We start from the raw sequence: 139,878 nt of genomic DNA on the forward strand, positions 1-139,878 counted from the left end.
GACCTTTAACCCCCTGTTACCCGCGTGTGATTGGTGCGTGGGACTGCGCGGGCGGGGAGCGTCGCGCTTGGGTGCCGGCAAAGCGCTAGCGGGTCCCAGGGCGGGCGAGGGTGATGCCTCACCGGCAGGAAGAGTTCACGACTCGAGATCAGTGCACGCTGCCAACCAACCAGCACGCGCCCCTTCGCACGTCACGACTCCGCTGACCAGTGAGCGCGCGCTCTGCGCTACATAAGCCGTCTTCTCCCCGCCTGTGAGAATATCTTTGCTCTCACCAAGCCATGGCTCGCACCAAGCAGACGGCTCGTAAGTCCACGGGCGGCAAGGTTCCACGCAAGCAGCTCGCCACAAAGGCAGCCCGAAAGAGCGCTCCGGCCACGGGCGGCGTCAAGAAGCCTCACCGCTACAGGCCCGGCACCGTCGCTCTGCGCGAGATCCGCCGCTACCAGAAGTCCACCGAGTTGCTCATCCGCAAACTGCCCTTCCAGCGCCTCGTCAGGGAGATCGCGCAGGACTTCAAGACCGACCTGCACTTCCAGAGCTCCGCTGTCATGGCTCTGCAGGAGGCCAGCGAAGCGTACCTTGTTGCGCTCTTCGAGGACACCAACCTGTGCGCCATCCACGCCAAGCGCGTCACCATCATGCCCAAGGACATTCAGCTCGCCCGCCGCATTCGTGGCGAGCGCGCTTGATCGCCCAGCTCGGCCCTCAAAGCACAACATAAAGGCTCTTTTCAGAGCCACCACTTTCGCATGAAAAAGCTAACTTGTATGTCCTTTAAAGTCCGCATGCCTGTTACGGCGACCTTCGTTTGCCAGTCACGGCTATCATGAGTCGCAAGGCTTAAGCGACCAAGTTCATTTTCTATACCCCTCTGCTCATATTTTGCAATATCACAAGTCCGTGTTGTATTTAAGCGTTGTGAAACCATGTCTACATAATGTACAGTAAACGGCTGATTTCGGTGAAATACATGAACTATTAAACGTTGTTTAAAGCTCAAGCTGAAAATACGTTCGCATTTTGCAAACTAAGAGACTGAGTTATTCACGCACATATATTTCTAGGCATTTGCCTGAATAGGCGGTTAAATTAATATATACACCGTATAGGTGCGTGGGATATCAATCATGAGCTCAAGGCTATCACTATGATTTCTTATAACAAATTATGTCCCTCAAATTATGATTATAAATAATACATTGATAGTGGCGGAATCAGCTTGCCGCTGAATTTGTTTACGGTTAACTCTATCATGCTTAATACTTGAACCTATTAAGTACGTGTATCGCATCGTTTCATTCATAAGATGTGTCCGCATACAAATTATATATATGGATATATATATAATACTGGTAGGAACGAAGTTGTAAACTGAGTGTACCAGCCTGCAATAGATTACTGTGTCCGTCCGTCCGTCCCCTTTCAATACTTTAACGAAGTGAAATCTCGTGCTGTTGGGGTGTAAAAATAAAATTGGGCAAAATTCCAATGTTCCTACCAGCCCACCCTGCAGGGACCTGTTTAAAGTCAACATTGAATCCTCGCGTCCCGGCTTTTCATTGGTCTCTCAGGAGAGGGCGGGACCGACCGAGAGGAGCCATTCAGCAGCGACGTGCTCTACGATCCTCTTCGCAGCTATAAAAGTCGCTCAAGGGGGTGCGGATGATCATCACAACTCGTTCTTGCTTAGTCCCCAGTGCTTTTAGTGTTCTCGGTCCCCTAACCATGTCAGGACGCGGCAAGACCGGTGGCAAATCTCGCGCAAAGGCAAAGGCCCGCTCTTCCCACGCAAGCCTGCAGTTCCCCGTGGGCCGCGTTCACAGGCTGCTCCGCAAGGGCAATTACGCCCAGCGGGTCGGCGCTGGAGCTCCCGTCTACCTGGCAGCCGTGCTCGAGTACCTCTCTGCCGAGATCCTCGAGCTGGCTGGCAATGCCGCCCGCGACAACAAGAAGACGAGGATCATCCCCGGACACTTGCAGCTGTGATGCCGCCGCCACGGTGCCGATCGGCGGGTGGCCCACCTGCGATCTCGCCGCCCTGAGCGGCGAGGCCGACATTGCTCCACCCCACCACCTCCCCACCCCCCCCCACCGGAACACACACGCACGCACTCCCCCCACCATTTGAGCGCGTGGGGAGACACCATGGCCGACAGGTTTTCACCCAGAAGCCCTCGTAAAGGATAATCTTCACGGTTTCCTGCGGCCAGGGAATTGGACGGTCTCCTCCGACGCTAACACACACCGTGGCGCCGTGACTTAAGTAGAAATGACATGTTCACGGCGGGGCAGCCCCGCCACCGCGGTTAGTACGCACCTCATGCACACAGGTCGGCAGGGCAGGTAGGGGGGAGGGCAGAGCCACGAGTGGCGGGAAAGCAGGGTCGCCCTCTGGCTGGATCGCCGCTGAGCAGGTAAATTTAGATGCGGACGTCGCTGAAAGCAACGGCCCGGGGGATGCTGGGATACAGATGGGCCTACCGATTGGCGGGTGATCCCAGCGAGCTGTTTGGCCCGCGAGTCGGCACCAGGTAGCCCCTTTGATGTAGAAAGAATAAAGCAGGTCAGGGCGAAGGGAAAAAGTTATCTGGCTACTCGAGTCAAGCCCAAGGCCCGTCAACTCCCGAGTCCAGCCGCGCGAACGTCCGTGGGACGTATCGGCGCGCCGCGAGGGCCAGCCGGCAGTGATGACGAACCGTGAGTAAGGGGGGGAGAGAAAGAGGGAGTTGGGACTTAGCTTAAGAAGAAAACCGGAGAGGGTAAAGGGGAGAAGGACAGGTAGAGTGTAGTGCCGACTATTGAGAGATAGATTGGTCCTGCCCCACTGACCCCGACTGACTCGGTTAAATAAGGGCTCGCCGACCCGGTGGAATAAATCGTCGGCGATTACATAACGGACTGGTGTGGTTTTTGCGAGGGTGTGGAAAGAGAGTGGAAGCGTGGGTGCGCTTGCCGTTCGCGGTGGTCGCCGCGTGTGTGGAGCGGCGCCGCGTGGGGTGTGTGCGCTACAAACCGTCGGCTGCGGACTCCCACGTTGCGAGCGGATACCCATCTCGCACGCATGCCCATCGCATAGCCCTTTAAACCCGTTTAATCCAATCCCCCCAATCGCCGGAGTGGGTACGAACGACGTCGCTTACCCTCCGACCTCTAACCCCCTGTTACCCGCGTGTGATTGGTGCGTGGGACTGCGCGGGCGGGGAGCGTCGCGTTAAGGTGCCGGCGAAGCGCTAGCGGGTCCCAGAGCGGTCGAGGATGATGCCTCACCGGCAGGAAACCCGGAATCGGGGGGGGGGCAGCACAGGGGGGGGAACAGGAGCGCGGTGACCTTTCCCCGCCCGGTGAGGAGTGCAGCGGCGGCAGCTCCCATACTAGTGGAGAGTCTGGGGGCGTCGGAACTTCGCGGACAGGGTCGCAGGCAGGAGAGATCCCGGGGGGCCGACGACCCTAACAATTTGGTGTCAGAGGTGGTACGATCCCCCGCACCCCCAAGGGAGAGAGGCGCCCCACCCCAGGCTAAGATAAAATGCACGTTCACGGGCAAGGGGATTCCGTCATGGAAATCGTTTGCCCGCAGCATCAGAGGTGTGAAGAATTTTAATGGCTTGACGGACGCGGAGGCGTTGCAGCAGCTGGAGATGCACTTGGATGGATGGGCAGCTGACTTTGTAGAGCAGTGGTTCTTAACCTGGGTTCGATCGAACCCCAGGGGTTCGGTGAGTCGATCTCAGGGGTTCGGCAGAGCCCCCGCCACGGAGGTCCGGACACACTTGAATTATTGTGTAAATTTGTGATGACACACACGGCCCGCTTGGCCATCACTGGCTGCAGATGATCATGCTACACTGCTTGGCCAATCAGCGCTGCGGGGAATTTAGTGCGTACTCAGTAGTCAACGTGTGACTGTTGTTGTCGTACGTCGTGTGATTTCTTTAATATTTTATCCATACTAACTATGTCGGGCAAAAGAAGAAAGTGGTCAGACGAATATGTACAACATGGATTCTCATGTATCACGGAACGTGATGGGAGTGAGCGTCCTATCTGCATGATTTGCAACGCCAAGTTGAGCAACTCTAGTCTTGCACCGGCAAAACTAAAGGAACACTTCTTGAAGCTGCATGGAGACGGGGAATACAAGAACACAACACTTGCTGAATTCAGGGTGAAGAGAGCCAGATTCGATGAAAGGGCCACTCTGCCTGCTCTTGGATTTGTACCTGTTAACAAACCGATCCTGACAGCATCGTACGAAGTTGCTTACCTGATCGCAAAGCAGGGCAAGCCACACACCATTGGTGAAACACTTGTGAAACCAGCTGCATTAAAGATGGCGAATCTGATACTCGGAACAGCGGCCGAAGGTAAATTATCCCAAATTCCCCTTTCAAATGACACCGTCAGTGACAGAATAGAAGACATGAGTAAAGACATCTTGGCTCAAGTAGTCGCGGATCTGATTTCAAGCCCGGCAAAATTCAGCCTTCAACTCGACGAAACCACAGACGTTTCTGATCTAAGCCAGCTTGCTGTTTTTGTACGCTATGTGAAAGACGACATGATAAAAGAAGAGTTTTTATTTTGTAAGCCTCTTACAACAACAACGAAGGCAGCCGATGTGAAGAAGCTTGTGGATGACTTCTTCAGAGACAACAATCTTTCATGGGATATGGTTTCTGCAGTTTGTACGGACGGAGCTCCAGTCATGCTGGGAAGAAAGTCTGGTTTTGGTGCGCTAGTAAAGGCCGATGCACCACACATCATTGTGACGCATTGTATTCTGCACAGGCATGCGTTGGCAACAAAACCTTACCTCCAAAAATGGCAGAAGTATTAAAAACTGTGGTGGAATGTGTGAACTATGTGCGAAAAAGTGCACTGAGGCACCGCATCTTCAGTGAGCTGTGTAAAGAAATGGGCTCTGAATTTGAGGTACTTCTACTCCATTCTAATATTCGGTGGTTATCCCGGGGACAGGTGCTGAATCGTGTTTTTGCCATGCGTGTGGAATTAGCCCTGTTTTGCAAGAGCACCAACACTGCCATGCAGATTGCTTCAAAAATCCTGAGTTCATTCTCATTTTAGCGTACATGGCTGATATATTCGCAGCTCTCAATCATCTCAATCAGCAGATGCAGGGTGGTGGAGTCAATATCATGGAAGCGGAAGAACGCCTGAAGGCTTTTCAAAAAAAGCTACCGTTATGGAAACGACGAACAGAGAACAATAACTTCGCAAACTTCCCGCTTCTGGACGACTGTGCAAGTAAGATCGAAGATGTGTCTGGAATCGGAGATATTTCTGTATCCACGGAACTGAAGCAAACAATTGCCACGCACTTAGATGAGCTTGCAAAGTCTCTCGACGGATATTTCCCTACAAGAGAGTCATATCCAGCATGGGTGAGACAGCCGTTCACGTTTGCTGTTGAAACAGCAGATGTCAATGATGAATTCCTCGACGAAATCATTGAAATTCAGCAGAGCCAGGTTCAACAGCAACTCTTCAGAACAACAACGCTCTCAACGTTTTGGTGTCGACAAATGAACAAGTATCCAGTTATTGCTAAGAAAGCCCTGGATTTTTTTATACCATTTGTTACAACATATCTTTGTGAGCAATCCTTTTCGAGGATGCTGGACATAAAAACGAAGAAAAGGAACAGACTTTGCTGTGAAAATGACATGAGAGTGGCACTTGCCAAGGTGAAGCCACGCATATCTGAACTGATCTCTCAAAGGCAACAGCAGAAGTCACATTGATTTCCAGGTATGTAATTTGTTGTGAGTTTATGCATTGTGTTGGTTTTATTCTTTTAACAAGGTAATGTTCATGCACGGCTCATTTTGTGTACCAGTAAAAAACATATCTACGTCTTGAATTTGAAAAAAATCACATTTTATTTTTCACTAAAGAGGGGTTCGGTGAATGCACATATGAAACTGGTGGGGTTCGGTACCTCCAACAAGGTTAAGAACCACTGTTGTAGAGGCTTTGCCCGCAAGTGCACAAACCCAGTGGGGGGAATTAATGCGCCGGCTTGAACTACGCTTCGGCAAGCATGATGAGGAGGAGGCGCAGGCGGCCTTAGAGGCGCGCCGCCGCCAACCCGGTGAGGATCTGCGAGATTATGCCGAGGACGTGCGCGCACTAACCCGGATCGCGCACCCGGAGTATGAGGCGAAAATAATTGATGACCTTGCCGCCGGGAAGGTACAGCGATATTTGATGCGTACCCCGTGGTGGCAACCAAATGTAGACGGGGCGCGCCTCCCCTTCGACACCCTTGTCGAGCGCGCGCGTAAATATGAGAAGCTCTCCGGTGAGAGCACGCAGCCACGAGGGTGGGGACGGGAGTGCGCCGTGGCGAGCTTAATCTCCGGCGAGGAGGAAGAGGAGCTCGCCATCGCGACAAGGGGACAGGCAAGGGAGCCCCCGAGACCCCGGGAGGCAAAACCCGGATGGGTAGCCGAGATACAGACCAGCATCGGGGGGATGGAGGACAAAATGGACCGAAGTATGACCAAGCTGCAGTCCTCCGTCGGGACCATCCAGTCCGAGATGGGGGAGATGCGCTCCACGGTGGGGGTGCTAGCTGGGAGGATAGCCCGACTAGAAGCAGAGTCTGGGCAGCGGCGCACTGGGGGGAGAGGGAGCGGGCAGGGTGCCCACTACGGAGCCGCCACCCCCCCCCCCCGGGCGTGTTATATGTGCGGCCGTCAGGGGCATCTCGTGAGAGACTGCCCACAGATCGCCCGCGCTAGATATACCGAAGGGTTAAACGCCAACACCCCCTAGAGAATGGACCACCTAGGGGTGCAATCGACGCGGTCCCGACACATATCTACGACAGTGGGAATAATGGCGAGCGAGTGATCTTCACACAGGTTCAAGCGACAACGCCCGTGGAAGCGGTGACTCCTGGCGACTGGCTACGGGAGCTGGTGGCAGGAATCACGGGGGCCACGTCGCTGGTAGAAGGGCAGGTTAACGGAATGCGTACCCGGATCCTGCTGGATACGGGGGCGGTGGCCTCGCTTTTGAGCGCGGCGCACTGCAGCGCCGTCGGGGTCGACGTGAGCCACCTGCAGGCCCCTGACCGCGCACTGCACACGGCGAGCGGAGCCGGAATGGGGCTCCTGGGGAGGGCCACCCTGGAGGTCCGCATAGGCCACCAGGTGTGCACCCAGGAGTTCTACGTCTCGAGTATGCTGTGCCACGAGTGTATTGCAGGTACCGACCTCCTGGAAAAGCTGGGGCTCAACGTGCAGCCCCGACAGCGGTGCGCCACCGTGGAAGGCAGCGGGGAACGGATTCCATTCCTGGGACGGGAGCCGAATCGCCCCCGCTTCACACCCGTGGCCGCTACCCTGACGACGGCCGTCACCATCGGGCCGCTCGCCGAGATGCTGGTGCCTGTGGAGCCACCCTCCACCGACCCCGCGCACCGACCATCGGGGGAGGTAATGCTAACTCCTCACCCGGAGTTGGCAAAACGATACGGGGTTGTGGGGTCAGCCACGTTGGTAAACGCCAATGGGGGCCGATTGTTTATGCGTGTGTTTAACCCCCACGGCACCCCAGCAATACTACGACGGCGCACCACAGTAGTCACCGTGCACCCCCTACACACGCGCCACTCCAGCGACTCGGTATTCGCACTCTGGGCGGAGGACCCCGGTCGCCCCGAGGACCACCAGGACCTGGCCTGGCGAGTCGGCCCGACTCCCCACGCCGAGGTCGTCCCCCTTCTTGACGCGGTACACGTACCTTGGGCAGATTTACCCAAGGGAGAGGCCGATCAGCTACGCGGGTTACTGCAGGAGTACGCCGACGTGTTCAGCGAACACGATTCAGACGTGGGTCGCACAGATCTCGTTAAGCACCAAATCGACACCGGGGCCGCCCGACCCATAAAGCTTCCCGCGTACCGCGTGGGCGCACCCGAACGCGACCAAATCAAAGAGGCGGTCAGGGACATGCTCCGCGATAACATAATTCAGCCCTCGGCGAGCCCCTGGTCTGCCCCGGTGGTACTAGTAACGAAAAAGGACGGGTCAACCCTGTTTTGCATCGATTACCGCAAACTAAACGCAGTCACCCTCGGCGACGCCTTTCCCATACCGCGTATCGACGACACCTTTGACAGCCTCGCCGGAGCGTGGTATTTTTCCAACCTCGATCTCGCGTCCGGGTACTGGCAGGTGGAGATGACGGAGGAGGATCGCCCAAAAACCGCATTCACCATCCCGATGGGACTATTCGAGTTTCGAGTTCTCCCGTTCGGGCTCACCAACGCGCCCGCGACGTTCCAGCGGCTGATGGAGTTGGTGATGCGGGGCTTGCAGTGGGAGCAATGCCTGATTTTCCTGGATGATGTAATCGTGTTCAGTAGATCTCTGTCTGAGCACTGGTCCAGGTTTCGGGAGGTGTTCCAGCGACTGCGAGCGGCTCATCTCAAGCTCAAGCCGTGTAAGTGTTACATCGCACAGCGCGAGGTGGGGTACCTCGGACATCGCGTCAGCGAGGCGGGGGTGCGCACCGATCCGGACAAGGTACGCGCCGTAGTGGATTGGCCACAGCCAAGAAACCTGACGGAGATAAGATCATTTTTGGGGCTCGCCACCTATTATCTTCGATTTGTAAAGGGATTCAGCGAGATTGCACGCCCCCTCACCCAACTCACTTCCCCCAAGAACCCCTATCAGTGGACGGAGGCCTGCGAGACGGCCTTCACCACCCTCAAAGACCACCTCACACACAACCCCACACTGGCTTTCCCCGATTTTACCACCGACTTTATTTTGCACACCGACGCCTGCGGGCTGGGTGCGGTGTTTTCGCAGGTGCAGGAAGGGGTGGAACGGGTGATTGCGTACGCCAGCCGGACCCTGAGCGGGGCCGAGCTGAACTACTGTGTGACCCGTCAGGAATTGTACTCTGTGATCTTCGCGTGTAAACAGTTTCGGCCGTATTTGTACGGCAGGAAATGTCGGGTGCGCACGGACCATTATGCTCTGCAGTTCCTCCTCACCTTCAAGGAACCGCGGGGGCAGATGGCCCGATGGCTGGCGCAGCTGCAGGAGTACAACCTGCAGATCGAGTACCGGGCGGGGCGGACGCATGCAAACGCGGACGCATTATCACGGCGACCCGCGGTGTGTGCCGCGACGAGGGCGGAGGAGGCCTGCCTGTGCTTCACGGGGGGACGTTGCCGACAGGCAACAGTCCCCCGGGAACCCGCTGAACTTAACCCCCCCCCGGCGAGAAGAGTGCGGTATGCGCTACAGAGACCCCCACAGGTGGAGGCGCGGACCCAGTCGACCGCCCGGCGAGCGCAGGGCCCACGACTCGGGACCCAGCGGACCACCCCGCCCCGATCGGACGGATCCAGGAGGACGTCGGCTGTGCCTTCCCGGGCCTGAACGACGAGCAGCTGAGGCAGACCCAGCAGCGGGATCCGGATCTGGCGGCGGTGGAAGCGGCCCTGCGGGAGGGGAAAAGCACCCTACTAGGGCCCTGGAGCGGTTTGTATGCCCGGTTGTGTGTGCAGAACGTGGTGGTACGGGAGTTAACCGAGGCCGGCCAGCCGGGGTGCATCTGTGTTCCCGCCCAGGTGCGACCCCAGCTGCTACGGCTGGTAGACGACCACCCGCTCGGGGGCCAAGACGGGGAATGGCGCACTCGGGAGACTCTGCGTCGCCAGTATCTCTGGCCCAAATTGACGGAAGATGTGGCCGCCTGGGTACAGGGCTGCCGCGCTTGTCAGTAGTGCGGACCGAAACCGGCACGATACCAGGTACCCCTAAGGCCGTTCCGCGTCAGTCGGACGAACCAGCTGGTCGGCATCGATCTCCAGGGGCCGTTCCCACGATCCCACCGGGGCAATCGCTATATCCTCGTTGCGGTGGAATACTTCACCCGCTACCCCGTGGCGGTGGCCATCCCCGATAAAACGGCCCTGGTAGTGGCCCGGGCGTTCGTGGAGCACTATGTACTTAAGCAAAGGGATCCCGGAGCGAGTCCTTACCGACCAGGGTAGCGAGTTCGAGGCCGAGTTGTTTCAGGCGCTGTGCCGGGAGTTCGGAATCCAGAAAGACTGAACCACGGCGTACCACCCCCAGGCGAACGGTATGGTTGAGCGTATGAATCAGACTCTGGCCGGAAAGCTCAAGCGACGAACAACTCCCCTACGCCCTGTTCGCCTACGCCACCACGGTGCACACATCGACGGGACAAACCCCGTTCCGAATGATGTTTGGTCGTGAGTCTCGTCTACCCGCAGACTTGCTGTTCGGCATTCCTCCACCCCAAACGGAGGAAGGGAGTCACCCGTGGAGCATCTGATGGAGATGTGATGCCGCCGCCACGGAGCCGATCGGCGGGTGGCCCACCTGCGATCTCGCCGCCCCGAGCGACGAGGCCGACATTGCTCCACCCCTCCACCTCCCCACCCTCCCCACCGGAACACACACGCACGCACTCCCCCCACCATTAGAGCGCGTGGGGAGACACCCTGGCTGACAGGTTTTCACCCAGAAGCCCTAGTAAAGGGATAATCTTCACGGTTTCCTGCGGCCAGGGAATTGGACGGTCTCCTCCGACGCAAACACACACCGTGGCGCCGTGACTTGAGTAGAAATGACATTTTCACGGCGAGGCAGCCCCGCCACCGCGGTTAGTACGCACCTCACGCACACGGGTCGGCAGGGCAGGTAGGGGGGAGGGCAGAGCCACGAGCGGCGGGAAAGCAGGGTCGCCCTCTGGCTGGATGGCCGCTGAGCAGGTAAATTTAGATGCGGACGTCGCTGAAAGCAACGGCCCGGGGGATGCTGGGATACAGATGGGCCTACCGATTGGCGGGTGATCCCAGCGAGCTGATTGGCCCGCGAGTCGGCACCAGGTAGCCCTTTTGATGTTGAAAGAATAAAGCGGGTCAGGGCGAAGGGAAAAAGTTATCTGGCTACTCGAGTCAAGCCCAGGCCCGTCAACTCCCGAGTCCAGCCGCGCGAACGTCCGTGGGACGTATCGGCGCGCCGCCAGGACCAGCCGGCAGTGACGACGAACCGTGAGTAAGGGAGGGAGAGAAAGAGGGAGTTGGGACTTAGCTTAAGATGAAAACCGGAGAGGGTAAAGGGGAGAAGGACAGGTAGAGTGTAGTGCCGACTATCGAGAGATAGATTGGTCCTGCCCCACTGACCCCGACTGACTCGGTTAAATAAGGGCTCGCCGACCCGGTGGAATAAATCGTCGGCGATTACATAACGGACTGGTGTGGTTTTTGCGAGGGTGTGGAAAGAGAGTGGAAGCGTGGGTGCGCTTTCCGTTTGCGGTGCTCGCCGCGTGTGTGGAGCGGCGCCGCGTGGGGTGTGTGCGCTACAAACCGTCGGCTGCGGACTCCCACGTTGCGAGCGGATACCCATCTGGCACGCATGCCCATCGCATAGCCCTTTAAACCCGTTTAATCCAATCCCCCCAATCGCCGGAGTGGGTACAAACGACGTCGCTTACCCTCCGACCTCTAACCCCCTGTTACCCGCGTGTGATTGGTGCGTGGGACTGTGCGGGCGGGGAGCGTCGCGTTCGGGTGCCGGAGAAGTGCTAGCGGGTCCCAGAGCGGTCGAGGGTGATGCCTCACCGGCAGGAAACCCGGGCTTGGGGGGGGACAGCACAGGGGGGGGAACAGGAGCGCGGCAACCTTTCCCCGCCCAGTGAGGAGTGCAGAGGCGGCAGCTCCTACACTAGTGGAGAGTCTGGGGGCGTCGGAACTTCGCGGACAGGGTCGCAGGCAGGAGAGATCCCGGGGGCCGACGACCCTAACAATTTGGTGTCAGAGGTGGTACGATCCCCCGCACCCCCAAGGGAGAGAGGCGCCCCACCCCAGGCTAAGATAAAATGCACGTTCACGGGCAAGGGGATTCCGTCATGGAAATTGTTTGCCCGCAGCATCAGAGGTGCGAAGAATTTTAATGGCTGGACAGACGCAGAGGCGTTGCAGCAGCTGGAGATGCACTTGGATGGACGGGCAGCCGACTTTGTAGAGGCTTTGCCCGCAAGCGCACAAACCCAGTGGGGGGAATTAATGCGCCGGCTTGAACTACGCTTCGGCATGCATGATGAGGAGGAGGCGCAGGCGGCCTTAGAGGCGCGCCGCCGCCAACCAGGTGAGGATCTGCGAGGTTATGCCGAGGATGTGCGCGCACTAACCCGGATCGCGCACCCGGAGTATGAGGCGAAAATAATTGATGACCTTGCCGCCGGGAAGGTACAGCGATATTTGATGCGTACCCCGTGGTGGCAACCAAATGTAGACGGGGCGCGCCTCCCCTTCGACACCCTTGTCGAGCGCGCGCGTAAATGTGAGAAGCTCTCCGGTGAGCGCACGCAGCCACGATGGAGGGGACGGGAGTGCGCCGTGGCGAGCTTAATCTCCGGAGAGGAGGAAGAGGAGATCGCCATCGCGACAAGGGGACAGGCAAGGGAGCCCCCGAGACCCCGGGAGGCAATACCCGGATGGGTAGCCGGGATACAGACAAGCATCGGGGGGATGGAGGACAAAATGGACCGAAGTATGACCGAGCTGCAGTCCTCCGTCGGGACCATCCAGTCCGAGATGGGGGAGATGCGCTCCACGGTGGGGGGGCTAGCTGGGAGGATAGCCCGACTAGAAGCAGAGTCTGGGCAGCGGCGCACTGAGGGGAGAGGGAGCGGGCAGCATGGCCACTACGGAGCCGCCACCCCCCACCGTGCGGGTTATATGTGCGGCCGTCAGGGGAATCTCGTGAGAGACTGCCCACAGATCGCCCGCGCTAGATATACCGAAGGGTTAAACGCCAACGCCCCCTAGAGAATGGACCACCTAGGGGTGCAATCGACGCGGTCCCGACACATATCCACGACAGTGGGAATAATGGCGAGCGAGTGATCTTCACACAGGTTCCAGCGACAACGCCCGTGGACGCCGTGACTCCTGGCGACTGGCTACGGGAGCTGGTGGCAGGAATCACGGGGGCCATGTCGCTGGTAGAAGGGCAGGTTAACGGAATGCGTACCCGGATCCTGCTGGATATGGGGGCGGTGGCCTTGCTTTTGAGCGCGGCGCACTGCAGCGCGGTCGGGGTCGACGTGAGCCACCTGCAGGCCCCGGACCGCGCACTGCACACGGCGAGCGGAGCCGGAATGGGGCTCCTGGGGAGGGCCACCCTGGAGGTCCGCATAGGCCACCAGGTGTGCACCCAGGAGTTCTACGTCTCGAGTATGCTGTGCCACGAGTGTATCGCAGGTACCGACCTCCTGGAAAAGCTGGGGCTCAACGTGCAGCCCCGACAGCGGTGCGCCACCGTGGAAGGCAGCGGGAAACGGATTCCATTCCTGGGACGGGAGCCGAATCGCCCCCGCTTCACACCCGTGGCCGCTACCCTGACGACGGCCGTCACCATCGGGACGCTCGCCGAGATGCTGGTGCCTGTGGCGACACCCTCCACCGACCCCGCGCACCGACCATCGGGGGAGGTAATGCTAACTCCTCACCCGGAGTTGGCAAAACGATACGGGGTTGTGGAGTCAGCCACGTTGGTAAACGCCGATGGGGGCCGATTGTTTATGCGTGTGTTTAACCCCCACGGCACCCCAGCAATACTACGACGGCGCACCACAGTAGCCACCGTGCACCCCCTACACGCGCGCCACTCCAGCGACTCGGTATTCGCACTCTGGGCGGAGGACCCCGGTCGCCCCGAGGACCACCAGGACCTGGCCTGGCGAGTCGGCCAGACTCCCCACGCCGAGGTCGTCCCCCTTCTTGACGCGGTACACGTACCTTGGGCAGATTTACCCAAGGGAGAGGCCGATCAGCTACGCGGGTTACTGCGGGAGTACGCCGACGTGTTCAGCGAACACGATTCAGACGTGGGTCGCACAGATCTCGTTAAGCACCATATCGACACCGGGGCCGCCCGACCCATAAAGCTTCCCGCGTACCGCGTGGGCGCACCCGAACGCGCCCAAATCAAAAAGGCGGTCAGGGACATGCTCCGCGATAACATAATTCAGCCCTCGGCGAGCCCCTGGTCTGCTCCGGTGGTACTAGTAACGAAAAAGGACTGGTCAACCCGGTTTTGCGTCGATTACCGCAAACTAAACGCAGTCACCCTCGGCGAAGCCTTTCCCATACCGCGTATCGACGACACCTTTGACAGCCTCGCCGGAGCGCCGTATTTTTCCACCCTCGATCTCGCGTCCGGGTACTGGCAGGTGGAGATGACAGAGGAGGATCGGCCAAATACCGCATTCACCATCCCGATGGGACTATTCGAGTTTCGAGTTCTCCCGTTCGGCCTCACCGACACACCCGCGACGTTCCAGCGGCTGATGGAGTTGGTGATGCGGGGCTTGCAGTGGGTGCAATGCCTGATTTACCTGGATGATGTAATCGTGTTCAGTAGATCTCTGTCTGAGCACTGGTCCAGGTTTCGGGAGGTGTTCCAGCGACTGCGAGCGGCTCATCTCAAGCTCAAGCCGCGTAAGTGTTACATCGCACAGCACGAGGTGAGGTACCTCGGACATCGCGTCAGCGAGGCGGGGGTGCGCACCGATCCGGACAAGGTATGCGCCGTAGTGGATTGGCCACAGCCAACAAACCTGATGGAGATAAGATAATTTTTGGGGCTCGCCACCTATTATCTTCAATTTGTAAAGCGATTCAGCGAGATTGCACGCCCCCTCACCCAACTCACTTCCCCCAAGAACCCCTATCAGTGGACGGAGGCCTGCCAGACGGCCTTCACCACCCTCAAAGACCACCTCACACACACCCCCACACTGGCTTTCCCCGATTTTACCACCGACTTTATTTTGGACACTGATGCCTGCGGGCAGGGTGCGGTGTTGTCGCAGGTGCAGGAAGGGGTGGAACAGGTGATTGCGTACGCCAGCCGGACCTTGAGCGGGGCCGAGCTGAACTACTGTGTGACCCGTCAGGAATTGTACGCTGTGATCTTCGCGTGTAAACAGTTTCGGCCGTATTTGTACGGCAGGAAATGTCGGGTGCGCACGGACCATTATGCTCTGCAGTTCCTCCTCACCTTCAAGGAACCGCGGGGGCAGATGGCCCGATGGCTGGCGCAGCTGCAGGAGTACAACCTGCAGATCGAGTACCGGGCGGGGCGGACGCATGCAAACGCGGACGCATTATCACGGCGACCCGCGGTGTGTGCCGAGACGAGGGCGGAGGCGGCCTGCCCGTGCTTTACGGGGGGACGTTGCCGACAGGCAACGGACCCCCGGGAATCCGCTGAACCTAACCCCCACCCCGGCGAGAGAGAGTGCGGTATGCGCTACAGAGACCCCCACAGGTGGAGGCGCGGACCCAGTCGACCGCCCGGCGCGCGCAGGGCCCACGACTTCGGACCCAGCGGACCACCCCGCCCCGATCGGACGGATCCAGGAGGACGTCGGTTGCACCTTCCCGGGCCTGAACGACGAGCAGCTGAGGCAGACCCAGCAGCGGGATCCGGATCTGGCGGCGGTGGAAGCGGCCCTGCGGGAGGTTGAAAAGCACCCTACCAGGGCCCTGGAGCGGTTTGTATGCCCGGTTGTGTGTGCAGAACGGGGTGGTACGGGAGTTAACCGAGGCCGGCCAGCCGGGGTGCATCTGTGTTCCCGCCCAGGTGCGACCCCAGCTGCTACGGCTGGTACACGACCACCCGCTCGGGGGCCATGACGGGGAACGGCGCACTCGGGAGACTCTGCATCGCCAGTATCTCTGGCCCAAATTGACGCAAGATGTGGCCGCCTGGGTACAGGGCTGCCGCGCTTGTCAGTAGTGCGAACCGAAACCGGCACCATACCAGGTACCCCTAAGGCCGTTCCGCGTCAGTCGGACGAACCAGCTGGTCGGCATCAATCTCCAGGGGACGTTCCCACGATCCCACCGGGGCAACCGCTATATCCTCGTAGCGGTGGAATACTTCACCCGCTATCCCGTGGCGGTGGCCATCCCCGATAAAACGGCCCTGGTAGTGGCCCGGGCGTTCGTGGAGCACTATGTACTTAAGCATGGGATCCCGGAGCGAGTCCTTACCGACCAGGGTAGCGAGTTCGAGGCCAAGTTGTTGCAGTGCCGGGAGTTCGGAATCCAGAAAGACCGAACCACAGCGTACCACCCCCAGGCGAACGGTATGGTTGAGCGTATGAATCAGACTCTGGCCGGAAAGCTCAAGCGTATGGCGGCCGCAAACCAACGGGATTGGGACGAACACCTCCCCTACGCCCTGTTCGCCTACACCACCACGGTGCACACATCGACAGGACAAACCCCGTTCCTAATGATGTTTAGTCGTGAGTCTCGTCTACCCGCAGACTTGCTGGTCGGCATTCCTCCACCCCAAACGGAGGAAGGGATTCACCCTGTGGAGCATCTGATGGAGATGTGATGCCGCCGCCACGGAGCCGATCGGCGGGTGGCCCACCTGCGATCTCGCCGCCCCGAGCGGCGAGGCCGACATTGCTCCACCCCACCACCTCCCCACCCCCCCCCACCGGAACACACACGCACGCACTCCCCCCACCATTAGAGCGCGTGGGGAGACACCCTTGCCAACAGGTTTTCACCCAGAAGCCCTCGTAAAGGGATAATCTTCACGGTTTCCTGCGGCCTGGGAATTGGACGGTCTCCTTCGACGCTAAAACACACCGTGGCGCCGTGACTTAAGTAGAAATTACATGTTCACGGCGGGGCAGCCCCGCCACCGTGGTTAGTACGCACCTCACGCACACGGGTCAGCAGGGCAGGTAGGGGGGAGGGCAGAGCCACGAGCGGTGGGAAAGCAGGGTCGCCCTCTGGCTGGATGGCCGCTGAGCAGGTAAATTTAGATGCGGACGTCGCTGAAAGCAACGGCCCGAGGGATGCTGGGATACAGATGGGCCTACCGATTGGCGGGTGATCCCAGCGAGCTGATTGGCCCACGAGTCGGCACCAGGTAACCCCTTTGATGTAGAAAGAATAAAGCGGGTCAGGGCGAAGGGTAAAAGTTATCTGGCTACTCGAGTCAAGCCCAGGCCCGTCAACTCCCGAGTCCAGCCGCGCGAACGTCCGTGGGACGTATCGGCGTGCCGCGAGGACCAGCCGGCAGTGACGACGAACCGTGAGTAAGGGAGGGAGAGAAAGAGGGAGTTGGGACTTAGCTTAAGACGAAAACCGGAGAGGGTAAAGGGGAGAAGGACAGGTAGAGTGTAGTGCCGACTATCGAGAGATAGATTGGTCCTGCCCCACTGACCCCGACTGACTCGGTTAAATAAGGGCTCGCCGACCCGGTGGAATAAATCGTCGGCGATTACATAACGGACTGGTGTGGTTTTTGCGAGGGTGTGGAAAGAGAGTGGAAGCGTTGGTGCGCTTGCCGTTCGCGGTGGTCGCCGCGTGTGTGGAGCGGCGCTGCTTGGGGTGTGTGAGCTACAAACCGTCGGCTGCGGACTCCCACGTTGCGAGCGGATACCCCTCTCGCACGCATGCCCATCGCATAGCCCTTTAAACCCGTTTAACCCAATCCCCCCAATCGCCGGAGTGGGTACGAACGACGTCGCTTACCCTCCGACCTCTAACCCCCTGTTACCCGCGTGTGATTGGTGCGTGGGACTGCGCGGGCGGGGAGCGTCGCGTTCGGGTGCCGGCGAAGTGCTAGCGGGCCCCAGGGCGGTCGAGGGCGATGCCTCACCGGCAGGAAACCCAAACTCGGGGGGGGGACAGCACAAGGGGGGGAACAGGAGCGCGGCGACCTTTCCCCGCCCGGTGAGGAGTGCAGCGGCGGCAGCTCCCACACTAGTGGAGAGTCTGGGAGCGTCGGTACTTCACAGACAGGGTCGCAGGCAGGAGAGATCCCGGGTTCCGGCGACCCTAACATATTGGCGTCAGAAGCAGTACGAACCCCCGCGTTACCTGAAGCGAAAATAAGGCATATATTCACTGGCCGGGGTACACCTTCGTGGAAAGCATTTGCCCGCAACGTCCTAGAGGCTAAGGAAATTAATGGGTGGACGGACGTGCAGACGCTATGTCAACTTAATATGAATCTGGATGGGCGGGCAGCCGATTTTGTGGAAGCCCTACCCGCAAGCGCGCAGACACAGCTAGAGGAGCTGATGCGCCGACTTCATCTGCGTTTCGGTACACGCGATGAGGAGGAGGCAAAAGCGGCCTTAGAGGCACGCCGTCGACAACCCGGCGAGGACCTGCGCGATTATGCCGAGGATGTGCGTGAGCTAACAAAGATCGCACGCCCGGGGTACACCACGGAAGCGATTGAGGAGCTGGCCGCAGAGAAAATCCAGCGATACTTAACGAGCACGGCGTGGTGGCAGCCAAACGTGAACTGTATGCGCCTCCCCTTTGATGCCCTTGTCGAGCGCGCGCGCAAATGTGAAAGAATTTCTAGCGAACGCTCACAGCTCCGAGGACTGGGACGGGAGCGCACCATCACAAGTCTGTCCACCGAGGAGGAAGAGGAGGAACAGGAGCTCGCCAGGACAGTAGGGGGTCAGGAAAGGGAGCCTCCGGTATCCCGCGAGACCACCCCGGGATGGGTAGCGGGGATACAGGCGGGCATCGGGGGGATCGACAACAAGGTAACCCAAGTGGACAACAAGGTAACCCAAGTATGGGCACATATGACTACGCTGCAGACTACGGTAGAGACGGTTCAGACCGAGTTGTGAGGGCTGGCCGGGAGGGTAGCCCGACTAGAGGCGGAGTCTGGGCAGCGGCATACGGGAGGGGAAAGAGGGAGCATGCGGGGAGGCTCCTACGGGGCCGCCGCCCTTCCCCGAGCATGCTACCTGTGCGACCAGCGAGGGCACCTGGTAAGGGACTGTCCCCAGATCGCCCGCGCTAGAAAGGTGCCGGGGTTAAACGCCAACGCCCCCTAGAGGGTGAACCACCTAGGGGTGCAATCAACGAGGTCCCAAAACAAAACGACGATAATAATAATGGTAAGCAAGTGACACCCACACAGGTCCCGGACACAACACCCAAGGACGCGGTGAGGATGGGCGACTGGCTACGGGAGCGGGTGGCAGGAATCACGGGGGCCACGTCACTGGTGGAAGGACAGGTGAACGGGCAGCGCACCCGGATCCTACTGGACACGGGGGCCGAAGCCTCACTCGTGAGCGACGTGCACTACAGCGTGCTCGGGGTTGACGTGAGCCGCCTGCAGGCCCCGGATTGCGCGCTGCACACAGCGAGCGGAGCCGGGATGGGGTTGCTGGGAAGGATCTCCCTCGAGGTCCGTCTCGGAAACCAGGTGTGCACTCAGGAATTCTACGTCTCGAGTGTGTTGTGCCACGAGTGTATTGCAGGTACGGACCTCCTGGAAAAGCTGGGGCTCAACGTGCAGCCCCGCCAGCGATGCGCCACCGTGGAGGGCAGCAGGGAGCGGATCCCGTTCCTAGGACCCGAGCCGAATCGCCCTCGCTTCGCACCCATGGCCGCTACGCTGGTATCGGCCGTCACCATCGGGCCACTCGCCGAGATGCTGGTGCCAGTGGCAACCCCCTCCGCCGACCCCACACACCGACCCTCGGGCGAGGTAATGCTAACTCCTCACCCAGAGTTGGCAGCGCGGTACGGAGTCGTAGGGTCAGCCACGCTGGTAAACGCAGATGGGGGCCGACTGTTCATGCGGGTGTTTAACCCACACAGTACCCCGGCGATGCTACGGCGACGCACCGCAGTAGCCACCATACACCCGCTGCATACGCACCACTCTAACGACTCGGTGTTTGCACTCTGGGCAGAAGACCCTGGCCACTCCGGGGACAACCATGATCTGGCCTGGCGGGTCGGCCCAACCCCCCGGGCCGAGATCGCTCCCCTACATGATGCGTTACATGTGCCTTGGGCAGATTTACCTAGGGGGGAGGCCGATCAGCTGTGGGGGTTGTTACGGGAGTACGCCGACGTGTTCAGTGAGCACGATTCAGATGTAGGCCGAACAGACCTTGTTAAGCACCAAATTGACACAGGTGCAGCCCGACCGATCAAACTCCCCGCATACCGGGTGGGCGCACCCGAACGGGCCCAGAACAAGGAGGCAGTCGCGGACATGCTACACGTTAACATAATTCAGCCCTCGACGAGCCCCTGGTCTGCCCCAGTGGTACTGGTGATGAAAAAAGACGGGTCGACCCGATTCTGCGTTGATTACCGAAAATTGAACGCCGTCACCCTCGGCGACGCCTTCTCCATACCGCGCATCGACGACACCTTTGACAGCCCCGCAGGAGCACGGTACTTTTCCACCCTCGATCTGGCGTCCGGGTACTGGCAGGTGGAGATGGCGGAGGAGGATCGGCCGAAAACCGCGTTCACCACCCCAATGGGGCTGATCGAGTTTCGAGTGCTGCCGTTCGGACTCACTAACGCGCCCGCGACGTTCCAGCGGTTGATGGAGTTGGTAATGCGGGGCTTACAGTGGGAACAGTGCCTGATTTACCTGGACGACGTGATAGTGTTCAGCAGATCTCTGTCCGAGCACTGGTCCAGGTTGCGAGAGGTGTTCCAGCGACTACGAGCCGCCCATCTCAAGCTCAAGCCGCGTAAGTGCTACATTGCGCAGCGAGAGGTAGGGTACCTCGGACACCGAGTCAGCGAGGCGGAGGTGCGCACCGATCCGGAAAAGGTACGCACCGTAGTGGATTGGCCACAGCCAAGAAACCTGACGGAGATAAGATCATTTTTGGGGCTCGCCACCTATTATCGTCGATTTGTAAAGTGATTCAGCGACATTGCACGCCCCCTCACCCAACTCACTTCCCCCAAGAACCCCTATCAGTGGACGGAGGCCTGCCAGACGGACCTGGCCTGGCGAGTCGGCCCGACTCCCCACGCCGAGGTCGTCCCCCTTCTTGACGCGGTACACGTACCTTGGGCAGAATTACCCAAGGGAGAGGCCGATCAGCTACGCGGGTTACTGCAGGGGTACGCCGACGTGTTCAGCGAACACCATTCAGACGTGCGTCGCACAGATCTCGTTAAGCACCAAATCGACACCGGAGCCGCCCGACCCATAAAGCTTCCCGCGTACCGCGTGGGCGCACCCGAACGCGCCCAAATCAAAGAGGCGGTCAGGGACATGCTCCGCGATAACATAATTCAGCCCTCGGCGAGCCCCTGGTCTGCCCCGGTGGTACTAGTAACGAAAAAGGACGGGTCAACCCGGTTTTGCGTTGATTACCGCAAACTAAACGCAGTCACCCTCGGCGACGCCTTTCCCATACCGCGTATCGACGACACCTTTGATAGCCTTGCCGGAGCGCGGTATTTTTCCACCCTCGATCTCGCGTCCGGGTACTGGCAGGTGGAGATGACGGAGGAGGATCGGCCAAAAACCGCATTCACCATCCCAATGGGACTATTCGAGTTTCGAGTTCTCCCGTTCGGGCTCAACAACGCGCCCGCGACGTTCCAGCGGCTGATGGAGTTGGTGATGCGGGGCTTGCAGTGGGAGCAAAGCCTGATTTACCTGGATGATGTAATCGTGTTCAGTAGATCTCTGTCTGAGCACTGGTCCAGGTTACGGGAGGTGTTCCAGCGACTGCGAGCGGCTCATCTCAAGCTCAAGCCGCGTAAGTGTTACATCGCACAGCGCGAGGTGGGGTACCTCGGACATCGCGTCAGCGAGGCGGGGGTGCGCACCGATCCAGACAAGGTACGCGCCGTAGTGGATTGGCCACAGCCAAGAAACCTTACGGAGATAAGATCATTTTTGGGGCTCGACACCTATTATCTTCGATTTGTAAAGGGATTCAGCGAGATTGCACGCCCCCTCACCCAACTCACTTCCCACAAGAACCCCTATCAGTGGACGGAGGCCTGCCAGACAGCCTTCACCACCCTCAAAGACCACCACACACACACCCCCACACTGGCTTTCCCCGATTTTACCACCGACTTTATTTTGGACACCGACGCCTGCAGCAACGGGCTGACTGCGGTGTTGTCGCAGGTGCAGGAAGGGGTGGAACGGGTGATTGCGTACGCCAGCCGGACCCTGAGCGGGGCCGAGCTGAACTACTGTGTGACCCGTCAGGATTTGTACGCTGTGATCTTCGCGTGTAAACAGTTTCGGCCGTATTTGTATGGCAGGAAATGTCGGGTGCGCACGGACCATTATGCTCTGCAGTTCCTCCTCACCTTCAAGGAACTGCGGGGGCAGATGGCCCGATGGCCGGCGCAGCTGCAGGAGTACAACCTGCAGATCGAGTACCGGGCAGGGCGGACGCATGCAAACGCGGACGCATTATCACGGCGACCCGCGGTGTGTGCCGAGACGAGGGCGGAGGAGGCCTGCCCGTGCTTCACGGGGGGACGTTGCCTACAGGCAACGGACCCCCGGGAACCCGCTGAACCTAACCCCCCCCCAGCGAGAGAGGGTGCGGTATGCGCTACAGAGACCCCCACAGGTGGAGGCGTGGACCCAGTCGACCGCCCGGCGAGTGCAGGGCCCACGACTCGGGACCCAGCGGACCACCCCGCCCCGATCGGACGGATCCAGGAGGACGTCGGCTGCGCCTTCCCGGGCCTGAACGACGAGCAGCTGAGGCAGACCCAGCAGCGGGATCCGGATCTGGCGGCGGTGGAAGCGGCCCTGTGGGAGGGGAAAAGCACCCTACCAGGGCCCTGGAGCGGTTTGTATGCCCGGTTGTGTGTGCAGAAAGCGGTGGTATGGGAGTTAACCGAGGCCGGCCAGCCGGGGTGCATCTGTGTTCCCGCCCAGGTGCGACCCCAGCTGCTACAGCTGGTACACGACCACCCGCTCGGGGGCCATGACGGGGAACGGCGCACTCGGGAGACTCTGCATCGCCAGTATCTCTGGCCCAAATTGACGCAAAATGTGGCCGCCTGGGTACAGGGCTGCCGCGCTTGTCAGTAGTGCGGACCGAAACCGGCACGATACCAGGTACCCCTAAGGCCGTTCTGCGTCAGTCGGACGAACCAGCTGGTCGGCATCGATCTCCAGGGGCCGTTCCCACGATCCCACCGGGGCAACCGCTATATCCTCGTAGCGGTGGAATACTTCACCCGCTACCCCGTGGCTGTGGCCATCCCCGATAAAACGGCCCTGGTAGTGGCCCGGGCGTTCGTGGAGCACTATGTACTTAAGCACGGGATCCCGGAGCGAGTCCTTACCGACCAGGGTAGCGAGTTCGAGGCCGAGTTGTTTCAGGCGCTGTGCCGGGAGTTCGGAATCCAGAAAAACCGAACCACGGCGTACCACCCCCAGGCGAACGGTATGGTTGAGCGTATGAATCAGACTCTGGACAGAATGCTCAAGCGTATGGCGGCCACAAACCAACGGGATTGGGACGAACACCTCCCCTACGCCCTGTTCGCCTACGCCACCACGGTGCACACATCGACGGGACAAACCCCGTTCCGAATGATGTTTGGTCGTGAGTCTCGTCTACCCGCAGACTTGCTGTTCGGCATTCCTCCACCCCAAACGGAGGAAGGGAGTCACCCCGTGGAGCATCTGATGGAGATGTGATGCCGCCGCCACGGAGCCAATCGGCGGGTGGCCCTCCTGCGATCTCGCCGCCCCGAGCGGCGAGGCCGACATTGCTCCACCCCACCACCTCCCCAACCCCCCCACCGGAACACACAGGCACGCACGCCCCCCACCATTAGAGCGTGTGCGGAGACACCCTGGCCGACAGGTTTTCACCCAGAAGCCCTCGTAAAGGGATAATCTTCACGGTTTCCTGCGTCCAGGGAATTGGACGGTCTCCTCCGACGCTAACACACACCGTAGCGCTGTGACTTGAGTAGAAATGACATGTTCACGGCGGGGCAGCCCCGCCACCGCGGTTAGTACGCACCTCACGCACACGGGTCGGCAGGGCAGGTAGGGGGGAGGGCAGAGCCACGAGCGGCGGGAAAGCAGGGTCGCCCTCTGGCTGGATGGCCGCTGAGCAGGTAAATTTAGATGCGGACGTCGCTGAAAGCAACGGCCCGGGGGATGCTGGGATACAGATGGGCCTACCGATTGGCGGGTGATCCCAGCGAGCTGATTGGCCCGCGAGTCGGCACCAGGTAGCCCCTTTGATGTAGAAAGAATAAAGCGGGTCAGGGCGAAGGGAAAAAGTGCTCTGGCTGCTCGAGTCAACCCCAGGCCCGTCAACTCCCGAGTCCAGCCGCGCGAACGTCCGTGGGACGTATCGACGCGCCGCGAGGACCAGCCGGCAGTGACAACAAACCGTGAGTAAGGGAGGGAGAGAAAGAGGGAGTTGGGACTTAGCTTTAAAAGAAAACCGGAGAGGGTAAAGGGGAGAAGGACAGGTAGAGTATAGTGCCGACTATCGAGAGATAAGATTGGTCCTGCCCCGCCGATCCCGACTGATTCGGTTAAATAAGGGCTCGCCGACCCAGTGGAATAAATTGTCGGCGATTACATAACGGACTGGTGTGGTTTTTGCGAGGGTGTGGAAAGAGAGTGGAAGCGTGGGTGCGCTCGCTGTTCGCGGTGGTCGCCGCGTGTGTGGAGTGGCGCCGCGGGGGGTGTGTGCACTACAAACCGTCGGCTACGGACTCCCACGTTGCGAGCGGATACCCATCTCGCACACATGCCCATCGCATAGCCCTTTAAACCCGTTTAACTCAATCCCCCCAATCGCCGGAGTGGGTACGAACGACGTCGCTTACCCTCTGACCTCTAACCCCCTGTTACCCGCGTGTGATTGGTGCGTGGGACTGCGCGGGCGGGGAGCGTCGCGTTCGGGTGCCGGCGAAGCGCTAGCGGGCCCCAGGGCGGTCGAGGGCGATGCCTCACCGGCAGGAAACCCGGACTCGGGGGGGGACAGCACAAGGGGGGGAACAGGAGCGCGGCGACCTTTCCCCGCCCGGTGAGGAGTGCAGCGGCGGCAGCTCCCACACTAGTGGAGAGTCTGGGAGCGTCGGTACTTCGCGGACAGGGTCGCAGGCAGGAGAGATCCCGGGGGCCGGCGACCCTAACATATTGGCGTCAGAAGCAGTACGAACCCCCGCATTACCCGATGCGAAAATAAGGCATATATTCACTGGCTGGGGTACACCTTCGTGGAAAGCATTTGCCCGCAACGTCCTAGAGGCTAAGGAAATTAATGGGTGGACGGACGCGCAGACGCTATGTCAACTTAATATGAATCTGGATGGGCGGGCAGGCGATTTTGTGGAAGCCCTACCCGCAAGCGCGCAGACACAGCTAGAGGAGCTGATGCGCCGACTTCATCTGCGTTTCGGTACGCGCGATGAGGAGGAGGCAAAAGCGGCCTTAGAGGCACGCCGTCGACAACCCGGCGAGGACCTGCGCGATTATGCCGAGGATGTGCGTGAGCTAACAAAGATCGCACGCCCGGGGTACACCACGGAAGCGATTGAGGAGCTGGCCGCAGAGAAAATCCAGCGATACTTACCGAGCACGGCGTGGTGGCAGCCAGACGTGAACTGTACGCGCCTCCCCTTTGATGCCCTTGTCGAGCGCGCGCGCAAATGTGAAATAATTTCTAGCGAATGCTCACAGCTCCGAGGACTGGGACGGGAGCGCACCATCACAAGTCTGTCCACCGAGGAGGAAGAGGAGGAACAGGAGCTCGCCAGGACAGTAGGGGGTCAGGAAAGGGAGCCTCCGGTATCCGGCGAGACCACCCCAGGATGGGTAGCGGGGATACAGGCGGGCATCGGGGGGATCGACAACAAAGTAACCCAAGTGGACAACAAGGTAACCCAAGTACGGGCACATATGTCTACGCTGCAGACTACGGTAGAGACGGTTCAGACCGAGTTGGGAGGGCTGGCCGGGAGGGTAGCCCGACTAGAGGCGGAGTCTGGGCAGCGGCGTACGGGAGGGGAAAGAGGGAGCATGCGGGGAGTCTCCTACGGGGCCGCCGCCCTTCCCCGAGCATGCTACCTGTGCGACCAGCGAGGGCACCTGGTAAGGGACTGTCCCCAGATCGCCCGCGCTAGAAAGGTGCCGGGGTTAAACGCCAACGCCCCCTAGAGGGTGGACCACCTAGGGGTGCAATCAACGAGGTCCCGAAACAAAACGACGATAATAATAATGGTAAGCAAGTGACACCCACACAGGTCCCGGCCACAACACCCAAGGACGCGGTGAGGATGGGCGACTGGCTACGGGAGTGGGTGGCAGGAATCACGGGGGCCACGTCACTGGTGGAAGGACAGGTGAACGGGCAACGCACCCGGATCCTACTGGACACGGGGGCCGAAGCCTCACTCGTGAGCGACGTGCACTGCAGCGTGCTCGGGGTTGACGTGAGCCGCCTGCAGGCCCCGGATTGCGCGCTGCACACAGCGAGCGGAGCCGGGATGGGGTTGCTGGGAAGGATCTCCCTCGAGGTCCGTCTCGGAAACCAGGTGTGCACTCAGGAATTCTACGTCTCGAGTGTGTTGTGCCACAAGTGTATTGCAGGTACGGAACTCCTGGAAAAGCTGGGGTTCAACGTGCAGCCCCGCCAGCGATGCACCACCATGGAGGGCAGCAGGGAGCGGATCCCGTTCCTAGGACCCGAGCCGAATCGCCCTCGCTTCGCACCCGTGGCCGCTACGCTGGTATCGGCCGTCACCATCGGGCCACTCGCCGAGATGCTGGTGCCAGTGGCAACCCCCTCCGCCGACCCCACACACCGACCCTCGGGTGAGGTAATGCTAACTCCTCACCCAGAGTTGGCAGCGCGGTACGGAGTCGTAGGGTCAGCCACGCTGGTAAACGCAGATGGGGGCCGACTGTTCATGCGGGTGTTTAACCCACACAGTACCCCGGCGAAGCTACGACGACGCACCGCAGTAGCCATCATAAACCCCCTGCATACGCACCACTCTAACGACTCGGTGTTTGCACTCTGGGCAGAAGACCCTGGCCACTCTGGGGACAACCAGAATCTGGCCTGGCGGGTCGGCCCAACCCCCCGGGCCGAGATCGCTCCCCTACATGATGCGTTACATGTGCCTTGGGCAGATTTACCTAGGGGGGAGGCCGATCAGCTGTGCGGGTTGTTACGGGAGTTCGCCGACGTGTTCAGTGAGCACGATTCAGATGTAGGCCGAACAGACCTTGTTAAGCACCAAATTGACACAGGTGCAGCCCGACCGATCAAACTCCCCGCAAACCGGGTGGGCGCGCCCGAATGGGCCCAGATCAAGGAGGCAGTCGCGGACATGCTACGCGATAACATAATTCAGCCCTCGACGAGCCCCTGGTCTGCCCCAGTGGTACTGGTGACGAAAAAAGACGGGTCGACCCGATTCTGCGTTGATTACCGAAAATTGAAGGCCGTCACCCTCGGCGACGCCTTCCCCATACCGCGCATCGACGACACCTTTGACAGCCTCGCAGGAGCACGGTATTTTTCCACCCTCGATCTGGCGTACGGGTACTGGCAGGTGGAGATGGCGGAGGAGGATCGGCCAAAAACCGCGTTCACCACCCCGATGGGGCTGATCGAGTTTCGAGTGCTGCCGTTCGGACTCACTAACGCGCCCGCGACGTTCCAGCGGTTGATGGAGTTGGTAATGCGGGGCTTACAGTGGGGACAGTGCCTGATTTACCTGGACGACGTGATAGTGTTCAGCAGATCTCTGTCCGAGCACTGGTCCAGGTTGCGAGAGGTGTTCCAGCGACTACGAGCCGCCCATCTCAAGCTCAAGCCGCGTAAGTGCTACATTGCGCAGCGAGAGGTAGGGTACCTCGGACACCGAGTCAGCGAGGCGGGGGTGCGCACCGATCCGGAAAAGGTGTGCACCGTAGTGGATTGGCCACAGCCAAGAAACCTGACGGAGATAAGATCATTTTTGGGGCTCGCCACCTATTATCGTCGATTTGTAAAGGGATTCAGCGACATTGCACGCCCCCTCACACAACTCACTTCCCCCAAGAACCCCTATCAGTGGACGGAGGCCTGCCAGACGGCCTTCACCACCCTCAAAGACCACCTCACACACACCCCCACACTGGCTTTCCCCGATTTTACCACCGACTTTATTTTGGACACCGACGCCTGCAGCAGCGGGCTGGGTGCGGTGTTGTCGCAGGTGCAGGAAGGGGTGGAAACGGGTGATTGCGTACGCCAGCCGGACCCTGAGCGGGGCCGAGCTGAACTACTGTGTGACCCGTCAGGAATTGTACTCTGTGATCTTCGCGTGTAAACAGTTTCGCCCGTATTTGTACGGCAGGAAATGTCGGGTGCGCACGGACCATTATGCTCTGCAGTTCCTCCTCACCTTCAAGGAACCGCGGGGGCAGATGGCCCGATGGCTGGCGCAGCTGCAGGAGTACAACCTGCAGATCGAGTACCGGGCGGGGCGGACGCATGCAAACGCGGACGCATTATCACGGCGACCCGCGGTGTGTGCAGAGACGAGGGCGGAGGAGGCCTGCCCGTGCTTCATGGGGGGACGTTGCTGACAGGCAACGGACCCCCGGGAACCCGCTGAACCTAACCCCCCCCCCCCCCCCCGGCGAGAGAGAGTGCGGTATGCACCACAGAGACCCCCACAGGTGGAGGTGCGGACCCAGTCGACCGCCCGGTGAGCGCAGGGCCCACGACTCGGGACCCAGTGGACCACCCCGCCCCGATAGGACGAATCCAGGAGGACGTCGGCTGCGCCTTCCCGGGCCTGAATGATGAGCAGCTGAGGCAGACCCAGCAGCGGGATCCGGATCTGGCGGCGGTGGAAGCGGCCCTGCGGGAGGGGAAAAGCACCCTACCAGGGCCCTGGAGCGGTTTGTATGCCCGGTTGTGTGTGCAGAACGGTGTGGTACGGGAGTTAACCGAGGCCGGCCAGACGTGGTGCATCTGTGTTCCCGCCCAGGTGCGACCCCAGCTGCTACGGCTGGTACACGACCACCAGCTCGGGGGCGATGACGGGGAACGGCGCACTCGGGAGACTCTGCGTCGCCAGTATCTCTGGCCCAAATTGACGCAAGATGTGGCCGCCTGGGTACAGGGCTGCCGCGCTTGTCAGCAGTGCGGACCGAAACCGGCACGATACCAGGTACCCCTAAGGCCGTTCCGCGTCAGTCGGACGAACCAGCTGGTCGGCATCGATCTCCAGGGGCCGTTCCCACGATCCCACCGGGGCAACCGCTATATCCTCGTAGCGGTGGAATACTTCACCCGCTACCCCGTGGCGGTGGCCATCCCCGATAAAACGGCCCTGGTAGTGGCCCGGGCGTTCGTGGAGCACTATGTACTTAAGCACGGGATCCCGGAGCGAGTCCTTACCGACCAGGGTAGCGAGTTCGAGGCCGAGTTGTTTCAGGCGCTGTGCCGGGAGTTCGGAATCCAGAAAGACCGAACCACGGCGTACCACACCCAGGCGAACGGTATAGTTGAGCGTATGAATCAGACTCTGGCCGGAAAGCTCAAGCGTATGGCGGCTGCAAACCAAAGGGATTGGGATGAACACCTCCACTACGCCCTGTTCGCCTAGGCCACCACGGTGCACACATCGACGGGACAAACCCCTTTCCTAATGATGTTTGGTCGTGAGTCTCGTCTACCCGCAGACTTGCTGTTCGGCATTCCTCCACCCCAAACGGAGGAAGGGAGTCGCCCCGTGGAGCATCTGATGGAGACCCTACGAGGGGTCCGGGACCAGGCCTACCCGCAAGGGGAGGCCGCGCATCGGCGACAGGAGCAGAGCACCCGACCCCGCGTGGAGCCCCCCCTCTTCTTGACAGGCACAAAGGTGTGGCTACACACCCCTCGCGTCGGGGCCGGACAGGTGGGGAAGCTGACCACCTACTGGCGGGGACCCTGGACCGTGGTACGGCAGATCTCTCCCTGGACGGTCTTAATCCAGGGTGGAGAGAGGGGCCGAGAAACGGTGGTTAACGTCCGCCGCTTAAAACCATGGAGGGCAGCCCCGGCGGGGTAGATCCTCGCCGCCCGAGTACCGCGAAATCCCGGTGTCCCTGCGCCACCCGTGCTCGGGGGCCTCGCGCACTACATGGGCCCCTCCGGGCCCGCAGCCCCGAGGCGTCCCGGCCCCGCCAGAGGACGGCGGGGACGCCGCCCCTTAAACCCCGCTGCCGCGGAGTTTGTTCCCCAGCCCCCAGGTGCCGAGGGACAGGAGGAGCCACTGGAGTGGAGAAGGAGACCGCAGCAGGAAACCCCGAGGACGGAACCACCTCCCCCGAGGCCTGCCACGAGATCTGGGCGGATCCCCCGGACCCCACAGCGATACCTCGTGGGCGCGGCCCAGGCGAGGTGCTCCATTCAACCCGGGACGGGGACTGGCACCACGGGGGGCTATGTGATGCCGCCGCCACGGAGCCGATCGGCGGGTGGCCCACCTGCGATCTCGCCGCCCCGAGCAGCGAGGCCGACATTGCTCCACCCCACCACCTCCCCACCCCCCCCCCACCGGAACACACACGCACGCACTCCCCCCACCATTAGAGCGCGTGGGGAGACACCCTGGCCGACAGGTTTTCACCCAGAAGCCCTCGTAAAGGGATAATCTTCACGGTTTCCTGCGGCCAGGGAATTGGACGGTCTCCTTCGACGCTAACACACACCGTGGCGCCGTGACTTAAGTAGAAATTACATGTTCACGGCGGGGCAGCCCCGCCACCGCGGTTAGTACGCACCTCACGCACACGGGTCGGCAGGGCAGGTAGGGGGGAGGGCAGAGCCACGAGCGGCGGGAAAGCAGGGTCGCCCTCTGGCTGGATGGCCGCTGAGCAGGTAAATTTAGATGCGGACGTCGCTGAAAGCAACGGCCCGGGGGATGCTGGGATACAGATGGGCCTACCGATTGGCGGGTGATCCCAGCGAGCTGATTGGCCCGCGAGTCGGCACCAGGTAGCCCCTTTGATGTAGAAAGAATAAAGCGGGTCAGGGCGAAGGGAAAAAGTTATCTGGCTTCTCGAGTCAAGCACAGGCACGTCAACTCCCGAGTCCAGCCGCGCGAACGTCCGTGGGACGTATCGGCGCGCCGCGAGGACCAGCCAGCAGTGACGACGAACCGTGAGTAAGGGAGGGAGAGAAAGAGAGAGTTGGGACTTAGCTTAAGAAGAAAACCGGAGAGGGTAAAGGGGAGAAGGACAGGTAGAGTGTAGTGCCGACTATCGAGAGATAGATTGGTCCTGCCCCGCTGACCCCAACTGACTCGGTTAAATAAGGGCTCGCCGACCCGGTGGAATAAATCGTCGGCGATTACATAACGGACTGATGTGGTTTTTGCGAGGGTGTGGAAAGAGAGTGGAAGCGTGGGTGCGCTTGCCGTTCGCGGTGGTCGCCGCGTGTGTGGAGCGGCGCCGCGTGGGGTGTGTGCGCTACAAACCGTCGGCTGCGGACTCCCACGTTGCGAGCGGATACCCATCTCGCACGCATGTCCATCGCATAGCCCTTTAAACCCGTTTAATCCAATCCCCCCAATCGCCGGAGTGGGTACGAACGACGTCGCTTACCCTCTGACCTCTAACCCCCTGTTACCCGCGTGTGATTGGTGCGTGGGACTGCGCGGGCGGGGAGCGTCGCGTTCGGGTGCCGGCGAAGCGCTAGCGGGTCCCAGAGCGGTCGAGGGTGATGCCTCACCGGCAGGAAACCCGGACTCGGGGGGAGGGGCAGCACAGGGGGGGGAACAGGAGCGCGGCGACCTTTCCCCGCCCGGTGAGGAGTGCAGCGGCGGCAGCTCCCACACTAGTGGAGAGTCTGGGGGCGTCGGTACTTCGCCGACAGGGTCGCAGGCAGGAGAGATCCAGGGAACCGACGACCCTAACACAGCTCGCCGTGCGCAACGACGAGGAGCTGAACAAGCTCATGGGCGGCGTGACCATCGCCCAGGGCGGTGTGTTGCCAAACATCCAGGCCGTGCTGCTGCCCAAGAAGACCTCTCAGGCAAAGAAGTGAACGCGCCGCCGCCTCTACCTCCACAACAACCGCTCTTTTCAGAGCCACCCACTTGCTTGCAAAGAGCTCGTTCAGTCGTACACAGGGGTTGTGTTATTAGTAAGGACACCGTCGTCTCGTGGCCCTCGTCCCAAATGACTCGCAATTAAACGAATGCTCTGCTCATTATAGATACCCCTTTTCTCTAATTTGGGAACGGTGTTTGAGCAGCATTCCAACATTGCATCAATCATAAAACATGTTTTAGAATTAATTGAGGGCGTTAGTATTTTAAGAAAGTATTGTCTTTTTCAGAAAAAAAACGTTATTTTTGAGCGGTCAGATTACATAGGCTATTTGACGCCATCACCTTACTGTACACGCGCCCGAATTGACCGAAGTTTTTTTTCGGAAATGAGCGATGGAGGGCTTAAAAGGGACTGCGCTAAAAAAGTGAATCCGATCGGACGATGCGCGATTCCCTCCACCCTAACGGCTCTTTTCAGAGCCACCCACTTAGTTCAAAAAGTGAACCAGATGTTGCTGCGCTTCAATTAGTTAATCGTTAACACCTGACAGTGTATTACATTGAAGCTGAATGCGTGCCATATTCTGTAAGTCAAACCCATTTACGGCGTGGCGATGGTTGCTCGCCGTGCCTCGGCCCTGATCAAGGAGCTCGACGGTTGGTGCAGTCGTGAGGATGTGTAGATTGGATAAGTTACGTACATTCGCCAAATTAACTTGACGACATTTAACCACTCGATGTGTTTTAAGCATTGATGTGATGGGAGTAATCGAGCCCGAAAGCAGGCATCATAAACACAGGCGAGGCAGGTGGCAGCTCCCTCACTCGAACTGAGTGCAGAGTAATCTCAGCGACGTCCGCATTCTCGCTGCCGATTCTAATCTAAATCCAGATTCAAAATCGATGCATTCTTGACGAAACTCCAATTTTGATTATGTTGCACGTCTTCATTCCGTCATCATGTTACTGGTGCCAAATATGGTATTTAGTCTAAAAATGTATTGATTCCAGACAGCTTTACTCAATTTGCCTCCTTTCGCTCGTTCCGCCTTTTCACTATTTTTTTGTTTTGTAAAAATTGCAGTGCACCATCTAAACTTCTCAATTAAAAATAATTTACATTCGTAATTATCGCATTGTTTTTGCAATTTCTTTCTTATCTTCATCATTAGACCTCCTTTGCCAGTACCAAAATGTTTTATATATTATCATAGTATGTTTTTTGTTTGCATTTCGACTGCAGGTTAATGCATACATGAATCCTTGTAATAAGGTTTCAGTTTTGTTGCAATAAAAAAGGGGAAAAAACCCTATTATTAAATGACTTTCTTACTTTGGGACTAGTTGTTGACATTCACTCAACTATTGTTTTGGAAGCCGATTAGCTGCACACGATTTAAAAGTCAGTTCATCTTGTTCTACTTGTAAACAAGACCTTATTCACTCCACGTGCAATCTTGCAACAGATCGCGTCCCTCTCGCGTTCGCTGCGTGTGTGCCGAAATCATTACAGAGTGCTTCGAAGAAGGGTCATTGCCCGAAACGTCTCATACATTTTAAGGAAGTGTTATTGACGACGGTGGATGGTTTACTTCGTCACAGAGTTAAAGGTCAGAGCTTAAAGGCGGAGCCATCGCGGAGGGCAGAGGTGGTCTTTGACGTCACAACGCTCCGGGTATAAATGCGGCTGCTGCAGGATGGGCGCGCCATTTCTCGCGAGCTTTGTCAGCAGTAGCAGAGTTAGTCGCCATGTCTGGACGCGGGAAAGGCGGTAAGGGGCTCGGTAAGGGAGGCGCAAAACGCCATCGTAAGGTGCTGCGCGACAACATCCAGGGAATCACCAAGCCCGCCATCCGGCGCCTCGCTCGCCGCGGCGGTGAGAAGCGCATCTCGGGCCTCATCTACGAAGAGACCCGCGGCGTCCTGAAGGTCTTCCTTGAGAACATCATCCGTGACGCCGTCACCTACACGGAGCACGCCAAGCGCAAGACCGTCACCGCCATGGACGTGGTCTACACCCTCAAGCGCCAGGGTCACACTCTCTACGGCTTCGGAGGCTGAGTGCCCATCTCTCGCACACTAAACCAACCCAAAGGCTCTTTTTCAGAGCCACCCACCTCTTCTAAACTGCTTGCGCGCCAGTGTTACCAAACCGTTCACGAAAGAAACACTTTATTAATGGGTTGTTGCGCGCCAATTCCTCGTGAGCGTGGACCGGGCTCTTCTCGTGGACGCGCGGTGGCTCTAAGTGCCGTCTGCTGCCGCTCTGCTCGGTTACGATGTTTTCTTGTTCATGTGTTTTGCGTGTTGTGGTTGCACCCGATTCAAGAGCCGAATGGCTCACAGGGCTTTACTAAATAAATTAAACTGAGAACTGAGGTTCACGCAGAGATCCTTTGCTGGTTGAGTTAGCTAATCTTCATCTGCTTCCAAATGAATGAAGAAATCACAATATTCAAGATACGTCACATTTAACAAGGCGCAATTCTTGAACGCGTTAATACAGTACACATTTCTGGTATTTTTGCGTGAATTATTTTCAGCTACAGCCGATTCCGATATTACGTAGAGCATTTGGCGCCACAATCTTACAGCACACTCGTCCTAATTGACGGAGCGCGCCAGAATGCTAATATCCACCCGTAAAATACAGCACAACAGCGAAGTTATTTTTCTACACCGAGTGCTTGTATTTTTTCCAAATTGCGTTCAGCAAACGCCCGTGCTCTATTAGACGAGTTGTGAAACAAAAAAAAGAAGCAATAAAAAAGCCACGCAAAAAAAACACTATACTGTATTGGGTTTTCTAGTCATCCTTTTTAAAACAAAAGCAATGCCATGGCTTCCATTCACTAATATACATGTTTGGACATTACGTTGTGTTATATTCACAAGTCTTTTTTGCAGTAAAAAAAATAACGATATTAAAGTGAACATCGCTTCCGCGTTTCTCATTGGATGCTGATGGAAAGGGATGGTACTGAAAGAGCCACTCCGCAGCGCCGCGCACTACGATCCTCTGATTTGCATCTCGCCTACTATAAAAGGAGATCAACGCACGCCCTACAAGCACACTTGTTCTCGTCCTTTCTGACGTGCTACAGCTGTACGCGTCGACATGCCCGATCCTCCCGCATCAAAGAGCGCTGGGCCGGCAAAGGTTCCTGCCCCCAAGAAGGGCTCCAAGAAGGTCGTGACCAAGACTACGCACAAGGATGGCAAGAAGCGACGCCACCGCAGGAAGGAGAGCTACGCAATTTACATCTACAAGGTGATGAAGCAGGTGCACCCCGATACCGGCATCTCGTCCAAGGCCATGAGCATAATGAACTCGTTCGTCAACGACATCTTCGAGCGCATCGCTTCCGAGGCGTCCTGCTTGGCGCACTACAACAAGCGCTCCACCATTACCTCTCGGGAGATCCAGACCGCAGTGCGACTGCTGCTCCCCGGCGAGCTGGCCAAGCATGCCGTGTCGGAGGGCACCAAGGCCGTCACCAAGTACACGAGCTCCAAGTGAAGCCTCAACTCAACCATTAATTACAAATGCTCTTCAGAGCCACCCACATCTCCGAACCTGCTTGTGCCAGTGTTAGCAGGAGCGCAGGACGAAACTTCAAACATAGAGTACTTGTCCAGGGTTTTGACGTTAAGCGCCGATTTATCATCAGCGTAGACCGGGCTGGAGTCACAGCCGGGCGCTCGGTACTCGCGGTGACGCGAGGCGCCGTCTGCTGCTGCCGAATGCAGCAGCGGCCCCGCTCTCAGTTCACGCGGACATCGTTCATTGAGTGAAATGGAGAGATCCAGCGCATTTTTACCTGTACCCACGTGAAAAAAAGCAATCACAATATTTATGCCACATATTCACCATTGATTTCATCTGCAGCCGATCCAGATATAACATTGGATATGTGGCGCCATAACCTTGCAATGCAATATATTTAATTCCTGGGTGTCACGGCAAAGCATAGTGTGAACGCGATATTGGAATAGGCGACAATTTCTCATGGGGCGAATTTATACTTCAGTGATCGTGATTTTGATTTATTACAAGAAGTGAAATACAATCTAGTTTAAATGTATTTTCGGCCACGAACTAACATTTTGCACGTATATATAAAAGTAAGCGCCTAGCATGAATGACTCGTGCAGTATAACTGATGATCATCTCAATGCCAAGATAATAGATATATATATCCCTGTGATCACTTCTTTCCGGCATTTTTGCGTATTATTGTTTCCAATAAAGTGCAGTTTCTTCACTTTATTTAGATTGATGCAGAGCACTGTAAAGTTGTTTTTGGAAAGGTTTTTGCTTGAGAAAAGAAAATCCGTTAAAGACATCAACGGCGCTCAAAGGTACTACTGCATTGTGATGCGGCATTCTGAAATGATACAAACTAGGCACATTTTGTTTATTAAGAAGAGTTCACGACTCGAGATCAGTGCACGCTGCCAACCAACCAGCACGCGCCCCTTCGCACGTCATGACTCCGCTGACCAGTGAGCGCACGCTCTGCGCTACATAAGCCGCCTTCTCCCCGCCTGTGAGAATATTTTTGCTCTCACCAAGCCATGGCTAGCACCAAGCAGACGGCTCGTAAGTCCACGGGCGGCAAGGCTCCACGCAAGCAGCTCGCCACAAAGGCAGCCCAAAAGAGCGCTCCGGCCACGGGCGGCGTCAAGAAGCCTCACCGCTACAGGCCCGGCACCGTCGCTCTGCGCGAGATCCGCCGCTACCAGAAGTCCACCGAGTTGCTCATCCGCAAACTGCCCTTCCAGCGCCTCGTCAGGAAGATCGCGCAGGACTTCAAGACCGACCTGCGCTTCAGAGCTCCGCTGTCATGGCTCTGCAGGAGGCCAGCGAAGCGTACCTTGTTGCGCTCTTCGGGGACACCAACCTGTGCGCCATCCACGCCAAGCGCGTCACCATCAAGCCCAAGGACATTCAGCTCGCCCGCCGCATTCGTGGCGAGCGCACTTGATCGCCCAGCTCGGCCCTCAAAGCACAACACAAAGGCTCTTTTCAGATTCACCATTTTCGCAAGAAAAAGCTAACTTGTGTGTCCTGTGGTGCCGCCGCAGCGGAGCCGCTCCAACGGAACTGCGCGCACTACCGCGGCGCCATCACCTATGCCGCGGATTTCCCGCCCCTCTCCCGGGGCCGGTGCCTTCTCAGACGTCCGCGTTTTGGCCCCTGCACAGTCGTGAGGCCGCTGCAGCAGGGCCACTCTGCCGAGGTCGTGCCCACCGCCGCAAAGCCGCCACCGGGGGATGTCGACGCCGACGCTGCACAGCCTCACCACCCCGCCCCCCCCCCCCCACACGAACGCACACACGCCCCACGTAGAGTCAGGAGGGGAGGTCACCCGGCTGATAGGTTTTTGTCCAGAAGTCCCTAGTGGGATCGAACTTCATGGTTTCCTGCGGCCGGGAAATTGGGCGATCTTCCCCCCTGTTGCTGACATGCACTGCGGCGCCGCGACCTGATATTAAAGTTGCATGGTCGCGGCAAGGGCCATCGAACCACCGCGAGTGGAGCCTCACACATGCACGGGTCAGTGGACTGGTAGCGGGAGAACAGAGAGCGGACGTCGGTGAGATCACTGCGGCGACGTCATCTGAGCTGGGATCCGGACATCGAAAGGGCGGGAGAATCCGAGCCCCTGATTGGATGGGAGGCCAAGGGTCGGAAAGAGCAAAAATCCCTTTGTTGAAGGTAGGATAAAAAGGAGGGGGATTGGGGTAGCAAGGGGGTTCTTCTGGTTCAAGATCATCGCGGTCCGAGGAGCAGGAGAGTCAGCCATCCAAGACGTCCGTGAGACGTACTCCAGCATCGACAGGCTCGTTGCCTCATTCCCTCACAGCGGTCAGTACATCGGGGAGAAGTAAGTACGAGTGAGAGAGGCGTAAGTTCAGCCGTTTTACATCCAGGATAGAGAGCGGGGCGAGTGGTAGGGGAAATCGACTCGTAGACCTCCGAGGGATAGATTAGCGTCCACTGACCATACCATCACAGGTAAATAAAATTCGCTAGTGGGGGGAAAAAACTGTGTTGCGTGGTTTTTTGGGAGTGTGAAGTGGAGGGCAGTGTGCGCTGGGTGTCTACGTGTATGCGCGGCTGTGCACCTCGAGACGAAGCGTGGGGTGTTTACGTGCCCGCACGATTGCCCACCATAGTGCTTAGCGATCGCGTACCTGGGTGGCGGTGCCGCGGTCACGCACCCGCACACGGGTCTGGTCGCGAGATAGCGAGTTAGAGCGTCGAGCGCGCGCGTATTCGCGCGACTGTTTGAGCGGGACCTTTAACTCAGAGCCAAGCGAGCGTCCCCAATCAGCGGCGCGCGCACGGCAGAAACGCCGCCCGCCCGTCCCCCGGCTCCAACCCCTTCGTGTGCGATTGGTCTGTTTACGGGCAGAGGGTAGGGGCGTGTTTGTTATTGTCGGCACACGTGGAGCGCGGGTGGGAGGGAAACACGTGCCGCGCCTGTTTGTTTATGGGCGGTACGGAGATTTACTGGCGAGCGCGCTTACAGCCCCACCCCGCCTTTGCACAGTGTAACGCATCGCAAGCGCGGAGCGTACGAGCCGCTAATTAAACTATGCAAACGCGGTCGACATCCCAGGCAGAGGTACAGGGGGGCGAGACTTTAGGGGTCGTTAGTCTGGACCTGACGGAGCAGCCATGGGGTAGCGGTGTGAGTGGAACGGGGGAGTCGGTGGGCAGCGGCCCCGACAATTCAGTGATGGGGTGGGACGGTAGCCCCCACAGTTTGGCGTCAGAAGCGGTACGAACCCCCGCGTTACCCCACGCGAAAATAAGACATATATTCACCGGCCGGGGTACACCTTCGTGGAAAGCATTTGCCCGCAACGTCCTAGGGGCTAAGGAAATTAATGGGTGGACGGACACACAGGCGTTACGTCAACTTAATATGAATCTGTATGGGTGGGCAGCCGATTTTGTGGAAGCCCTACCCGCTATCGCGTAGACACAGCTAGAGGAGCTGATGCGCCGACTTGATCTGCGTTTCGGTACGTGCGATGAGGAGGCAAAAGCGGCCTTAGAGGCACGCCGTCGCCAACCCGGCGAGGACCTGCGCGATTATGCCGAGGATGTGCGCGAGCTAACAAAGATCGCACACCTGGGGTACACAACGGAAGTGATTGAGGAGCTGGCTGCAGAGAAAATCCAGCGATACTTAACGCGCACGGCGTGGTGGCAGCCAGACATGAACTGTACGCGCCTCCCCTTTAACGCCCTTGTCGAGCGTGCGCGCAAATGTGAAAGAATTTCTAGCGAACGCGCACAGCTCCGAGGACTGGGACGGGAGCGCACCATCGCAAGTCTGCCCACCGAGGAAGAAAAGGAGGAACAGGAGCTCACCAGGACGGTAAGGGATCGGGAAAGGGAGCCTCCCGCATCCCGCGAGACAACCCCGGGATGGGTAGCGGGGATACAGGCGGGCATCGGGGGGATCGACAACAAGGTAACCCAAGTAGGTGAAAGAATAACCCAAGTGGACAACAAGGTAACCCAAGTTCGGGCACATATAACTGCGCTGCAGACTACGGTGGAGACGGTTCAGACCGAGGTGGGAGGGCTGGCCGGGAGGGTAGCCCGACTAGAGGCGGAGTCTGGGCAGCGGCATATGGGAGGGGAAAGAGGGAGCGGACAGGGAGGCTCCTACGGGGCTGCCGCCCTTCCCCGAGCATCTTACCTGTGCGACCAGCAAGGGCATCTGGTGAGGGACTGTCCCCAGATCGCCCGCGCTAGAAAGGCACCAGGGTTAAAACCCCAACGCCCCCTAGAGAATGGACCACCTAGGGGTGCAATCAATGAGGTCCCGAAACAAAACGGCGGTAATAATAATGGTGAGCAAGTGACCTCCACACAGGTTCCAACCACAACACCCAAGGACGCGGTGAGGACGGGCGACTGGCTGCGGGAGCTGGTAGCAGGAATCACGGGGCCCACGTCGTTGGTGGAAGGACAGGTGAACGGGCAGCGCACCCGGATCCTACTGGACACGGGGGCCGTAGCCTCGCTCGTGAGCGCCGCACACTGCAGCGTGCTCGGGGTTGACGTGAGCCGCCTGCAGGCCCCGGATCGCGCGCTGCACACAGCGAGCGGAGCCGGGATGGGGTTGCTGGGAAGGATCTCCCTCGAGGTCCGTCTCGGAAACCAGGTGTGCACCCAGGAATTCTACGTCTCGAGTGTGTTATGCCATGAGTGTATTGCAGGAACGGACCTCCTGGAAAAGCTGGGGCTCAACGTGCAGCCTCGCCAGCGATGCGCCACCGCGGAGGGCAGCGGGGAGCGGATCCCATTCCTGGGACCCGAGCCGAATCGCCCTCGCTTCACACCCGTGGCCGCTACGCTGGTGTCGGCCGTCACCATCGGGCCGCTCGCCGAGATGCTGGTGCCAGTGGCAACCCCCTCCGCCGACCCCACACATCGACCATCGGGCGAGGTAATGCTAACTCCTCACCCGGAGTTGGCAGCGCGGTACGGAGTCGTAGGGTCAGCCACGCTGGTAAACGCAGATGGGGGCCGACTGTTCATGCGGGTGTTTAACCCACACAGTACCCCGGCGATGCAACGACGACGCACCACAGTAGCCACCATACACCCCCTGCACGCGCGCCACTCTAACGACTCGGTGTTTGCACTCTGGACGGAAGACCCTGGCCACTCCGCGGACAACCAGGATCTGGCCTGGCGGGTCGGCCCAACCCCCCGGGCCAAGATCGCTCCCCTGCATGATGCGTTACATGTGCCTTGGGCAGATTTACCTAAGGGGGAGGCCGATCAGCTGCGCGAGTTGTTACGGGAGTCCGCCGACGTGTTCAGTGAGCACGATTCAGATGTAGGCCGAACAGACCTTGTTAAGCACCAAATTGAAACAGGTGCAGCCCGACCGATCAAACTCCCCGCATACCAGGTGGGCGCACCCGAACGGACCCAGATCAAGGAGGCAGTCGCGGACATGCTACACGATAACATAATTCAGCCCTCGACGAGACCCTGGTCTGCCCCAGTGGTACTAGTGACGAAAAAAGACGGGTCGACCCGATTCTGCGTTGATTACCGAAAATTGAACGCCGTCACCCTTGGCGACGCCTTCCCCATACCGCGCATCGACGACACCTTTGACAGCCTCGCAGGAGCACGGTACTTTTCCACCCTCGATCTGGCGTCCGGGTACTGGCAGGTGGAGATGGCAGAGGAGGATCGGCCGAAAACCGCGTTCACCACCCCGATGGGGCTGTTCGAGTTTCGAGTGCTGCCGTTCGGACTCACTAACGCGCCCGCGACGTTCCAGCGGTTGATGGAGTTGGTAATGCGGGGCCTACAGTGGGAACAGTGCCTGATTTACCTGGACGACGTGATAGTGTTCAGCAGATCTCTGTCCGAGCACTGGTCCAGGTTGCGAGAGGTGTTCCAGCGACTACGAGCCGCCCATCTCAAGATGAAGCCGCGTAAGTGCTACATTGCGCAGCAAGAGGTAGGGTACCTCGGACACCGAGTCAGCGAGGCGGGGGTGCGCACCGATCCGGAAAAGGTGCGCACCGTAGTGGAATGGCCACGGCCCATAAATCTAACGGAGATCAGGTAATTCTTGGGACTCGCCACCTATTATTGTCGATTTGTTAAGGGATTCAGCCAGATTGCACGCCCCCTCACCCAACTCACCTCCCCTAAGAACCCCTATCGATGGACGGAGGCCTGCCAAACGGCCTTCACCACCCTCAAAGACCACCTAACCCACACCCCTACCCTCGCTTTCCCCGATTTCACCACGGATTTTATCTTAGACACCGATGCCTGCAGCAGCGGGCTTGGCGCGGTGCTGTCACAGGTGCAGGGGGGGACGGAGCGGGTCATCGCATATGCCAGTCGAACCCTGAGTGGGGCTGAGCTGAATTATTGCGTGACCCGTCAAGAACTGTATGCCGTGGTCTTCGCGTGTAAACAGTTCCGACCGTATTTGTACGGCAGGAAATGTCGGGCACGCACTGACCATTATGCCCTGCAGTTTCTCCTTACATTCAAGGAACCGCGGGGGCAGATGGCCCGGTGGTTGGCGCAGCTGCAGGAGTACAACCTGCTAATAGAGTACCGAGCTGGGCACACGCACGCAAACGCGGACGCCCTGTCGAGGCGGCCCGCGGTGGGCACCGAGACAAGGGCGGAGGAGGCTTGCCCGTGCTTCACGGGGGGCCGTTGCCGGCAGGTGGTGGACCCCCAGGGGCGCACCGAGACTAACCCTCCCCCGGTGAGAGACAGTGCAGTATGTGCCACAGAGACCCCGTTAGGAGGAACCAGGGGCCCGGAGGACCACTCGGCGGACACGGAGCCCTCACCAGGGGGCCCGACGGGTCGCTCAACCCCACCCGATCGGATCCAGGAGGACGTCGGCTGTGCCTTCCCGAGCCTGGACGACGAGCAGCTGAGGCGGATCCAGCTGCGGGATCCAGATCTAGCGGCGGTAGAGGCGGCCCTACGGGAGAAAGAGGACACCCTACCAGGGCCCTGGAGTGGTTTGTATGCCCGATTGTGCGTGCAGAACGGGGTGGTACGGGAGCTAACCGAAGCCGGCCAGCCGGGGTGCATCTGCGTCTCCGCCCAGATGCGACACCATCTGCTGAGATTAGTGCACGACCACCCGCTCGGGGGCCATGATGGAGAACGGCGCACTCGTGAAACCCTGCGCCGCCAGTATCTCTGGCCCAAGTTGGCACAAGACGTGGCCGCCTGGGTGCAGGGCTGCCGCGAGTGTCAGCAATGCGGGCCGAAACCGGCGCGATACCAGGTACCCCTGAGGCCGTTCCGCGTCAGCCGGACGAACCAGTTGGTCGGAAAAGACCTGCAGAGGCAATTCCCGCGATCCCACCTTGGCAACCGATATATTCTTGTAGCGGTGGAATACTTCACACGCTATCCCGTAGCGGTAGCCATCCCTGATAAGACAGCCCTCGTAGTGGCCCGAGCGTTCGTGGAACACTACGTACTGAAGCACGGGATCCCCGAACGGGTCATTACTGACCAGGGTACTGAGTTCGAGGCAGAACTATTCCAGGCACTGTGCCGGGAGTTCGGGATCCAGAAGGACCGAACTATGGCGTATCACCCCCAGGCAAATGGGATGGTAGAGAGAATGAACCAGACCCTAGCGGGGAAGCTTAAACGCATGGCGGCCACGAATCAACGGGACTGGGACGAACACCTCCCTTATGCGCTGTTCGCCTACGCCACCACAGTACACACCTCCACGGGACAGACCCCGTTCCTACTGATGTTTGGTCGCGAGTCTCGCCTGCCTACAGATCTGCTGTTCGGTGTCCCTCCGCCCCATCAGGTGCTCAACGGGTAGCCCCCACAGTCCTTTAAAGTCCGCATGCCTTTTACGGCGACCTTCGTTTGCCAGCCACGGCTATCACGAGTCGTAAGGCTTAAGCGACCAAGTTCATTTTCTATACCCCTCTGCTCATATTTTGCAATATCACAAGTCCGTGTTGTATTTAAGCGTTGTGAAACCATGTCTACATAATGTACAGTGAACGGCTGATTTCAGTGAAATACATGAACTATTAAACGCTGTTTAAAACTCAAGCTGAAAATACGTTCGCATTTTGCAAACTAAGAGACTTGAGTTATTCACGCACATATATTTTTAGGCATTGCCCGAAGAGGGGGTTAAATTAATATATATACCGTATAGGCGCGTGGGATATCAATCATGAGCTCAAGGCTATCACAATGATTTCTTATAACCAATGATGCCACTCAAATCATGATTATAAATAATACATTGATAGTGGCGGAATCAGCTTGCTGCTGAATTTGTTTACGGTTAACTCTATCATGCTTAATACTTGAACCTATTAAGTACGTGTATCGCATTGTTTCATTCCTAAGATGTGTCCGCATAAATATTATATATATGGATATATATATATAATACTGGTAGGAACGAAGTTGTAAACTGAGTGTACCAGCCTGCAATAGATTACTGTGTCCGTCCGTCCGTCCCCTTTCAATAATTTAACGAATTGAAATCTCGTGCTGTTGGGGTGTAAAAATAAAATTGCGCAAAATTCCAATGTTCCTACCAGCCCACCCTGCAGGAACCTGTTTAAAGTCAACATCGAATCCTCGCGTCCCGGCTTTTCATTGGTCTCTCAGGAGAAGGCGGGACCGACCGAGAGGAGCCATTCAGCAGCGACGCGCTCTACGATCCTCTTCTCAGCTATAAAAGTCGCTCAAGGGGGTGTGGATGATCATCACAACTCGTTCTTGCTTAGACCCCAGTGCTTTTAGTATTCTCGGTCCCCTAACCATGTCAGGACGCGGCAAGACCGGTGGCAAATCTCGCGCAAAGGCAAAGTCCCGCTCTTCCCGCGCAGGCCTGCAGTTCCCCTTGGGCCGTGTTCACATGCTGCTCCGCAAGGGCAATTACGCCCAGCGGGTCGGCTCTGGAGCTCCCGTCTACCTGGCAGCCGTGCTCAAGTACCTCTCTGCCGAGATCCTCGAGCTGGCTGGCAATGCCGCCCGCGACAACAAGAAGACGAGGATCATCCCCCGACACTTGCAGCTCGCCGTGCGCAACGACGAGGAGCTGAACAAGCTCGAGGGCGGCGTGACCATCGCCCAGGGCGGTGTGTTGCCAAACATCCAGGCCGTGCTGCTGCCCAAGAAGACCTCTCAGGCAAAGAAGTGAACGCGCCGCCGCCTCTATCACCACAACAACGGCTCTTTTCAGAGCCACCCACTTGCTTGCAAAGAGCTCGTTCAGTCGTACACAGGGGTTGTGTTATTAGTGAGGACACCGTCGTCTCGTGGCCCTCGTCCCAAATAACTCGCAATTAATCGAATGCTCTGCTCATTATAGATACCACCTTTTCTCTAATTTAGGAACGGTGTTTGAGCAGCATTCCAACATTGCATCAATCATAAAACATGGGACGTGTGTTGCTGTGCGTTGGTGCAATAAATAAGTGCTTTAACCATTCTACAACTCCTTCACAATGAATAATTTACTACTGTATTGAGTTATAATGAATGATTCACACGTGACATAAGTAGCGTAGGACTTCGAGGTTTTTTTTTGCATCGTTATGAACACCTTGGTACTTTTCTCCCCTTCAAACAAATGAAGAGGAGTCGTAGAATAGTTGAAACACTGCTTGAATTCACCAACGCACAGCAACACCCGTTCCAAACCAACCCCTAACACGCGTCCCACAGCCCCCTTTAACCTCTCCGGCCCTTGCTCCCAATACACATCCACGTCTGGTACGCCTCTGAACCTGGTGACGTCATTTGCCCTTTAACCCCTGATCCGTCCAGCTTATTCCCACGCGTGTGATTGGTGCGTGTTCCTGAGAGCGGAGATGTCGTGTCTGGGTGGTGCATGTGCGTAAGGGTGGCTCGCAGATCCCTTACACAATAAATTCCATCAACAGATTGCTTGCGTACTCCTTGAAATGATGGGTCGGATCCTCGCTGCACTTCGACTCGTCACACGGACGTTCGACTGGCTGGGAAGTCGACGGGCCCGAGCCTGGCTTGAGTACAATAGGAACTAACTCTATCCCTACCTTCTCTCCTATTTTTTTAAAGTCCTCTACATCAAAGATAAATCGGCGCTAATCCACTGGCCTCCCGTCCAATCAGGTGCCTCAGATTTCCCGCCACTCTCCCCCGACCGGTGCTCTTGTGATGCCGCCGCCACGGAGCCGATCGGCGGGTGGCCCACCTGCGAGCTCGCCGCCCCCGAGCGGCGAGGCCGACACTGCTTCCACCTCACCACCCCCCCCCCCCCCCACCGAAACACACACGCACGCATTCCCCCGACCATTAGAGCGCGTGGGGAGACACCCTGGCCGACAGGTTTTCACCCAGAAGCCCTCGTAAAGGGATAATCTTCACGGCTTCCGGCGGCCAGGGAATAAGACGGTCTCCTCCGACGCTAACACACACCGTGGCGCCGTGACTTGAGTAGAAATGACATGTTCACGGCGGGGCTGCCGCGCCACCGCGGTTAGTACGCACCTCACGCACACGGGTCGGCAGGGCAGGTAGGGGGGAGGGTGGAGCCACGAGCGGCGGAAAAGCAGGGTCGCCCTCTGGTTGGATGGCCGCTGAGCAGGTAAATTTAGATGAGGACGTCGCTGAAAGCAACGGCCCAGGGATGCTGGGATACAGATGGGCCTACCGATTGGTGAGGGATCCCATCGAGCTGATTGGCCCGCGAGTCGGCACCAGGTAGCCCCTTTGATGTAGAAAGAATAACGCGGGTCAGGGCGAGGGGCAAAGGCGCTCTGGCTGCTCGAGTCAACCCCAGGCCCGTCAACTCCCGAGTCCAGCCGCGCGAACGTCCGTGGGACGTATCGACGTGCCGCGAGGACCAGCCGACAGTAGCGACGAACCGTGAGTAAGAGTGGGAGAGAAAGAGGGAGTTGGGTCTTAGCTTTAAAAGAAAACCTGAGAGGGTTAAGTGGAGAAGGACAGGTCGAGTATAGTGCCGACTATCGAGAGATAGATGGTCCTGCCCGGCTGATCCCGACTGACTCGGTTAAATAAGGGCTCGCCGACCCGGTGGAATAAATCGTCGGCGATCCAATAACGGACTGGTGTGGTTTTTGCGAGTGTGTGGAAAGAGAGTGGAAGCGTGGGTGCGCTTGCTTTTAGCGGTGGTCGCCGCGTGTGTGCAGCGGCGCCGCGTGGGGTGCGTGCGCTACATACCCTCGGCTGCGGACTCCCACGTTGCGAGCGGATACCCATCTCGCACGCCTGCCCATCGCATAGCCCTTTAAATCCATTTAATCCAATCCCCCCAATCGCCGGCGTGGGTACGAGTGACGCTGCTTACCCTCCGACCTCTAACCCCCTGTTACCCGCGTGTGATTGGTGCGTGGGACTGCGCGGGTGGGGAGTGTCGCATTCGAGTGCCGGCGAAGCGCAAGCGGGTCTCAGGGCGGTCGAGAGTGATGCCTTACCGGCAGGAAACCCGGACTCGCGGGGGGACAGCCCAGGGGTGGGAACAGGAGCGCGGCGACCCTTCCCCGCCCGGTGAGGAGTGCAGCGGCGGCAGCTCCCACACTAGCAGAGAGTCTGGGGGCGTTGGTACTTCGCGGGCAGGGTCGCAGGCAGGAGAGATCCCGGGGGCCGACGACCCTAACATAATGGTGTCAGAGGTGGTACGATCCCCCGCACCCCCAAGGGAGAGAGGCGCCCCACCCCAGGCTAAGATAAAATGCACGTTCACGGGCAAGGAGATTCCGTCATGGAAATTGTTTGCCCGCAGCATCAGAGGTGTGAAGAATTTTAATGGCTGGACGGACGCGGAGGCGTTGCAGCAGCTGGAGATGCACTTGGATGGGCGGGCAGCCGACTTTGTAGAGGCTTTGCCCACAAGCGCACAAACCCAGGGGGGGGGAATTAATGCGCCGGCTTGAACTATGCTTCGGCACGCATGATGAGGAGGAGGCACAAGGCGGCCTTAGAGGCGCGCCGCCGCCAACCCGGTGAGGATTTGCGAGATTATGCCGAGGACGTGCGCGCACTAACCCGGATCGCGCACCCGGATTATGAGGCGAAAATAATTGATGACCTCGCCGCCGGGAAGGTACAGCGATATTTGATGCATACCCCGTGGTGGCAACCAAATGTAGACGGGGCGCGCCTCCCCTTCGACGCCCTTGTCGAGCGCGCACGTAAATGTGAGAAGCGTAAATGTGAGAAGCATCCCCGGGTCGTTGCTCCGGTGAGCGCACGCAGCCCCAAGGGCGGGTACGGGAGTGCGCCGTGGCGAGCTTACTCTCCGACGAGGAGGAAGAGGAGCTTGCCATCGCGACAAGGGGACAGGCAAGGGAGCCCCCGAGACCCCGGAAGACAGTACCCGGATGGGTAGCCGGGATACAGACCAGCATCGGGGGGATGGAGGACAAAATTGACCGAAGTATGACCAAGCTGCAGTCCTCCGTCGGGACCATCCAGTCCGAGATGGGAGAGCTGCGCTCCATGGTGGGAGGGCTAGCTGGGAGGGTAGCCCGACTAGAAGCAGAGTCTGGGCAGCGGCGCCGTTGGGGGAGAGGGAGCGGGCAGGGTGCCCACTATAGAGCCGCCACCCCCCCCCCCCCGGGCGTGTTATATGTGCGGCCGTCAGGGGCATCTCGTGAGAGACTGCCCTCAGATCGCCCGCGCTAGATATGCTGAAGGGTTAAACGCCAACGCCCCCTAGAGAATGGACCACCTAGGGGTGCAATCGACGCGGTCCCGACACATATCCACGACAATGGGAATAATGGCGAGCGAGTGATCTTCACACAGGTTCCAGCGACAACGCCCGTGGATGCGGTGACTCCTGGCGACTGGCTACGGGAGCTGGTGGCAGGAATCACGGGGGCCACGTCGCTGGTGGAAGGGCAGGTTAACGGAATGCGTACCCAGATCCTGCTGGATACGGGGGCGGTGGCCTCGCTTTTGAGCGCGGCGCACTGCAGCGCGATCGGGGTTGACGTGAGCCACCTGCAGGCCCCGGACCGCGCACTGCACACGGCGAGTGGAGCCGGAATGGGGCTCCTGGGGAGGGCCACCCTGGAGGTCCGCATAGGCCACCAGGTGTGCACCCAGGAGGTCTGCGTCTCGAGTGTGCTGTGCCACGAGTGTATCGCAGGTACCGACCTCCTGGAAATGCTGGGGCTCAACGTGCAGCCCCGACAGAGATGCGCCACCGTGGAAGGCAGTGGGGAACGGATTCCATTCCTGGGACGGGAGCCGAATCGCCCCCGCTTCACACCCGTGGCCGCTACCCTGACGACGGCCGTCACCATCGGGCCGCTCGCCGAGATGCTGGTGCCTGTGGCGACACCCTCCACCGACCCCGCGCACCGACCATCGGGGGAGGTAATGCTAACTCCTCACCCGGAGTTGGCAAAACGATACGGGGTTGTGGGGTCAGCCACGTTGGTAAATGCCGATGGGGGGCGATTGTTTATGCGTGTGTTTAAACCCCACGGCACCCCGGCAATACTGCGACGGCGCACCACAGTAGCCACCGTGCACCCCCTACACGCCCGCCACTCCTGAAACTCGGTATTCGCACTCTGGGCGGAGGACCCCGGTCGCCCCGAGGACCACCAGGACCTGGCCTGGCGAGTCGGCCCGACTCCCCACGCCGAGGTCGTCCCCCTTCTTGACGCGGTACACGTACCTTGGGCAGATTTCCCCAAGGGAGAGGCCGATCAGCTACGTGGGTTACTGCGGGAGTACGCCGACGTGTTCAGCGAACACGATTCGGACGTGGGTCGCACAGATCTCGTAAAGCACCAAATCGACACCGGGGCCGCCCGACCCATTAAGCTCCCCGCGTACCGCGTGGGCGCACCCGAACAAGCCCAGATCAAATAGGCGGTCAGGGACATGCTCTGCGATAACATAATTCAGCCCTCATCGAGCCCCTGGTCTGCCCCGGTGGTACTAGTAACGAAAAAGGACGGGTCAACCCGTTTTTGCGTCGATTACCGCAAACTAAACGCAGTCACCCTCGGCGACGCCTTTCCCATACCGCGTATCGACGACACCTTTGACAGCCTCGCCGGAGCGTGGTATTTTTCTACCCTCGATCTCGCGTCCGGGTACTGGCAGGTGGAGATGACGGAGGAGGATCGGCCAAAAACCGCATTCACCACCCCGATGGGACTATTCGAGTTTCGAGTTCTCCCGTTCGGGCTCACCACCGCGCCCGCGACGTTCCAGCGGCTGATGGAGTTGGTGATGCGGGGCTTGCAGTGGGAGCAATGCCTGATTTACCTGGATGATGTGATCGTGTTCAGTAGATCTTTGTCTGAGCACTGGTCCCGGTTACGGGAGGTGTTCCAGCGACTGCGAGCGGCTCATCTCAAGCTCAAGCCGCGTAAGTGTTACATCGCACAGCGCGAGGTGGGGTACCTCGGACATCGTGTCAGCGAGGCGGGGGTGCGCACCGATCCGGACAAGGTACGCGCCGTAGTGGATTGGCCACAGCCAAGAAACCTGACGGAGATAAGATCATTTTTGGGGCTCGCCACCTATTATCGTCGATTTGTAAAGGGATTCAGCGAGATTGCACGCCCACTCACCCAACTCACTTCCCCCAAGAACCCCTATCAGTGGACGGAGGCCTGCCAGACGGCCTTCACCACCCTCAAAGACCACCTCACACACACCCCCACACTGGCTTTCCCTGATTTTACCACCGACTTTATTTTGGACACCGACGCCTGCAGCAGCGGGCTGGGTGCGGTGTTGTCGCAGGTGCAGGAAGGAATGGAACGGGTGATTGCGTAGGCCAGCCGGACCCTGAGCGGGGCCGAGCTGAACTACTGTGTGACCCGTCAGGAATTGTACGCGGTGATCTTCGCGTGTAAACAGTTTCGGCCGTATTTGTACGGCAGGAAATGTCTGGTGCGCACGGACCATTATGCTCTGCAGTTCCTCCTCACCTTCAAGGAACCGCGGGGGCAGATGGCCCGATGGCTGGCGCAGCTGCAGGAGTCCAACCTGCAGATTGAGTACCGGGCGGGGCGGACGCATGCAAACGCGGACGCATTATCACGGCGACCCGCGGTGTGTGCTGAGACAAGGGCGGAGAAGGCCTGCCCGTGCTTCACGGGGGGACGTTGCCGACAGGCAACGGACCCCCGGGAACCCGCTGAACCTAACCCCCCCCCAGCGAGAGAGAGTGCGGTATGCGCCACAGAGACCCCCACAGGTGGAGGCGCGGACCCAGTCGACGGCCCGGCGAGCGCAGGGCCCATGACTCGGGACCCAGCGGACCACCCCGCCCCGATCGGACGGATCCAGGAGGACGTCGGCTGCGCCTTCCCAGGCCTGAACGACGATCAGCTGAGGCAGACCCAGCAGCGGGATCCGGATCTTGCGGCGGTGGAAGCGGCCCTGCGGGAGGAGAAAAGCACCCTACCAGGGCCCTGGAGCGGTTTGTATGCCCGGTTGTGTGTGCAGAACGGGGTGGTACGGGAGTTAACCGAGGCCGGCCAGCCGGGTGCATCTGTGTTCCCGCCCAGGTGCGACCCCAGCTGCTACGGCTGGTACACGACCACACGCTTGGGGGCCATGACGGGGAACGGCGCACTCGGGAGACTCTGCGTCGCCATTATCTCTGGCCCAAATTGACGCAAGATGTGGCCGCCTGGGTACAGGGCTGCCGCGCTTGTCAGCAGTGCGGACCGAAACCGGCACGATACCAGGTACCCCTAAGGCCGTTCCGCGTCAGTCGGACGAACCAGCTGGTCGGCATTGATCTCCAGGGGCCGTTCCCACGATCCCACCGGGGCAACCGCTATATCCTCGTAGGGGTGGAATACTTCACCATCTACCCCGTGGCGATGGCCATCCCTGATAAAACGGCCCTGGTAGTGGCCCGGGCGTTCGTGGAGCACTATGTACTTAAGCACGGGATCCCGGAGCGAGTCCTTACCGACCAGGGTAGCGAGTTCGAGGCCGAGTTGTTTCAGGCGCTGTGCCGGGAGTTCGGAATCCAGAAAAACCGAACCACGGCGTACCACCCCCAGGCGAACGGTATGGTTGAGCGTATGAATCAGACTCTGGCCAGAAAGCTCAAGCGTATGGCGGCCGCAAATCAACGGGATTGGGACGAACACCTCCCCTACGCCCTGTTCGCCTACGACACCACGGTGCACACATCGACGGGACAAACCCAGTTCCTAATGATGTTTGGTCGTGAGTCTCGTCTACCCACAGACTTGCTGTTCGGCATTCCTCCACCCCAAACGGAGGAAGGGAGTCGCCCCGTGGAGCATCTGATGGAGACCCTACGAGGGGTACGGGACCGGGCCTACCCGCAAGGGGAGGCCGCGCATCGGCGACAGGAGCAGAGCACCCGACCCCGCGTGGAGCCCCCCCTTTTCTTGACAGGCACCAAGGTGTGGCTACACACCCCTCGCGTCGGGGCCTTACAGGTGGGGAAGCTGACCACCTACTGGCGGGGACCCTGGACCGTGGTACGGCAGATCTCTCCCTGGACGGTATTAATCCAGGGTGGAGAGAGGGGCCGAGAAACGGTGGTTAACGTCCGCCGCTTAAAACCATGGAGGGCAGCCCTGGCGAGGGAGAACCTCGCCGCCCGAGTACCGCGAAATCCCGGTGCCCCTGCGCCATCCGTGCTCGGGGGCCTCGCGCACTACATGGGCCCCGCCGGGCCCCCAGCCCCGAGGCGTCCCGGCCCCACCAGAGGACGGCGCGGACGCCGCACCTTAAACCCCGCTGCCGCGGAGTTTGTCCCCCAGCCCCCAGGTGCCGAGGGACAGAAGGAGCCGCTGGAGTGGAGAAGGAGACCGCCGCAGGAAACCCCGAGGACGGAGCCACCTCCCCCGAGGCCAGCCACGAGGTCCGGGCGGATCCCCCGGACCCCGCAGCGCTACCTCGTGGGCGCGGCCCAGGCGAGGTGCTCCAGTCAACCTGGGACGGGGACTGGCACCTCGGGGGGTTATGTGATGCCGCCGCCACGGAGCCGATCAGCGGGCGGCCCACCTGCGATCTCGTCGCCCCGAGCGACGAGGCCGACATTGCTCCACCCCACCACCTCCCCACGCCCCCCCACCGGAACACACACGCACGCACTCCCCCCACCATTAGAGCGCGTGGGGAGACACCCTGGCCGACAGGTTTTCACCCAGAAGCCCTCGTAAAGGGATAATCTTCACGGTTTCCTGCGGCCAGGGAATTGGACGGTCTCCCCCGACGCTAATACACACCGTGGCGCCGTGACTTGAGTAGAAATGACATGTTCACGGCGGGGCTGCCCCGCCACCGCGGTTAGTACGCACCTCACGCACACGGGTCGGCAGGGCAGGTAGGGGGGAGGGCAGAGCCACGATCGGCGAGAAAGCAGGGTCGCCCTCTGGCTGGATGGCCGCTGAGCAGGTAAATTTAGATGCGGACGTCGCTGAAAGCAACGGCCCGGGGGATGCTGGGATACAGATGGGCCTACCGATTGGCGGGTGATCCCAGCGAGCTGATTGGCCCGCGAGTCGGCACCAGGTAGCTCTTTTGATGTAGAAAGAATAAAGCGAGTGAGGGCGAAGGAAAAAGGTTCTCTGGCTACACGAGTCAACCCCAGGCCCGTCAACTCCCGAGCCCAGCTGCGCGAACGTCCGTGGGACGTATCGACGCGCCGCGAGGACCAGCCGGCAGTGACGACGAACTGTGAATAAGAGAGAGAGAGAAAGAGAGAGTTGGGACTTAGCTTAAGAGGAAAACCGGAGAGGGTAAAGGGGAGAAGGACAGGTAGAGAGTAGTGCCGACTATCGAGAGATAGATTGGTCCTGCCCCGCTGATCCCGACTGACTCGGTTAAATAAGGGCTCGCCGACGCGGTGGAATAAATCGTCGGCGGTTACATAACGGACTGGTGTGGTTTTTGCGAGGGTATGGAAAGAGAGTGGAAGCGTGGGTGCGCTTGCTGTTCTCGGTGGTCGCCGCGTGTGTGGAGCGGCGCCGCGTGGAGTGTGTGCGCTACAAACCGTCGGCTGTGGACTCCCACGTTGCGAGCGGATACCCATCTCGCACGCATGCCCATCGCATAGCCCTTTAAACCCGTTTAATCCAATCCCCCCAATCGCCGGAGTGAGCAAGAACGACGTCGCTTACCCTCCGACCTTTGACCCCCTGTTACCCGCGTGTGATTGGTGCGTGGGACGGCGCGGGCGGGGAGCGTCGCGTTTGGGTGCCGGCGAAGCGCTAGCGGGTCCCAGGGCGGTCGAGGGTGATGCCTCACCGGCAGGAAACCCAGACTCGGGGGGGGACGGCACAGGGGGGGGAACAGGAGCGCGACGACCTTTCCCCGCCCGGGGAGGAGTGCGGCGGCGGCAGCTCCCACACTAGTGGAGAGTCTGGGAGCGTCGGTACTTCGCGGACAGGGTCGCAGGCAGGAGAGATCCCTGGGGCCGGGGACCCTAACAATTACAACCAAAGTCACGGCGCCGCGGTGCGAGTTAGCCTCGGGGGAGGTCGCCCAATTCCCTGGTCACAGGAAACCGTGAAGTTTGGTCCCAAGAGACGGCTACGCTGCTGCGGCATCACAGTTGCAGGCACAGCTCCTACGGAGCGGCTTCGCTGCTGTGGCACCACAAGTACGAAAGAGAGAGTTGGGATTTAAGCGTAAAAGCCTAAGGAGGTTAATTCGAAATAGGCGGGACAGATTGGGTCTTAGACCGTCGGGAACAGGTTAGTTATTCTACTAATATTGACTCCGGGCTACATAATATTTAGCCTCGGACCCGCCGAGATTAAACTGTTAGTGATCAATAACCTTGTCGTGTGGTGTCTGCGAGGTGGGAAGAGCGCATGGCGGTGTGAGTCTTCTCATCGTAAAATGAAGATTTGCGCGCGAATAACTCTATTGAGGCGGCCAGTGTGTGCGTACCCGACCGAAGTTCGTGCGTCATTGTGCCCAGTGTTTGCGCGCGAGTGTGTATTTTCCCACGTGTTTGCGCTCGGGAATTAACGCACAGGCATTATCGCCCGTAGTGTGCCGAGGATTGACGCGCGAATATTACTTAGTAAATTGAGCGTGGGGGGGGGGGGGGGGGGCGAATGAGGCTGCATAGAAGCTCCTTACCCACGCCAGCGCCTGCGCCGCAGCTGGTCTATTTTTTGCACGTGCACGTGGTGAGCGACGGTAGACTCGCACGGGTACATACGGGATCATTAATACGGCTATTTTTAGCGCGTGCACGAGGTGACCAATAGGGGCGGGTGGCTGCGCGTACCCGAGTGTGGGCAGCGGCGCGCACGGGCACTCCCGTGCAAGGAGTCTGGGAGTGTGTGTGAATGACCCGAGGTGGCCGAGAGCCAGCCAAGAGTTTCGTCTCACAGGGGGGACGCGGAGGCAGCGAGGTCGAAGCTACGAGCGGCAGCAGCGAGGAGGGAGGAAGAGGAGGAAGGGGGAGAGGAGTCGGGGGGCAGCAGCCCCTACAGAGTCACTTGAGTTGAATGTGAGTGGTGATGATTGCGCGCCGTGCCTCGAGCTTGTTCAAGGCGCGCAATCATTTTGCAGTGCATAGCGATCATGAGCCACTCACCTCTTGTCACGTAATATGTTAAACTACGTGTTTAATGTCGGTTAATTTTGAGTAATTTGCTTCAGTTTGTGTTCTATCTCAAACTCCACGTATTTATTCATTTTAAAGTGTGGGGGCAACCGTCCCCCGCCATCACTGAATTGTCGGGGCCGCTGCCCACCGACTCCCCCGTTCCATTCACACCGCTACCCCCCGGCTGCTCCGTCAGGTCCAGACTAACGACCCCTAACGTCTCGCCCCCCTGTACCTCTGCCTGGGATGTCGACCGCGTTTGCATAGTTTAATTAGCGGCTCGTACGCTCCGCGCTTGCGATGCGTTACACTGTGCAAAGGCGGGGTGGGGCTGTAAGCGCGCTCGCCAGTAAATCTCCGTCCCACACGTAAACAAACAGGCGCGGCGTGTGTTTCCCTCCCACCCGCGCTCCACGTGTGCCAACAATAACAAATACGCCCCTACCCTCTGCCCGAAAACAGACCAATCGCACATGAAGGGGTTGGAGCCGGGGGACGGGCGGGCGGGGTTTCTGCCGTGCGCGCGCCGCTGATTGGGGACGCTCGCTTGGCTCTGAGTTAAAGGTCCCGCTCAAACAGTCGCGCGAATACGCGCGCGCTCGGCGCTCTAACTCGCTATTTCGCGACAAGACCCGTGTGCGGGTGCGTGACCGCGGCACCGCCACCCAGGTACGCAATCGCTAAGCACTATGGTGGGCAATCGTGCGGGCACTTAAACACCCCACGCTTCGTCTCGAGGTGCACAGCCGCGCATACACGTAGACACCCAGCGCACACTGCCCTCCACTTCACACTCCCAAAAGACCACGCAACACAGTTTTTTTTTTCCCCCCACTAGCGAATTTTATTTACCTGTGATGGTATGGTCAGTGGACGCTAACCTATCCCTCGGAGGTCTACGAGTCGGTTTCCCCTACCGCTCGCCCCGCTCTCTATCCTGGATGTAAAACGGCTGAACTTACGCCTCTCTCACTCGTACTTACTTCTCCCCAATGTACTGCCCGCTGTGAGGGAATGAGGCGACGAGCCTGCCGATGCTGGAGTACGTCTCACGGACGTCTCGGATGGCTGACTCTCCTGCTCCCGGGACCGCGATGATCTTGAACCAGAAGAACCCCCTTGCTACCCCGATCCCCCTCCTTTTTATCCTACCTACAACAAAGGAATTTTTGCTCTTTACGACCCTTGGCCTCCCGTCCAATCAGGGGCTCGGATTCTCCCGATGTCCGGATCCCAGCTCAGATGACGTCGCCGCAGTGATCTCATTGACGTCCGCTCTCTGTTCTCCCGCTACCAGTCCACTGACCCGTGCATGTGTGAGGCTCCACTCGCGGTAGTTCGATGGCCCTTGCCGCGACCATGCAACTTTAATATCAGGTCGTGGCACCGCAGTGCATGTCAGCTACAGGGGGGAAGATCGCCCAATTTCCCGGCCGCAGGAAACCATGAAGTTCGATCCCCCTAGGGACTTCTGGACAAAAACCTATCAGCCGGGTGACCTCCCCTCCTGGCTCTACGTGGGGCGTGTGTACGTTCGTGTAGGGAGGGGGGGTGGTGAGGGGGCGCAGCGTCGGCGTCGACATCCCCCGGTGGCGGCTTTGCGGCAGTGGGCACGACCTCGGCAGAGTGGCCCTGCTGCAGCGGCCTCACGACTGTGCAGGGGCCAAAACGCGGACGTCTGAGAAGGCACCGGCCCCGGGAGAGTGGCGGGAAATCCACGGCATAGGTGATGGCGCCGCGGTAGTGGACGCGGTTCCGCTGGAGCGGCTCCGCTGCGGCGGCACCACACAGCCCCACGAGGTGCCAGTCCCCGTCCCGGGTTGACTGGAGCACCTCGCCTTGGGTTGCCCCTACAAGGTAGCACCGCGGGGTCCGCGGGACTCGCCCGGCTCTCGTGGCTGGTCTCGACGGTGGTGGCTCCGTCTCTTGGGGTTTTGGCGGCGGTCTCCTTCTCCACTCCAATGGTTCCCTCCGGCCCTGGGTACCTGCAGGCTTGGAGACAAACTCGGGGGCGGTAGGGTTCAGGAGGCGCCGTCCTCGTCCCTCCTGGCTTGGGCCAGGACCCCCTGGGGTCCGGCACCCCGTGGGGCCCATATACTCTGCGAGGCCCCCAGGTATCAGGGGTGTGGGGACCCCGGAGTTTTGGGGTCTTTGAACGGCGGGGTTCTCCCTCGCTGGGGCCGCCCTCCACGGTTTTAGTCGCCGAACATTAACCACCATCTCCCGGCCCCTCTCCCCCCCCTGAATCAGTACCGTCCAGGGGGAGACCTGTCGCCCCACCGTCCAGGGCCCCCGCCAGTATGTGGTTAGCTTCCCCACCTGCCCGGCCCCGACGCGAGGGGTGTGCAGCCATACCTTAGAGCCCGCCGAGTAGAAGGGGGGCTCCATCCGGGGTTGGGCGCCCCGCTCCTGCCGCCGGTGTGCGGTCTCGCCTTGCGGGTAGGCACGGACCCTAGCTTCTCGCAGGGTCCCCATCAGGTGCTCCACGGGGCGGCTCCCTTCCTCCCATTGCGGCGGAGGGACACCGAACAGCAGATCTGTAGGCAGGCGAGACTCGTGACCAAACATCATTAGGAACGGGGTCTGTCCCGTAGAGGTGTGTACTGTGGTGGCGTAGGCGAACAGCGCATAGGGGAGGTGTTCGTCCCAGTCCAGTTGATTCGCGGCCGCCATGTGTTTAAGCTTCCCCGCTAGGGTCTGGTTCATTCTCTCTTCCATCCCATTTGCCTGGGGGTGATACGCCGTAGTTCGGTCCTTCTGGATCCCGGACTCCCGGCACAGTTCCTAGAATAGTTCTGCCTCGAACTCACTACCCTGGTCAGTAATGACTCATTCGGGGATCCCGTGCTTCAGTACGTAGTGTTCCACGAACGCTCGGGCCACTACGAGGGCTGTCTTATCAGGGATGGCTACCGTTACGGGATAGCGTGTGAAGTATTCCACCGCCACAAGAATATATCGGTTGCCCCGGTGGGATCGCGGGAATGGCCCCTGCAGGTCGATCCCGACCAACTGGTTCGTCCGGCTGACGCGGAACGGCCTCAGGGGTACCTGGTATCGCGCCGGTTTCGGCCCGCATTGCTGAAACGCGCGGCAGCCCTGCACCCAGGCGGCCACGTCTTGTGCCAACTTGGACCAGAGATACTGGCGGCACAGGGTTTCACGAGTGTGCCGTTCTCTGTCATGGCCCCCGAGCAAGTGGTCGTGCACTAATCTCAGCAGCTGGGGTCGCATCTGGGCGGGGACGCAGATGCACCCCGGCTGGCCGGCTTCGGTTAGCTCCCGTACCACCCCGTTCTGCACGCACAATCGGGCATACAAACCACTCCAGGGCCCTGGCAGGGTGTCCTCTTTCTCCCGTATGGCCGCCTCTACCGCCGCTAGATCTGGATCCCGCAGCTGGATCCGCCTCAGCTGCTCGTCGTCCAGGCTCGGGAAGGCACAGCCGACGTCCTCCTGGATCCGATCGGGTGGGGTTGAGCGACCCGTCGGGCCCCCTGGTGAGGGCTCCGTGTCCGCCGAGTGGTCCTCCGGGCCACTGGTTCCTCCTACCGGGGTCTCTGTGGCACATACCGCACTGTCTCTCACCGTGCGAGGGTTAGTCTCGGTGCGCCCCTGGGGGTCCACCACCTGCCGGCAACGGCCCCCCGTGAAGCACGGGTAAGCCTCCTCCGCCCCGGTCTCGGTGCCCACCGCGGGCCGCCTCGACAGGACGTCCGCGTTTGCGTGCGTGTGCCCAGCTCGGTACTCTATTTGCAGGTTGTATTCCTGCAGCTGCGCCAACCACCGGGCCATCTGCCCCCGCGGTTCCTTGAATGTAAGGAGAAACTGCAGGGCATAATGGTCAGTGCGTACCCGACCTTTCCTGCTGTACAAATACGGTCGGAACTGTCTACACGCGAAGACCACGGCATACAGTTCTTGACGGGTCACGCAATAATTCAGCTCAGCCCCACTCAGGGTTCGACTGGCATAGGCGATGACCCGCTCCGTCCCCCCCTGCACCTGTGTCAGCACCGCGCCCAGCCCGCTGCTGCAGGCATCGGTGTCTAAGATAAAATCCGTGGTGAAATCGGGGAAAGCGAGGGTAGGGGTGTGGGTGAGGTGGTCTTTGAGGGTGGTGAAGGCCGTTTGGCAGGCCTCCGTCCATCGATAGGGGTTCTTAGGGGAGGTGAGTTGGGTGAGGGGGCGTGCAATCTGGCTGAATCCCTTAACAAATCGACGATAATAGGTGGCGAGTCCCAAGAATGACCTGATCTCCGTTAGATTCCTGGGCCGTGGCCATTCCACTACGGTGCGCACCTTTTCCGGATCGGTGCGCACCCCCGCCTCGCTGACTCGGTGTCCGAGGTACCCTACCTCTTGCTGTGCAATGTAGCACTTACGCGGCTTGAGCTTGAGATGGGCGGCTCGTAGTCGCTTGAACACCTCTCGCAACCTGGACCAGTGCTCGGACAGAGAATCTGCTGAACACTATCACGTCGTCCAGGTAGATCAGGCACTGTTCCCACTGTAAGCCCCGCATTACCAACTCCATCAACCGCTGGAACGTCGCGGGCGCGTTAGTGAGTCCAAACGGCAGCACTCGAAACTCGAACAGCCCCATCGGGGTAGGGAACGCGGTTTTCGGCCGATCCTCCTCCGCCATCTCCACCTGCCAGTACCCGGACGCCAGATCGAGGGTAGAAAAGTACCGTGCTCCTGCGAGGCTGTCAAAGGTGTCGTCGATGCGCGGTATGGGGAAGGCGTCGCCAAGGGTGACGGCGTTCAATTTTCGGTAATCAACGCAGAATCGGGTCGACCCGTCTTTTTTCGTCACTAGTACCACTGCGGCAGACCAGGGGCTCATCGAGGGCTGAATTATGTTATCGCGTAGCATGTCCGTGACTGCCTCCTTGATCTGGGCCCGTTCGGGCGCGCCCACCCGGTATGCGGGGAGTTTGATCGGTCGGGCTGCACCTGTGTCAATTTGGTGCTTAACAAGGTCTGTTCGGCCTACATCTGAATCGTGCTCACTGAACACGTCGGCGTACTCCCGTAACAACCCGCGCAGCTGATCGGCCTCCCCCCTAGGTAAATCTGCCCAAGGCACATGTAGCGCATCATGTTGGGGAGCGATCTCGGCCCGGGGGGTTGGGCCGACCCGCCAGGCCAGATCCTGTTTGTCCTCGGAGTGGCCAGGGTCTTCCGCCCAGAGTGCAAACACCGAGTCGTTAGAGTGGCGCGCGTGCAGGGGATGTATGGTGGCTATTGTGGTGCGTCGTCGTAGCATTGCCGGGGTACTGTGTGGGTTAAACACGCGCATGAACAGTCGGCCCCCATCTGCGTTTACCAGTGTGGCTGACCCGACGACTCCGTACCGCGCTGCCAACTCCGGGTGAGGAGTTAGCATTACCTCGCCCCCGATGGTCGGTGTGTGGGGTCGGCGGACTGGGATGCCACTGGCACCAGCATCTCGGCGAGCGGCCCGATGGTGACGGCCGACACCAGCGTAGCGGCCACATGTGCGAAGCGAGGGCGATTCGGCTCGGGTCCCAGGAATGGGATCCGCTCCCCGCTGCCCTCCGCGGTGGCGCATCGCTGGCGGGGCTGCACGTTGAGCCCCAGCTTTTCCAGGAGGTCCGTACCTGCAATACACTCATGGCATAACACACTCGAGATGTAGAATTCCTGGGTGCACACCTGGTTTCCGAGACGAACCTCGAAGGACATCCTTCCCAGCAACCCCATCCCGGCTCCGCTCGCTGTGTGCAGCGCACGATCCGGGGCCTGCAGGCGGCTCACGTCAACCCCGAGCACGCTGCAGTGTGCGGCGCTCACGAGCGAGGCTACGGCCCCCGTGTCCAGTAGGATCCGGGTGCGCTGCCCGTTCACCTGTCCTTCCACCAGCGACGTGGGCCCCGTGAATCCTGCTACCAGCTCCCGCAGTCAGTCGCCCGTCCTCACCGCGTCCTTGGGTGTTGTGGTTGGAACCTGTGTGGAGGTCACTCACTCACCATTATTATTATCGCCGTTTTGTTTCGGGACCTCATTGATTGCACCCCTAGGTGGTCCATTCTCTAGGGGGCGTTGGCGTTTTAACCCTGGTGCCTTTCTAGCGCGGGCGATCTGGGGACAGTCCCTCACCAGATGCCCTTGCTGGTCGCACAGGTAACATGCTCGGGGAAGGGCGGCAGCCCCATAGGAGCTTCCCTGTCCGCTCCCTCTTTCCCCTCCCATATGCCGCTGCCCAGACTCCGCCTCTAGTCGGGCTACCCTCCCGGCCAGCCCTCCCACCTCGGTCTGAACCGTCTCCACCGTAGTCTGCAGCGCAGTCATATGTGCCAGAACTTGGGTTACCTTGTTGTCAACTTGGGTTATTCTTTCACCTACTTGGGTTACCTTGTTGTCGATCCCCCCGATGCCCGCCTGTATCCCCGCTACCTATCCCGGGGTGGTCTCGCGGGATACTGGAGGCTCCCTTTCCCGACCCCTTACCGTCCTGGCGAGCTCCTGTTCCTCCTCTTCCTCCTCGGTGGACAGACTTGCGATGGTGCGCTCCCATCCCAGTCCTAGAAGCTGCGCGCGTTCGCTAGAAATTATTTCACATTTGCGTGCGCGCACGACAAAGGCGTTAAAGGGGAGGCGCATACAGTTCACGTCTGGCTGCCACCACGCCGTGCGCGTTAAGTATCGCTGGATTTTCGCTGCGGCCAGCTCCTCAATCGCTTCCATTGTGTACCCCGGGCGTGCGATCCTTGTTAGCTCACGCAAATCCTCAGCATAATCGCGCAGGTCCTCGCCGGGTTGGTGACGGCGTGCCTCTAAGGCCGCTTTTGCCTCCTCCTCATCGCGCGTACCGAAACGCAGATAAAGTCGGCGCATCAGCTCCTCTAGCTGTGTCTGTGCGCTTGCGGGTAGGGCTTCCACAAAATCGGCTGCCCGCCCATCCAGATTCATATTAAGTTGACGTAGCGTCTGCGCGTCCGTCCACCCATTAATTTCCTTAGCCCCTAGGACGTTGCGGGCAAATGCTTTCCACGAAGGTGTACCCCGGCCAGTGAATATATGCCTTATTTTCGCGTGGGGTAACGCGGGGGTTCGTACCGCTTCTGACGCCAATCTGTGGGGGCTACCGTCCCCCGCCATCACTGAATTGTCGGGGCCGCAGCCCACCGACTCCCCCGTTCCACTCACACCGCTACCCCCCGGCTGCTCCGTCAGGTCCAGACTAACGACCCTTAACGTCTCGCCCCCCTGTACCTCTACCTGGGATGTAGACCGCGTTTGCATAGTTTAATTAGCGGCTCGTACGCTCCGCGCTTGCGATGCGTTACACTGTGCAAAGGCGGGGTGGGGCTGTAAGCGCGCTCGCCAGTAAATCTCCGTCCCGCCCGTAAACAAACAGGCACGGTGCGTGTTTCCCTCCCACCCGCACTCCACGTGTGCCGACTATAACAAACACGCCCCTACCCTCTGCCCGTAAACAGACCAATCGCACACGAAGGAGTTGGAGCCGGGGGACGGGCGGGCGGGGTTTCTGCCGTGCGCGCGCCGCTGATTGGGGACGCTCGCTTGGCTCTGAGTTAAAGGTCCCGCTCAAACAGTCGCGCGAATACGCGCGCGCTCAGCGCTCTAACTCGCTATCTCACGACCAGACCCGTGTGCGGGTGCGTGACCGCGGCACCGTCACCCAGGTACGCGATCGCTAAGCACTATGGTGGGCAATCGTGCGGGCACGTAAACACCCCACGCTTCGTCTCGAGGTGCACAGCCGCGCATACACGTAGACACCCAGCGCACACTGCCCTCCACGTCACACTCCCAAAAGACCACGCAACACAGTTTTTTTTTTTCCCCCCACTAGCGAATTTTATTTACCTGTGATGGTATGGTCAGTGGATGCTAACCTATCCCTCAGAGGTCTACGAGTCAGTTTCCCCTACCGCTCACCCCGCTCTCTATCCTGGATGTAAAACGGCTGAACTTACGCCTCTCTCACTCGTACTTACTTCTCCCCGATGTACTGACCGCTGTGAGGGAATGAGGCGACGAGCCTGCCGATGCTGGAGTACGTCTCACGGACGTCTCGGATGGCTGACTCTCCTGCTCCCGGGACCGCGATGATCTTGAACCAGAAGAACCCCCTTGCTACCCCGATCCCCCTCCTTTTTATCCTACCTACAACAAAGGAATTTTTGCTCTTTCCGACCCTTGGCCTCCCGTCCAATCAGGCGCTCAGATTCTGCCGCCCTTTCGATGTCCGGATCCCAGCTCAGATGACGTCGCCGCATTGATCTCACCGACGTCCGCTCTCTGTTCTCCCGCTACCAGTACACTGACCCGTGCATGTGTGAGGCTCCACTCGCGGTGGTTCCATGGCCCTTGCCGCGACCATGCAACTTTAATATCAGGTCGCGGCGCCGCAGTGCATGTCAGCTACAGGGGGAAAAATCGCCCAATTTCCCGGCCGCAGGAAACCATGAAGTTCGATCCCACTAGGGACTTCTGGACAAAAACCTATCAGCCGGGTGACCTCCCCTCCTGGCTCAACGTGGGGCGTGTGTACTTTCGTGTGGGCGGGGGGGGTGGTGAGGGGGCGCAGCGTCGGCGTCGACATCCTCCGGTGGCGGCTTTGCGGCGGTGGGCACGACCTCGGCAGAGTGGCCCTGCTGCAGCGGCCTCACGACTGTGCAGGGGCCAAAACACGGACGTCTGAGAAAGCACCGGCCCAAGGAGAGTGGCGGGAAATCCGCGGCATAGCTGATGGTGCCGCGGTAGTGGGCGCGGTTCCGCTGGAGCGGCTCCGCTGCGGCGGCACCACAAAAGTACGATTAAAACGTTAAATCTAAAATTTCGGTGACAACGGACCGTTGACAGGACGCGCAGTCCTCACCATAGCGCGAAAGTAGGAATCGCGTGCGCGCGAGCCAACATTTAAATTGAAAATATTTAGCTGGACTTAAATATAAGTAGTCTGTTGAAGCATTTTGTCTTGCAAAAATTCGAGTGCGTTTTAAATAGTGAAGACAATCATCGTATCTTGCCCTGACCGAACAATTTCTCCCAACTGTTGGTTGTTCACTTGTTTTGAATTAGAATTTTAATCGTGAACATTGTCGTAGATTGCGTAAGTTACCTACATTGAAGAAATGATATTCGTGGTAATTTATCAACTAGATGCATTTAAGTATGAACGTATTGATTCCAGACAACTTTACTCAATTTGCCTCCTTTCGCTCGTTCCGCCTTTTCACAATTTTTTTTGTTTTGTAAAAATTGTGGTGCACCATCTAAACTTCTCAATTAAAAATAATTTACATTCGTAATTATCGCATTGTTTTTGCAATGTCTTTCTTATCTTCATCATTAAACCTCCTTTGCCAGTGCCAAAATGTTCTATAAATTATAGTATGTTTTTTGTTTGCATTTTGACTGCAGGTATTGTGGTTAATGCATACATGAATCCTTGTAATAAGGTTTCAGTTTTGTTGCAAGAAAAAAAGGGGAAAAAACCCTTTTATTAAATTATTTTCTTACTTTGGGACTAGTTGGTGACATTCACTCAACTATTGTGTTGGAAGCCGATTAGCTGCACACGATTTAAAAGTTAGTTCATCTTGTTTTATTTGAAAACAAGACCTTATTCACTCCACGTGCAATCTCGCAACAGATCGCGTCCCTCTCGCGTTCGCTGCGGGTGTGCCGAAATCATTACAGAGTGCTTCGAAGAAGGGTCTTTGCCCGAAACGTCTCATTATACATTTCAAGGAAGTGTTATTGACGACGGTGGAGGGTTTACTTCGTCACAGAGTTAAAGGTCAGAGGTTTAAGGCAGACCCATCGCGGAGGGCAGAGGTGGTCGGTGACGTCACCACGCTCCGGGTATAAAGGCAGCTGCTGCAGGCTGGGCGCGCCATCTCTCGCGAGCTTTGTCAGGAGTAGCAGAGTTAGTCGCCATGTCTGGACGCGGGAAAGGCGGTAAGGGGCTCGGTAAGGGAGGCGCAAAACGCCATTGTAAGGTGCTGCGCGACAACATCCAGGGAATCACTAAGCCCACCATCCGCCGCCTCGCTCGCCGCGGCGGTGTGAAGCGCATCTCGGGCCTCATCTACGAAGAGACCCGCGGCGTCCTGAAGGTCTTCCTTGAGAACGTCATCCGCGACGCCGTCACCTACACGGAGCACGCCAAGCGCAAGACCGTCACCGCCATGGACGTGGTCTACGCCCTCAAGCGCCAGGGCCGCACTCTCTACGGCTTCGGAGGCTGAGTGCCCATATCTCGCGCACTAAAACCAACCCAAAGGCTCTTTTCAGAGCCACCCACCTCTTCTAAACTGCTTGCGCGCCAGTGTTACCAAATCATTAACGAAAGAAACATTATAAATGGGTTGTTGCTCGCCAATTCCTCGTGAGCGTGGACAGGGCTCTTCTCGTGGACGCGCGGTGGCTCGAGGTGCCGTCTGCTGCCGCTCAACTCGGTTACGATGTTTTCTTGTTCATGTTTTTTGCGTGTTGCGGTTGCACCCGATTCAAGCGCCGAATGGTTCACAGGGCTTTACCAAATAAATGAAACTGAGAACTGAGGATCACGCAGAGATCCTTTGCTTGTTGCGTTAGCGAATCTTCATCTGCTTCCAAATGAATGAAAGAAATCACAATTTTCAAGATACGTCACATTTAACAAGGCGAAATTCTTGAACGCGTTAATACAGTACACATTTCTGGTATTTTTGCGTGAATTATTTTCATCTGCAGCCGATTCCGATATTACGTAGAGCATTTGGCGCCACAATCTTACAGCACACTCGTCCTAATTGACGGAGCGCGCCAGAATGCTAATATCCACCCGTAAAATACAGCACAACAGTGAAAGTTATTTTTCTACATCGAGCGCTTGTATTTTTTCCAAATTGCGTTCATAAAACGCCCGTGCTGTATTATACGAGTTGTGAAACAAAAAAGAAGCAAAAAAGCCACGCACAAAAAACACTATACTGTATTGGGTTTTCTAGTCATTTTTTTTAAAAACAAAAGCAATGCCATGGCTGCAATTCACTAATATACATGTTTGGACATTACATTGTGTTATATTCACAAGTCTTTTTTGCAGTAAAAAAAATAACGATATTAAAGTGAACATCGCGTCCGCGTTTCTCATTGGAGGCTGATGGAGAGGGATGGTACTTAAAGAGCAACTCCGCAGCGCCGCACACTACGATCCTCTGATTTGCATCTCGCCTCCTATAAAAGGAGATCAACGCGCGTCCGACAGGCACACTCGTTCTCGTCCTTTCTGACGTACCACAGCTGTACGCGTCGACATGCCCGATCCTCCGCATCAAAGAGCGCTGGGCCGGCAAAGGTTCCTGCCCCCAAGAAGGGCTCCAAGAAGGCCGTGACCAAGGCTACGCGCAAAGATGGCAAGAAGCGACGCCACCGCAGGAAGGAGAGCTACGCCATTTACATCTACAAGGTGATGAAGCAGGTGCACCCCGATACCGGCATCTCGTCCAAGGCCATGAGCATAATGAACTCGTTCGTCAACGACATCTTCGAGCGCATCGCTTCCGAGGCGTCCCGCTTGGCACACTACAACAAGCGCTCCACCATCACCTCTCGGGAGATCCAGACCACATTGCGACTGCTGCCCCCCGGCGAGCTGGCCAAGCACGCTGTGTCGGAGGGCACCAAGGCTGTCACCAAGTACACGAGCTCCAAGTGAAGCCTCGACTCAACCATTAATTACAAAGGCTCTTTTCAGAGCCACCCACATCTCCGAACCTGCTTGTGCCAGTGTTAGCAGGAGCGCAAAACGAAACTGCAAACATAGAGCACTTGTCCAGGGTTTTGACGTTGAGCGCCAATTTCTCGTCAGCGTAGACCGGGCTGGAGTCGCAGCCAGGCGCTCGGGACTCGCGGTGACGCGAGGCGCCGTCTGCTGCTGCCGGAATGCAGCAGCGGCCTCGCTCTCGGTTCACGCGGACATCGTTCATTGAGTGAAATGGAGAGATCCGGCGCATTTTTACCTGTACCCACGTGAAAAAAAGCAATAACAATATTTATGCCACATATTCACCATTGATTTCATCTGCAGCCGATCCAGATATAACATTGGATATGTGGCGTCATAACCTTGCACTGCAATATATTTAATTCCTGGTTGTCACGGCAAAGCATAGTGTGAACGCAATTTCGGAATAAGCGACAATTTCTCATGGGGCGAATTTATACTTCAGTGATCGTGATTTTTATTTTTTACAAGAAGTGAAATACAACCTAGTTTAAATGTATTTTCGGGCACGAACTAACATTTTGCACGTATATATCAAAGTAAGCGCCTAGCATGGATGACTCGTGCAGTATAACTGATGATCATCTCAATGCCAAGATAATAGATATATATCCCTGTGATCACCTCTTTCCGGCATTTTTGCGTATTATTGTTTCCAATAAAGTGCAGTTTCTTCACTTTATTTAGTTTTCGGAAAGGTTTTTGCTTGAGAAAAGAAAATCCGTTAAAGACATCAACGGCGCTCAAAGGTAATACTGCATTGTGATGCGGCATTCTGAAATGATACAAACTATGCACATTTTGTTGATTAAGAAGAGGAGTTCACGACTCGAGATCAGTGCACGCTGCCAACCAACCAGCACGCACCCCTTCGCACGTCACGACTCCGCTGACCAGTGAGCGCACGCTCTGCGCTACATAAGCCGCCTTCTCCCGCCTGTGAGAATATCTTTGCTCTCACAAAGCCATGGCTCGCACCAAGCAGACGGCTCGTAAGTCCACGGGCGGCAAGGCTCCACGCAATCAGCTCGCCACAAAGGCAGCCCAAAAGAGCGCTCCGGCCACGGGCGGCGTCAAGAAGCCTCACCGCTACAGGCCCGGCACCGTCGCTCTGCGCGAGATCCGCCGCTACCAGAAGTCCACCGAGTTGCTCATCCGCAAACTGCCCTTCCAGCGCCTCATCAGGGAGATCGCGCAGGACTTCAAGACCGACCTGCGCTTCCAGAGCTCCGCTGTCATGGCTCTGCAGGAGGCCAGCGAAGCGTACCTTGTTGCGCTCTTCGAGGACACCAACCTGTGCGCCATCCACGCCAAGCGCGTCACCATCATGCCCAAGAACATTCAGCTCGCCCGCCGTATTCGTGGCGAGCGCGCTTGATCGCCCAGCTCGGCCCTCAAAGCACAACATAAAGGCTCTTTTCAGAGCCACCACTTTCGCATGAAAAAGCTAACTTGTGTGTCCTTTAAAGTCCGCATGCCTGTTACGGCGACCTTCGTTTGCCAGTCACGGCAATCATGAGTTGCAAGGCTTAAGCGACCAAGTTCATTTTCTATACCCCTCTGCTCATATTTTGCAATATCACAAGTCCGTGTTGTATTTAAGCGTTGTGAAACCATGTCTACATAATGTACAGTAAACGGCTGATTTCGGTGAAATACATGAACTAATAAACGCTGTTCAAAACTCAAGCTGAAAATACGTTCGCATTTTGCAAACTAAGAGACTGAGTTATTCACGCACATATATTTCTAGGCATTTGCCCGAATAGGCGGTTAAATTAATATATACACACCATATAGGCGCGTGGGATATCAATCATGAGCTCAAGGCTATCACTATGATTTCTTATAACAAATTATGTCCCTCAAATGATGATTATAAATAATACATTGATAGTGGCGGAATCAGCTTGCCGCTGAATTTGTTTACGGTTGACTCTATCATGCTTAATACTTGAACCTATTAAGTACGTGTATCGCATCGTTTCATTCATAAGATGTGTCCGCATACAAATTATATATATGGATATATAATACTGGTAGGAACAAAGTTGTAAACTGAGTGTACCAGCCTGCAATAGATTACTGTGTCCGTCCGTCAGCCCCCTTTCAATACTATAACGAAGTGAAATCTCGTCCTGTTGGGGTGTAAAAATAAAATTGCGACAAATTTCAATGTTCCTACCAGCCCACCCTGCAGGGACCTGTTTAAATTCAACATCGAATCCTCGCGTCCCGGCTTTTCATTGATCTCTCAGGAGAGGGCGGGACCGACCGAGAGGAGCCATTCAGCAGCGACGCGCTCTACGATCCTCTTCTCAGCTATAAATGTCGCTCAAGGGGGTGCCGATGATCATCACAACTCGTTCTTGCTTATTCCCCAGTGCTTTTAGTTTTCTCGGTCCCTAACCATGTCAGGACGCGGCAAGACCGGTGGCAAATCTCACGCAAAGGCAAAGTCCCGCTCTTCCCGCGCCGGCCTGCAGTTCCCCGTGGGCCGCGTTCACAGGCTGCTCCGCAAGGGCAATTACGCCCAGCGGGTCGGCGCTGGAGCACCCGTCTACCTGGCAGCCGTGCTCGAGTACCTCTCTGCCGAGATCCTCGAGCTGGCTGGCAATGCCGCCCGCGACAACAAGAAGACGAGGATCATCCCCCGACACTTGCAGCTCGCCGTGCGCAACGACGAGGAGCTGAACAAGCTCATGGGCGGCGTGACCATCGCCCAGGGCGGTGTGTTGCGAAACATCCAGACCATGCTGCTGCCCAAGAAGATCTCTCAGGCAAAGAAGTGAACGCGCCGCCGCCTCTACCACCACAACAACGGCTCTTTTTAGAGCCACCCACTTGCTTGCAAAGAGCTTGGACAGTCGTACACAGGGGTTGTGTTATTAGTAAGGGCACCGTCGTCTCGTGGCCCTCGTCCCAAATGACTCGCAATTAATCGAATGCTCTGCTCATTATAAATACCCCTTTTCTCTAATTTAGGAACGGCGTTTGAGCAGCATTCCAACATTGTCTGTCCTACCAGACAGTCTCGCCCCTTCACCTGATGAAGGCCGCTTGTGTTGTGGCCGAAACGTCGTGAGAATATTATTGTGTTATTTTATTTTATCAATTTATTATTTTATTCTCATTCTACGTGACTTTACCGAAAGAACCAAAGAAGATGAATAATTGCAGTCACGAAAGCTTTAAATCGAAATCATAAAACATGGTTTAGAATAAATTGAGGGCGTTAGTATTTTAAGAAAGTAGTCTTTTTCAGAAAAAAACGTTCTTTTTGAGCGGTCAGATTACATAGGCTATTTGACTCCATCACCTTACAGTACAGACGCACGAATTGACCGAATTTTTTTTTCGGAAATGAGCGATGGAGGGCTTAAAAGGGACTGGAACGTGTGTTGCTGTGCGTTGGTGCAATAAATAAGTGCTTTAACCATTCTACAACTCCTTCACAATGAATAATTTACTACTGTTATGAGTTATAATGAATGATTCACACGTGACATAAGTAGCGTAGGATTTCGAGGTTTTTTTTGCATCGTTATGAACACCTTGGTACTTTTCTCACCTTCAAACAAATGAAGAGGAGTCGTAGAATAGTTGAAACACTGCTTGATTTCACCAACGCACAGCAACACCCGTTCCAAACCAACCCCTAACACGCGTCCCACAGCCCCCTTTAACCTCTCCGCCCTTGCTCCCAATACACATCCACGTCTGGTACGCCTCTGAACCTGGTGACGTTATTTTCCCTTTAACCCCTGACCCGTCCAGCTTATTCCCACGCGTGTGATTGGTGCGTGTTCCTGAGAGCGGAGATGTCGTGTCTGGGTGGTGCATGTGCGTAAGGGTGGCTCGCAGATCCCTTACACAATAAATTCCATTAACAGATTGCTTGCGTACTCCTTGAAATGATGGGTCGGATCCTCGCTGCACTTCGACTCGTCACAAGGACGTTCGAGTGGCTGGGAAGTCGACGGGCCCGAGCCTGGCTTGAGTACAATACGAACTAACTCTATCCCTACCATCTCTCCTATTTTTTTAAAGTCCTCTACATCAAAGATAAATCGGCGCTAATCCGCTGGCCTCCCGTCCAATCAGGTGCCTCGGATTTCCCGCCACTCTCCCCCGACCGGTGCTCTTTTGATGCCGCCGCCACGGAGCCGATCGGCGGGTGGCCCACCTGCGAGCTCGCCGCCCCTGAGCGGCGAGGCCGACACTGCTTCCACCTCACCCCCCCCCCCGGTCTCCTCCGACGCTAACACACACCGTGGCGCCGTGACTTGAGTAGAAATGACATGTTCACGGCGGGGCTGCCCCGCCACCGCGGTTAGTACGCACCTCACGCACACGGGTCGGCAGGGCAGGTAGGGGGTAGGGCGGAGCCACGAGCGGCGGGAAAGCAGGGTCGCCCTCTGGTTGGATGGCCGCTGAGCAGGTAAATTTAGATGCGGACGTCGCTGAAAGCAACGGCCCGGGGATGCTGGGATACAGATGGGCCTACCGATTGGCGAGGGATCCCATCGAGCTGATTGGCCCGCGAGTCGGCACCAGGTAGCCCCATTGATATAGAAAGAATAAAGCGGGTCAGGGCAAGGGGCAAAGGCGCTCTGGCTGCTCGAGTCAACCCCAGGCCCGTCAACTCCCGAGTACAGCCGCGCGAACGTCCGTGGGATGTATCGACGTGCCGCGAGGACCAGCCGACAGTAGCGACGAACCGTGAGTAAGAGTGGGAGAGAAAGAGGGAGTTGGGTCATAGCTTAAAAAGAAAACCTGAAAGGGTTAAGTGGAGAAGGACAGGTAGAGTATAGTGCCGACTATCGAGAGATAGATTGGTCCTGCCCCGCTGATCCCGACTGACTCGGTTAAATAAGGGCTCGCCGACCCGGTGGAATAAATCGTCGGCGATCCAATAACGGACTGGTGTGGTTTTTGCGAGTGTGTGGAAAGAGAGTGGAAGCGTGGGTGCGCTTGCTGTTAGCGGTGGTCGCCGCGTGTGTGGAGCGGCGTCGCGTGGGGTGTGTGCGCTACAAACCCTCGGCTGCGGACTCCCACGTTGCGAGCGGATACCCATCTCGCACGCCTGCCCATCGCATAGCCCTTTAAATCCATTTAATCCAATCCCCGCAATCGCCGGCGTGGGAACGAGTGACGTCGCTTACCCTCTGACCTCTAACCCCCTGTTACCCGCGTGTGATTGGTGCGTGGGACTGCGCGGGTGGGGAGCGTCGCGTTCGAGTGCCGGCGAAGCGCTAGCGGGTCTCAGGGCGGTCGAGAGTGATGCCTTACCGGCAGGAAACCCGGACTCGGGGGGGGACAGCCCAGGGGGGTGAACAGGAGCACGGCGACCCTTCCCCGCCCGGTGAGGAGTGCAGCGGCGGCAGCTGCCACACTAGTGGAGAGTCAGGGGGCATCGGTACTTCGCGGGCAGGGTCGCAGGCAGGAGAGATCCCGGGGGCCGACGACCCTAACATAATGGTGTCAGAGGTGGTACGATCCTCCGCACCCCGAAGGGAGAGAGGCGCCCCACCCCAGGCTAAAATAAAATGCACGTTCACGGGCAAGGAGATTCCGTCAAGGAAATCGTTTGCCCGCAGCATCAGAGGTGCGAAGAATTTTAATGGCTGGACGCACGCGGAGGCGTTGCAGCAGCTGGAGCCGAATCGCCCCCGCTTCACACCCGTGGCAGCTACCCTGACGACGGCCGTCGCCATCGGGCCGCTCGCCGAGATGCTGGTGCCTGTGGCGACACCCTCCACCGACCCCGCGCACCGACCATCGGGGGAGGTAATGCTAACTCCTCACCCGGAGTTGGCAAAACGATACGGGGTTGTGGGGTCAGCCACATTGGTAAACGCCGATGGGGGCCGATTGTTTATGCGTGTGTTTAACCCCCACGGCACCCCGGCAATACTGCGACGGCGCACCACAGTAGCCACCGTGCACCCCCTACACGCGCGCCACTCCAGCGACTCGGTATTCGCACTCTGGGCGGAGGACCCCGGTCGCCCCGAGGACCACCAGGACCTGGCCTGGCGAGTCGACCCGACTCCCCACGCCGAGGTCGTTCCCCTGCTTGACGCGTTACACGTAAATTGGGCAGATTTACCCAAAGGAGAGGCTGATCAGCTACGCGGGTTACTGCAGGAGTACGCCGACGTGTTCAGCGAACACGATTCGGACGTGGGATGCACAGATCTCGTTAAGCACCAAATCGACACCGGGGCCGCCCGACCCATAAAACTCCCCGCGTACCGCGTGGGCGCACCCGAACGCGCCCAGATCAAAGGGGCGGTCAGGGACATCCTCCGCGATAACATATTTCTGCCCTCGGCGAGCCCCTGGTCTGCCCCGGTGGTACTAGTAACGAAAAAGGACGGGTCAACCCGGTTTTGCGTCGATTACCGCAAATTAAACGCAGTCACCCTCGGCGACGCCTTTCCCATACCGAGCATCGACGACACCTTTGACAGCCTCGCCGGAGCGTGGTATTTTTCCACCCTCGATCTCGCGTCCGGGTACTGGCAGGTGGAGATGACGGAGGAGGATCGGCCGAAAACCGCATTCACCACCCCGATGGGACTATTCGAGTTTCGAGTACTCCCGTTCGGGCTCACAAACGCGCCCGCGACATTCCAGCGGCTGATGGAGTTGGTAATGTGGGGCTTGCAGTGGGAGCAATGCCTGATTTACCTGGATGATGTGATCGTGTTCAGTAGATCTCTGTCTGAGCACTGGTCCAGGTTACGGGAGGTGTTCATGCGACTGCGAGCGGCTCATCTGAAGCTCAAGCCGCGTAAGTGTTACATCTCACAGCGCGAGGTAGGGTACCTCGGACATCGCGTCAGCGAGGCAGGGGTGCGCACCGATCCGGACATAGGTACGTGCCGTAGTGGATTGGCCACAGCCAAGGAACCTGATGGAGATAAGATCATTTTTGGGGCTCGCCACCTATTATCGTCGATTTGTAAAGGGATTCAGCGAGATTGCACGCCCCCTCACCCAACTCACTTCCCCCAAGAGCCCCTATCAGTGGACGGAGGCCTGCCAGACGGCCTTTACCACCCTCAAATACCACCTCACCCACACCCCCACCCTGGCTTTCCCCGATTTAACCACCGACTTTATTTTGGACACCGACGCCTGCAGCAGCGGGCTGGGTGCGGTGTTGTCCCAGGTGCAGGAACGGATGGAACGGGTTATTGCGTACGCCAGCCGGACCATGAGCGGGGCCGAGCTGAACTTCTGTGTGACCCGTCAGGAATTGTACGCTGTGATCTTCGCGTGTAAACAGTTTCGGCCGTATTTGTATGGCAGGAAATGTCGGGTGCGCACGGACCATTATGCTCTGCAGTTCCTCCTCACCTTCAAGGAACCGCGGGGGCAGATGGCCCGATGGCTGGCGCAGCTGCAGGAGTACAACCTGCAAATCGAGTACTGGGCGGGACGGACGCATGCAAACGCGGACGCCTTATCACGGCGACCCGCGGTGTGTGCCGAGACGAGGGCGGAGGAGGCCTGCCCGTCCTTCACGGGGGGACGTTGCCGACAGGCAACGGACCCCCGGGAACCCGCTGAACATAACCCCCCCCCGGCGAGAGAGAGTGCGGTATGCGCTACAGAGACCCCACAGGTGGAGGCACGGACCCAGTCGACCGCCCGGCAAGCGCAGGGCCCACGACTCGGGACCAAGCGGACCACCCCGCCCCGATCGGACGGATCCAGGAGGACGTCGGCTGCGCCTTCCCGAGCCTGAACGACGAGCAGCTGAGGCAGACCCAGCAGCAGGATCCGAATCTGGCGGCGGTGGAAACGGCCCTGCGGGAGGAGAAAAGCACCCTTCCAGGGCCCTGGAGTGGTTTGTATGGTCGGTTGTGTGTGCAGAACGGGGTGGTACGGGAGTTCACCGAGGCCGGCCAGCCGGGGTGCACCTGTGTTCCCGCCCAGGTGCAACCCCAGCTGCTACGGCTGGTACACGACCACCGGCTCGGGGGCCATGACAGGGAACGGCGCACTCGGGAGACTCTGCGTCGCCAGTATCTCTGGCCCAAGTTAGCATAAGACGTGGCCGCCTGGGTACAGGGCTGCCGCGCGTGCCAGCAATGCGGGACGAAACCAGCGCGATACCAGGTACCCCTGAGACCGTTCCGCGTCAGTCGAACAAATCAGCTGGTTGGGATCGACCTGCAAGGGCCATTCTCACGATCCCACCGGGGCAACCGATATATTCTCGTAGCGGTGGAGTACTTCACACGCTATCCCGTAGCGGTGGCCATCCCCGATAAGACAGCCCTCCTAGTGGCCCGAGCGTTCGTAGAACACTATGTACTGAAGCGCGGGATCCCCGAACGAGTGATTACCGACCAGGGCAATGATTTCGAGGCAGAGCTATTCCAGGCGCTGTGCCGGGAGTTCGGGATCCAGAAGGACCGAACTACGGCGTACCACCCCCAGGCAAATGGGATGGTAGAGAGGATGAACCAGACTCTAGCCGGGAAGCTTAAACGCATGGCGGCCGCGAATCAACGGGACTGGGACAAACACCTCCCCTATGCTCTGTTCGCCTACATCACCACGGTACACACATCGACAGGACAAACCCCGTTCCTACTGATGTTTGGTCGTGAGTCTCGCCTACCCACAGATCTGTTGTTCGGTGTCCCTCAGCCGCAATGGGAGGAAGGGAGCCGCCCCGTGGAGCACCTGATGGAGACCCTACGAGGAGCGAGGGGTCCGGGCCTACCCGCAAGGCGAGGCCGCACACCAGAGGCAGGAGCAGGGGACCCGACCCCGAATGGAGCCCGCTTTCTACTCGGCGGGCTCTAAGGTATGGCTGCACACCCCTCGCGTCGGGGCCGGGCGGGCCGGGAAGCTAACCACCTATTGGCCGGGACCCTGGACCGTGGGAAGACAGATCTCCCCCTGGACGGTACTGATTCAGGGGGGGTAGAGAGGCCGGGAAATGGTGGTCAACGTCCGGCGACTAAAACTATGGAGGGCGGCCCCAGCGAAGGAGAACCCCGCCGCTCGAGTACCCCGAAATACCAGGGTCCCCACACCCCCCATACCCGGGGGCCTCGTATGGTATATGGGCCCCACGGAGCCCCGGGCCCCGGGGGGTCCTGACCCGGGCCAGGGAGGACGGGGATGACGGCCCCTAAACCCTACCGCCCCCGAGGTTGTCTCCCAGCCCGCAGGTGCCAAGGATCAAGGAAAACCGCTGGAGTGGAGGAGGAGACCGCGGCCCGAACTCCGGGAGACGGAGCCACCACCCCCGAGGCCGGCCACGAGGACTGGACGAGTCCCGCGGACCCCGCGGCGCTACCTCGTGGGAGCAACCCAGGCGAGGTGCTCCAGTCAACCCGAGACGGGGACTGGCACCTCGGGGGGCTATGTGGTGCCACAACAGCAAACCCGCTCTGTCGAAACCGGGGCCGTCGCTGTGATGCTGCGACCGAGAAGCCACCCGGCTCCAATCACAGCACTTCCCCCGCCACCCCCCCACCCCCCACCTAAACACACACACACTCAAGTAGGGCCCTCATGGGGAGGGGAGGGGGGCACCTGCCCTGGGTTTTTACCCCAGAGGCCCGCTCGTGGGGGTGCTCCACGGTATCTCAGGGTCAGGGAATTGGCAGGCACCCCCCCCCCCCCCAGGGCAAATGGCACTGCGGCACCGTGGCTTAACTTAGAATTAAATGACCACGGCAAACTCACTGAGAACCGCAGTGAGGAGATGCTCAAGACACACACGAACCAGCAGACAGGTGGGGAGCAGGGCAGCATGGGTTAAGCGTCTCTACCCATGGTGCACCGCGGGCTAGCGTCTCTACCCATGATGCACCGCGGATTAACGGCCCTACCCATGATGCACCGCGGATTAACGGCCCTACCCATGATGCACCGCGGATTAACGGCCTGACCCGTGATGCACCGCGGATGGGTGCTGCGAGGGCTTTGAAAGGAGCATAAAAAGGGACGCTTTGGGGAAGCAAGGGGCCATTTTTATTTGACTGGAGGTCAACAGGAGGGAGGGATCACCGAGCCATCACCTGACTGTTACTCGCATGTCTGTGAGACGGGGCAGAGAACAGCCAGATTCTGGTTACAGCATCATCTATCCCAGACCTCCATCGCTGCGAGGTCGGACCGTAAGTACGAGGGAGAGAGGTAAGACCAACGGACGAAATTCGGAGAGAAAATAGAGGGCAGAAAGGTCCATTAAGCATTAGGCAGTAGCGAGCTAGGTTAGACCTGTCCTGCTGGTCCGTACTGACACACACAGTCTAGTTCGATACTCGCGGGGAGTAAAACCACTAATAGGATAAAGCCGTGTCGTGGTCACTGTGAGTGCGAGGAGGGAGACGGAGTGTTTGGTGTTCGCATACCGGTACGAGTGTGTACAGAGTGTTTTGTGTTCGCGTGCATACGCGGCTGTTTGCAGCGAATAAGGGAGTAGAAAGTGCTGAGTGTCCGTACCTGTACGATCGTTTACAGTATTGTTCAGCGCGCGCGTACCTACACGAATATCTTCGTTGGTGCCCAGCGCTCGCGTACCTGCGCAATAGCCTACAGTAGCGCTTTGCGCTCGCGCGCCTGTGTGACGGGGTGGCGGGGTGGCGGGCGCGCACCCGCGTGATTGTCTAATAGCGATTTAAGCGCCTGGCGTGTGCGAATACGCAGCTGTGTAAACAGCCCGTTAAATCGGAGCAAAGTAATCACAGCGTGTTTGTTTTTGCTTAAACGCGTGGAGCGTGGGTGGGAGGGAATCCCACGGGAGCGCGCCGCGCCTGTTTATTCCCATGCAGGACGGGGTTTTACTTTGCGAGCGCGCTCACCGCGACACGCCGCCGTTGAACAGGGTAGCGCATCGCGAGCTCAAAGCGTACAAGCCGCTAATTAAGCTACGCAAACGCGGTCGACATCCCAGGCAGAGGTACAGGGGGGCGAGGCATTAGGGGTCGGTAGTCTGGACCTGACCGAGCAGCCGGGGGGGTAGCGCTATGAATGGAACGGGGGAGTCAGTGGGCAACGGCCCCGACAATTCAGTGATGGTGGGGGACGGTAACCCCCACAATTGACGCGCGAATATTACCTAGTAATTTCGATTTAAAGCTTTCGTGACTTCAAGGATTCATCTTCTTTGGTTCTTTCGGTAAAGTCACGTAGAATGAGAAAAAAAAATTGATAAAATAAAATAACGCAATAATATTCTCACGACGTTTCAGCCACAACACAAGCTGCCTTCATCAAGTGAAGGGGACAAGACTGTCTGGAGGACAGCGCAGAAAAGGCTATGTTAAATTTAAAGCATACACATCCGCAAAGGCACCCCTTGACAAAGGAATTAGCATAGAATTTAGCATTGAAATAGCTGAGTGATTAGCTTGTAACTGGTCACAGAAATAGCTATGTTAAAGTCAGAGCATATACATTCACCGAGGCACCTAGTACAAATCAAACATGAGAATTTAGCATTGAAATAACTAGGCGAATTTAGCATTGAAATAACTGAATGATTAGTTTGTGACTGGTCACAGAAAAGGCTATGTTGAAGTTAAGGCCTACACATCTGAGCTATTCACAGTAAATGGGTATACAATACAATATATAATGAATACTATATAGTGAACCAATAAAAAATACTAAAATATAAATTACCTCAATGTTATCAATAAACTCTATATTCTCCAATCAGCTAAGCTACCAACAATAAGTCGTTATATATCACAATGCTATATGGCGAAAAATGGGTGGATTCTTACCCTCAAATTTAGCAAAACGGATAGCTACGGGTCCCGTTCAGATGGACAAGTTCATCCATGGTCGGAACAGAGGAGGGGGAGAGAGACAGCTGCGAGGCGCTGTTATACTCCATGTTGTAAACCATACCATTAACCGTGGTGTGAGAGGTATTAAGAGTCAATACCAGCGAAAGAGCTGCGGTCTGAAGGTCATCGTAAAATACAATTAATTAAGAACGGAAATGGTTTAAAACATCTTTCCAATGGTTACTAAGCCAGAATCCATCTTCTCGGTTTAAATTGTCTCTGTGCTTTTATATGTGAATGGCCTCAAGAACGAATTGTGATGCCGCCGCCACGGAGCCGATCGGCGGGCGGCTCACCTGCGATCTCGCCGCCGACATTGCTCCACCCCACCACCTCCCCACCCCCCCCACCGGAACACACACGAACGCACTCCCCCCACCATTAGAGCGCGTGGGGAGACACCCTGGCCGACAGGTTTTCACCCAGAAGCCCTCATAAAGGGATAATCTTCACGGTTCCCTGCTGCCAGGGAATTGGACGGTCTCCTCCGACGCTAAAACACACCGTGGCGCCGTGACTTGAGTAAAAATGACATGTTCACGGCGGGGCTGCCCCGCCACCGCGGTTAGTACGCACCTCATGCACACGGGTCGGCAGGGCAGGTAGGGAGGAGGGCAGAGCCACGAGCGGCGGGAAAGCAGGGTCGCCCTCTGGCTGGATGGCCGCTGAGCAGGTAAATTTAGATGCGGACGTCGCTGAAAGCAACGGCCCGGGGGATGCTGGGATACAGATGGGCCTACCGATTGGCGGGTGATCCCAGCGAGCTGATTGGCCCGCGAGTCGGCACCAGGTAGCCCTTTTGATGTAGAAAGAATAAAGCGAGTGAGGGCGAAGGACAAAGGGCTCTGGCTACTCGAGTCAACCCCAGGCCCGTCAACTCCGGAGTCCAGCCGCGCGAACGTCCGTGGGACGTATCGACGCGCCGCGAGGACCAGCCGGCGGTGACGACGAACCGTGAGTAAGAAAGAGAGAGAGAAAGAGGGAGTTGGGACTTAGCTTAAGAGGAAAACCGGAGAGGGTAAAGGGGAGAAGGACAGGTAGAGTGTAGTTCCGACTATCGAGAGATAGATTGGTTCTGCCCCGCTGATCCCGACTGACTGGGTTAAATAAGGGCTCGCCGACGCGGTGGAATAAATAACGGACTGGTGTGGTTTTTGCGAGGGTGTGGAAAGAAAGTGGAAGCGTGGGTGCGCTTGCTGTCGCGGTGGTCGTTACATAACGGACTGGTGTGGTTTTTGCGAGGGTGTGGAGAGAGAGTGGAAGCGTGGGTGCGCTTGCTGTCGCGGTGGTCACCGCGTGTGTGGAGCGGCGCCGCGTGGAGTGTGTGCGCTACAAACCGTCGGCTGCGGACTCCCACGTTGCGAGCGGATACCCATCTCGCACGCATGCCCATCGCATAACCCTTTAAACCCGTTTAATCCAATCCCCCCAATCGCCGGAGTGAGCACGAACGACGTCGCTTACCCTCCGACCTTTAACCCCCTGTTACCCGCGTGTGATTGGTGCGTGGGACTGCGCGGGCGGGGAGCGTCGCGTTTGGGTGCCGGCGAAGTGCTAGCGGGTCCCAGGGCGGTCGAGGGTGATGCCTCACCGGCAGGAAACCCGGACTCGGGGGGGGACAGCACAGGGGGGTGAACAGGAGCGCGACGACCTTTCCCCGCCCGGGGAGGAGTGCGGCGGCGGCAGCTCCCACACTAGTGGAGAGTCTGGGCCGGCGACCCTAACAATTTGGCGTCAGAAGCGGTACGAACCCCCGCGTTACCCCACGCGAAAATAAGGCATATATTCACTGGCCGGGGTACACCTTCGTGGAAAGCATTTGCCCGCAACATCCTAGGGGCTAAGGAAATGAATGGGTGGACGGACGCGCAGACGATACGTCAACTTAATATGAATCTGGATGGGCGGGCAGCCGATTTTGTGGAAGCCCTACCCGCAAGCGCGCAGACACAGCTAGAGGAGCTGATGCGTCGACTTGATCTGCGCTTCGGTACACGCGATGAGGAGGAGGCAAAAGCGGCCTTAGAGGCACGCCGTCACCAACCCGGCGAGGACCTGCGCGATTATGCCGAGGATGTGCGTGAGCTAACAAAGATCGCACGGCCGAGGTACACCACGGAAGCGATTGAGGAGCTGGCCGCAGAGAAAATCCAGCGATACTTAACGCGCACGGCGTGGTGGCAGCCAGACGTGAACTGTACGCGCCTCCCCTTTGATGCCCTTGTCGAGCGCGCGCGCAAATGTGAAAGAATTTCTAGCGAACGCGCACAGCTCCGAGGACTGGGACGGGAGCGCACCATCGCAAGTCTGTCCACCAAGGAGGAAGAGGAGGAACAGGAGCTCGCCAGGACGGTAGGGGGTCGGGAAAGGGGGCCTCCGGTATCCCGCGAGACCACCCCGGGATGGGTAGCGGGGATACAGGCGGGCATCGGGGGGATCGACAACAAGGTAACCCAAGTGGACAACAAGGTAACCCAAGTACGGGCACATATGACTACGCTGCAGACTACGGTAGAGACGGTTCAGAACGAGTTGGGAGGCCTGGCCGGGAGGGTAGCCCGACTAGAGGCGGAGTCTGGGCAGCGGCGTACGGGAGGGGAAAGAGGGAGCGGGCGGGGAGGTTCCCACGGGGCTGCCGCCCTTCCCCGAGCATGCTACCTGTGCAAGGGCACCTGGTGAGGGAATGTCCCCAGATCGCCCGCGCTAGAAAGGCGCCGGGGTTAAAACGCCAACGCCCCCTAGAGGGTGGACCACCTAGGGTTGCAATCAACGAGGTCCCGACACATATCCATGACAGTGGGAATAATGGCGAGCGAGTGATCTTCACACAGGTTCCAGCGACAACGCCCGTGGACGCGGTGACTCCTGGCGACTGGCTACGGGAGATGGTGGCAGGAATCACGGGGGCCACGTCGCTGGTAGAAGGGCAGGTTAACGGAATGCGTACCCGGATCCTGCTGGATACGGGGGCGGTGGCCTCGCTTTTGAGCACGGCGCACTGCAGCGCGGTCGGTTTCGACGTGAGCGGCCTGCAGGCCCCGGACCGCGCACTGCACACGGCGAGCGGAGCCGGAATGGGGCTCCTGGGGAGGGCCACCCTGGAGGTCCGCGTAGGCCACCAGATGTGCACCCAGGAGTTCTACGTCTCGAGTGTGCTGTGCCACGAGTGTATCGCAGGTACCGACCTCCTGGAGCAGCTGGGGCTCAACGTGCAGCCCCCACAGCGGTGCGCCACCGTGGAAGGCAGCGGGGAACGGATTCCATTCCTGGGACGGGAGCCGAATCGCCCCCGCTTCACACCCGTGGCCGCTACCCTGACGACGGCCGTCACCATCGGGCCGCTCGCCGAGATGCTGGTGCCTGTGGCGACACCCTCCACCGACCCCGCGCACCGACCATCGGGGGAGGTAATGCTAACTCCTCACCCGGAGTTGGCAATACGATACGGGGTTGTGGGGTCAGCCACGTTGGTAAACGCTGATGGGGGCCGATTGTTTATGCGTGTGTTTAACCCCCACGGCACCCCAGCAATACTACGACGGCGCACCACAGTAGCCACCGTGCACCCCCTACACGCGCGCCACTCCAGCGACTCGTTATTCGCACTCTGGGCGGAGGACCCCGGTCGCCCCGAGGACCAACAGGACCTGGCCTGGCGAGTTGGCCCGACTCCCCACGCCGAGGTCGTCCCCCTTCTTGACGCGGTACACGTACCTTGGGCAGATTTACCCAAGGGAGAGGCCGATCAGCTATGCGGGTTACTGCGGGAGTACGCTGACGTGTTCAGCGAACACGATTCAGACGTGGGTCGCACAGATCTCGTTAAGCACCAAATCGACACCGGGGCCGCCCGACCCATAAAGCTCCCCGCGTAACGCGTGGGCGCACCCGAACGCGCCCAGATCAAAGAGGCGGTCAGGGACATGCTCCGCGATAACATAATTCAGCCCTCGGCGAGCCCCTGGTCTGCCCCGGTGGTACTAGTAACGAAAAAGGACGGGTCAACCCGTTTTTGCGTCGATTACCGCAAACTAAGCGCAGTCACCCTCGGCGACGCCTTTCCCATACCACGTATCGACGACACCTTTGACAGCCTCGCCGGAGCGTGGTATTTTTTCACCCTCGATCTCGCGTCCGGGTACTGGCAGGTGGAGATGACGGAGGAGGATCGGCCAAAAACCGCATTCACCACCCCGATGGGACTATTCGAGTTTCGAGTACTCCCGTTCGGGCTCACCAACGCGCCCGCGACGTTCCAGCGGCTGATGGAGTTGGTGATGCGGGGCTTGCAGTGGGAGCAATGCCTGATTTACCTGGATGATGTGATCGTGTTCAGTAGATCTCTGTCTGAGCACTGGTCCAGGTTACGGGAGGTGTTCCAGCGACTGCGAGCGGCTCATCTCAAGCTCAAGCCGCGTAAGTGTTACATCGCACAGCGCGAGGTGGGGTACCTCGGACATCGCGTCAGCGAGGCGGGGGTGCGCACCGATCCGGACAAGGTACGCGCCGTAGTGGATTGGCCACAGCCAAGAAACCTGACAGAGATAAGATCATTTTTGGGGCTCGCCACCTATTATCGTCGATTTGTAAAGGGATTCAGCGAGATTGCACGCCCCCTCACCCAACTCACTTCCCCCAAGAACCCCTATCAGTGGACGGAGGCCTGCCAGACGGCCTTCACCACCCTCAAAGACCACCTCACACACACCCCCACACTGGCTTTCCCCGATTTTACCACCGACTTTATTTTGGACACCGACACCTGCAGCAGCGGGCTGGGTGCGGTGTTGTCGCAGGTGCAGGAAGGAATGGAACCAGTGATTGCGTAAGCCAGCCGGACCCTGAGCGGGGCCGAGCTGAACTACTGTGTGACCCGTCAGGAATTGTACGCGGTGATCTTCGCGTGTAAACAGTTTCGGCCGTATTTGTACGGCAGGAAATGTCGGGTGTGCACGGACCATTATGCTCTGCAGTTCCTCCTCACCTTCAAGGAACCGCGGGGGCAGATGGCCCGATGGCTGGCGCAGCTGCAGGAGTACAACCTGCAAATCGAGTACCGGGCGGGGCGGACGCATGCAAACGCGGACGCATTATCACGGCAACCCGCGGTGTGTGCAGAGACGAGGGCGGAGGAGGCCTGCCCGTGCTTCACGGGGGGACGTTGCCGACAGGCAACGGACCCCCGGGAACCCGCTGAACCTAACCCCACCCCGGCGAGAGAGAGTGCGGTATGCGCCACAGGTGGAGGCGCGGACCCAGTCGACCGCCCGGCGAGCGCAGGGCCCACGACTCGGGACCCAGCGGACCACCCCGCCCCAATTGGACGGATCCAGGAGGACGTCGGCTGCGCCTTCCAGGGCCTGAATGACGAGCAGCTGAGGCAGACCCAGCAGCGGGATCCGGAGCTGGCGGCGGTGGAAGCGGCCCTGCGGGAGGGGAAAAGCACCCTACCAGGGCCCTGGAGCGGTTTGTATGCCCGGTTGTATGTGCAGAACGGGGTGGTACGGGAGTTAACCGAGGCCGGCCAGCCGGGGTGCATCTGTGTTCCCGCCCAGGTGCGACTCCAGCTGCTACGGCTGGTACACGACCACCCGCTCGCGGGCCATGACGGGGAACGGCGCACTCGGGAGACTCTGCGTCGCCAGTATCTCTGGCCCAAATTGACGCAAGATGTGGCCGCCTGGGTACAGGGCTGCCGCGCTTGTCAGCAGTGCGGACCGAAAGCGGCACGATACCAGGTACCCCTAAGGCTGTTCCGTGTCAGTCGGACGAACCAGCTGGTCGGCATCAATCTCCAGGGGCCGTTCCCACAATCCCACCGGGGCAACCGCTATATCCTCGTAGCGGTGGAATACTTCACCCGCTACCCCGTGGCGGTGGCCATCCCCGATAAAACGGCCCTGGTAGTGGCCCGGGCGTTCGTGGAGCACTATGTACTTAAGCACGGGATCCCGGAGCGAGTCCTTACCGACCAGGGTAGCGAGTTCGAGGCCGAGTTGTTTCAGGCGCTGTGCCGGGAGTTCGGAATCCAGAAAGACCGAACCACGGCGTACCACCCCCAGGGGAACGGTATGGTTGAGCGTATGAATCAGACTCTGGCCGGAAAGCTCAAGCGTATGGCGGCCGCAAACCAACGGGATTGGGACAAACACCTCCCCTACGCCCTGTTCGCCTACGCCACCATGGTGCACACATCGACAGGACAAACCCCGTTCCTAATGATGTTTGGTCGTGAGTCTCGTCTACCCGGAGACTTGCTGTTCGGCATTCCTCCACCCCAAACGGAGGAAGGGATTCGCCCTGTGGAGCATCTGATGGAGACCCTACGAGGGGTCCGGGACCGGGCCTACCCGCAAGGGGAGGCCGCGCATCGGCGACAAGAGCAGAGCACCCGACCCCGCGTGCAGCCCCCCCTTTTCTTGACAGGCACCAAAGTGTGGCTACACACCCCTCGCGTCGGGGCCGGACAGGTGGGGAACCTGACCACCTACTGGCGGGGACCCTGGACCGTGGTACGGCAGATCTCTCCCTGGACGGTATTAATCCAGGGTGGAGAGAGGGGCCGAGAAACGGTGGTTAACGTCCGCCGCTTAAAACCATGGAGGGCAGCCCCGGCGGGGGAGAACCTCGCCGCCCGAGTACCGCGAAATCCCGGTGCCCCTGCGCCACCCGTGCTCGGGGGCCTCGCCCACTACATGGGCTCCGCCGGGCCCACAGCCCCGAGGCATACCGGCCCCGCGAGAGGACGGAGGGGACGCCGCCCCTTAAACCCCGCTGCCGCGGAGTTTGTCCCCCAGCCCCCAGGTGCCGAGGGAGAGAAGGAGCCACTGGAGTGGAGAAGGAGACCGCCGCAGGAAACCCCGAGGATGGAGCCACCTCCCCCGAGGCCAGCCACGAGGTCCGGGCGGATCCCCCGGACCCCGCAGCGCTACCTCGTGGGTGCGGCCCAGGCGAGGTGCTCCAGTCAACCCGGGACGGGGACTGGCACCTCGGGGGGCTATGTGATGCCGCCGCCACGGAGCCGATCGGCGGGCGGCCCACCTGCGATCTCGCCGCCCCGAGCGACGAGGCCGACATTGCTCCACCCCACCACCTCCCCACCCCCCCCACTAGAACACACACGCACGCACTCCCCCCACCATTAGAGCGCGTGGGGAGACACCCTGGCCGACAGGTTTTCACCCAGAAGCCCTCGTAAAGGGATAATCTTCACGGTTTCCTGCGGCCAGGGAATTGGACGGTCTCCTCCGACGCTAACACACACCGTGGCGCCGTGACTTGAATAAAAATGACATGTTCACGGCGGGGCTGCCCCGCCACCGCGGTTAGTACGTACCTCACGCACACGGGTCGGCAGGGCAGGTAGGGAGGAGGGCAGAGCCACGAGCGGCGGGAAAGCAGGGTCGCCCTCTTGCTGGATGGCCGCTGAGCAGGTAAATTTAGATGCGGACGTCGCTGAAAGCAACGGCCCGGGGGATGCTGGGATACAGATGGGCCTACCGATTGGCGGGTGATCCCAGCGAGCTGATTGGCCCGCGAGTCAGCACCAGGCAGCCCTTTTGATGTAGAAAGAATAAAGCGAGTGAGGGCGAAGGACAAAGGGCTCTGGCTACTCGAGTCAACCCCAGGCCCGTCAACTCCCGAGTCCAGCCGCGCGAACGTCCGTGGGACGTATCGACGCGCCGCGAGGACCAGCCGGCGGTGACGACGAACCGTGAGTAAGAGAGAGAGAGAAAGAGGGAGTTGCGACTTAGCTTAAGAGGAAAACCGGAGAGGGAAAAGGGGAGAAGGACAGGTAGAGTGTAGTGCCGACTATCGAGAGATAGATTGATCCTGCCCCGCTGATTCCGACTGACTGGGTTAAATAAGGGCTCGCCGACGCGGTGGAATAAATCGTCGGCGGTTACATAACGGACTGGTGTGGTTTTTGCGAAGGTGTGGAAAGAGAGTGGAAGCGTGGGTGCGCTTGCTGTCGCGGTGGTCGCCACGTGTGTGGAGCGGCGCCGCGTGGAGTGTGTGCGCTACAAACCGTCGACTGCGGACTCCCACGTTGCGAACGGATACCCATCTCGCACGCATGCCCATCGCATAGCCCTTTAAACCCGTTTAATCCAATCCCCCCAATCGCCGGAGTGAGCACGAACGACGTCGCTTACCCTCCGACCTTTAACCCCCTGTTACCCGCGTGTGATTGGTGCGTGGGACTGCGCGGGCGGGGAGCGTCGCGTTTGGGTGCCGGCGAAGCGCTAGCGGGTCCCAGGGCGGTCGAGGGTGATGCCTCACTGGCAGGAAACCCGGACTCGGGGGGGGACAGCACAGGGTGGGGAACAGGAGCGCGACGACCTTTCCCCGCCCAGGGAGGAGTGCGGCGGCGGCAGCTCCCACACCAGTGAAGAGTCTGGGAGCGTCGGTACTTCACGGACAGGGTCACAGGCAGGAGAGATCCCGGGGGCCGGCGACCCTAACAGAATCTCTCATGGTAGCAGGTTGGTTTGCAAAGAACCTCCGTCTTGGAGAAGTCAATGTCATTTGAGCCCACTGAATTATAACAGTGATCTGCCACGGCAGAGGAGTTCATTCTACCGTGTTTCAAGTCTGCTTTATATTCGCGGATGCGGTCCGAGATATGTCGTTTGGTTTCTCCAATGTAGCTACTACCACAGAGGCACTTTAGTTTGTAAACGCCCGGGTAATGTATGTCTGGAACAGAATATTTTACAGATAGAACTAAATCACGGATTTTATGTACTGTGTTGAATCGAACCTGGATCTTGAGTGTATTCAGGATTTTGGAGATCTTTTAGTGACCCCTGCAATGTAGGGTACGGTGATGGTTTTGAGTGGCTCCACAAGAGGATCCTTCTTCATGACTGGAGTGATGGCTTTGCGGATTGTGTAGTCGGAGTAACCATTAGCCCTGAGAGCCTGGTGTACGTGCTTGAGTTCACTGGTAATGTGTTCCTGGTCGGAAATGCATTGGGCTCTATGGTATAGAGTCTTGATGAGGGAGTTCTTCTGGGATTGATGGTGGTGGGAATCCGGTTTCAAGTAAGCATCTGTATGAGTAGCTTTCCCGTAGACAGAGTGGCTCATTGAACCATCATGTCTCCTTTTAATGAAGACATCCAAAAAGGGTAGTTTGACATCTTTTCGACCTCCATGGTAAATCTGATGGCTGGGTGTATGGAATTGATGTGATCGCGGAATTGGTCTAGAGCAGGCTGGCCATGTGGCCAGATGACAAAGGTGTCATCCACGTACCTCTTGCATAAGGTCGGGCGTAGAGTGGCAGTCTGGATGGCGTCAGTTTCAAATTTTTCCACATCAAGGACTGCACACTGATGTACCCCCCCATGGTGAGACATTGCTTAACCAACACATACTTCACCTGGAATGGAACTTTCTACAAACAAACTGAGGCCACCCCAATGGGCTGCCCCCTATCTCCGGTTGTAGCCAACGTATTCATGGAAAAAAATTTCAAACTGACGCCATCCAGACTGCCACTCTACGCCCGACCTTATGGAAGAGGTACGTGGATGACACCTTTGTCATCTGGCCACATGGCCAGCCTGCTCTAGACCAATTCCGCGACCACATCAATTCCATACACCCAGCCATCAGATTTAACATGGAGGTCGAAAAAGATGGCAAACTACCCTTTTTGGATGTCTTCATTTAAGGAGACATGATGGTTCAATGAGCCACTCTGTCTACAGGAAAGCTACCCATACAGATGCTTACTTGAAACCGGATTCCCACCACCATCAATCCCAGAAGAACTCCCTTATCCATACTCTATACCATAGAGCCCAATGCATTTCCGACCAGGAACACATTACCAGTGAACTCAAGCACGTACACCAGGCTCTCAGGCCTAATGGTTACTCCGACTACACAATTCGCAAAACCATCACTCCAGTCATGAAGAAGGATCCTCTTGTGGAGCAACTCAAAACCATCACCTTACCCTACATTGCAGGGGTCACTAAAAATATCTCCAAAATCCTGAATAAACACAAGATCCAGGTCCGATTCAACACAGTACATAAAATCTGTGATCTAGTTCCATCTGTAAAAGATGCTGTTCCAGACATACAGTAGCCGGGCATTTACAAACTAAAGTGCCTCTGTGGTAGTAGCTACATTGGAAAAACCAAACGACATATCTCGGACCGCATCCGCGAACATAAAGCAGACTTGAAACACGGTAGAACGAACCCCTTTGCCGTGGCAGATTACTGTTATAATTCAGTGGGCTCACATGACATTGACTTCTCCAAGACGGAGGTTCTTTGCAAACCAACCGGCTACCATGAGAGATTCGTTCATGAGGCCATTCACATATACAAGCACAGAGACAATTTCAACCGAGAAGATGGATTCTGGCTTAGTAACCATTGGAAAGATGTTTTAAACCATTTCCGTTCTTAATTAATTGTATTTTACGATGACCTTCAGACCGCAGCTCTTTCGCTGGCATTGACTCTTAATACCTCTCACACCACGGTTAATGGTATGGTTTACAACATGGAGTATAACAGCGCCTCGCAGCTGTCTCTCTCCCCCTCCTCTGTTCCAAATATGGATGAACTCGTCCGTCTGAACGGGACCCGTAGCTATCCGTGTTGCTAAAGTTGAGGGTAAGAATCCACCTATTTATCACCATATAGCATTGTGATATATAACGACTTATTGTTGGTAGCTTAGCTGATTGGAGAATATAGAGTTTATTGATAACATTGAGGTAATTTATATTTTAGTATTTTTTATTGGTTCACTATATATTATTCATTATATATTGTATTGTATACCCGGTTACTGTGAATAGCTCAGATGTGTAGGCCTTAACTTCAACATAGCCTTTTCTGTGACCAGTCACAAGCTAATCACTCAGTTATTTCAATGCTAAATTCGCCTAGTTATTTCAATGCTAAATTCTCCTGTTTGATTTGTACCAGGTGCCTCGGTGAATGTATATGCTCTGACTTTAACATAGCCTTTTCTGTGACCAGTCACAAGCTAATCACTCAGCCATTTCAATGCTAAATTATATGCTAATTCCTTTGTGAAGGCGCTTTGTTTCTTCTCACACAGCTTAAAGTTCGTGATCTCAGCGTGGCTTTCTCACTCCAGCGCTGTCCTCCAGAGAGTCTCGTCCCCTTCACCTGATGAAGGCCGCTTGTGTTGTGGCCGAAACGTCGTGAGAATATTATTGTGTTATTTTATTTTATCAATTTATTATTTTATTCTCATTCTACGTGACTTTACCGAAAGAACCAAAGAAGATTACCTAGTAAATTGAGCGTGGGGGGGGCGAATGAGGCTGCGTAGTAGCTCCTTACCCACGCCAGCGCCCGCGCCGCAGCTGGTCTATTTTTTGCGCGTGCACGTGGTGAGCGACGATAGACTCGCACGGGTACGCACGGGATTTTTAATACGGCTATTTTTAGCGCGTGCACGAGGTGGCCAATAGGGGCGGGTGGCTGCGCGTACCCGAGTGTGGGCAGCGGCGCGCACGGGCACTCTCGTGCAAGGAGTCTGGGAGTGTGTGTGAATGACCCGAGGTGGCCGAGAGCCAGCCAAGAGTTTCGTCTCACAGGGGGGACGCGGAGGCAGCGAGGTCGAAGCTACGAGCGGCAGCAGCGAGGAGGGAGGAAGAGGAGGAAGGGGGAGAGGAGTCGGGGGGCAGCAGCCCCTACAGAGTCACTTGAGTTGAATGTGAGTGGTGATGATTGCGCGCCGTGCCTCGAGCTTGTTCAAGGCGCGCAATCATTTTGCAGTGCATAGCGATCATGAGCCACTCACCTCTTGCCACGTAATATGTTAAACTACGTGTTTAATGTCGGTTAATTTTGAGTAACTTGCTTCTGTTTGTGTTCTATCTCAAAATCCATGTATTTATTCATTTCAAAGTACGATTAAAACGTTAAATATAAAAGTTCGGTGACAAGGAACGGTTGACATGACGCGCAGTCCTCACCATAGCGCGAGAGTAGGAATCACGTGCGCGCGAGCCAACATTTAAATTGAAAATATTTAGCTGGACTTAAATATGAGTAGTCTGTTGAAGCATTTTGTCTTGCAAAAAATTCGAGTGCGTTATAAATAGTGAAGAAAATCATCGTATCTTGCCCTGACCGAACAATTTCTCCCAACTGTTGGTTGTTCACTTGTTTTGAATTAGAATTTAAATCGTGAACATTGTCTTAGATTGCGTAAGTTATGTACATTGAAGAAATGATATTCGTGGTAATTTATCAAGTAGATGCATTTAAGTATGAACGTTACGGGAGTAATCGAGCCCAAAGGCAGGGGGTGATTGACACGGCGAGTATGGTGGCAGCTCATTCACCGGAGGTGAGTGCTGGGTGATCTCAGCGACGTCCGCACAAACTCTACGCCGCTTCTATAATAAACCTCGGGCCTGGAGGATGCTCGTCACGAATTTGTGAGAGCGCTGATTTCAAAGAGGCCAGGCGATAAAAACGACGTTTTGATATGGCGGAAGCTGCTTCTGCTCAACCACCAGCTGCGGCTTCTTCAGCGCTTAAAAGCCCCAAGAAGAAGTGCACCGCTCTAAAGGCCAAGAAGGTCGGCCCCAGCGTGTCCGAGCTCATCCTCAAGGCTCTCGCCAGCAGCAAGGAGAGGAACGGCGTGTCTCTTCGTGCGCTCAAAAAGTCGCTCGCTGCCGGAGGATACGACGTGGAGAAGAACAATGCCCGCGTAAAGTTTTCCATCAAGAAGCTCGTGGCCAAAGATGCCGTGGCGCAAGTGAAGGGCAGCGGTGCGTCTGGCTATTTCAAACTCAACAAGAAGGAAAAGGCTGCCGCAAAAGCGAAGCCCGAATCGTCAACGGCAAAGCCCGCAGCTAAAAAGCCCACGGCAGCCAAGAAGGTAAAGAAGCCCGCGGCAGTCAAGAAGACCGCGCCCAAGAAGTCTCCCAAGAAAACAAAGAAGTCCGCGGCTGCCAAGAGCCCCAAAAAGGTGAAGTCGGCTGTTAAACCCAAGAGGTCGGACCGTAAGTACGAGGGAGAGAGGTAAGGCAAAGGGACGAAATTCGGAGAGAAAATAGAGGGCAGACAGGTCCATTAAGTATCAGGCAGTAGCGACATAGGTTAGACCTGTCCTGCTGGTCCGTACTGACACACACAGTCTAGTTCGATACTCGCGGGGAATAAAACCACTAATAGGATAAAGCTGTGTCGTGGTCACTGTGAGTGTGAGGAGGGAGACGGAGTGTTTGGTGTTCGCATACCGGTACGAGTGTGTACAGAGTGTTTTGTGTTCGCGCGCATACGCGGCTGTTTGCAGCGAATAAGGGAGTAGAACGTGCTTAGTGCTGGTACCTGTACAATCGTTTACAGTATTGTTCAGCGCGCGCGTACCTACAAGAATATATTCGGTGGTGCCCAGCGCTCGCGTACCTGCGCAATAGCCTACAGTAGCGCTTTGCGCTCGTGTGACGGGGTGGCGGGGTGGTGGTCGCACACTCGCGCGATTGTCTAATAGCGAATTAAGCGCCTGGCGTGTGTGAATACGCAACTGTGTAAACAGCCCGTTAAATCGGAGCAAAGTAATCGCGGCGTGTTTGTTTTTGCTTAAACGCGTGGAGCGTGGGTGGGAGGGAATCCCACGGAGTCGCACCGCGCCTGTTTATTCCCGTGCAGGACGGGGTTTTACTTTGCGAGCGCGCTCACCACGACACGCCGCCATTGAACAGGGTAGCGCATCGCGAGCGCAAAGCGTACGAGCCGCTAATTAAGCTACGCAAACGCGGTCGATATCCATGGCAGAGGTACAGGGGGGCGAGGCATTAGGGGTCGGTAGTCTGGACCTGACAGAGCAGCCGGGGGGGTAGCGGTATGAATGGAACGGGGGAGTCGGTGGGCAACGGCCCCGACAATTCAGTGATGGTGGGGGACGGTAGCCCCCACAGTTTGGTGTCAGAAGCGGTACGAACCCCCGCGTTACCCCACGCGAAAATAAGGCATATATTCACCGGCCGGGGTACACCTTCATGGAAAGCATTTGCCCGCAACATCCTAGGGGCTAAGGAAATTAATGGGTGGACGGACGCGCAGGCGTTACGTCAACTTAATATGAATCTGGATGGGCGGGCAGCCGATTTTGTGGAAGCCCTACACGCAAGCGCGCAGACACAGCTAGAAGAGCTGATGCGCCGACTTGATCTGCGTTTCGGTACGCGCGATGAGGAGGAGGCAAAAGCGGCCTTAGAGGCACGCCGTCGCCAACCCGGCGAGGACCTGCGCGATTATGCCAAGGATGTGTGCAAGCTAACAAAGATCGCACGCCCGGGGTACATGACGGAAGTGATTTAGGAGTTGGCCGCAGAGAAAATCCAGCGATACTTAATGCGCACGGCGTGGTGGCAGCCAGACATGAACTGTACGCGCCTCCCCTTTAACGCCCTTGTCGAGCGCGCGTGCAAATGTGAAAGAATTTCTAGCGAACGAGCACAGCTCCGAGGACTGGGACGGGAGCGCACCATCGCAAATCTGTCCACCGAGGAGGAAGAGGAGGAACAGGAGCTCGCCAGGACGGTAAGGGGTCGGGAAAGGGAGCCTCCGGCATCCCGGGAGACAACCCCGGGATGGGTAGCGGGGATACAGACGGGCATCGGGGGGATCGACAACAAGGTAACCCAAGTGGGTGAGAGAGTAACCCAAGTGGACAACAAGGTAACCCAAGTACAGGCACATATGACTGCGCTGCAGACTACGGTGGAGACGGTTCAGACCGAGGTGGGAGGGCTGGCCGGGAGGGTAGCCCGACTAGAGGCGGAGTCTGGGCAGCGGCGTACGGGAGGGGAAAGAGGGAGCGGGCAGGGAGGCTCCTACGGGGTTGCTGCCCTTCCCCGAGCATGTTACCTGTGCGACCAGCAAGGGCATCTGGTGAGGGACTGTCCCCAGATCGCCCGCGCTAGAAAGGCGCCAGGGTTAAAACGCCAATGCCCCCTAGAGAATGGACCACCTAGGGGTGCAATAAATGAGGTCCCGAAACAAAACGGCAATAATAATAATAATGGTGAGCGAGTGACCCCCACACAGGTTTCAACCACAACACCCAAGGACGCGGTGAGGACAGGCGACTGGCTGCGGGAGCTGGTAGCAGGAATCACGGGGGCCACGTCGCTGGTGGAAGGACAGGTGAACGGGCAGCGCACCCGGATCCTACTGGACACGGGGGTCGTAGCCTCGCTCGTGAGTGCCACACACTGCAGCGCGCTCGGGGTTGACGTGAGCCGCCTGCAGGCCCCGGATCGTGCGCTGCACATAGCGAGCGGAGCCAGGATGGGGTTGCTGAGAAGGATCTCCCTCGATGTCCGTCTCGGAAACAAGGTGTGCACCCAAGAATTATACGTCTCAAGTGTGTTATGCCACGAGTGTATTGCAGGTACGGACCTCCTGGAAAAGCAGGGGCTCAACGTGCAGCCCCGCCAGCGATGCGCCACCGTGGAGGGCAGCGGGGAGCGGATCCCGTTCCTGGGACCCGAGCCGAATCACCCTCGCTTCACACCCGTGGCCGCTACGCTGGTGTCGGCCGTCACCATTGGGCCGCTCACCGAGATGCTGGAGCCAGTGGCAACCCCCTCCGCCGACCCCACACACGGACCATCGGGCGAGGTAATGCTAACTCCTCACCCGGAGTTGGCAGCGCAGGACGGAGTCGTAGGGTCAGCCACGCTGGTAAACGCAGATGGGGGCCGACTGTTCATGCGGGTGTTTAACCCACACAGTACCCCGGCGATGCTACGATGACGCACCACAGTAGCCACCATACACCCCCTGCACGCGCGCCACTCTAACGACTCGGTGTTTGCACTCTGGGCGGAAGACCCTGGCCACTCCGAGGACAACCAGGCTCTGGCCTGGCGGGTCGGCCCAACCCCCCGGGCCGAGATCGCTCCCCTGCATGATGCGTTACATGTGCCTTGGGCAGATTTACCTAAGGGGGAGGCTGATCAGCTGCACGGGTTGTTACGGGACTACGCCGACGTATTCAGTGAGCACGATTCACATGTAGGCCGAACAGACCTTGTTAAGCACCAAATTGACACAGGTGCAGCCCGACCGATCAAACTCCCCGCATACCGGGTGGGCGCGCCCGAACGGACCCAGATCAAGGAGGCAGTTGCGGACATGCTACGTGATTACATAATTCAGCCCTCAACGAGCCCCTGCTCTGCCCCGGTGGTGCTAGTGACGAAAAAAGACGGGTCGACCCGATTCTGCGTTGATTACCGAAAATTGAACGCAGTCACCCTCGGAGATGCCTTCCCCATACCACGCATCGACGACACCTTTGACAGCCTTGCAGGAGCACGGTATTTTTCCACCCTGGATCTGGCATCCGGTTACTGGCAGGTGGAGATGGCGGAGGAGGATCGGCCAAAAACCGCTTTTAGCACCCCGATGAGGCTGTTCGAGTTTCGAGTGCTTCTGTTCGGACTCACTAACGCGCCCGCCACGTTCCAGCAGTTGATGGAGTTGGTAATGCGGGGCTTACAGTGGGAACAGTGCCTGATTTACCTGGATGACGTGATATTGTTCAGCAGATCTCTGTCCGAGCACTGGTCCAGGTTGCAAGAGGTGTTCCAGTGACTACGAGCAGCCCATCTCAAGCTCAAGCCGCGTAAGTGCTACATTGCGCAGCGCGAGGTAGGGTACCTCGGACACCGAGTCAGCGAGGCGGGGGTGCGCACCGATCCGGAAAAGGTGCGTGCCGTAGTGGAATGGCCATGGCCCAAGAATCTGACGGAGATCAGGTCATCCTTGGGACTCGCCACCTATTATCGTCGATTTGTAAAGGGATTCAGCGAGATTGCACGCCCCCTCACCCAACTCACCTCCCCTAAGAACCCCTATCGATGGACGGAGGCCTGCCAAACGGCTTTCACCGCCCTCAAAGACCACCTCACCCACACCCCCACCCTAGCTTTCCCAGATTTCACCACGGATTTTATCTTGGACACCGACGCCTGCAGCAGTGGGCTGGGCGCGGTGCTGTCACAGGTGCAGGGTGGGACGGAGCGGGTCATCGCATACGCCAGTCGGACCCTGAGTGGGGCCGACCTGAATTATTGCGTGACCGTCAAGAACAGTATGCCATGATCTTCGCGTGTAAACAGTTCCGACCGTATTTGTACGGCAGGAAATGTCGGGTGCGCACCGACCAGTATGCCCTGCAGTTTCTCCTTACATTCAAGGAACCGCGGGGGCAGATGGCGCGATGGCTGGCGCAGTTGCAGGAGTACAACCTGCAAATAGAGTACCGAGCTGGGCGTATGCACGCAAACACGGACGCCTTGTCGAGGCGGCCCGCGGTGTGCGCCGAGACAAGGTTGGAGGAAGTCTGCCCATGCTTCACGGGGGGCCATTGCCGGCAGGTGGCAGGCCCCCAGGAGCGCACCGAGACTAACCCTCCCCCGGTGAGAGGCAGTGCAGTATGTGCCACAGAGACCCCGGTAGGAGGAACCAGGGACCCGGGGGACCACTCGGCGGGCACGGGGTCCACACCCCGGGGCCCGACGGGTCGCGCAACCCCACCCGATCGGATCCAGGAGGACGTTGGCTGCGCCTTTCCGGGCCTGGACGACGCGCAGCTGAGACGGACCCAGCTGCGGGATCCGGATCTGGCGGCGGTGGAAGCGGCCCTACGGGAGAAGAAGGACGCCCTACCAGGACCCTGGAGTGGTTTGTACGCCCGGTTGTGCATGCAGAACGGGGTAGTACGAAAGCTGACCGAAGCCGGCCAGCCTGGGTGCAACTGTGTTCCCGCCCAGGTGCGACCCCAGCTGCTAAGACTGGTGCACGACCACCCGCTCGGGGGCCATGACGGGGAACGGCGCACTCGGGAAACCCTGCGTCGCCAGTATCTCTGGCCCAAGTTAGCACAAGACGTGGCCGCCTGGGTACAGGGCTGCCGCGCGTGCCAGCAATGCGGGCCGAAACCAGCGCGATACCAGGTACCCCTGAGACCGTTCCGCGTCAGTCAAACGAATCAGCTGGTTGGGATTGACCTGCAAGGGCCATTCCCACGATCCCACCGGGGCAACCGATATATTCTCATAGCGGTGGAGTACTTCACACGCTATCCCGTAGCGGTGGCCATCTCCAATAAGACAGCCCTCGTAGTGGCCCGAGCGTTCGTAGAACACTACGTACTGAAGCACGGGATCCCCGAACGAGTCATTACCGACCAGGGTAGTGAATTCGAGGCAGAGCTATTCCAGGCGCTGTGCCGGGAGTTCGGGATCCAGAAGGACCGAACTACGGCGTACCACCCCCAGGCAAATGAGATGGTAGAGAGCATGAACCAGACTCTAGCTGGGAAGCTTAAACGCATGGCGGCCGCGAATCAACGGGACTGGGACGAACACCTCCCCTATGCTCTGTTCGCCTACACCACCACGGTACACACATGTACGGGACAGACCCCATACCTAATGATGTTTGGTCGTGAGTCTCGCCTACCCACAGATCTGCTGTTCGGTGTGCCTCCGCCGCAATGGGAGGAAGGGAGCCGCCCCGTGGAGCACCTGATGGAGACCCTACGAGGAGCGAGAGGTCCGGGCCTACCCGCAAGGCGAGGCCGCACACCAGAGGCAGGAGCAGGGGACCCGACCCCAAATGGAGCCCCCTTTCTACTCGGCGGGCTCTAAGGTATGGCTGCACACCCCTCGCGTCGGGGCCGGGCGGGCGGGGAAGCTAACCACCTATTGGCGGGGACACTGGACCGTGGGACGACAGATCTCCCCCTGGACGGTACTGATTCAGGGGGGTAGAGAGGCCGGGAAATGGTGGTCAACGTCCGGCGACTAAAACCATGGAGGGCGGCCCCAGCGAAGGAGAACCCCGCCGCTCGAGTACCCCGAAATACCGGGGTCCCCACACCCCCATACCCGGGGGCCTCGTAGAGTATATGGACCCCACGGAGCCCCGGGCCCTGGGGGGTCCTGACCCGGGCCAGGGAGGACGGGGACGACGGCCCCTAAACCCTACCGCCCCTGAGTTTGTCCCCCAGCCCGCAGGTGCCAAGGATCAAGGAAAACCGCTGGAGTGGAGGAGGAGACCGCGGCCCGAACTCCGGGAGACGGAGCCACCACCCCCGAGGCCAGCCACGAGGATTGGACGAGTCCCGCGGACCCCGCGGCGCTACCTCGTGGGAGCAACCCAGGCGAGGTGCTCCAGTCAACCCAAGACGGGGACTAGCACCTCGGGGGGCTATGTGGTGCCACAACAGCAAAGCCGCTCCGTCGAAACCGGGGCCGTCGCTGTGCTGCTGCGACCGAGAAGCCACCCGGCTCCAATCACAGCACTTCCCCCGCCACCCCCCCCCCCCCACCTAAACACACACACACTCAAGTAGGGCCCTTATGGGGAGGGGATGGGGGCACCTGCCCTGAGTTTTTACCCCAGAGGCCCGCTCGTGGGGGTGCTCCACGGTTTCTCAGGGTCAGGGAATTGGCAGGCACCCCCTCCCCCCCCATGGCAAATGGCACTGCGGCACCGTGGCTTAACTTAGAATTAAATGACCACGGCGAACTCACTGAGAACCGCAGTGAGGAGATGCTCAAGACACACACGGACCAGCAGACAGGTGGGGAGCGGGGCAGCGTGGGTTAAGCGTCTCTACCCATGGTGCACCGCGGGCTATCGTCTCTACCCATGATGCACCGCGGATTAACGGCCCTACCCATGATGCACCGCGGATTAACGGCCCTACCCATGATGCACTGCGGATTAACGGCCTGACCCGTGATGCACCGCGGATGGGCGCTGCGAGGGCTTTGAAAGGAGCATAAAAAGGGACGCTTTGGGGAAGCAAGGGGCCATTTTTATTTGACTGGAGGTCAACAGGAGGGAGGGATCACCGAGCCGTCACTTGACTGTTACTCGCATGTCCGTGAGACGGGGCAGAGAACAGCCAGATTCTGGTTACAGCATCATCTATCCGAGACCTCCATCGCTGCGAGGTCGGACCGTAAGTACGAGGGAGAGAGGTAAGACCAACGGACGAAATTCGGAGAGAAAATAGAGGGCAGAAAGGTCCATTAAGTATCAGGCAGTAGCGAGCTAGGTTAGACCTGTCCTGCTGGTCCGTACTGACACACACAGTCTAGTTCGATACTCGCGGGGAGTAAAACCACTAATAGGATAAAGCCGTGTCGTGGTCACTGTGAGTGCGAGGAGGGAGACGGAGTGTTTGGTGTTCGCATACCGGTACGAGTGTGTACAGAGTGTTTTGTGTTCGCGTGCATACGCGGCTGTTTGCAGCGAATAAGGGAGTAGAACGTGCTTAGTGTCCGTACCTGTACGATCGTTTACAGTATTGTTCAGCGTGCGCGTACCTACACGAATATCTTCGTTGGTGCCCAACGCTCGCGTACCTGCGCAATAGCCTACAGTAGCGCTTTGCGCTCGCGCGCCTGTGTGACGGGGTGGCGGGGTGGCGGGCGCGCACCCGCGTGATTGTCTAATAGCGATTTAAGCGCCTGGCGTGTGCGAATACGCAGCTGTGTAAACAGCCCGTTAAATCGGAGCAAAGTAATCGCGGCGTCTTTGTTTTTGCTTAAACGCATGGAGCGTGGGTGGGAGGGAATCCCACGGGAGCGCGCCGCGCCTGTTTATTCCCGTGCAGGACGGGGTTTTACTTTGCGAGCGCGCTCACCGCGACACGCCGCCGTTGAACAGGGTAGCGCATCGCGAGCGCAAAGCGTACAAGCCGCTAATTAAGCTACGCAAACGCGGTCGACATCCCAGGCAGAGGTACAGGGGGGCGAGGCATTAGGGGTCGGTAGTCTGGACCTGACCGAGCAGCCGGGGGGGTAGCGCTATGAATGGAACGGGGGAGTCAGTGGGCAACGGCCCCGACAATTCAGTGATGGTGGGGGACGGTAGCCCCCACAATTGACGCGCGAATATTACCTAGTAATTTCGATTTAAAGCTTTCGTGGCTGCAAGGATTCATCTTCTTTGGTTCTTTCGGTAAAGTCACGTAGAATGAGAAAAAAATAATAAATTGATAAAATAAAATAACGCAATAATATTCTCACGACGTTTCAGCCACAACACAAGCTGCCTTCATCAAGTGAAGGGGACAAGACTGTCTGGAGGACAGCGCTGAAGTGAGAAAGCCACGCTGAGATCACGACCTTTAAGCTGTGTGAGAAGAAACAAAGCGCCTTGACAAAGGAATTAGCATATAATTTAGAATTGAAATGGCTGAGTGATTAGCATGTGACTGGTCACAGAAAAGGCTATGTTAAAGTTAAAGCATACACATCCGCAAAGGCACCCCTTGACAAAGGAATTAGCATAGAATTTAGCATTGAAATAGCTGAGTGATTAGCTTGTAACTGGTCACAGAAATAGCTATGTTAAAGTCAGAGCATGTACATTCACCGAGGCACCTAGTACAAATCAAACAGGAGAATTTAGCATTGAAATAACTAGGCGAATTTAGCATTGAAATAACTGAATGATTAGTTTGTGACTGGTCACAGAAAAGGCTATGTTGAAGTTAAGGCCTACACATCTGAGCTATTCACAGTAACTGGGTATACAATACAATATATAATGAATACTATATAGTGAACCAATAAAAAATACTAAAATATAAATTACCTCAATGTTATCAATAAACTCTATATTCTCCAATCAGCTAAGCTACCAACAATAAGTCGTTATACATCACAATGCTATATGGCGAAAAATGGGTGGATTCTAACCCTCAAATTTAGCAAAACGGATAGCTACGGGTCCCGTTCAGACGGACGAGTTCATCCATGGTCGGAACAGAGGAGGGGGAGAGAGACAGCTGCGAGACGCTGTTATACTCCATGTTGTAAACCATACCATTAACCGTGGTGTGAGAGGTATTAAGAGTCAATACCAGCGAAAGAGCTGCGGTCTGAAGGTCATCGTAAAATACAATTAATTAAGAACGGAAATGGTTTAAAACATCTTTCCAATGGTTACTAAGCCAGAATCCATCTTCTCGGTTGAAATTGTCTCTGTGCTTGTATATGTGAATGGCCTCATGAACGAATCTCTCATGGTAGCAGGTTGGTTTGCAAAGAACCTCCGTCTTGGAGAAGTCAATGTCATTCGAGCCCACTGAATTATAACAGTGATCTGCCACGGCAGAGGAGTTCATTCTACCGTGTTTCAAGTCTGCTTTATGTTCGCGGATGCGGTCCGAGATATGTCGTTTGGTTTCTCCAATGTAGCTACTACCACAGAGGCACTTTAGTTTGTAAACGCCCGGGTAATGTATGTCTGGAACAGCATCTTTTACAGATGGAACTAAATCACGGATTTTATGTACTGTGTTGAATCGGACCTGGATCTTGAGTGTATTCAGAATTTTGGAGATCTTTTTAGTGACCCCTGCAATGTAGGGTAAGGTGATGGTTTTGAGTTGCTCCACAAGAGGATCCTTCTTCATGACTGGAGTGATGGCTTTGCAGATTGTGTAGTCGGAGTAACCATTAGCCCTGAGAGCCTGGTGTACGTGCTTGAGTTCACTGGCAATGTGTTCCTGGTCGGAAATGCATTGGGCTCTATGGTATAGAGTCTTGATGAGGGAGTTCTTCTGGGATTGATGGTGGTGGGAATCCGGTTTCAAGTAAGCATCTGTATGGGTAGCTTTCCTGTAGACAGAGTGGCTCATTGAACCATCATGTCTCCTTTTAATGAAGACATCCAAAAAGGGTAGTTTGACATCTTTTCGACCTCCATGGTAAATCTGATGGCTGGGTGTATGGAATTGATGTGATCGCGGAATTGGTCTAGAGCAGGCTGGCCATGTGGCCAGATGACAAAGGTGTCATCCACGTACCTCTTGCATAAGGTCGGGCGTAGAGTGGCAGTCTGGATGGCGTCAGTTTCAATTTTTTTCCACATCAAGGACTGCACACTGATGTACCCCCCCCTGGTGAGACATTGCTTAACCAACACATACTTCACCTGGAATGGAACTTTCTACAAACAAACTGAGGGCACCCCAATGGGCTGCCCCCTATCTCCGGTTGTAACCAACGTATTCATGGAAAAAAATTTCAAACTGACGCCATCCAGACTGCCACTCTATGCCCGACCTTATGGAAGAGGTACGTGGATGACACCTTTGTCATCTGGCCACATGGCCAGCCTGCACTAGACCAATTCCGCGACCACATCAATTCCATACACCCAGCCATCAGATTTACCATGGAGGTCGAAAAAGATGGCAAACTACCCTTTTTGGATGTCTTCATTAAAAGGAGACATGATGGTTCAATGAGCCACTCTGTCTACAGGAAAGCTACCCATAAAGATGCTTACTTGAAACCGGATTCCCACCACCATCAATCCCAGAAGAACTCTCTCATCCATACTCTATACCATAGAGCCCAATGCATTTCCGACCAGGAACACATTACCAGTGAACTCAAGCACGTACACCAGGCTCTCAGGCCTAATGGTTACTCCGACTACACAATCCGCAAAACCATCACTCCAGTCATGAAGAAGGATCCTCTTGTGGAGCCACTCAAAACCATCACCTTACCGTACATTTCAGGGGTCACTAAAAATATCTCCAAAATCCTGAATAAACACAAGATCCAGGTCCGATTCAACACAGTACATAAAATCTGTGATCTAGTTCCATCTGTAAAAGATGCTGTTCCAGACATACAGTACCCGGGCATTTACAAACTAAAGTGCCTCTGTGGTCGTAGCTACATTGGAGAAACCAAACGACATATCTCGGACCGCATCCGCGAACATAAAGCAGACTTGAAACACGGTAGAACGAACTCCTCTGCCGTGGCAGATCACTGTTATAATTCAGTGGGCTCAAATGACATTGACTTCTCCAAGACGGAGGTTCTTTGCAAACCAACCGGCTACCATGAGAGATTCGTTCATGAGGCCATTCACATATACAAGCACAGAGACAATTTCAACCGAGAAGATGGATTCTGGCTTAGTAACCATTGGAAAGATGTTTTAAACCATTTCCGTTCTTAATTAATTGTATTTTACGATGACCTTCAGACCGCAGCTCTTTCGCTGGCATTGACTCTTAATACCTCTGACACCACGGTTAATGGTATGGTTTACAACATGGAGTATAACAGCGCCTCGCAGCTGTCTCTCTCCCCCTCCTCTGTTCCAAATATGGATGAACTCGTCCGTCTGAACGGGACCCGTAGCTATCCGTGTTGCTAAATTTTAGGGTAAGAATCCACCCATTTATCGCCATATAGCATTGTGATATATAACGACTTATTGTTGGTAGCTTAGCTGATTGGAGAATATAGAGTTTATTGATAACTTTGAGGTAATTTATATTTTAGTATTTTTTATTGGTTCACTATATATTATTCATTATATATTGTATTGTATACCCGGTTACTGTGAATAGCTCAGATGTGTAGGCCTTAACTTCAACATAGCCTTTTCTGTGACCAGTCACAAGCTAATCACTCAGTTATTTCAATGCTAAATTCGCCTAGTTATTTCAATGCTAAATTCTCCTGTTTGATTTGTACCAGGTGCCTCGGTGAATGTATATGCTCTGACTTTAACATAGCTATTTCTGTGACCAGTTACAAGCTAATCACTCAGCTATTTCAATGCTAAATTCTAGTGTAATTCCTTTGTCAAGGAGTGCCTCTGCGGATGTGTATACTTTAACTTAGCTATTTCAATGCTAAATTCTATGCTAATTCCTTTGTCAAGAGGTGCCTTTGCGGATGTGTATGCATTAACTTTAACATAGCCTTTTCTGTGACCAGTCACAAGCTAATCACTCAGCCATTTCAATGCTAAATTATATGCTACTTCCTTTGTCAAGGCACTTTGTTTCTTCTCACACAGCTTAAAGTTCGCGATCTCAGCGTGGCTTTCTCACTCCAGCGCTGTCCTCCAGAGAGTCTCGTCCCCTTCACCTGATGAAGGCCGCTTGTGTTGTGGCCGAAACGTCGTGAGAATATTATTGTGTTATTTTATTTTATCAATTTATTATTTTATTCTCATTCTACGTGACTTTACCGAAAGAATCAAAGAAGATTACCTAGTAAATTGAGCGTGGGGGGGGCGAATGAGGCTGCGTAGTAGCTCCTTACCCACGCCAGCGCCCGCGCCGCAGCTGGTCTATTTTTTGCGCGTGCACGTGGTGAGCGACGATAGACTCGCACGGGTACGCACGGGATTATTAATACGGCTATTTTTAGCGCGTGCACGAGGTGGCCAATAGGGGCGGGTGGCTGCGCGTACCCAAGTGTGGGCAGCGGCGCGCACGGGCACTCTCGTGCAAGGAGTCTGGGAGTGTGTGTGAATGACCCGAGGTGGCCGAGAGCCAGCCAAGAGTTTCGTCTCACAGGGGGGACGCGGAGGCAGCGAGGTCGAAGCTACGAGCGGCAGCAGCGAGGAGGGAGGAAGAGGAGGAAGGCGGAGAGGAGGAGCAGCCCCTACAGAGTCACTTGAGTTGAATGTGAGTGGTGGTGATGATTGCGCACCGTGCCTCGAGCTTGTTCAAGGCGCGCAATCATTTTGCAGTGCATAGCGATCATGAGCCACTCACCTCTTGCCACGTAATATGTTAAACTACGTGTTTAATGTCGGTTAATTTTGAGTCATTTGCTTCAGTTTGTGTTCTATCTCAAAATCCATGTATTTATTCATTTTAAAGTACGATTAAAACGTTAAAAATAAAAGTTCGGTGACAAGGGACGGTTGACATGACGCGCAGTCCTCACCATAGCGCGAGAGTCGGAATCGTGTGCGCGGGAGCCAACATTTAAATTGAAAATTTTTAGCTGGACTTAAATATGAGTAGTCTGTTGAATCATTTTGTCTTGCAAAAAATTCGAGTGCGTTATAAATAGTAAAGAAAATCATCGTATCTTGCCCTGACCGAACAATTTCTCCCAACTGTTGGTTGTTCACTTGTTTTGAATTAGAATTTAAATCGTGAACATTGTCGTAGATTGCGTAAGTTACGTACATTAAAGAAATGATATTCGTGGTAATTCATCAACTAGATGCATTTAAGTATGAACGTTACGGGAGTAATCGAGCCCAAAGGCAGGGGGTGATTGACACGGCGAGTATGGTGGCAGCTCATTCACCAGAGCTGAGTGCAGGGTGATCTCGGCGACGTCCGCACAAACTCTACGCCGCTTCTATAATAAACCTCGGGCCTGGAGGATGCTCGTCACGAATTTGTGAGAGCGCTGATTTCAAAGAGGCCAGGCGATAAAAACGACGTTTTGAGATGGCGGAAGCTGCTCCTGCTCAACCACCAGCTGCGGCTACTTCAGCGCTTAAAAGCCCCAAGAAGAAGTGCACCGCTCTAAAGGCCAAGAAGGTCGGCCCCAGCGTGTCCGAGCTCATCCTCAAGGCTCTCGCCAGCAGCAAGGAGAGGAACGGCGTGTCTCTTCGTGCGCTCAAAAAGTCGCTCGCTGCCGGAGGATACGACGTGGAGAAGAACAATGCCCGCGTAAAGTTTGCCATCAAGAAGCTCGTGGCCAAAGATGCCGTGGCGCAAGTGAAGGGCAGCGGCGCGTCTGGCTCTTTCAAACTCAACAAGAAGGAAAAGGCTGCCGCAAAGGCGAAGCCCAAATCGTCAACGGCAAAACCCACAGCTAAAAAGCCCACGGCAGCCAAGAAGGTGAAGAAGCCCGCGGCAGTCAAGAAGACCGCGCCGAAGAAGTCTCCCAAGAAAACAAAGAAGTCCGCGGCTGCCAAGAGCCCCAAAAAGGTGAAGTCGGCTGTTAAACCCAAGAAGGCGGCAAAGAGCCCAGCCAAGCCCAAGGCTGCGAAGGCCAAGGTCGCTAAGTCCAAGACCGTCAAGGCAAAGGCCGCCAAACCCAAGGTGGCCAAGCCCAAGAAGGCCGTGGCCAAGCCCAAGAAGACCGCGCTAAAGAAGTGAATCCGATCGGACAATGCGCGATTCCCTCCACCCCAACGGCTCTTTTCAGAGCCACCCACTTAGTTCAAAAAGTGAATCAGATGTTGCTGCGCTTAAATTAGTTAATCGTTAACACCTGACAGTGTATTACATTGAAGCTGAATGCGTGCCATATTCTGTAAGTCAAACCCATTTACGGCGTGGCGATGGTTGCTCGCCGTGCCTCGGCCCTGATCAAGGAGCTCGACGGTTGGTGCAATCGTGAGGATTTGTGTAGATTGGATAAGTTACGTACATTCGCCAAATTAACTTGATGACATTTTACCCACTCGATGTGTTTTAAGCATTGATGTGATGGGAGTAATCGAGCCCGAAAGCAGGGATCATAAACACAGGCGAGGCAGGTGGCAGCTCCCTCACTCGAACTGAGTGCAGAGTAATCTCAGCGACGTCCGCATTCTCGCTGCCGATCCTAATCTAAATCCAGATTCAAAATCGATGCATTCTTGACGAACCTACAAATTTGATTATGTGTTGCACCTCTTAATTCCGTCATCATGTTACTGGTGCCAAATATGCTATTTAGTCTAAAAATGTATTGATTCCAGACAGCTTTACTCAATTTGCCTCCTTTCGCCCGTTCCGCCTTTTCACTATTTTTTTGTTTGGTAAAAATTGTGGTGCACCATCTAAACTTCTCAATTAAAAATCATTTACATTCGTAATTATCCCATTGTTTTTGCAATATCTTATCTTCATCATTAGACCTTTGCCAGTACCAAAATGTTTTATATATTATCATAGTATGTTTTTTGTTTGCATTTTGACTGCAGCTATTGTGGTTAATGCATACATGAATCCCTGTAATAAGGTTTCAGTTTTGTTGCAAGAAAAAAAGGGGAAAAACCCTATTATTAAATGACTTTCTTACTTTGGGACTAGTTGGTGACATTCACTCAACTATTGTGTTGGAAGCCGATTAGCTGCACACGATTTAAAAGTTAGTTCATCTTGTTCTATTTGAAAACAAGAACTTATTCACTCCACGTGCAATCTTGCAACAGATCGCGTCCCTCTCGCGTTCGCTGCGGGTGTGCCGAAATCATTACAGAGTTCTTCGAAGAAGGGTCATTGCCCGAAACGTCTCATTATACATTTCAAGGAAGTGTTATTGACGATGGTGGAGGGTTTACTTCGTCACAGAGTTAAAGGTCAGAGGTTTAAGGTGGAGCCATCGCGGAGGGCAGAGGTTGTCTTTGACGTCACCACGCTCCGGGTATAAAGGCGGCTGCTGCAGGCTGGGCGCGCCATCTCTCGCGAGCTTTGTCAGAAGTAGAAGAGTTAGTCGCCATGTCTGGACGCAGGAAAGGCGGTAAGGGGCTCGGTAAGGGAGGCGCAAAACACCATCGTAAGGTGCTGCGCGACAACATACAGGGAATAACCAAGCCCGCCATCCGCCGCCTCGCTCGCCGCGGCGGTGTGAAGCGCATCTCGGGCCTCATCTACGAAGAGACCCGTGGCGTCCTGAAGGTCTTCCTTGAGAACGTCATCCGCGACGCCGTCACCTACACGGAGCACGCCAAGCGCAAGACCGTCACCGCTATGGACGTGGTCTATGCCCTCAAGCGCCAGGGCCGCACTCTCTACGGCTTCGGAGGCTGAGTGCCCATCTCTCGCGCACTAAACCAACCCAAAGGCTCTTTTCAGAGCCACCCACCTCTTCTAAACTGCTTGCGCGCCAGTGTTACCAAACCGTTCCCGAAAGAAACACATTATAAATGGGTTGTTGCGCGCCAATTCCTCGTGAGCATGGACCGGACTCTTCTCGTGGACGTTCGGTGGCTCGAGGTGCCGTCTGCTGCCGCTCTGCTCGGTTACGATGTTTTCTTGTTCATGTTTTTTGCGTGTTGCGGTTGCACCCGATTCAAGAGCCAAATGGCTCACAGGGCTTTACCAAATAAATGAAACTGAGAACTGAGGTTCACGAAGAGATCCTTTGCTTGTTGAGTTAGCGAATCTTCATCTGCTTCCAAATGAATGAAAGAAATCACAATATTCAAGATACGTCACATTTAACAAGGCGCAATTCTTGAACGCATTAATACAGTACACATTTCTGGTATTTTTTCGTGAATTATTTCCAGCTGCAGCCGATTCCGATATTACGTAGAGCATTTGGCACCACAATCTTACAGCACACTCGTCCTAATTGACGGAGCGCGCCAAAATGCTAATATCCACCCGTAAAATACAGCACAACAGCGAAGTTATTTTTCTACACCGAGCGCTTGTATTTTTTCCAAATTGCGTTCATAAAACGCCCGTGCTGTATTAGACGAGTTGTGAAACAAAAAAAGAAGCAAAAAAAGCCACGCTAAAAAAGATGGCAAACTATCATTTTTGGATGTCTTAATTAAAAGGAGACATGATGGTTCAATGAGCCACTCTGTCTACAGGAAAGCTACCCATACAGATGCTTACTTGAAACCGGATTCCCACCACCATCCATCCCAGAAAAACTCCCTCATCAAGACTCTATACCATAGAGCCCAATGCATTTCCGACCAGGAACACATTACCAGTGAACTCAAGCACGTACACCAGGCTCTCAGCGCTAATGGTTACTCCGACTACACAATCCGCAAAGCCATCACTCCAGTCGTGAACAAGGATCCTCTTGTGGAGCCACTCAAAACCATCACCTTACCCTACATTACAGGGGTCACTAAAAAGATCTCCAAAATCCTGAATAAACACAAGATCCAGGTCCGATTCAACACAGTACATAAAATCCGTGATTTAGTTCCATCTGTAAAAGATGCTGTTCCAGACATACATTACCCGAGCATTTACAAACTAAATTGCCTCTGTGGTAGTAGCTACATTGGAGAAACCAAACGACATATCTCGGACCGCATCCGCGAACATAAAGCAGACTTGAAACACGGTAGAACGAACTCCTCTGCCGTGGCAGATCACTGTCATTATTCAGTGGGCTCACATGACATTGACTTCTCCAAGACGGAGGTTCTTTGCAAACCAACCGGCTACCATGAGAGATTCGGTCATGAGGCCATTCACATATACAAGCACAGAGACAATTTCAACCGAGAAGATGGATTCTGGCTTAGTAACCATTGGAAAGATGGTTTAAACCATTTCTGTTCTTAATTAATTGTATTTTACGATAACCTTCAGACCACAGCTCTTTCGCCAGCATTGACTCTTAATACCTCTCACACAACGGTTAATGGTATATTTTACAACATAGAGTATAATAGCGCCTCACAGCTGTCTCTCTCCCCCTCCTCTGTTCCGACCATGGATGAACACGTCCGTCTGAACTGGGCCCGTAGCTATTCGTGTTGCTAAAGGTGAGGGTAAGAATCCACCCATTTTTTCGCCATATATCATTGTGATATATAACGACTTATTGTTGGTAGCTTAGCCGATTGGAGAATATAGAGTTTATTGATAACATTGAGGTAATTTATATTTTATTTTTTTATTGGTTCACTATATTGCACTGTGAACAGCTCAGATGTGTAGGCCTTGACTTCAACATAGCCATTTCTGTGACCAGTCACTAGCTAATCACTCAGTTATTTCATTGATAAATTCGCCTAGTTATTTCAATACTAAATTCTCCTGTTTGATTTGTACTAAGTGCCTCGGTGAATGTGTATGCTCTGACTTTAACAGCTATTTCTGTGACCATTTACAAGCTAATCACTCAGCTATTTCAATGCTAAATTCTATCCTAATTCCTTTGTCAAGGGGTGCCTCTGCGGATGTGTATGCTTTAACTTAGCTATTTCAATGCTAAATTCTATGCTAATTCCTTTGTCAAGGGGTGCCTCTGCGGATGTGTATGCTTTAACTTTTAACATAGCCATTTCTGTGACCAGTCACAAGCTAATCACTCAGCCATTTCAATGCTAAACTATATGCTAATTCCTTTGTCAAGGCGCTTTGTTTCCTCTCACACAGCTTAAAGGTCGTGATCTGAACGTGGCTTTTTCACTCCAGCGCTGTCCTACCAGACAGTCTAGTCCCTTCACCTGATGCAGGCCGCTTGTGTTGTTGCCGAAACGTCGTGAGAATATTATTGTGTTATTTTATTTTATCAATTTATTATTTTATTCTCATTCTACGTGACTTTACCAAAAGAACCAAAGAAGATGAAAAACTATACTGTATTGGGTTTTCTAGTCATCCTTTTTAAAACAAAAGCAATGGCATGGCTTCCATTCACTAATATACTTGTTTGGACATTACAATGTGTTATATTCACAAGTCTTTTTTGCAGTAAAAAAATAACGATATTAAAGTGAACATCGCTTCCGCGTTTCTCATTGGAGGCTGATGGAGAGGGATGGTACTGAAAGTGCCACTCCAGCGCCGCGCACTACGATCCTCTGATTTGCAACTCGCCTCCTATAAAAGGAGATCAACGCACGTCCTACAGGCACACTCGTTCTCGTTCTTTCTGACGTGCCACAGCTGTACGCGTCGACATGCCCGATCCTCCCGCATCAAAGAGCGCTGGGCCGGCAAAGGTTCCTGCCCCCAAGAAGGGCTCCAAGAAGGCCGTGACCAAGGCTACGCGCAAGGATGGCAAGAAGCGACGCCACCGCAGGAAGGAGAGCTACGCAATTTACATCTACAAGGTGATGAAGCAGGTGCACCCCGATACCGGCATCTTGTCCAAGGCCATGAGCATCATGAACTCGTTCGTCAACGACATCTTCGAGCGCATTGCTTCCGAGGCGTCCCGCTTGGCGCACTACAACAAGCGCTCCACCATCACCTTTCGGGAGATCCAGACCGCAGTGTGACTGCTGCTCCCCGGCGAGCTGGCCAAGCACGCCGTATCGGAGGGCACCAAGGCCGTCACCAAGTACACGAGCTCCAAGTGAAGCCTCGACTCAACCATTGCTTACAAAGGCTCTTTTCAGAGCCACTCACATCTCCGAACCTGCTTGTACCAGTGTTAGCAGGAGCGCAAAACGAAACTTCAAACATAAAGCACTTGTCCAGGGTTTTGACGTTGAGCGCCGATTTCTCGTCAGCGTAGACCGAGCTGGAGTCGCAGCCGGGCGCTCGGGACTCGTGGTGACGCGAGGCGCCGTCTGCTGCTGCCGAATGCAGCAGCGGCCCCGCTCTCGGTTCACGCGGATATCGTTCGTTCATTGAGTGAAATGGAGAGATCCAGCGCATTTTTACCTGTACCCACTTGAAAAAAAGCAATAACAATATTTATGGCACATCATATTCACCATTGATTTCATCTGCAGCCGATCCAGATATAACATTGGATATGTGGCGTCATAACCTTGCAATGCAATATATTTAATTCCTGGTTGTAACGGCAAAGCATAGTGTGAACGCGATATCGGAATAGGTGACAATTTCTCATGGGGCGAATTTATACTTCAGTGATCGTGATTTTTTACAAGTGAAATACAACCTAGTTTAAATGTATTTTCGGGCACGAGCTAACATTTTGCACGTATATATAAAAGTATGCGCCTAGCATGGATGACTCGTGCAGTATAACTGATGATCATCTCAATGCCAAGAGAATAGATATATATCCCTGTGATCACCTCTTTCCGGCATTTTTGCGTATTATTGTTTCCAATAAAGTGCAGTTTCTTAACTTTTTTTAGATTGATGCAGAGCACTGTAAATTTGTTTCCGGAAAGGTTTTTGCTTGAGAAAAGAAAATCCGTTAAAGACATCAACGGCGCTCAAAGGTACTACTGCATTGTGATGCGGCATTCTGAAATGATACAAACTATGCACATTTTGTTGATTAAGAAGAGGAGTTCACGACTCGAGATCAGTGCACGCTGCCAGCACGCGCCCCTTCGCACGTCACGACTCCGCTGACCAGTGAGCTCGCGCTTTGCGCTACATAAGCCGCCTTCTCCCCGCCTGTGAGAATATCTTTGCTCTCACCAAGCCATGGCTCGCACCAAGCAGACGGCTCGTAAGTCCACGGGCGGCAAGGCTCCACGCAAGCAGCTCGCCACAAAGGCAGCCCGAAAGAGCGCTCCGGCCAGGGGCGGCGTCAAGAAGCCTCACAGCTACAGCCCCGGCACGGTCGCTTTGCGGGAGATCCGCCGCTACCAGAAGTCCACCGAGTTGCTCATCCGCAAACTGTCCTTCCAGCGCCTCGTCAGGGAGATCGCGCAGGACTTCAAGACCGACCTGCGCTTCCAGAGCTCCGCTGTCATGGCTCTGCAGGAGGCCAGCGAAGAGTACCCTGTTGCGCTCTTCGAGGACACCAACCTGTGCGCCATCCACGCCAAGCGCGTCACCATCATGCCCAAGGACATTCAACTCGCCCGCCGCATTCGTGGTGAGCGCGCTTGATCGCCCAGCTCGGCCCTCCAAGCACAACACAAAAGCTCTTTTCAGAGCCACCACTTTCGCATGAATAAGCTAACTTGTGTCCTTTAAAGTCCGCATGCCTGTTACGGCGACCTTCGTTTGCCAGTCACGGCTATCACGAGTCGCAAGGCTTAAGCGACCAAGTTCATTTTCTATACCCCTCTGCTCATATTTTGCAATATCACAAGTCGTGTTGTATTTAAGCGTTGTGAAACCATGTCTACATAATGTACAGTAAACGGCTAATTTCGGTGAAATGCGTGAACTATTAAACGCTGTTTAAAGCTCAAGCTGAAAATACGTTCGCATTTTGCAAACTAAGAGACTGAGTTATTCACGCACATATATTTTTAGGCATTGCCCGAAGAGGGGGTTAAATTTATATATATACCGTATAGGCACGTGGGATATCAATCATTAGCTCAAGGCTATCACAATGGTTTCTTATAACCAATGCGGTCCCTCAAATGATGATTATAATAAATTATACATTGATAGTGGCGGAATCAGCTTGCCGCTGAATTTGTTTACGGTTAACTCTATCATGCTTAATACTTGAACCTATTAAGTACGTGTATCGCATTGTTTCATTCATAAGATGTGTCCGCATAAAAAGTATATATATGGATATTTATAATTAAAGTCAACATCGAATCCTCGCATCCCGGCTTTTCATTGGTCTCTCAGGAGAGGGCGGGACCAACCTAGAGGAGCCATTCAGAAGCGACGCGCTCTACGATCCTCTTCTCAGCTATAAAAGTCGCTCAAGGGGGTGCGGACGATCATCACAACTCGTTCTTTCTTTTGTCTCCAGTGCTTTTTAGTATTCTTGGTCCCCTAACGATGTCAGGACGCGGCAAAACCGGTGGCAAATCTTGCGCAAAGGCAAAGTCCCGCTCTTCCCGCGCCGGCCTGCAGTTCCCCGTGGGCCGCGTTCACAGGCTGCTCCGCAAGGGCAACTACGCCCAGCGGGTCGGCGCTGGAGCACCCGTCTACCTGGCAGCCGTGCTCGAGTATGTGGTGCCACAACAGCGAAGCCGCTCCGTCGAAACAGGGGCCGTCGCTGTGCTGCTGCGACCGAGAAGCCAACCGGCTCCCATCACAGCACTTCAACCGCCACCCCCCCCCCCCACCTAAACACACACACTCAAGTTGGGCCTCAGGGGGAGGGAGGGGGGCACCTGCCCTGAGTTTTTACCCGAGAGGCCCCCTCGTGGGGGTGCTCCACGGTTTCTCAGGGTCAGGGAATTGGCAGGCACCCCCCCCCCCCCAGGCCAAATGGCACTGCGGCGCCGTGGCTTAACTTAGAGTTAAATTACCACGGCGAACTCACTGAGAACCACAGTGAGGAGATGCTCAAGACACATACGGACCAGCAGACAGGTGGGGAGCGGGGCAGCGTGGGTTAAGCGTCTCTACCCATGGTGCACCGCGGGCTAGCGTCTCTACCCATGATGCACCGCGGATTAACGGCCTGACCCGTGATGCACCGCGGATGGGCGCTGCGAGGGCTTTGAAAGGAGCATAAAAGGGGACGCTTTGGGGAAGCAAGGGGCCATTTTTTTACTTGACTGGAGATCAACAGGAGGGAGGGATCGGGGAGCCGTCACCTGACTGTTACTCGCACGTCCGTGAGACGGGGCAGAGAACAGCCAGAATCTGTTTACAGCATCATCTATCCGCGACCTCCATCGCTGCGAGGTCGGACCGTAAGTACGAGGGAGAAAGGTAAGACAAAGGGACGAAATTCGGAGAGAAAATAGAGGGCAGACAGGTCCATTAAGTATCAGGCAGTAGCGAGATAGGTTAGACCTGTCCTGCTGGTCCGTACTGACACACACAGTCTAGTTCGATACTCGCGGGGAATAAAACTGACACACACAGTCTAGTTCGATACTCGCGGGGAATAAAACTGACACACACAGTCTAGTTCGATACTCGCGGGGAATAAAACCACTAATAGGATAAAGCTGTGTCGTGGTCACTGTGAGTGCGAGGAGGGAGACGGAGTGTTTGGTGTTCGCATACCGGTACGAGTGTGTACAGAGTGTTTTGTGTTCGCGCGCATACGCGGCTGTTTGCAGCGAATAAGGGAGTAGAACGTGCTTAGTGCCGGTACCTGTACGATCGTTTACAGTATTGTTCAGCGCGCGCGTACCTACACGAATATCTTCGGTGATGCCCAGCACTCGTGTACCTGAGCAATAGCCTACAGTAGCGCTTTGCGCTCGCGCGCCTGTGTGACGGGGTGGCGGGATGGCGGGCGCGCACTCGCGCTATTGTCTAATAGCGAATTAAGCGCCTGGCGTGCGTGAATACGCAGCTGTGTAAACAGCCCGTTAAATCGGAGCAAAGTAATTGCGGCGTGGTTGTTTTTGCTTAAGCGCGTAGGTGGGAGGGAATCCCACGGGGGCGCGCCGCGCCTGTTTATTCCCGTGCAGGACGGGGTTTTGCTTTGCGAGCGTGCTCACCGCGACACGCCGCCGTTGAACAGGGTAGCGCATCGCGAGCGCAAAGCGCACGAGTCGCTAATTAAGCTACGCAAACGTGGTCGACATCCCAGGCAGAGGTACAGGGGGGCGAGGCATTAGGGGTTGGTAGTCTAGACCTGACAGAGCAGCCGAGGAGGTAGCGGTATGGATGGAACGGGGGAGTCGGTGGGCAACGGCCCCGACAATTCAGTGATGGCGAGGGACGGTAGCCCCCTCAAGTACCTCTCTGCCGAGATCCTCGAGCTGGCTGGCAATGCCGTCCGTGACAACAAGAAGACGAGGATCATCCCCCGACACCTGCAGCTCGCCGTGCGCAACGACGAGGAGCTGAACAAGCTCATGTTTGGCGTGACCATCGCCCAGGGCGGTGTGTTGCCAAACATCCAGGCCGTGCTGCTGCCCAAGAAGACCTCTCATGCAAAGAAGTGAACGTGCCGCCGCATCTACCACCACAACAACGGCTCTTTTCAGAGCCACCCACTTGCTTGCAAAGAGCTCGGACAGTCGTACACAGGGGTTTTGTTATTAGTAAGGACACCGTCGTCTCGTGTCCCTCGTCCCAAATTACTCGCAATTAAACGAATGGTCTGCTCATTATAGATACCCCTTTTCTCTAATTTAGGAACGGTGTTTGAGCAGCATTCCAACATTACATCAATCATAAAACATGGTTTAGAAAAAATTGAGGGCGTTAGTATTTTAAGAAAGTATTTTGTTTTTCAGAAGAAAAAAAACCCGTTCTTTTTGAGTGGTCAGATTACATAGGCTATTTGACGCCATCACCTTACAGTACACACGCGCGAATTTACTGAAGTTTTTTTCAGAAATGAGCAATGGAGGGCTTAAAAGGGACTGTGGGACGTGTGTTGCTGTGCGTTGGTGCAATAAATGAGTGCTTTAACCATTCTACGACTCCTTCACAATGAATAATTTACTGCAGTATTGAGTTATAATGAATGATTCACACGTGACATAAGTAGCGTAGGATTTCGAGTTTTTTTTGCATCATTATGAACATCTTGGTACTTTTCTCGCCTTCAAATAAATGAAGAGGAGTCGGAGAATAGTTGAAACACTGCTTGAATTCACCAACGCACAGCAACACTCGTTCCAAACCAGCCCCTAACACGCGTCCCACGGCCCCTTTTAACCTCTCCGCCCTTGCTCCCAATACACATCCACGTCTGGTACGCCTCTGGACCTGGTGACGTCATTTGCCCTTTAACCCCTGACCGTCCAGCTTATTCCCGCGCGTGTGATTGGTGCGTGATCGTGAGAGCGGTGATGTCGTGTCTGCGTGGTGCATGTGCGTAAGGGTGGCTCACAGATCCCTTACACAATAAATTCCATCAACAGATTGCTTGTGTACTCCTTGAAATGATGGGTCGGATCCTCGCTGCACTTCGACTCGTCACACGGACGTTCAAGTGGCTGGGAAGTCGACGGGCCCGAGCCTGGCTTGAGTACAATATGAACTAACGCTATCCCTACCTTCTCTCCTATTTTTTAAAGTCCTCTACATCAAAGATAAATTGGCGCTAATCCGCTGGCCTCCCGTCCAATCAGGTGCCTCGGATTTCCCGCCACTCTCCCCGTACCGGTGCTCTCTCAGACGTCCGCTTTTTACCCTCTAAACAAGCGCATCTGTCCTACCAATCAGAGGACCGGCCCTGTTTTTCCCGCCGTTCGTGACTCCGTCCCTCCGCTACCTGCCTGCTGACACGTGTGTGTTGTGTGTGCTTTCTACCCGCGGTGGCTCAGCAACCCCGTCGTGACCTTGTAATTACAACCCAAATCACGGTGCCGTGGTGCACGTTAGCCTCGGGGGAGGTCGCCCAATTCCCTGGTCGCAGGAAACCGTGAAATTTGGTCCCATGAGAGGGCTTCTGGGTGAAAACCTGTCGGCCACGTGACCTCCCCTCGGGGCTCTATGTGGGGGTGTGTGTGTGTGTTCATGGGGGGGTGGTGAGGGAAGAGCAGTGTCGGCCCCGTCACTCAGAGGTGGCAGCGTCACGGCCACGGCGTCGGCAGGACGGCTTCGTTGCTGCGGCATCACAGTTGCAGGCACGGCTCCGACGGAGCGGCTTCGCTGCTGTGGCACCACAAGTACGAAAGAGAGAGTTGGGATTTAAGCGTAAAAGCCTAGAGAGGTTAATTCGAAATAGGCGGGACAGATTGGGTCTTAGACCGTCGGGAACAAGTTAGTTATTCTACTAACATTGACTCCGGGCTACGTAACATTTAGCCTTGGACTCGCCGAGAATAAACTGTTAGTGATCAATAACCTTGTCGTGTGGTGTCTGCGAGTACGGGAAGAGCGCATGGCGGTTTGAGTCCGCTCGTCGTAAAATGAAGATTAACCAAAGTTCCTGCGTCATTGTGCCCTGTGTTTGCACGCAAGTGCGTATTTTCCCACGTGTTTGCGCTCGCCCACGCGTGTTCGCTCGGGAATTAATGCGCAGGTATTATAGGCGGTAGTGTGCCGGGGATTGACGCGCGAATATTACCTAGTAAATTGAGTGTGGGGGGGGCGAGTGAGGGTGCGTAGTAGCTGTGGTGCCACAACAGCGAAGCCACTCCGTCGAAACCGGAGCCGTCGCTGTGCTGCTGTGACCGAGAAGTCACCCGGCTCCCGTCACAGGACTTCCCCCGCCACCCACCCACCCCCCCCTCATAAACACACACACTCAAGTAGGGCCTCATGGGGAGGGGGGGGCACCTGCCCTGAGTTTTAACCCGAGATGCCCCCTCGTGGGGGTGCTCCACGGTTTTTCAGGGTCAGGGAATTGGCAGCCCCCCCCCAGGCCAAATGGCACTGCGGCGCCGTGGCTTAACTTAGAATTAAACGACCACGGCGAACTCACTGACAACCGCAGTGAGGAGATGCCCAGGACACACGCGGACCAGCAGACAGGTGGGGAGCGGAGCAGCACAGGTTAAGCGTCTCTACCCATGGTGCACCGCGGGTTAGCGTCTCTACCCATGATGCACTGCGGATAAACGGCCCTACCCATGATGCACCGCGGATTAATGGCCCTACCCATAATGCACCGCGGATTAACGGCCCGACCCATGATGCATCGCGGATGGGCGATGCGAGGGCTTTGAAAGGAGCATTAAAAGGGATGTTTTGGGGAAGCACGGGGCCATTTTTATTTGACTGGAGATCAACAGGAGGAAGGGATCTAGGAGCCGTCACCTGACTATTACTCGCACGTCCATGAGACGGGGCAAAGAACAGCCAGATTCTGTTTACAGCATCATCTATCAGCAACCTCCATTGCTGCGAGGTCGGACCGTAAGTACGAGGGAGAGAGGTAAGACAAAGGGACGAAATTCGGAAAGAAAATAGAGGGCAGACAGGTCGATTAAGTATCAGGCAGTAGCGAGATAGGTTAGATCTGTCCTGCTGGTCCGAACTGATACGCACAGTCTAGTTCGTTTATTCGTGGGGAATAAACTGTCTGTAGGGTATAAACCGTGTTGTGTTGTCTCTTTGAGTACGGAGGGGCGGTGAGTGGTGTGGCTCGCCTGACCGCAATGATTCTTTTGTTTGCGCGTTAGTGAGTAATTTTACCCACGTGTTTACGTTCGCACGGGTGGGTCCACTCGGGGCTTGACGCGCATGCCGGGGCAGCAATTGTTAGGGCCGCCGGCCCCCGGGATCTCTCCTGCCTGCGAACCTGTCCGCGAAGTACCGACGCTCCCAGACTCTCCACTAGTGTGGGAGCTGCCGCCGCCGCACTCCTCCCCGGGCGGGGAAAGGTCGTCGCGCTCCTGTTCCCCCCCCTGTGCTGTCCCCCCCCGAGTCCGGGTTTCCTGACGGTGAGGCATCACCCTCGACCGCCCTGGGACCCGCTAGCGCTTCGCCGGCACCCAGACGCGACGCTCCCCGCCCGCGCAGTCCCACGCACCAATCACATGCGGGTAACAGGGGGTTAAAGGTCGGAGGGTAAGCGACGTCGTTCGTGCTCACTCCGGCGATTGGGGGGATTGGATTAAACGGGTTTAAAGGGCTATGCGATGGGCCTGCGTGCGAGATGGGTATCCGCTCGCAACGTGGGAGTCCGCAGCCGACGGTTTGTAGCGCACACACTCTACCGTAGTCATATGTGCCCGTACTTGGGTTACCTTGTTGTCCACTTGGGTTACCTTGTTGTCGATCCCCCCGATGCCCGCCTGTATCCCCGCTACCCATCCCGGGGTGGTCTCGCGGGATACCGGAGGCCCCCTTTCCCGACCCCCTACCGTCCTGGCAAGCTCCTGTTCCTCCTCTTCCTCCTCGGTGGACAGACTTGCGATGGTGCGCTCCCGTCCCAGTCCTCGAAACTGTGCGCGTTCGCTAGAAATTCTTTCACATTTGCGCGCGCGCTCGACAAGGGCATCAAAGGGGAGGCGCGTACAGTTCACGTCTGGCTGCCACCACGCCGTGCGCGTTAAGTATCGCTGGATTTTCTCTGCGGCCAGCTCCTCAATCGCTTCCGTGGTGTACCTCGGGCGTGCGATCTTTGTTAGCTCACGCACATCCTCGGCATAATCGCGCAGGTCCTCGCCGGGTTGGCGACGGCGTGCCTCTAAGGCCGCTTTTGCCTCCTCCTCATCGCGCGTACCGAAGCGCAGATCAAGTCGGCGCATCAGCTCCTCTAGCTGTGTCTGCGCGCTTGCGGGTAGGGCTTCCACAAAATCGGCTGCCCGCCCATCCAGATTCATATTAAGTTGACGTAGCGTCTGCGCGTCCGTCCACCCATTAATTTCCTTAGCCCCTAGGACGTTGCGGGCAAATGCTTTCCACGAAGGTGTACCCCGGCCAGTGAATATATGCCTTATTTTCGCGTGGGGTAACGCGGGGGTTCATCCCACTTCTGACACCAAATTTTTAGGGTCGCCGGCCCCCGGGATCTCTCCTGCCTGCGACCCTGTCCGCGAAGTACCGACGCTCCCAGACTCTCCACTAGCGTGGGAGCTGCCGCCGCCGCACTCCTCCCCGGGCGGGGAAAGGTCGTCGCGCTCCTGTTCCCCCCCCTGTGCTGTCCCCCCCGAGTCCGGGTTTCCTGACGGTGAGGCATCACCCTCGACCGCCCTGGGACCCGCTAGCGCTTCGCCGGCACCCAAACGTGACGCTCCCCGCCCGCGCAGTCCCACGCACCAATCACACGCGGGTAACAGGGGGTTAAAGGTCGGAGGGTAAGCGACATCGTTCGTGCTCACTCCGGCGATTGGGGGGATTGGATTAAACGGGTTTAAAGGGCTATGCGATGGGCCTGCGTGCGAGATGGGTATCCGCTCACAACATGGGAGTCCGCAGCCGACGGTTTGTAGCGCACACACTCCACCGTAGTCATATGTGCCCGTACTTGGGTTACCTTGTTGTCCACTTGGGTTACCTTGTTGTCGATCCCGCCGATGCCCGCCTGTATCCCCGCTACCCATCCCGGGGTGGTCTCGCGGGATACCGGAGGCCCCCTTTCCCGACCCCCTACCGTCCTGGCAAGCTCCTGTTCCTCCTCTTCCTCCTCGGTGGACAGACTTGCGATGGTGCGCTCCCGTCCCAGTCCTCGAAACTGTGCGCGTTCGCTAAAAATTCTTTCACATTTGCGCACGCGCTCGACAAGGGCATCAAAGGGGAGGCGCGTACAGTTCACGTCTGGCTGCCACCACGCCGTGCGCGTTAAGTATCGCTGGATTTTCTCTGCGGCCAGCTCCTCAATCGCTTCCGTTGTGTACCTCGGGCGTGCGATCTTTGTTAGCTCACGCACATCCTCGGCATAATCGCGCAGGTCCTTGCCGGGTTGGCGACGGCGTGCCTCTAAGGCCGCTTTTGCCTCCTCCTCATCACGCGTACCGAAGCGCAGATCAAGTCGGCGCATCAGCTCCTCTAGCTGTGTCTGCGCGCTTGCGGGTAGGGCTTCCACAAAATCGGCTGCCCGCCCATCCAGATTCATATTAAGTTGACGTAGCGTCTGCGCGTCCGTCCACCCATTAATTTCCTTAGCCCCTAGGACGTTGCGGGCAAATGCTTTCCACGAAGGTGTACCCCGGCCAGTGAATATATGCCTTATTTTCACGTGAGGTAACGCGGGGGTTCATCCCACTTCTGACACCAAATTTTTAGGGTCGCCGGCCCCCGGGATCTCTCCTGCCTGCGACCCTGTCCGCGAAGTACCGACGCTCCCAGACTCTCCACTAGCGTGGGAGCTGCCGCCGCCGCACTCCTCCCCGGGCGGGGAAAGGTCGTCGCGCTCCTGTTCCCCCCCCTGTGCTGTCCCCCCCCGAGTCCGGGTTTCCTGCCGGTGAGGCATCACCCTCGACCGCCCTGGGACCCGCTAGCGCTTCGCCGGCACCCAAACGCGATGCTCCCCGCCCGCGCAGTCCCACGCACCAATCACACGCGGGTAACAGGGGGTTAAAGGTCGGAGGGTAAGCGACGTCGTTCGTGCTCACTCTGGCGATTGGGGGGATTGGATTCAACGGGTTTAAAGGGCTATGCGATGGGCCTGCGTGCGAGATGGGTATCCGCTCGCCACGTGGGAGTCCGCAGCCGACGGTTTGTAGCGCACACACTCCACCGTAGTCATATGTGCCCGTACTTGGGTTACCTTGTTGTCCACTTGGGTTACCTTGTTGTCGATCCCCCCGATGCCCGCCTGTATCCCCGATACCCATCCCGGGGTGGTCTCGCGGGATACCGGAGGCCCCCTTTCCCGACCCTGCACCGTCGTGGCGAGCTCCTGTTCCTCCTCTTCCTCCTCGGTGGACAGACTTGCGATGGTGCGCTCCCGTCCCAGTCCTCGAAACTGTGCGCGTTCGCGAGAAATTATTTCACATTTGCGCGCGCGCTCGACAAGGGCATCAAAGGGGAGGCGCGTACAGTTCACGTCTGGCTGCCACCACGCCGTGCGCGTTAAGTATCGCTGGATTTTCTCTGCGGCCAGCTCCTCAATCGCTTCCGTGGTGTACCTCGGGCGTGCGATCTTTGTTAGCTCACGCACATCCTCGGCATAATCGCGCAGGTCCTCGCCGGGTTGGCGACGGCGTGCCTCTAAGGCCGCTTTTGCCTCCTCCTCATCGCGCGTACCAAAGCGCAGATCAAGTCGGCGCATCAGCTCCTCTAGCTGTGTCTGCGCGCTTGCGGGTAGGGCTTCCACAAAATCGGCTGCCCGCCCATCCAGATTCATATTAAGTTGACGTAGCGTCTGCGCGTCCGTCCACCCATTAATTTCCTTAGCCCCTAGGACGTTGCGGGCAAATGCTTTCCACGAAGGTGTACCCCGGCCAGTGAATATATGCCTTATTTTCGCGTGGGGTAACGCAGAGGTTCATCCCACTTCTGACACCAAATTGTTAGGGTCGCCGGCCCCCGGGATCTCTCCTGCCTGCGACCTTGTCCGCGAAGTACCGACGCTCCCAGACTCTCCACTAGTGTGGGAGCTGCTGCCGCCGCACTCCTCCCCGGGCGTGGAAAGGTCGTCGCGCTCCTGTTCCCCCCCCTGTGCTGTCCCCCCCCCGAGTCCGGGTTTCCTGCCGGTGAGGCATCACCATCGACCGCCCTGGGACCCACTAGCGCTTCGCCGGCACCCAAACGCGACGCTCCCCGCCCGCGCAGTCCCACGCACCAATCACACGTGGGTAACAGGGGGTTAAAGGTCGGAGAGTAAGCGACGTCGTTCGTGCTCACTCCGGCGATTGGGGGGATTGGATTAAACGGGTTTAAAGGGCTATGCGATGGGCCTGCGTGCGAGATGGGTATCCGCTCGCAACGTGGGAGTCCGCAGCCGACGGTTTGTAGCGCACACACTCCACGCGGCACCGCTCCACCCACGCGGCGACCACCGCGACAGCAAGCGCACCCACGCTTCCACTCTCTTTCCACACCCTCGCAAAAACCACACCAGTCCGTTATGTAACCGCCGACGATTTATTCCACCGCGTCGGCGAGCCCTTATTTAACCGAGTCAGTCGGGATCAGCGGGGCAGGACCAATCTATCTCTCAATAGTCGGCACTACACTCTACCTGTCCTTCTCCCCTTTACCCTCTCCGGTTTTCCTCTTAAGCTAAGTCCCAACTCCCTCTTTCTCTCTCTCTTACTCACGGTTCGTCGTCACCGGCGGCTGGTCCTCGCTTTATTCTTTCTACATCAAAAGGGCTACCTGGTGCCGACTCGCGGGCCAATCAGCTCGCTGGGATCACCCGCCAATCGGTAGGCCCATCTGTATCCCAGCATCCCCAGGGCCGTTGCTTTCAGCGACGTCCGCATCTAAATTTACCTGCTCAGCGGCCATCCAGCCAGAGGGCGACCCTGCTTTCCCGCCGCTCGTGGCTCTGCCCTCCTCCCTACCTGCCCTGCCGACCCGTGTGCGTGAGGTGCGTACTAACCGCGGTGGCGGGGCAGCCCCGCCGTGAACATGTCATTTTTACTCAATTCACGGCGCCACGGTGTGTGTTAGCGTCGGAGGAGACCGTCCAATTCCCTGGCCGCAGGAAACTGTGAAGATTATCCCTTTACGAGGGCTTCTGGGTGAAAACCTGTCGGCCAGGGTGTCTCCCCACGCGCTCTAATGGTGGGGGGAGTGCGTGCGTGTGTGTTCCGGTGGGGGGGGGTGGGGAGGTGGTGGGGTGGAGCAATGTCGGCTTCGTCGCTCGGGGCGGCGAGATCGCATGTGGGCCGCCCGCCGATCGGCTCCGTGGCGGCGGCATCACATAGCCCCCCGAGGTGGCAGTCCCCGTCCCGGGTTGACTGGAGCACCTCGCCTGGGCCGCGCCCACGAGGTAGCGCTGCGGGGTCCGGGGGGATCCGCCCGGACCTCGTGGCTGGCCTCGGGGGAGGTGGCTCCGTCCTCGGGGTATCCTGCGGCGGTCTCCTTCTCCACTCCAGTGGCTCCTTCTGTCCCTCGGCACCTGGGGGCTGGGGGACAAACTCCGCGGCAGCGGGGTTTAAGGGGCGGCGTCCCCGCCGTCCTCTGGCGGGGCCGGGACGCCTCGGGGCTGGGGGCCCGGCGGGGCCCATGTAGTGCGCGAGGCCCCCGAGCATGGGTGGCGCAGGGGCACCGGGATTTCGCGGTACTCGGGCGGCGAGGTTCTCCCCCGCCGGGGCGGCCCTCCATGGTTTTAAGCGGCGGACGTTAACCACCGTTTCTCGGCCCCTCTCTCCACCCTGGATTAATACCGTCCAGAGAGAGATCTGCCGTACCACGGTCCAGGGTCCCAGCCAGTAGGTGGTCAGCTTCCCCACCTGTCCGGCCCCGACGAGAGGGGTGTGTAGCCACACTTTGGTGCCTGTCAAGAAAAGGGGGGGCTCCACGCAGGGTCGGGTGCTCTGCTCCTGTCGCCGATGCACGGCCTCCCCTTGCGGGTAGGCCCGGTCCCGGACCCCTCGTAGGGTCTCCATCAGATGCTCCACAGGGCGACTCCCTTCCTCCGTTTGGGGCGGAGGAATGCCGAACAGCAAGTCTGCGGGTAGACGAGACTCACGACCAAACATCATTAGGAACGGGGTTTGTCCTGTCGATGTGTGCACTGTGGTGGCGTAGGCGAACAGGGCGTAGGGGAGGTGTTCGTCCCAATCCCGTTGGTTTGCGGCCGCCATACGCTTGAGCTTTCCGGCCAGAGTCTGATTCATACGCTCAACCATATTGTTCGCCTGGGGGTGGTACGCCGTGGTTCGGTCTTTCTGGATTCCGAACTCCCGGCCCAGCGCCTGAAACAACTCGGCCTCGAACTCGCTACTCTGGTCGGTAAGGACTCGCTCCGGGATCCCGTGCTTCAGTACATAGTGCTCCACGAACGCCCGGGCCACTACCAGGGCTCTTTTATCGGGGATGGCCACCGCCACAGGGTAGCGGGTGAAGTATTCCACCGCTACGAGGATATAGCGGTTGCCCCGGTGGGATCGTGGGAACGACCCCTGGAGATCGATGCCGACCATCTGGTTCGTCCGACTGACGCGGAACGGCATTAGGGGTACCTGGTATCGTGCCGGTTTCGGTCCGCACTGCTGACAAGCGCGGCAGCCCTGTACCCAGGCGGCCACATCTTTCGTCAATTTGGGCCAGAGATACTGGCGACGCAGAGTCTCCCGAGTGCGCCGTTCCCCGTCATGGCCCGCGAGCGGGTGGTCGTGTACCAGCCGTAGCAGCTGGGGTCGCACCTGGGTGGGAACACAGATGCACCCCGGCTGGCCGGCCTCGGTTAACTCCCGTACCACCCCGTTCTGCACACACAACCGGGCATACAAACCGCTCCAGGGCCCTGGTAGGGTGCTTTTCCCCTCCCGCAGGGCCGCTTCCACCGCCGCCAGCTCCGGATCCCGCTGCTGGGTCTGCCTCAGCTGCTCGTCGTTCAGGCCCGGGAAGGCGCAGCCGACGTCCTCCTGGATCCGTCCGATCGGGGCGGGGTGGTCCGCTGGGTCCCGAGTCGTGGGCCCTGCGCTCGCCGGGCGGTCGACTGGGTCCGCGCCTCCACCTGTGGGGGTCTCTGTGGCGCATACCGCACTCTCTCTCGCCGGGGGGGGGTTAGGTTCAGCGGGTTCCCGGGGGTCCGTTGCCTGTCGGCAACTTCCCCCCGTGAAGCACGGGCAGGCCTCCTCCGCCCTCGTCTCAGCACACACCGCGGGTCGCCGTGATAATGCGTCCGCGTTTGCATGCGTCCGCCCCGCCCGGTACTCGACTTGCAGGTTGTACTCCTGCAGCTGCGCCAGCCATCGGGCCATCTGCCCCCGCGGTTCCTTGAAGGTGAGGAGGAACTGCAGAGCATAATGGTCCGTGCGCACCCAACATTTCCTGCCGTACAAATACGGCTGAAACTGTTTACACGCGAAGATCACCGCGTACAATTCCTGACGGGTCACACAGTAGTTCAGCTCGGCCCCGCTCAGGGTCCGGCTGGCGTACGCAATCACCCGTTCCATTCCTTCCTGCACCTGCGACAACACCGCACCCAGCCCGCTGCTGCAGGCGTCGGTGTCCAAAATAAAGTCGGTGGTAAAATCGGGGAAAGCCAGTGTGGGGGTGTGTGTGAGGTGGTCTTTGAGGGTGGTGAAGGCCGTTTGGCAGGCCTCCGTCCACTGATAGGGGTTCTTGGGGGAAGTGAGTTGGGTGAGGGGGCGTGCAATCTCGCTGAATCCCTTTACAAATCGACGATAATAGGTGGCGAGCCCCAAAAATGATCTTATCTCCGTCAGGTTTCTTGGCTGTGGCCAATCCACTACGGCGCGTACCTTGTCCGGATCGGTGCACACCCCCGCCTCGCTGACGCGATGTCCGAGGTACCCCACCTCGCGCTGTGCGATGTAACACTTACGCGGCTTGAGCTTGAGATGAGCCGCTCGCAGTCGCTGGAACACCTCCCGTAACCTGGACCAGTGCTCAGACAGAGATCTACTGAACACGATCACATCATCCAGGTAAATCAGGCATTGCTCCCACTGCAAGCCCCACATCACCAACTCCATCAGCCACTGGAACGTCGCGGGCGCGTTGGTGAGCCCGAACGGGAGTACTCGAAACTCGAATAGTCCCATCGGGGTGGTGAATGCGGTTTTTGGCCGATCCTCCTCCGTCATCTCCACCTGCCAGTACCCGGACGCGAGATCGAGGGTGGAAAAATACCGCGCTCCGGCGAGGCTGTCAAAGGTGTCGTCGATACGCGGTATGGGAAAGGCGTCGCCGAGGGTGACTGCATTTAGTTTGCGGGAATCGACGCAAAAACGGGTTGACCCGTCCTTTTTCATTACTAGTACCACTGGGGCAGACCAGGGGCTCGCCGAGGGCTGAATTATGTTATCGCGGAGCATGTCCCTGACCGCCTCTTTGATCTGGGCGCGTTCGGGTGCGCCCACGCAGTATGCGGGGAGCTTTATGGGTCGGGCGGCCCCGGTGTCGATTTGCTACTTAACGAGATCTGTGCGACCCACATCTGAATCGTGTTCGCTGAACACGTCGGCGTACTCCCGCAGTAACCCGCGTAGCTGATCGGCCTCTCCCTTGGGTAAATCTGCCCAAGGTACGTGTACCGCGTCAAGAAGGGGGACGACCTCGGCGTGGGGAGTCGGGCCGACTCGCCAGGCCAGGTCCTGTTGGTCCTCGGGGCGACCGGGGTCCTCCGCCCAGAGTGCGAATACCGAGTCGCTGGAGTGGCGCGCGTGTAGGGGGTGCACGGTGGCTACTGTGGTGCGCCGTCGTAGTATTGCTGAGGTGCCGTGGGGGTTAAACACACGCATAAACAATCGGCCCCCATCGGCGTTTACCAACGTGGCTGACCCCACAACCCCGTAACGTTTTGCCAACTCCGGGTGAGGAGTTAGCATTACCTCCCCCGATGGTCGGTGCGCGGGGTCGGTGGAGGGTGTCGCCACAGGCACCAGCATCTCGGCGAGCGGCCCGATGGTGACGGCCGTCGTCAGGGTAGCGGCCACGGGTGTGAAGCGGGGGCAATTCGGCTCCCGTCCCAGGAATGGAATCCGTTCCCCGCTGCCTTCCAAGGTGGCGCACCGCTGTCGGGGCTGCACGTTGAGCCCCAGCTTCTCCAGGAAGTCGGTACCTGCGATACACTCGTGGCACAGCACACTCGAGACGTAGAACTCCTGGATGCACACCTGGTGGCCTACGCGGACCTCCAGGGTGGCCCTCCCCAGGAGCCCCATTCCGGCTCCGCTCGCCGTGTGCAGTGCGCGGTCCGGGGCCTGCAGGCGGCTCACGTCGACCCCGACCGTGCTGCAGTGCGCCGCGCTCAAAAGCGAGGCCACCGCCCCCGTATCCAGCAGGATCCGGGTACGCATTCCGTTAACCTGCCCTTCTACCAGCGACGTGGCCCCCGTGATTCCTGTCACCAGCTCCCGTAGCCAGTCGCCAGGAGTCACCGCGTCCACGGGCGTTGTCGCTGGAACCTGTGTGAAGATCACTCGCTCGCCATTATTCCCACTGTCGTGGATATGTGTTGGGACCTCGTTGATTGCACCCCTAGGTCGTCCACCCTCTAGGGGGCGTTGGCGTTTAACCCCGGCGCCTTTCTAGCGCGGGCGATCTGGGGACAGTCCCTCACCAGGTGCCCTCGCTGGTCGCACAGGTAGCATGCTCGGGGAAGGGCGGCGGCCCCGTAGGAGCCTCCCCGCCCGCTCCCTCTTTCCCCTCCCTTACGCCGCTGCCCAGACTCCGCCTCTAGTCGGGCTACCCTCCCGGCCAGCCCTCCCAACTCGGTCTGAACCGTCTCTACCGTAGTCTGCAGCGTAGTCATATGTGCCCGTACTTGGGTTACCTTGTTGTCCACTTGGGGTACCTTGTTGTCGATCCCCCCGATGCCCGCCTGTATCCCCGCTACCCATCCCGAGGTGGTCTCGCGGGATACCGGAGGCCCCCTTTCCCGACCCCCTACCGTCCTGGCGAGCTCCTGTTCCTCCTCTTCCTCCTCGGTGGACAGACTTGCGATGGTGCGCTCCCGTCCCAGTCCTCGGAGCTGTGCGCGTTCGCTAGAAATTCTTTCACATTTGCGCGCGCAGTCGACAAGGGCATCAAAGGGGAGGCGCGTACAGTTCACGTCTGGCTGCCACCACGCCGTGCGCGTTAAGTATCGCTGGATTTTCTCTGCGGCCAGCTCCTCAATCGTTTCCGTGGTGTACCTCGGGCGTGCGATCTTTGTTAGCTCACGCACATCCTCGGCATAATCGCGCAGGTCCTCGCCGGGTTGGCGACGGCGTGCCTCTAAGGCCGCTTTTGCCTCCTCCTCATCGCACGTACCGAAGCGCAGATCAAGTCGGCGCATCAGCTCCTCTAGCTGTGTCTGCGCGCTTGCGGGTAGGGCTTCCACAAAATCGGCTGCCCGCCCATCCAGATTCATATTAAGTTGACGTAGCGTCTGCGCGTCCGTCCACCCATTAATTTCCTTAGCCCCTAGGACGTTGCGGGCAAATGCTTTCCACGAAGGTGTACCCCGGCCAGTGAATATATGCCTTATTTTCGCGTGGGGTAACGCGGGGGTTCATCCCACTTCTGACACCAAATTGTTAGGGTCGCCAGCCCCCGGGATCTCTCCTGCCTGCGACCCTGTCCGTGAAGTACCGACGCTCCCAGACTCTCCACTAGTGTGGGAGCTGCCGCCGCCGCACTCCTTTCCGGGCGGGGAAAGGTCGTCGCGCTCCTGTTCCCCCCCCTGTGCTGTCCCCCTCCCGAGTCCGGGTTTCCTGCCGGTGAGGCATCACCCTCGACCGCCCTGGGACCCGCTAGCGCTTCGCCGGCACCCAAACGCGACGCTCCCCGCCCGCGCAGTCCCACGCACCAATCACACGTGGGTAACAGGGGGTTAAAGGTCGGAGGGTAAGCGACGTCGTTCGTGCTCACTCCGGCGATTGGCGGAATTGGATTAAACGGGTTTAAAGGGCTATGCGATGGGCCTGCGTGCGAGATGGGTATCCGCTCGCAACGTGGGAGTCCGCAGCCGACGGTTTGTAGCGCACACACTCCACGCGGCGCCGCTCCACACACGCGGCGACCACCGCGACAGCAAGCGCACCCACGCTTCCACTCTCTTTCCACACCCTCGCAAAAACCACACCAGTCCGTTATGTAACGACCACCGCGACAGCAAACGCACCCACGCTTCCACTCTCTTTCCACACCCTCGCAAAAACCACACCAGTCCGTTATGTAACCGCCGACGATTTATTCCACCGCGTCGGCGAGCCCTTATTTAACTGAGTCAGTCGGGATCAGCGGGGCAGGACCAATCTATCTCTCGATAGTCGGCACTACACTCTACCTGTCCTTCTCCCCTTTACCCTCTCCGGTTTTCCTCTTAAGCTAAGTCCCAACTCCCTCTTTCTCTCTCTCTCTTACTCACGGTTTGTCGTCACCTCTGGCTGGTCCTCGCGGCGCGTCGATACGTCCCACGGACGTTCGCGCGGCTGGACTCGGGAGTTGACGGGCCTGGGGTTGACTCGAGTAGCCAGAGACCTTTATTCCTTCGCCCTCACTCGCTTTATTCTTTCTACATCAAAAGGGCTACCTGGTGCCGACTCGCGGGCCAATCAGCTCGCTGGGATCACCCGCCAATCGGTAGGCCCATCTGTATCCCAGCATCCCCCGGGCCGTTGCTTTCAGCGACGTCCGCATCTAAATTTACCTGCTCAGCGGCCATCCAGGCAGAGGGCGACCCTGCTTTCCCGCCGCTCGTGGCTCTGCCCTCCTCCCTACCTGCCCTGCCGACCCGTGTGCGTGAGGTGCGTACTAACCGCGGTGGCGGGGCAGCCCCGCCGTGAACATGTCATTTTTACTCAAGTCACGGCGCCACGGTGTGTGTTAGCGTCGGAGGAGACCGTCCAATTCCCGGGCCGCAGGAAACCGTGAAGATTATCCCTTTACGAGGGCTTCTGGGTGAAAACCTGTCGGCCAGGGTGTCTCCCCACGCGCTCTAATGGTGGGGGGAGTGCGTGCGTGTGTGTTCCGGTGGGGGGGGTGGGGAGGTAGTGGGGTGGAGCAATGTCGGCCTCGTCGCTCTGGGCGGCGAGATCGCAGGTGGGCCGCCCGCCGATCGGCTCCGTGGTGGCGGCATCACACAGTAACGTGCTATCCCCCTGGGAATTAAAGTACGGGTCCTTCGATCATTAAATGCACTGGTGAGTGGTGTGGTGAGCCTCTGCATCATGTGGTACTGGTTGTACTTCGCCCGCGCCAGTACGGGGGCGTGCAGGAGCAGCGGCGCTCACGGCAAGCGCTGCGCATGTAGCGCGTAGAGATAAATTGGTGAGCGGGTATTCCGCAGCGCAGCTAATTAGTTGCTTCCGACCGGCTGCGACGGTAAATCAAACAATATTACACAATTCAAGCACGCGATGCTGCTGGCGGTGGTTACCGCGTGAGTAGAGCTGCGCCGTGAGGCCAACGGATCCGACAATTCGGTGATGGCGGGGGACGGTACGAACTCCCGCGGTACTCCACACGAAAATAAGATATGTGATTTGTGGTGCCACCGCAGCGGAGCCGCTCCAGCGGAACCGTGCCCACCACCGCGACGCCGTCACCGATGCCTCGGATTTCCCGCCACTCTCCCGGGGCCGGGGCCTTCTCAGACGTCCGCGTTTTGCCCACTGCACAGTCGTGAGGCCGCCGCAGCAGAGCCCCTCTGCCGAGGTCATGCCCACCGCCGCGAAGCCGCCACCGGGGGTTGCCGACGCCGACGCGGTGAACCATCGCCACCCAGCCCCCCCCCCCCCCCGCACTAACGCACACACGCCCCATGATAGGTTTTTGTCCAGAAGTCCCTAGTGGGATCGAACTTCATGGTTTCCTGCGGCCGGGAAATTGGGCGATCTTCTCCCTGTAGCTGACATGCACTGTGGCGCCGCGACCTAATATTAAAATTGCATGGTCACGGCAAGGGCCATCGAGCCACCGCGAGTGGAACCACACACGCACAAGCACGGGTCAGTGGAATGGTAGCGGGAGAACAGAGAGCGGAGGTCGGTGAGATCACTGCGGCGACGTCACCCAAGCTGGGATCCGGGTATCGATAGGGTGGGAAAATCCGATCCACTGATTGGACGGGAAGCCAAGAGACCGAAACGGTGAAATTACTTTGTTGTAGGTAGGATAAAGGGAGGGGGATTCAGGTAGCAAGTGATTTCTTCTTCAAGATCATCGCAGTTCCAGGAGCAGCAGAGTCAGTCGTCCGAGACGTCCGTGAGACATACTCCAGCACCGCCAGGCTCGCCCCTCTACAGAGCAACTCACCGCCTCGTCCCCTTACAGCGGTCAGCACAGCAGGGTGGAAGTAAGTGCGAGGGAGAGAGGCGTAAGTTTAAGCGTTTTAAATCCAGGGTAGAGAGCGGGGCGATCGGTAGGAGATATTGAATCGAAGACCTCCGAGGGATAAACTAGCGTCCACTGACCCATTCCATCACACGTAGATAAAATTGGTTACTCGAGGTAAATGAAATTCGCTAGTGGGGGGATAAAACTGTGTTGTGTGGTCTTTTGGGAGCGTGAAGTGGAGGGCAGAGTGTGCTGGGTGTCTACGTGAATGCGCGGCTGTTCACCTCGAGACGAAGTGTGCGGTTTTTACATACCCGCACGATTGTTTACAATAGCGCGTAGCGCTCGCATACCGGTGTGACGGCATTGCGATCACGCACCCGTGCAATTGTATACAGTACTGTGCGGCGCGTACAGGCTTACGTGGCGACTTTTGGTGGTGCCCAGTGCTCGCCTACCCGTGATATCGCTCACAATAGTGCTTAGCGATCGCGTACCTGTGTGGCTGTGTTGCGGTCACGCACCCGCACTATTGTCTAATCGCGAAGTAGCGAGTTAAAGCGCCGAGCGCGCGCGTATTCGCGCGACTGTTTGAGCGGGCCCGTCCACTCAGAGCTGAGCGACCCTCCCCTATCAGCGGCGCGCGCACGGCAAACGTCCCGCCCGCCCATCCCTCGGCTCCAACCCCCTCGCGTGCGATTGGTGTACGGGGCTGGGCAGAGGGTAGGGGCGTGTTTATTATTATCGGGAACACGTGGAGTGCGGGTGGGAGGGAAACATGCGCCGTGCCTGTTTGTTTATGGGCAGAACAGAGATTTTACTGGCAAGTGCGCTTACAGCGGTACGCCGCCTCTGAATGGCAAAGCGCACCGCGAGCGTAAAAACAGACCACTGGAGGAATTGGGGGTCAGTAGCCCAGACCCCACAGAGCAGCCGGGGGGTAGTGGGACGAGTGTTACAGGGGAGTCGAAGAGCAATGGTCACGACAATACGGTGATGGCGGGGGACAGTAGCCCCCACAGGTTACAGGCACAGGGACCCCTTCGTGGAAAGCGTTTGCCCGCAACATCACAGGGGCTAAAGAGATTAATGGTTGGACGGACGTGCAGGCGTTACAACAACTCACTATTAATCTAGACGGACGGGCGGCGGATTTTGTGGAGCCACTACCCGCAAGCACCCAAACCCAGTTGGAAGAGTTGATGCACCAACTCGACCTACGCTTCGGCATGCGAGGATTTTCACGATTACGCTGAAGACGTGCGATCGCTAACACAGATCGCCCACCCAGAGTTCGCAATAGAGGTGATTGACGAGCTGGCCGCCGACAAAATCCTCCGATATTTAGCCCACACCGCGTGGTGGCAGCCTAAAGTAGGTGGTGCGAGCCTCCCCTTTAATACCCTCATCGAGCGCGCACTCGAGTGCGAGGAGCTGGCCAGCGAGCGCACGCAGGTTCGAGGACTAGGACGAGAGCGCGCCATCGCGAGCCTGGGCCCAGGGGAGGAGGAAGAGGAAGAGGAGGGTCTCGCCCGCACGGTAAGGGGTCGAGCAAGAGAGTCTCCGGGGCCCCGCGAGACAACCCCGAGCTGGGTAGCGGGGAAACAGACGGGCATAAAGGATGTAGCCAGCCAGGTGACCCAAGTAGGTGACAGGGTGACCCATGTACGCGAGGAAGCGAATAAAAATATGAAAACCATCCAGTCCGAGATGGTGGAGCTATGCTCCACAGTGGGGGGGCTGGCCGGACGGGTGTCCCAGTTAGAGTCCGAGCTCGGACAGCTGAGTACGGGAAGGGGAAAAAGAGATGGGCAGGGGGCCTCCTATGGGACCGTCCCCCGGCGTGTTACCTATGTGACCATCAAGGGCATCTCGTGAGGGACTGTTCCCAGATCGCCTGCGCTAGAAACGCGCCAGGGTGAAATGCCAAGGCTTCCCCAGAGAGGGGACCACCGAGGGGGACAGTCGGCATGTTCCCAACACAAATAAACTGTAGTAATAATGGGGAGCGAGTGACCCCATACAGATTCCGACCACAACACCCAAGGACACGGTGAGGACGGGCGACTGGCTGCGGGAGCTGGTAGCAGGAATCACGGGGCCACGTCGCTGGTGAGAGGACAGGTGAACGGGCAGCGCACCTGGATCCTTCTGGACACGGGGGCCGTAGCCTCACTCGTGAGCGCCGCGCACTGCAGCGTGCTCGGGGTTGACGTGAGCCGCCTGCAGGCCCCGGATCGCGCGCTGCACACAGCGAGCGGAGCCGGGATGAGGTTGCTCGGAAACCAGGTATGCACATAGGAATTCTACGTCTCGAGTGTGTTGTGCCACGAGTGTATTGCAGATATGGACCTCCTGGAAAAGCTGGGGCTCAATGTGCAGCCCCGCCAGCGATGCGCCACCGTGGAGGGCAGCAGGGAGCGGATTCCATTCCTGGGACCCGGAAGGAATCGCCCTCGCTTCACACCCGTGGCCGCTACCCTGGTGTCGGCCGTCACCGCTGGCACCAGATGCTAGTGCCAGTGGCAACCCCCTCCACCGACCCCCCACACCGACCATCGGCGAGGTAATGCTAACTCATCACCCGGAGTTGGCCGCACGGTACGGAGTTGTAGGGTCAGCCACGCTGGTAAACGCAAATGGGGGCCGACTATTCATGCGGATGTTTAACCCACACAGTACCCTGGCAATGCTACAACGATGCACCACAGTAGCTAACATACAACCCCTGTACGCGCACAACTCTAACGATTCGGTGTTTGCACTCTGGGCGGAAGACCCTGGCCACCCCGAGGACAACCAGGATCTGGCCTGGCGGGTCGGCCCGACCCCCCGGGCCGAGATCGTCCCCCTGCATGATGCGTAACATGTGTCTTGGGCAGATTTACCTAAGGGGAAGGCCGATCAGCTGCGCGGGTTGTTATGGGAGTACGCCGACGAGTTCAATGAGTTCGATTCAGGTGTAGGCCGAACAGAACTTGTTAAGCTACAAATTGACACAGGTGCAGCCCGACCGATCAAACTCCCCGCATACCGGGTGGGCGCGCTCAAACGGAACCAGATCAAGGAGGCAGTCGCGGATATGCTACATGATAACATAAATCAGCCCTCGGCGAGCCCCTGGTCTGCCCCGGTGGTGCTAGTGACGAAAAAGGACGGGTCGACCCGGTTCTGCGTTGATTACTGAAAGTTGAACGCAGTCACCCTCGGCGACGCCTTCCCCATACCGCGCATCAATGACACCTGTGACAGCCTCGCAGGAGCACGGTATTTTCCACCCTTGATCTGGCGTCCGGGTATTGGCAGGTGGAGATGGCGGAGGAGGATCGGCCGAAAACCGCATTTACCACCCCGATGGGGCTGTTCGAATTTCGAGTACTTCCGTTCGGACTCACTAACGCACCCGCGACGTTCCAGCGGTTGGAGTTGGTGATGCGGGGCTTACAGTGGGAACAGTGCCTGATTTACCTGGATGACGTGACAGTGTTCAGCAGATCTCTGTCCGAGCACTGGTCCAGGTTGGGAGAGGTGTTCCAGCGACTGCGAGCAGCCCATCTCAAGCTCAAGCCGCGTAAGTGTTACATTGCACAGCGCGAGGTAGGGTACCTCGGACACCGAGTCAGTGAGGCGGGGGTATGCACCGATCCGGAAAAGGTGCGCGCCATGGTGGAATGGCTACGGCCAAGGAACCTGACGGATATCAGGCCATTTTTGGGACTCGCCACCTATTATCGTCGATTTATAAAGGGATTCAGCGAGATTGTACGCCCCCTCACCCATCTCACCTCCCCTAAGAACCCCTATCGATAGACGGAGGCCTGCCAAACGGCCTTCACCACCCTCAAAGACCACCTCACCCACACCCCCACCCTAGCTTTCCCCGATTTCACCACAGATTTTATCTTGGACACCGACGGCTGCAGCAGTGGGCTGGGCGCGGTGCTGTCACAGGTACAGGGTGGGACGGAGCAGGTCATCGCATACGCCAGTTGGACCCTGAGTAGGGCCGAGCTGAATTATTGAGTGACCCGTCAAGAACTGTATGCCGTGATCTTTGCGTGTAAACAGTTCCGACCGTATTTGTACGGCAGAAAATGTCGGGTGCGCACCGACCATTATGCCCTGCAGTTTCTCCTTACATTCAAGGAATCGCGGGGGCAGATGGCCCGATGGCTGGCGCAGTTGCAGGAGTACAACCTGCAGTACAACCTGCAAATAGAGTACCGAGCTGGGCGTACACACGCAAACGCGGACGCCTTGTCAAGGCGGCCCACGGTGTGTGCCGAGACAAGGGTGGAGGAAGCTTGCCCGTGCTTCACGGGGGGCCGTTGCCGGCAGGTGTCGGGCCCCCAGGAGCGGACCGAGATTAACCCTCCCCCGGTGAGAGGCAGTGCAGTATGTGCCACAGAGACCCCGGTAGGAGGAACCAGGGACCCGGGGGACCACTCGGCGGGCACGGGGCCCACACCCCGGGGCCCGACGGGTCAAGCAACCCCACCCGATCGAATCCAGGAGGACGTCGGCTGCGCCTTTCCGGGCCTGGACGACGCGCAGCTGAGACGGACCCAGCTGCGAGATCCGGATCTGGCGGCGGAGGAAGCGGCCCTACGGGAGAAGAAGGACGCCCTACCAAGGACCCTGGAGTGGTTTGTACACCCGGTTGTGCATGCATAACGGGGTAGTACGAGAGCTGACCGAAGCCGGCCAGCCTGGGTGCATCTGTGTTCCCGCCCAGGTGCGACCCCAGCTGCTAAAACTGGTGCACGACCGCCCGCTCGGGGGCCATGACGGGGAACGGCACACTCGGGAAACCCTGCGTCGCCAGTATCTCTGGCCCAAGTTAGCACAAGACGTGGCCGTCTGGGTACAGGGCTGCCGCGCGTGCCAGCAATGCGGGCCGAAACCAGCGCGATACCAGGTAACCCTAAGACCGTTCTGCGTCAGTCGAACGAATCAGCTGGTTGTGATCGACCTGCAAGGGCCATTCCCGCGATCCCACCGGGGCAACCGATATATTCTCGTAGCGGTGGAGTACTTCACACGCTATCCCGTAGCGGTGGCCATCCCCGATAAGACAGCCCTCGTAGTGGCCCGAGCGTTCATGGGACACTACGTACTGAAGCACGGGATCCCCGAACGAGTCATTACCGACCAGGGTAGTGAGTTCGAGGAAGAGCTATTCCAGGCGCTGTGCCGGGAGTTCGGGATCCAGAAGGACCGAACTACGGCGTACCACCCCCAGGCAAATTGGATGGTAGAGAGGATGAATCAGACTCTTGCCGGGAAGCTTAAATGCATGGCGGACACGAATCAACGGGACTGGGAAGAACACCTCCCCTATGCTCTGTTCGTCTACGCCACCACTGTATACACATCTATGGGACAGACCCCGTTTATAATGATGTTTGGTCGTGAGTCTCGCCTGCCCACAGATCTGCTGTTCGGTGTCCCTCCGCCGCAATGGGAGGAAGGGAGCCGCCCCGTGGAGCACCTGATGGAGACCCTACGAGGAGCTAGGGGCCGGGCCTACCCACAAGGCGAGGCCGCACACCAGCGGCAGGAGCAGTGGGCCCGACCCCGAATGGAGCCCCCTTACTACTCGGCGGGCTCTAAGGTATGACTACACACCCCTTGCGTCGGGGCCGGGCAGGCGGAAAAGCTAACCACCTACTGGCGGGGACCCTGGACCGTGGGACGACAGATTTACCCCTGGACGGTACTGATTCAGGGGGGGGAGAGAAGCCGGGAGATGGTGGTCAACGTCCGGCGACTAAAACCATGGATGGCGGCCCCAGCAAAGGAGAACCCCGCCGCTCGAGTACCCCGAAACCCCGGGGTCCCCACACCCCCCATATATGGGCCACACGGAGCCGAGGGCCACGGGGGGTCCTGACCCGGGCCAGGGAGGGCGGGGACGACGGCCCCTGAACCCTACCGCCCCCGAGTTTGTCTCCCAGCCCGCAGGTGCCAAGGACCAAGGAAAACCGCTGGAGTGGAGGAGGAGACCGCCACCCGAACTCCGGGAGATGGAGCCACCACCCCCGAGGCCGGCCACGAGGACTGGACGAGTCCCGCGGACCCTGCGGCGCTACCTCGTGGTAGCAACCCAGGCGAGGTGCTCAAGTCAACCCGGGACGGGGACTGGCACCTCGGGGGGCTATGTGGTGCCACAACAGCGAAGCCGCTCCATCGAAACTGGGTCCGTCACTGTGCTGCTGCGACCGAGAAGCCACCCGGCTCCCATCACAGCACTTCCCCCACCACCCCCCCCCCCCCATCTAAACACACACACACACTCAAGTAGGGCCTCATGGGGAGGGGGGGGGGCATCTGCCTGAGTTTTTACCCGAGAGGCCCCTTCGTGGGGGTGCTCCATGGTTTCTCAGGGTCAGGGAATTGGCAGGCACCCCCCCAGGCCAAATGGCACTGCGGCGCCGTGGCTTAACTTAAATGACCACGGTGAACTCACTGAAAACCGCATTGAGGAGATGCCCAGCACACACGCGGACCAGCAGACAGGTGGGGAGCGGGGCAGCGCGGGTTAAGCGTCTCTACCCATGGTGCACCGTGGGTTAGCGTATCTACCGATGATGCACCGCGGATTAATGGCCTGACCCGTGATGCACCGCGGATGGGCGGTGCGAGGGCTTTGAAAGGAGCATAAAAAGGGACGCTTGGGGGAAGCACGGGGCCATTTTTATTTGACTGGAGATCAACAGGAGGGAGGGATCGGGGAGCCGTCACCTGACTGTTACTCGCACGTCCATGAGACGGAGCAGAGAACAGCCAGATTCTGTTCCCAGCATCATCTATCCGCTACCTCCATCGCTGCGAGGTCGGACCGTAAGTACGAGGGAGAGAGGTAAGACAAAGGGACGAAATTCGGAGTGAAAATAGAGGGCAGACAGGTCGATTAAGTATCAGGCAGTAGCGAGATAGGTTAGACCTGTCCTGCTGGTCCGTAATGACACGCACAGTCTAGTTCGTTTATTCGTGGGGAATAAACCGTCCGTAGGGTATAAACCGTGTCGTGTTGTCTCTGTGAGTACGGAGGGGCGGTGCGTGGTGTGGCGAGCCTGCCCGCGGTGATTCTGTTGTTTGCGCGTGAGTGAGTCATTTTACCTACGTGTTTACGTTCGCACAGGTGGGTCCACTCGGGGCTTGACGCGCATGCCGGGGTAGCAGTAACGTGCTATCACCCTGGGAATAAAAAGTTCGGGTCCTTCGATCATTAAATGCACTAGTGCGTGATGTGGTGAGCCTCTCCATCGTGTGGTACTGGTTCCACTTCGCCCGCGCCAGTACGGGGGCGTGCAGGAGCAGCAGCGCTCACGGCAGGCGCCGCGCGTGTAGCGCGTAGAGATAAATTGGTGAGCGGTTATTCTACAGCGCAGCCTAATTAGTTGCTTCCGACCAGCTGCGACGGTAAATGAAACAAGATTATGCAATTCAAGCACGCGATGCTGCTGGCGGTGGTTACCACGTGAGTAGAACTGCGCCGTGAGGTACACGGGTACCCACGGGCATAATCATACAGCAGGTGTTGCAGTTGTGGTAGTGGTTTGAATTTAACGGGGGAGTCGGGGGCCAATGGCCGCGACAATTCGGTGATGGCGGGGGAGGGTAGCCCCCATATCGTCGTCGTTGTTGCTGTCGGGTAGCGAAAGGACGACGCGTAGCTCAATCTCCAATTGTAAGAGCTTCTCCTGTAGCAAGGAGTCCAGGGCCTCCTGGTCCATCGCCGAGTATTCTGCCTGTGCGAGGGCCAACAGCGCGCTGCGGAACGTGAGAGGAGATTCCATGCTCATCCGCTTCCTTTGCTGGAATCTACGTTTGGCGACCGACCGCGTCTCGTACACCTTCCGCATCGCCGCGAACGCCCCGTCCAGCGTCGATCGGACGGCAGCCGGAATCCCATTAAACATCGCCAGCGAGTCGTCATCGAGGGCAGTCGGCAGTGCCCGCAGCTCATCGCTCTCAGTCCATTGATATGCCGATCGGAACCGTCTCGTAAACACCGTCCAATCGCCAACGTTGGCCTCGAAGCACTGGACGTGAAGTCGCCTTCCCGCTCTCGATGGCGGTGCTCCATCGTTGTCTGATTCTGCTGGCCGCTCCCCAGAGAATGCGGATCCATCGTCGGCACGTTCCAATGCCGCGGGAACAGCTGCAGGACGACTTCACACCGTCGATAGCACTCGCTCCGTCGTCATAAAGCGGTCAAATCCCTCCGTCAATGTCGCCAGTCTGGCCTCCCACTGGGCCATGAGGATTCTCCATTCACCCGTCGGCCCCGGGGTCTCGGCTCCGCTTGAGCCGCCGTAGCGTTCTGCAGACACTTGCTCGACCAGGTCCTCCGGAGGAGTAACAGCTACTTGGCCGGACACGGGAATCACGTCCACGTCGTTGCTGTCATCGGACGAGTCCATCGGCACGTTCTTCCTCTTGGCCGATTTCTTCGACATGTCGGCGTTGTTTTGTAGTCACCTCTGACACCAAATGTAGTGGTTGATTTCACTCGGACAACTTTTGTCCTTCTTCCAACACCACTTTATTTACAGTTCTCCACATGTCCTCAATGCTTCACAGTTCCCCTGCTTGCCACGGCTCGCTCGCCGCGCCTTACTCGACTCACTCGCCGCCTTTGCCTCTCCAATCCCTGCTTCTCCG

General features: G+C 57.4%; 15 protein-coding genes and 1 pseudogene across 15 annotated transcripts; all 16 read left to right on the plus strand.

The window, feature by feature from the left end:
• Window positions 1-281: 281 nt before the first annotated feature.
• LOC116947676 (histone H3-like) lies at window positions 282-720 on the plus strand. Its single transcript, XM_076070841.1, has one exon. The coding sequence runs from the start codon at window positions 282-284 to the stop codon at window positions 690-692; it is 411 nt and encodes a 136-aa protein (XP_075926956.1). The 3' UTR covers window positions 693-720.
• A 1,008-nt stretch (window positions 721-1,728) lies between these two features.
• On the plus strand, window positions 1,729-31,928 carry LOC142929421 (histone H2A-like). The gene is made up of 2 exons (XM_076070842.1): window positions 1,729-1,985; window positions 31,764-31,928. Exons 1-2 carry the CDS (start codon window positions 1,729-1,731, stop codon window positions 31,909-31,911), a joined length of 405 nt encoding a protein of 134 aa, XP_075926957.1. The 3' UTR covers window positions 31,912-31,928.
• A 1,720-nt stretch (window positions 31,929-33,648) lies between these two features.
• Window positions 33,649-34,769, plus strand: LOC142929422 (histone H4-like). Its single transcript, XM_076070843.1, has one exon. The coding sequence runs from the start codon at window positions 33,668-33,670 to the stop codon at window positions 33,977-33,979; it is 312 nt and encodes a 103-aa protein (XP_075926958.1). The 5' UTR covers window positions 33,649-33,667; the 3' UTR covers window positions 33,980-34,769.
• A 253-nt stretch (window positions 34,770-35,022) lies between these two features.
• Window positions 35,023-36,069, plus strand: LOC142929423 (histone H2B 1.1-like). Its single transcript, XM_076070844.1, has one exon. It carries the CDS (start codon window positions 35,037-35,039, stop codon window positions 35,436-35,438), a length of 402 nt encoding a protein of 133 aa, XP_075926959.1. The 5' UTR covers window positions 35,023-35,036; the 3' UTR covers window positions 35,439-36,069.
• A 349-nt stretch (window positions 36,070-36,418) lies between these two features.
• On the plus strand, window positions 36,419-37,238 carry LOC142929424 (histone H3-like; annotated as a pseudogene).
• A 7,000-nt stretch (window positions 37,239-44,238) lies between these two features.
• On the plus strand, window positions 44,239-44,661 carry LOC142929425 (histone H2A-like). The gene has a single exon (XM_076070845.1). The coding sequence runs from the start codon at window positions 44,266-44,268 to the stop codon at window positions 44,644-44,646; it is 381 nt and encodes a 126-aa protein (XP_075926960.1). The 5' UTR covers window positions 44,239-44,265; the 3' UTR covers window positions 44,647-44,661.
• Window positions 44,662-64,958: 20,297 nt separating this feature from the next.
• Window positions 64,959-65,311, plus strand: LOC142929426 (histone H4-like). Its single transcript, XM_076070846.1, has one exon. The coding sequence runs from the start codon at window positions 64,983-64,985 to the stop codon at window positions 65,292-65,294; it is 312 nt and encodes a 103-aa protein (XP_075926961.1). The 5' UTR covers window positions 64,959-64,982; the 3' UTR covers window positions 65,295-65,311.
• Window positions 65,312-66,203: 892 nt separating this feature from the next.
• Window positions 66,204-66,748, plus strand: LOC116947951 (putative histone H2B 4). The gene is made up of 2 exons (XM_076071174.1): window positions 66,204-66,217; window positions 66,334-66,748. The coding sequence occupies exons 1-2, from the start codon at window positions 66,204-66,206 to the stop codon at window positions 66,746-66,748; spliced, it is 429 nt and encodes a 142-aa protein (XP_075927289.1).
• A 1,036-nt stretch (window positions 66,749-67,784) lies between these two features.
• LOC142929427 (histone H3-like) lies at window positions 67,785-68,195 on the plus strand. The gene has a single exon (XM_076070847.1). The coding sequence runs from the start codon at window positions 67,785-67,787 to the stop codon at window positions 68,193-68,195; it is 411 nt and encodes a 136-aa protein (XP_075926962.1).
• Window positions 68,196-69,170: 975 nt separating this feature from the next.
• On the plus strand, window positions 69,171-69,609 carry LOC142929428 (histone H2A-like). The gene has a single exon (XM_076070848.1). It carries the CDS (start codon window positions 69,229-69,231, stop codon window positions 69,607-69,609), a length of 381 nt encoding a protein of 126 aa, XP_075926963.1. The 5' UTR covers window positions 69,171-69,228.
• Window positions 69,610-90,892: 21,283 nt separating this feature from the next.
• LOC116947675 (histone H1-like) lies at window positions 90,893-91,981 on the plus strand. Its single transcript, XM_076070849.1, has one exon. It carries the CDS (start codon window positions 91,153-91,155, stop codon window positions 91,693-91,695), a length of 543 nt encoding a protein of 180 aa, XP_075926964.1. The 5' UTR covers window positions 90,893-91,152; the 3' UTR covers window positions 91,696-91,981.
• Window positions 91,982-104,852: 12,871 nt separating this feature from the next.
• Window positions 104,853-105,621, plus strand: LOC142929429 (histone H1-like). The gene has a single exon (XM_076070850.1). It carries the CDS (start codon window positions 104,944-104,946, stop codon window positions 105,598-105,600), a length of 657 nt encoding a protein of 218 aa, XP_075926965.1. The 5' UTR covers window positions 104,853-104,943; the 3' UTR covers window positions 105,601-105,621.
• A 1,308-nt stretch (window positions 105,622-106,929) lies between these two features.
• LOC142929430 (histone H4-like) lies at window positions 106,930-107,292 on the plus strand. Its single transcript, XM_076070851.1, has one exon. The coding sequence runs from the start codon at window positions 106,930-106,932 to the stop codon at window positions 107,239-107,241; it is 312 nt and encodes a 103-aa protein (XP_075926966.1). The 3' UTR covers window positions 107,242-107,292.
• Window positions 107,293-110,090: 2,798 nt separating this feature from the next.
• LOC116947678 (histone H2B type 3-B-like) lies at window positions 110,091-110,631 on the plus strand. Its single transcript, XM_076070852.1, has one exon. The coding sequence runs from the start codon at window positions 110,097-110,099 to the stop codon at window positions 110,415-110,417; it is 321 nt and encodes a 106-aa protein (XP_075926967.1). The 5' UTR covers window positions 110,091-110,096; the 3' UTR covers window positions 110,418-110,631.
• A 917-nt stretch (window positions 110,632-111,548) lies between these two features.
• On the plus strand, window positions 111,549-111,960 carry LOC142929602 (histone H3-like). Its single transcript, XM_076071185.1, has one exon. It carries the CDS (start codon window positions 111,550-111,552, stop codon window positions 111,958-111,960), a length of 411 nt encoding a protein of 136 aa, XP_075927300.1. The 5' UTR covers window position 111,549.
• A 390-nt stretch (window positions 111,961-112,350) lies between these two features.
• Window positions 112,351-114,901, plus strand: LOC142929431 (histone H2A-like). Its single transcript, XM_076070853.1, has 2 exons — window positions 112,351-112,995; window positions 114,690-114,901. The coding sequence occupies exons 1-2, from the start codon at window positions 112,822-112,824 to the stop codon at window positions 114,897-114,899; spliced, it is 384 nt and encodes a 127-aa protein (XP_075926968.1). The 5' UTR covers window positions 112,351-112,821; the 3' UTR covers window positions 114,900-114,901.
• Window positions 114,902-139,878: the final 24,977 nt, after the last annotated feature.

The sequence above is a fragment of the Petromyzon marinus genome, chromosome 31 (assembly GCF_048934315.1).
Source record: "Petromyzon marinus isolate PM22_M1 ecotype Great Lakes invasive population chromosome 31, UKy_Petmar_22M1.pri1.0, whole genome shotgun sequence".
In the NCBI taxonomy this organism is placed as follows: Eukaryota; Metazoa; Chordata; class Hyperoartia; order Petromyzontiformes; family Petromyzontidae; genus Petromyzon; species Petromyzon marinus.

Bases quoted from the DNA above. Each gene is read 5' to 3' on its own strand.
- LOC142929421 (XM_076070842.1), top strand. From the start codon at position 1,729: ATGTCAGGACGCGGCAAGACCGGTGGCAAATCTCGCGCAAAGGCAAAG. The intron at 1,986-31,763 runs GTGATGCCGCCG...GGAGAGATCCAG, and splicing joins ATCCCCGGACACTTGCAGCT to GGAACCGACGACCCTAACAC.
- LOC142929427 (XM_076070847.1), top strand. From the start codon at position 67,785: ATGGCTCGCACCAAGCAGACGGCTCGTAAGTCCACGGGCGGCAAGGCT.
- LOC142929428 (XM_076070848.1), top strand. From the start codon at position 69,229: ATGTCAGGACGCGGCAAGACCGGTGGCAAATCTCACGCAAAGGCAAAG.
- LOC116947675 (XM_076070849.1), top strand. From the start codon at position 91,153: ATGGCGGAAGCTGCTTCTGCTCAACCACCAGCTGCGGCTTCTTCAGCG.
- LOC142929422 (XM_076070843.1), top strand. From the start codon at position 33,668: ATGTCTGGACGCGGGAAAGGCGGTAAGGGGCTCGGTAAGGGAGGCGCA.
- LOC142929431 (XM_076070853.1), top strand. From the start codon at position 112,822: ATGTCAGGACGCGGCAAAACCGGTGGCAAATCTTGCGCAAAGGCAAAG. The intron at 112,996-114,689 runs GTGGTGCCACAA...AGCCCCCTCAAG, and splicing joins TGGCAGCCGTGCTCGAGTAT to TACCTCTCTGCCGAGATCCT.
- LOC142929426 (XM_076070846.1), top strand. From the start codon at position 64,983: ATGTCTGGACGCGGGAAAGGCGGTAAGGGGCTCGGTAAGGGAGGCGCA.
- LOC142929429 (XM_076070850.1), top strand. From the start codon at position 104,944: ATGGCGGAAGCTGCTCCTGCTCAACCACCAGCTGCGGCTACTTCAGCG.
- LOC116947678 (XM_076070852.1), top strand. From the start codon at position 110,097: ATGCCCGATCCTCCCGCATCAAAGAGCGCTGGGCCGGCAAAGGTTCCT.
- LOC142929430 (XM_076070851.1), top strand. From the start codon at position 106,930: ATGTCTGGACGCAGGAAAGGCGGTAAGGGGCTCGGTAAGGGAGGCGCA.
- LOC142929423 (XM_076070844.1), top strand. From the start codon at position 35,037: ATGCCCGATCCTCCCGCATCAAAGAGCGCTGGGCCGGCAAAGGTTCCT.
- LOC142929602 (XM_076071185.1), top strand. From the start codon at position 111,550: ATGGCTCGCACCAAGCAGACGGCTCGTAAGTCCACGGGCGGCAAGGCT.
- LOC116947676 (XM_076070841.1), top strand. From the start codon at position 282: ATGGCTCGCACCAAGCAGACGGCTCGTAAGTCCACGGGCGGCAAGGTT.
- LOC142929425 (XM_076070845.1), top strand. From the start codon at position 44,266: ATGTCAGGACGCGGCAAGACCGGTGGCAAATCTCGCGCAAAGGCAAAG.